The sequence below is a fragment of the Camelus ferus genome, chromosome 34 (assembly GCF_009834535.1).
Source record: "Camelus ferus isolate YT-003-E chromosome 34, BCGSAC_Cfer_1.0, whole genome shotgun sequence".
NCBI classification, from domain to species: domain Eukaryota; kingdom Metazoa; phylum Chordata; class Mammalia; order Artiodactyla; family Camelidae; genus Camelus; species Camelus ferus.
The window spans coordinates 7,265,448-7,409,626 of record NC_045729.1 but is presented as its reverse complement, the minus strand read 5'-3'; the positions used below and the strand labels follow the sequence as shown (position 1 = coordinate 7,409,626).

At 38.7% G+C, this 144,179-nt stretch overlaps 1 long non-coding RNA gene across 1 annotated transcript; it reads left to right on the top strand.

The window, feature by feature from the left end:
* Positions 1-28,037: 28,037 nt before the first annotated feature.
* On the top strand, positions 28,038-91,420 carry LOC116661316. Its single transcript, XR_004317191.1, has 3 exons — positions 28,038-28,435; positions 71,355-71,426; positions 91,351-91,420. It is a non-coding gene; the product is annotated as an uncharacterized LOC116661316 (long non-coding RNA).
* The last annotated feature ends 52,759 nt before the right edge of the window (positions 91,421-144,179 follow it).

Genomic DNA, 144,179 nt, shown 5'->3' with positions numbered 1-144,179 from the left:
AGAAGAATCAAACAACAGATTTAATTTTATCAGATTAACCCATTAAATGTTAAATGTACAGAGGTAAGAGTGATTTTTCTTTCCCCTACTGATTACTGTCTTCAACGTTACCCCCTCACACTTTAAAATAAAATGCAGGGTTCAACCTTATGATTGAAAGATTAGACGAGGCTTGAACCAGTAAAAATAGATTTTTTAAAGGAAAAGTTATTTTGAGTGGAGTGCTAGCTGTACTAGACAAATTCAGTCGGGCCTCCTCTTCAGTCTTGTCAAAGCTTAGCACAGTCCAGAAGGCACCAGTGTGAATGCCAAAAAATCAAAGCAGCAGCAGTTAAAAAAATAAGTGCACTAAGAAATATTAAATGGAAAGCCAATGCCTATAAATAAAAAGGCAAGTGAGCACTGATCAATCATAAGTAACTCTGAACAAAAAATAGGAGTTGGAAGGGTGAGAGAGATTTCACATACAACATATGAGACTAGATACAAACGATTTAATTAAACTGCGTTCCTTCTACACAAGACTCAAAAATCTCTAAATGTTAAGAAAAGCCGGAGTATAGAAATGCAATGTCTTGCTCTGCAATCTACAGCGGATGAGTAGCAAGGCATATGCCAACAGCAGAAATAGAAGCAGTTGATGAATCCTGGGTGAGTGGAAGTGTTTCATTATCTGTAGCTGTTTCTTGCTATTCATCTCAGCTTTGTGGCTCCTACTAAAGGAGCAAGCCCCTTCCACTCTGAATCACAGCAGTACTTCTATACCTTTGGAGTTTCAGGTCAAAATCATTAGACAGAGTACAAAGCTAATTTAAATGAGTACGGAATAAATGCAGTCAAGAATTAAAATAATTCAATCGATCAATCAAATAAACCTTGGAGGGACCAGAGGGAAGGGAGAGGGACGAGAGAGGAAGGAGGTTGGTAATTTCAGGTGTGAGAAGAGGGAAAAGTTATGTATGGCTGCCTGCTGGCCATAGCCACACAAAAAAAGAGGATATTAATGCTAGACATTGTCTAGTTGACCTTTCAAGCCAGTCTTGCCTTAGGAAATTATTTATGTCGCTCAGCAGAATTGGACCATATGGCCTTTTTAGAAGGGAACTTCAATCTTTTCAAATAGAGGTTCCACTCAAACATTCAGATTTCAAGAAACAGATTTAGATTGATAAAAATACGTTTCACAGACTTCTGGATATCCATGACTTTATGTCTTGAATTAATTGTAAATAAGTCAGAAAAAAATAAATTATTTTCCCTTATATACACTTAAGTTTTAAAGTAAAGGAGATTTGAAACTTGGGAATTAACACCTGAGAGAGTTTCCTACCTTTATTTATTATCTGTCTGTCTGTCTGTCTGCCTGTCTATCTATCTATCCATCTATCTATCATCTATCTTTCTGTCTACCTGTCAGTCTGTCTATCTTATGCATATTATATACATTATGTATATGATAGTTCAACATCACTGTTCATTCTCAATTCTATGAACCCTGAGAATGTGACGACGTACCAGAGACCATAATGAGTTTGTCTCTCATCACAAACATTGGAAGACAAAAAATCTAAATCCATATATCAAAACCAAAAATCAGTTTTCCAACTTAATAAATGACAGCCAGGATTCTGAAGGGAAAGAGTTATTTTTAAAAGCAAAGATTTTTTTTCCCCCCGACGGTTGGTAGCTCTGGTAATGGGTAGCAAAAATGGCTCATGGGAAAGGCACATGTACTGCTAATAGGTTGACTGAAAAGAAAAACATTATTATTGGTGTTTTTTTTTCCCCTACCAGATCCAGTGATATCACTCCTGCAATCTGTTATTTATGTAGAAAGGCAGTAAACAGTGGAGAGGAGAGTTATCTGTACGGGAACATCTTCTCTGAGAAGCTGCTTGAAAAATAAGCATGTGATGAACATGTGAGAAGCATATGCAGTTGGCAGCGTATAAATTCTCAGAACAGTAGGGGATAAAAATGGGTTCGATAAAGAAAACGAAGGATTAGATCCAGATAAACAATGGGACGTTTGTAACATATTTATTTAACCAAAAAAAAAAAAAAAAAAACTGGGAATGTAAGTGTACACCTTAAATGAAACCAGCCTGAAATGAAACTTGAAAAAATAAGATTCAGACTTAACAATTTTAAGACTCTTAAATTTGACTGTCACTCATGTTAGAATCTACAACTTATACAGGAGGGTTATGGCTGTATTTTGCTTTTGTGCTTTGAAACAATAAAACATCCTCTCTATGAAAATCAGTTTGCATCAGGGTTTCTTAAACTTGGCACTGTTGACATTTGGTGCTAGATGATGTTTTGTTGTGGAAAGCTGCCCTGTCCACTGTAGGATGTTCACGAGAATCCTGACCCTCTACCCAGTAGATGCCAATAGTGTTACCCCAGTTGTGATGACCAATAAGGTCTTCAGATATTGACCCCTTGGGTGGCAAAATCTTTAGTTGAGAATCACTGATCTCCATATCTTACTAGAAAATCAAGCAAATTTACATTAGAAAATGGCCTCTCAGTTTTTTAAGAACAGGGTGAATGATTAAACAAATTAAAATATGGTTAAGAAAATTTTCTTTAGCAAAAAAAAAAAAAAAATCAGATGGACTCTCCAGCATGAAATGCTGTCACTCAGAATCCATCCCATTTCTACTTGTAATCCTTTCCTGATTGACTTATGTGGGCTTAATTCTCTGAATTCCAGGCACAGCAAAGTGCCTCCCAAATGAGAAAGTCTCTGAGTACTTATCATTATTCCCCCTGAGGAAGCTAGACTTTTACCTTCTTCTCTTTCTGGGAGGCTGTCATCAGAAAACCACCCTGTTCCTTTTGCTTGTTGAAGGACAAACCTGCTCTCTGTGGAAAGACTCAAGACTTTCTTCCTGGTCATTCTTGGTGGTAAAGATTGCTCTGATCACTGTATTCTCAGTTTAGTAATTAATGTCCTCAGATCAGTGTAATAATCAAAATGTGCCATTTAACAGAAAGCTTTCCCTCTGTCCCAGCTTGTGTGTAAGAGCTGGCTGCCTGTAGTTAACACAGCATGCCAACTTCTTTTCCATTTCCCCGCCTAGAGATTTTATCCATCCTTTACCCTCCACCCACTGGGCTGATTTTTGGATCCTCTTGGAATTACAGCAGGAAAATGAAGAAACCAAGGGAGCAGGAAAGGGTTTACTTGACTGATGCTCTTGTTGGGTAATATCAGCCCTCTCTGGGCTTCTTAGGGTGCTTCCTGTGAGTTCTTTGGGGACACACTCCCCCCTCCCCCAAGCCCTTGACTCTGGCTGGTTCCTTGATAATGCCTTCCACATCTGGAAAGGAGGAAATACTCAAGTATTCTTTACCCTCACAAACCCTAGATGCGTAGGGCACCCTTAGTGATGCCAAGTCTCTTTACTTCAACAGCAGAGCAGCCAGGAAACCATGGTCACTTGCCCTTGACTTTATGCGGAATCCCGCATGCTGCAGGAGGGGTGCCTCAAGCGCTGTAGGGACTCGATGACGCCCCTTCTCTAAAGGTGAGGAGGGGCAAGCTTATGTCTCTTCCTCCAAGGACGTGGATGGGGTACTCACAGGCTAGCGTCCCTCAAAGAAATCCTTCTCCAGGTTCCTACTTTACGCTTTTATCCCTGTCAAGATGTACTTGTCAAAAAGTTAAAATCATAATCCTTATCCAAATACTCAGAGCACATGTCAAAGATTTTTGTTTCTCATAAATTAGCAATAAAGCTGAGCAATGGAGACACTGAAATACTAAGTATAGTATAGCTGGTGAAAGAAAAAATACAGAAACGAGACACAAAAGTTAAGGACAAAACTGGTTCCTGTCCTACAAAGCAACAAAATGGTACCCTCTGGGGTTCTTTTTCCTACCAATATACTTACTGAGAGCAAGAATGAAATACTCCTCCAATTCCTGATGTGGCATGGTACTGAGGGACAGTGAGACCACCAAACACCTGGGAATTTCCAAAAACTTTTTAAAAAATTAGAAACATTTATTTTTATTTTTATTTTTTATTGAAGTATAGTCAGTTATAATGTGTCAATTTATGGTGTACAGCATAATGTCCCAGTCATGCATATACATACATATATTCATTTTCATATTCTTTGTCACTAAAAGTTATTACAAGATATTGAATATAGTTCCCTGTGTCATACAGAAGTTGTTGGGTTTTTTTAATCTATTTTTATATATAGTGGTTAGTCTTTGCAAATCTCAAACTTCCAAATTTATCCCTTCCCACCTCCTTTCCCCCGGTAACCATAAAATTGTTTAGTATGTCAAAAACAACTTTTCATCAATGTTCTATTTTGTGAGTGTAGCTGTTGTCTCTACCAAACTTTTCATACTAATTACCAATTAGTATCCAAATTGTTTGGTTTGAAGTTCATGTCTATTTCCATGTCCCTTCTGCTTTTTAAAAGGAAACTCATCGTCACGGTCATGACTAATTAGAATGAGAAGCGAAGGGTCTAGGTACCTGGGTAAACTACCTTTGAATGACCAAGAGTTAGTTTAAAGCATTGTTTTGATGGATGGGTGGAAAATACTCTGTTAAATTCAAAGAATCATGGTACTTTTTAAAAAAGCTAACCACAAAGTCTGCATTGCAATGTATAAATACTGAGTTTCATATGGTCTACCTTTAAATGGTATTCGAAACAGCATGGCCTTGTTACTTACACTGAATCAACACAGCTGTCTTCTTATTGCTTCCTTTGCATTTTTAGGAAAAGATGCTTTTCTGTGTCAGAAGTTCCAGCCCTTGAAGGTTGTCTGACCAGACTGTAGGCATTTACTGTGAAATTTCATCCTTCTATCTAATTGAACTTCTCAGACATTTGCAGAAGTTCACAACTAGTTTCTTAGTACTGCCTAATGAATTGAGTTCTGCCTAATTAGTCAGCCCAGGTTTGTTGCAGAACATTTCACTTTGCACTCAACAAGTTGTGACCAAGTTATACAAGGCACACTAAGCATATAGCACTGTGCTACGTGTTGCAAGGATAAAAAGGAGAATGTGGCGAAAGAATGATGGAATCTCATAACTGGAGGGGTTTTCCAACTTCAAAATGTATTCTTCAACCTCATTGGAGGACTGGGAGGCAACGTATCAAGGGAATGGCATGAGTTTATTTGTCAGAAAGGTCTAGGTTCATAGTCTGACTTTGCATTTACAAAGTGTGGATGTACCTACATTATAGTGTGGCTGTGAGAATTATATAAAATATTAAAAACAAACTCTCAAAGCAAAGCTATGGAGACAGTAAAAAAAAAAAAAAAAAAAAATCAGTGGTTGCCGGGGGTTGATAGGGAGGGATGAGTAGGTGGAGCACAGAGGGTTTTTAGGACAGTGAAAATGCTCTGTATGCTATCATAATGGTGTATATATGTCATTAGACATGTGTCCAAACCCATAGAATGTACATCAAGAGTGAACTGTAATGTAAACTAGGGACTTTGGGTAATTATGATTGTATCAGTCAATTACATATGTTTCAATGTAGGTTTGTCAACTGCAACAAATGGTACCAATCTGGTGGGAGATGTTGATAATGGGGGAGGCTATGCCTATGTGGGGACAGGCGATATATGGGAAATACCCACACTGTCCCCTCAATTTTGCTATGAATCTAAAACTCCTCTAAAAAATAAAGTCTTAATTAAAAAACTCTCCTGGTTTAGTGGCTGGCAATTAATAGATTCTCAAAGATGAAAGTTAAAATTATTAGACTACAGAAGACCTCAGGCTGTTTCCAGAATGTTCCTGGGTAGCAAGTACCAAGTGTAGACAGAAAGAAGTTTGGATAAGACAGCTTTCCCCGGAATGATTCCACTTTCCTAGTTCTCACTATGGGCACCACATTCTTGTTATTATTTATACTATAACAATCTCTGTGCTGGAATTAGGGGGAGTTGGATAAATTGGGGAATTTTGATGATAATAAAAACTTGTTAAGAAAGACCAAAATTTAACTCTATAAGATTTATTAGGAATTATCTTTTAGCAAATTGCCTGTGACAGTGAGTTTTTAATTATTACTCTCTAATTCCTCTTCACTAAGTAAAGTGTTGAAAACTCTTAGTCTAATATTTCTAAAAGGCAGATCTCCATTCAGGTCTACGCTAAATTCCTCTCACCTTATGCTGTCCAGGTTCTACTAATTCACTTCTGAACGCTCTGTTTTGTTCTCCTTCTGAGCTGGTCTACCCTGAAATGTCATTTACTTGTTTTGGGCTCTCTAATGGGTTGAATGGTGTCCCTCTTCTCCTGCCTCCAAATAATATGTTTACTAGGAAACTCACCATGTGACTTTATTTGGAATAAAGGATTTTGCAGATATAACTGAAGTAAGGATCTTGAGGGGAGATCCTCCTGAATCAGGGTGGGCCTTTCTAAGAGACCGAAGAGGACACAGAGGGTCCCAGGGAAGAAAGCCATGTGAAGATGGAGGCAGAGATGGAAGGGACGCCTCTACAAGTCAATGAATGTCACGGATTGGTGGCAACCACCAGAGACTGGGAGAGAGGCAAGGAATAGATTCTTCCTCAGAGCCTCCAGAAGGATCAAACCTGCCAGCATCTTGATTTTGGATTTCTGGTCTCCACAACTTTGAGAGAATAAATTTCTACTGTTTTTTTTTTTTAACATTTTTTATTGATTTATAATCATTTTACAATGTTGTAATTTCTACTGTTTTTAAGCAATTTGTGGGAATTTCTTACAATAGCCTTAGGAAACTCATTTGGGGTCCTGAACACCATTTAAAACTTTAGGAAATATTGCTGAAAATTCACTTTAAGAACCAAGTCTTAGAATTTTGAGTGAGATTTTTCTCCCTCCCAGATAGTATAGTGCTATCCGCATATGGCCTTGATTAACTGCTCCACAATACAGGAATACACTTATACTTAAAAATCACTTGTTGTCTATCTAAAATTCAAATTTACCCGGATGCCCTATATTTTTATTGCTAAATCTGGCAAGCCTGCTCCCAGGGATTGTTTGCTGGTAACCACCACACTACGCTGTATTCTAACTTAAAAAAAACTTCATGGAAAGAGGAAGAAAATTATCCAGCATGATTTGCCCTTGGTTCTGAAGGCCCCATGAATGTTCCTGGATGTGAAATTTGTGATGCTTTGTACGGAATACACTATGCACTTTTTACCTCCCGGCTCAAACTCGGCTATTACTGTGTATCATCACGCAAGTGGGCTTGTGCTGATTTCAAATAATCCTCTGCCCCTCAATTTGTTCATCAGAGATCAAATATGCAATTACATATGCAACTGCAATTATTTAAGGCTTGCCACAGAGGACTCAAGGTTTCCACATCAAGCCTTTAATGCCAATTTGACTTTGGGTAACACTTAATAATCCTTCGTTATTCTTTTTAAAGCCCAAATTAATTAAAATGTATGTTTCTACAATGAGTATTGTTTCTAGATTGTTTTTCCAAATTCCCTGTATAAATAGCTTTTTATGTAGATAATTAAAACCATCTGCTTCCTGGTAGCTGAGTTATGTTTACAGCAGCCCCTTTTTATATGGGGAATTAAATTGCCATAAGTTTTTACTTTAGTGGATGAAATATTACAAAAATGCTCCTGGCAGTATTATTCCTCAAAAAGACATGGAGACTATCAGTATTATTGGAAAAAAAAAATGCTTTTGGTTAACTCAAAAGGCCTTAGCATTCTACATTTTTTTTAGGTAAATATATTTGAGTTAGTTCAATCAAAAAACCTAAATGCATAAATATAGTTCAAATAAAATTTAACATTCAAATGAAAGGTCCCAAATCATTTTATAAATATTACTCTAGTAAAATTTCTCTGAGTTAGTAAAGATAAGGCATCCTTAGTAACACAGAGAAATTTGGTGATTTCACAAGATACTGTAAAATCACCGAATGGTTTGAGTAAATTGGGTAGTCACAAAAGCATGTCAAAGGAGGGATTAAAATTACAATAAATGTTCTCAACTTCTGATTCTGATCAAGGCCCTCACCCCATTCCTTTCTGTGTCTTTGGAAGGACGTCTAAATGAATAAGACCTTATTTTCAAATTGAAAAACGCTGCCAAAAACAAGCCCAGTTCATAATTTGCCGTTACGCCAAAGTCTTTAAATGCTGATTACATTTATGAAAAAAAAAAGATCAGCTCCTCAGAATGAATGCCTCTCGAGTTTGGTAATTAAATCGTACCACTCACATGTTACTTTCAGTTCTTTTCTTCATTTCAGTTTCTACGCCACAGAGATTGGGCTACTTGACCCTGCTGTGACTTGGGCACTTTCAAGAAATCTCTTCTGAGTAGAGAAATAATACGTGTTTCCTAGCAAAGCCTGTCATATACCTTCTTGAAAATGATTCAAGAAAGCAGAGTGAAATCATGACCCAGTGACTGCTAGCAAAGCTTGTTGTCTGCAGAATCACCAGATTTTGACTGGAATTTCCAAACTTTCATATCTTTATAGCCTGGGTGTAGCATGGAAAATGTTCTCATTGAATTAAACCTTGCGGAATGTGTAGTGCCTCTCAGACTAAATTCTTGTTCTCTTGTTTAAGCCAGGGCAGGGATTTGGTAAGATTATTTAGACCTTAACTGTTATCCTATTTTAGGGGCTTGTCCTTTTAAAGTATCTTTTTACTTTACTTCTTAACTCATTCCAGCAGCCATGGCTAGAACTCACTAAGTGTGCACAGCTGTCATTGTCCCCTGTTCACGAGAGTGCCAACCGGCCCCTGAAACCCCCGCACTCTCTGCCTTTTCACATCACAGCCCCTGCCATTCCCCCTGGTTCTACCTAATGCCACTTCCTCCTCTGCCAGGCAACACTTGCCTTTTAACGGGGACCTTCCATTCCTTCAGCGTCTTACATTAAAATGGATAAGATGAATTACTAAGATGAATTGACTGTCTATTCTATGGGTGGTTTTTGTGCTTTAAATGCTCAACTGTGTGAAATCTCACCATGACCTGATAAGGTAGGAATTATTGACCTTACTGTACAAATGAGGAAATGGGGGTCATAACATTTAAACAAATTATCAGTGGATCCAAAAATAATAATTCTGTCAGAAACAGAATTCGGAAAATCAGAGAAGGCCATCGTTTCTCGGGTGCACCACGAATCTAAGGCATTGGTACAAGACCAATGGGTGAGTTCATTTTAGGGTGTCTCACTATATAGATGGTTGTCTACAGTGTGAAGGACTCTTGTCTTCATTATAAAATCATAACATTGTCATATATTAAAAGCCTTTCAGGAAATTTTTAAGAAGAATGCTAATTATTAGCAAACACTGTATTGATTAGATAGTTAAACCTGTGGACAGGGGTGGCCCATCCCAGACCTGGGGACCTTTGTTAGGCCAGAAGTGACTGGACTTCTCAGATAGAATATTTTTCTTCAGAAAAAAATGTTCTTCAGTGTGTTCAGTAAAAATAAATCTTATTTATTTGACTTTCATCTTTTAGAACAATTTTATAATGAAATGGGGGAAAAACTTTGACACTGTCTCTGACACACAGAGGGACACCAACTTGTCAACTAAAAGACACTGGTCAGAAATTTTAGACTTGGAATTGTATGTATATATACATATTTTTTCTTCACAGAGAAAAATTTGACATCGCAGTTAAGAGTCAAAATCTGGATAAAGTGAATGAATCTACAGTTCATTTTCAAGTTAAAGTGTGACTCACAAGCTGGTTTATTTACTAGCTGTTTTTTTCCAATACTGATCACTGTTGATGAACAATATTGTTGTCAATGCTATTAACAATTTTGTTATTAAAAAATGAGCTATCTTATATTCTTTATGTCATTAGGGAAAGCTTTGAGGGCAGATTTATTAATTTTTTTTAACACCAAAGGGCTAAGAAATCTCTTATTTTTAAATTTTTTGATGAAATTGGTAAATTATTAGCTTAGTTTAAGCTCTTTATCAGTTTATTGAAATGGAGATAATATGAATAATTCAGTCATTAATAAAATCATTGACTTATTCCTAGAACTACATGCATCTGAATATGGTTAGGTGCCATAAGAGAAAAAGCACTGAGGTGAGATCAGAACATGTTTTTTTCTCGATTCCTCAACTCGTTAACTCTGGAAACTGATGGGCCTTGGTTTCCACGTCGTTAAAGTAATGAGGTTAAGACTCGGCGTCCTTCAAAACTCATTGTAGCTGGAAATCTCTGATTGTAAACAGAACTGAGTTGCTTTCAAGTATCTAGAAGGGATATTTTGTGAACCCCAAAGTATTTCCTTTTTCCTTTCTCTTCAACAAAAGTAATTTAAGTTCACAAGAACGAAGATGATGACAGCAGCCGGGGCTTTAACTTTTGAACACTTTCCAGTTTTATGTCTTATTAAGCAATATTGTAAGTGATCTGCACATATTTCAATAAAATACATGAATAGCTTTGCACATTGTTAAGACATTTTTTCACAGTATGTTTTGTCAATTCTGGAAGTCTGCGACAATCTGGCAAACTGTCAGGAAGTGGGGATAATAGTGGAGGACACTAAAAATGAAGAACATCTGATTAGGTGATGAGAGTGGTAGGAGGGTTTAGGAAGCATGTTACAATAAAAATGTTTGAAAATAATACTTTAAAACCTTTTAAGATAAAATACCAAGAACATCAGCATGTATTCCATCTAAAACATATGTCTTAGGATCCTTGACACTGCTCTTTTCATTAAAAAAAACTCCCAGAAATGTATGTGATATTGCATTTATATGAAATAGGTACATTAATAATTATTGCAAAAGATGCCATATCAGAGTGCTGAGATTAAAAATGTGCTTTCAATTCAACATTGAGGTAGAGTATAAAGATGTATCAAATAATTATTAATAGAAAGTGTAAGGTTAGGTAGAACTTGTTTTATGACATTTATTGTAAGAATCTCATACACAATGTGAATCCCATACACAGTAAAATAAATTGTTCATGATTAAAATAGCTACACAAGTTTCACGAAATGAATTGTCTTCTTTAATATCGAGCAGATTGGAAAGCTTTACAAAAATATATATGGGACAGTATCAAGGAAGAAACGTTCCTGTGGTTATAGGAGAAAAACACTGTTCACAATTACGCAGTATGTCCACTTACGTCAGGCAAATTCAATGTTATATTTGATTCATGGCTATTAAAGAAAAATGTCTTAACTAACCTATCTAAGGCTTGCTTTCCTAACTATAAAATGGAGTCACCATCAGCACCTGACTCATTGTAGCTCAGAAACTATAGGTAAGTTAATTTGTAAAAAGCACTTATCACAGGGTCTGGCCCCTAGGATGCTCCAGTGAATGTTAGCCACTTGTTTTCTTGCCTCATTCTCATTAAAGTAGAAAGTAGCAGAATAGAAATGTTGGTTTAGCGAGAATACCATTATTTCAGGTTTTACTGTGTCATCTTCATACCTGTAAATGAACCCTGCTTTTTTTTCAAAGAAGAGGATTTCTGCTTGTATTAAAAGGATGGATCAAAGGGTTAGTATTTATTCAGAAATAATAGTGATGCTGAAGCCACACCATCATGACTGAGTGTCCATGTTGCCAGCTTTACGTTAGCAAGCTAATGATTGTCTTTTTAATCAAGTCTGAAAATTAAGCAGTAGCTTTCATTGCTAGATAACCAAAGAAGCCAAAGGTGAATAATGCCTATTTTTTTCTATATTTAATTATTTCTGAAGAAATTTCACAAAGATACGTGGACCTCAAGGAGCACAAATGCTCAGATTTATATAAGAATAACATTTAGAGCATAAATTTAGATTTATGAACTATAACACTTTCCACATTTTTTCATAAATTGATCCATCTCCAAATGTAACCTTTCCTACAAATTTATAAATTTAGTCCCTCCTCTCATTTTACATAGTTGTCATGCTATTTGAAAAACAGTATCATCATATCAATAGAAAAAGCTAGAAGGAAATACATTTCCTATGGAGAAGGAGTTTCTAAACTTGAAAGAAATGTCAGTAATCACAAAGAGAACCCTTGATAGTTCTGTCTATTGAAAAATTTGAAACTTCTAGGATTTCTGGGTATAAGCCATCTTGAAAATATATATTATATATGCTATTTATCTATACTACATGTAAATAAAATCTTTCTAAATTTCCACTGTAATGTTGAAAGAAAAGGATAAATATCCAACACACTGTATTAATGTTAGAAATAACATATTCAAAGAACACAAAAACATAAATTTAAAAAGATACATGCACTCCTAGATTCATCACAGCACATGGAAGCAACCTAAGTGCCCATCAACGAATGAGTGGATACAAAAGATGTGGTATATATACCCAAGGGAATGCTGGTCAGCCATAAAAATGATGAAATCTTACATTGTTCAGCCATAAAAAAAGATGAAATCTTGCCATTTGCAACAACATGGATGGACCTTGAGGGTATTATGCTAAGTGAAATAAATCAGACAGAGAAAGACAAATGCCATATGATTTCACTCATATGTGTCATATAACAAACAAACAAAACTAACAAACAAACGAAACTAAACAAAAATAAACACAGATAAAGAGAACAGAGAAGTGGTTACTAGAGGGGCAAGGGGAGAGGATGAAATGGTTAAAGGGGGTCAACTGTATGGTGACAGATGGAAACCAAATTTTTGGTAGTGAGAACACTGCAGTGTATACAGTGGTAGGAGGGCTCCTTGTGAACAGGGAAGGGATTTGCTGAGGCAAGACTGAAGTTCTTAAGAAACATGGAGAGAGGAAGGATTTGTGTGGATGTTTTTGCCCCTACTTTGAAGTTAAAAAAGAATTTATCAAGCATGGAAGACCAGTGCCATTGACAACATAGATGTTGTATACAGAAATAGAAATACAATATTGTATGCATGAAACTTATATGATGTTATAAACCAATGTTACCTCAGTAAAAAAGTAAACTAAAAAAATGCTTGAAATACTGGAAAGGTGAAAATCATATGCCAGAGCTTTGAGAAAACTTTGTAAGAAAGGGACGGAGGGGGAAGGTATAGCTCAGCGCTAGAGCATGTGCTTAGCGTGCACGAGGTCCTGGGTTCAGTCCTCTTGCTACATTTTCAGCCCATACGCATGGTCTCACGAAGAGTTCTCTGTAGTCAGCTGACCAAAGCAGAAGAAACTCAAGCCTGATTTATAGACAATTTTGTATAGTATGCTGGCACCAACTGAAAAAGCGAACAGCTGTAGGTCAGTGGTGAAGAAAAATCCTCCCAGGGGGCAGAACTTTGAGCACTGTACTTGGTTTCTCACTTTGCTTGGAAGGAAAAATGGCCTGATGTGTGACTGCATGCCAATTCATGGACTGTGGCTAATGGTTTTTTTCTTAGCACTCTCAGTAATATGTATGTTATATTTAATATACTATAACTCTTTTATGAGGATTATTATGGGTAAGGGGTTTACTCTCCTCGGAAAGGCTAACCTAGTTATACAAAATTTTAAAAAGCTTTATTTAATATGAAATGATTATGAATGTGGTATATTCGAAATCCTCCTATTTGCTGTAACTGAGACTTGTAGTTGGTTGATAAATTGAAAAAAGTGGTGAAAGTCAGGTCATAAAAGCGATACATGCACACTTTTTAAATGTTTTATTTTAACTTAAAACATATATGTACATTTATTCACGATTTTTTTTTTTTTTAAACAGAGGCAAGCCTCTTCATTCAGTGTGGATTTGCTGATTGGAGTTTGCTTGGTGTTTCTTCCCTAAAGCACACCCATAATTCTAAAATGCAGTTTCAGTTTATTTAAATAATAGAGAGAAACTAGAGATTTTCAGGAAGCAATATGGAAACCTAAATTTTTATGAATACCCCACTGTCTCAGAATCTTTCACAGTTGTCTCCTCTCACCTATTTTAACTGCTTTTTTTTTTCCCTTCAGTTTGTTTTTTGCTTCAAGTGGCTGATGGAAGATGTCTACACGTTTGGATTACATGTTTGACCCTGAGTCAAAATTGTCCTGATTTAGAAAACAACCCCAAAGCCAGGACTCCTGTGGGCCCCTTGTGAACAGGGGAAGAATTTGCTGAGGCAGGACTGGCGTTCTTAAAAAACGTGGAGAGAGCGAGGATTTGTGTGGATGTTTTTGCCCCTCCTTTGAAGTTAAAAGAGAACTTATCAAGCATGGAAGACCAGTGCCTATCGACAACATCAATGTTATCATTCTGTGTGTTGCCCTAAAGATGCCTAAAAGTCTCCTTAGGTAGACTAGGCTTATAGAATTAAGCTTATGCCTCAAAGATGTAGCCCTGGACCTAAACCTTCTCGATCTTTTTTCCTCTTTGGCTTCCTGCTGTTGAGTCTTGGCAAGGACTTTTTTCCTAAGCATTTGATTGGCTGCATTAGTTTAGTGATGCTGATGAAGGAGTAATTTTAGCCCTAGGTAGCAAAACAACCCCCTCTGCCCCAACTCTGCCCAGTGTCAGCAGCTCAGCGAGAGTCTTATGGGATCAAAGTTCTGCGTCTGGAGCAGAGAGCAGAAGTGCCCCTGTGCTGTGCTCCTCAACCCAGCAGCTCTGCGGGGGTTGGCTACGTGCACTGGGAAGGTATTTAGAGACCTGAGGGCTTGACAGAATCATCTCTCTCAAACTGGCCTAAGGGTAGGATCTGGTGTTTAAATATCACAATTACTTGTGGTTCTAGGAGAAGGATCCACACGTGAAACAATTTCTGCCCTCCAACCCAGCCCCCATTTTTTTTAAAACTTAGAAGAATGGGACATTCTAAACCCTTAATCAAAGACAGAGTGAAAACTGTTCTTCATAAACCTTCCTTGCTCTCTTGTCCCTGCAGTCATGGCATCATAATGAGGATTATTTATGGCTTCACAGCTCCATCTCCTCCACACGGTATGCAGCTTCAAACGAATACAGACTTCTTCTCAGGCAAATGTGGTTTTACACTATTCTGTTTAAGATCATAGAGGCTTTATACAAACATGTAAGAAACGTGTTTCACTCTCACCCAGCCTTTTTGGACAAAAGAAATAGTTCTAAAGAAATACATGAACGAATAGCTTGCAGTTTTGCAAATCAGGAAGAAAATATGTCACCAATTACTGACTGTCTTCTAAGAGGTTGGAAATGTTGAGTATTTTAAAGAAAGCAATTTTTTTTCTTAAAAAAATTTTTTTTTATTGGAGTGGAGTTGATTTACAATGTTAGTTTCAGGTATAGAGCAAAATGATTCAGTTATATATATACATATTATATATACATATATTTTCAGATTCTTTTCCATTATAGCCTATTACAAGATATTGAATATAGTTCCCTGTGCTGTACAGTAGGTACCTGTTGCATATCTATTTTATATATAGTAGTGTGTTTCTGTTAATCCCAAACCCCTAATCTACCCCTCCCCCCACTTCTTTTTTGGTAACCATAGTTTATTTTCTATATCCTTAAGTCTATTTCCTAGTTTGTAAATAAAACATTTATCTTTTTTTTTAAGATTCCACATATAAGTGATATCATATGACATTTGTCTAAAGAAAGCAAAATTTTAAGTCATTGTGGTTAGAATAAAAATAGAGTGGATATTGCAGAAGATAACATTCATAGAGGAAGTTTCTGACACCAAATGAAATTTTAAACTTTCAATCAAATCGAGTCTCTTGAGTTGGGGGTAAGAAGACTCAAATGCCTCTGAACACTGGGTGGGTGTTACAAATGTGTGAAACCTATAAGATGTCAAGTTAGGAAATGGGGTGAGGGGACCATAGAGAACTAGACAGTGGCAGGTCTGTGGGGAGAGAGTGACAACTGCTATGCAGTCACAGCTGGATGTAGCCAGGACAGAACCCAGACCCGCTGTGGTCCAATTTTATGATTTTTTAAAAGGAATTGGAACTTCTAAAGAGAAATCTGGATTTTCGTGTAAAATCCCCTGATATATAAATACTGGCAACCAAATCAAGGTATTAAAAGAACATTGTAAGACAAACAGAACACATTTGTGGGCTAAATTTGGTCAGATGACCTAATAGTTTATGACCTCTGCCCTATGTTTTACCAAGTTTGGGGGTAGCATTCGTGACCATTAATCCAGAAATGTATGATCTTCTTAATCTTTTCTATCTTCAGCATTAAAATTTAATACAAAGCTTTTATTTGCACTCGGTCCCTGCCGCCAGTCTTTGTAAACTGTCTTCCATACTGCTGCCAAGATTATAACAAAGATTGTAACTGCGTCACCCCTCCTATGATAACTCCTCAGTGCCTGTAACGTATTTTCCAAACATAAAATGATTTTTTCAATCTTGTCCTAGCTTACCTTTCTGAATTTCTCTCTAGCCATTCCTGCTCTCCATCCTATGCACTAGTCATACCAGATTACTCATCATTCTCCAAAACTAGTATGCATTACCCATTTGTGCATGACTTTGCTAACGCGATCCCTTTTCCTGAAATGCGTTCCCTCCCTATTGCTGGTCAATACCCAATTCAAACGTCTCCTGCTCTTCTTAGTTTTCTCCGATTCACCCACTTCCAGGCAATTTAGTTGTTTCGTGCTCCTGTTAATGAAATACATACCTTTAATAGAGAAGTTAAGACGTTGTAGGATACGGATTTGCTTTCACGATCTGTATTTTCAGACAGGTAGTGAGCACGCTGAAGGCAGGGATAAATCCTCAACTCCTACAGTTGTAGGTGCAATTTATTAGTTCAAACTTGACACAATGCTACGTGAAGAGACATAAAGATGTCACACATTTAATCCAATTGATGGAGTCCTGAAAGTTGTTTAAAAATACGAAGTATATAAATTAAATTACACTTTTTGTCCTGGGAGAGTTATCTAAAAGCATTATTTTATAAGCCTTTGATATGACCAGGGCATGTCATAGGCATCCTGGTATAGGTACCTATCTACACATTGTGGATTTTTTCCAATGTAATAATAATAAGTTTTGTTTGCTTTTAAAGCCATAGCAAGAATTAAATATAAACTCAGTGTGAATTTTAAAGCCAGCCAGAGATGAGGCAGTGTTTAGGGGAGAGTGGACATAGGGGTATTGGAGAGAAAACATGTATTCCTTGTGCTGGATCCTGCCCTTTTCTATTTTTTATTTTTTATTGATTACACATTGTGATTTGAGAGCACAATAGACTGTCCAACATTTTGGCTCTTTTTGAAATAGTGCCAGATGGTCTTCATCACAACTTAAGGCTGCATTGTCCAGCAAGGTAGCCACTAGCTCCTAATTAATAAAATTTAATTTAAAATTCAGGTCCTTAGTCACCTAGCCACATTTCAAGGGTCCAGGAGCTGCATATGGCTAGTGGTGATCATCTTGGACAGCACAGATAGAGAATGTTTCCTGTATGGCTGAAAGTTCTGTTGGAGAGCACCACCTTAGGGATTTTGTCAAATGATGAGAATTGTGATTAGGGGGAAAGGCAATCTATCTTCCAAGAAAGATGGTTAATTAGCTGGCACACCCCCAGGTAGCAGTCTACTGAAGGTCAGCAAACTACAGCCCATGGGGCAAATCTGGCCCTCAGTTTGTTTTTGTAAATAAAGTTTTATTGGAACACAGCCACAGCCTACTCATTTACTTATTGTCTATGACTGCTTTTTGTGCTATGATGGCAGATTTGAGTAGTTGAGTGGATACCATACGGCTGCAAGCCTAAAATATCTGGTCCTTTACAGGAAAAGTTTGCTGCCCCTGGTCTATATGATTAATTCCATATTCATTTTGCCACTGAGGAAAAAGAAGAGGCTGGGAATAGGGACTATGGTGAATTTAGAAAAAGAAAGAATGTCAGAGAAGAGCCTTACAGAGTGAAATTGGGGAACTAAAAGCAAACATTTGTAACATTTGCTTTGATTTGAAGGCCTGGAAATAATACTTCCTCAACATTGGAACTGAAGTAACAAGGATGACAATTTAGAAAACTTTAAACTCTACTTAAAATTTTTTTTTCCTGCTTCATTGAGGAATAATTCACAAATAAAATAGTATATATTTGAAGTGTACAGTGTGATGATTCCATATACATATACACTGTGAAATGATTACCAAGATCAAGTTAATTAATATATACATCACCTCACACAGTTAACTTTGTGCATGTATGTATGCACAGTGAAAACGCTTAAGACCTACTCTTAGCAAATTTCAAGTATAAAATATCAAATTACTAACTATTGTCTCCAAGCTGTACATTTGATCCTCAGAACATATTCATCTTAAAACTGAAATTTGTACTCTTTGACCTGTATTTCCCCAGGCCCCCCTCCCCCTGGCTTCTGGCAACCACAATACTACTCTCTTTTTCTATGAGATCAGCTTTCTTTCTTTCTTTTTTTTTTTTTTTTAAAGTTCCACATATAAATGATACCATTCTCTTTCAAATTCTCTTTAAATTTCTGTGCAACACTGAGCACCATATTTAATTTCTCTGAACAAGTCATTTAAAGTCTTTGGGAAATTCTGGGATTAATAAATATCTGTTAGATGTATGAATAAATAAATCCTAAAAAATGAGGAATTTAGGACAAAATGATCTCCAAGATGTCTTCTGGTGCAAAGATTTATCTTTGTTGACAGTTTTACATACTGGAGTTTTTAAAAGAAAAATATATCTGTATAGAGATCCAATTCCTGCTCTCTGAGAAACTCTGGTCAGTGCAGGTGTAGACAGACAACTATACATCATGCACACAGTGAATCACAGAAAACTCGCCCGTAAACAGATACAGTAGCATTTACACAACACGCTGCTGTAGTGTGGTCCATTTTGGAGGCTTGGAGCAAGGGCAGCTGGGAATTTCCACATTTAGAGTTCACAGAGCTAGGGTGAAGCTTCAAACTCTTCCTAAGCAACTTGAGAAAAGTCAGGGGAGGAGATGGGTATTCACTGTGTTGCTCCTTGTCTGCAGGAGTTTCTGAGTGCAGATGGAAGCAGGAGATGGCATCTCTGTCCTTGAAGCAGAAAGGGTCTTGGCATGTTCCTTGGCTTGATTCAACATGTGATAATCATACATGGAGCTCAACCCTTCATCTTCCCAGTCATTTGCCCCAATTTCACAATTAGTAAGAACGTGGAAAGGGGTAGGTCTTTTACTATTGAGCTTCAGAAATTCTCTTGATAGACTTTGTAGTCTGTGAACGAGATCATGCCAGAGTTGTAAACAAACATGAGTTCAGGGAAATTTGCTCTGCTCTTTATAAACTGGCCTGGGGGTGAAATAGAGATCTTCATTATTTTGACACCATATATCATAGCAAAATAAATGGAATTGAAGACAGGAGTGGGGGGCTTGGAAAACTTTTGCCAAGGGCATTATTATATGCTGAACCGTATATTTCTATGAGTTTCTCTTCCTCCCTCCCTCCCTTCCTTCCTTTCTTACTTCTTTCCTTCCTTCCTTCCTTTCCTCTCTCTTTTTCAGTTTCTCTCTCAGTCTTTTCTGGAAATATTCCAATAAGCTGCATAAACTACCTTCTAAAAAAACAGGAAGATGTTAAATTGGACCATGAGAGGTACAAGGCACAAAGCAATTCTCCAGTGTATCTGAAGGAAGGAAGAAATAAACAGAGTCAAATTCTTGTTTACATGTTGGCCAGCAACTCATTTTCCCCCCTCTGTGATGTTCTTTTTCACCATCATGGAGGTCCCTTTACTGTTGATACTTAGTTATTTCATCAGCAACAGTCATCGGTATCTCTGCTTGGGACTATCACATAACATCAACATGCGGTTCTTGTGGAACTGTTACAGCCTTACTGATAAAATATCAAAAGAAATGCACAGAGAGCTGTTGGAGTTTTCAATTGCTCCCCCTCCCACCTCTGCCCATTTCTCCAAATAATAGTTTGGCTTTTTTATTCTGAAATGCAAAGATTAAAAAAGTCTTAGGGACTGATTGAAGGAGGGACTTAAGTGAAGTAAATTAACCATAAATCATTGATTAAAGCCATTAATTTATAAACCACCCAGCTTCCTTTCCGCTGCTATTTACTGATTAACCTGAGATTATTCAGTTAAAAATTCCTTTAGATGTAACTTTATTTTTCATCATATCAACTAAAGCATTTAATTAGAATTTACTTGGTTTTTAGAAAAGTACACAGTAAAAAGATGTGTGCTTTAGGGAAATTCAAAATCTTTAGATTCAAAATTCTCAGCTAGAGCAGAGACTGAATACACCACGTCTTTTTCTTGAGCCCCTAGCTGGACATGGAAGATTATGGCAGAGTCAGAAAAAGCAAAGCAGAAACATTTATTAAACAAATATGTACCATGTCTCTTTAGGAAATGGCAGTTTGAAGTAGACATTGTTTTTTCCTAAACAACATTGAAAAATAAATAGAAGATGTGAATTCATCCAAGAAAATGATTTTTAAATGCATTGAAGAGTCTGGGACAGAAAGACTATTAACAAACAGTAAAATGACTGAAAGTTGAAGGGAGAGGAAATACAGGGAGGAAATGAACATGGAGTGTCTCTAGACTATCACGTTGTGGTCTCTGCAAGTGTATAAACCACCTGTGCACGTGTATAAACCACACATCTCATTGGTTCACGGTTTCAGATGCACAGAGTGTGTTCAGCTGACGCAGGTTCTATTAAGGGCTGCCTTTTGGGAACCCTGGTTGCCTAATCCCCACATACTCATCCCTGTGTCCAGGGGATCCAGTGACCAGCTCAGCCTGCCAAGTTAGCTGTGCTGGGATTGCATCCTATCTCACAGAGCCCTGTAGAATCTCTGAGCCTGAGTCAGGGTCACGTTAGCTTCTGAAGTCCTTTCCGGGTAGCAGATATTGGGGTTGAAGTCTTGCTTTGGACTGTGAGCTTGACTGTTCTTTTTCCTTTTGTGGGTCTCCAGGTACTTATTTATCTGCCTTGCTCTGCATTCCTTTCTTGGGCTGCTTGCCTCCTTGAGTTCTGATTAAAAAAAAAAAGCTTGGTTCTGTCTTGGGCACCTGGCTGTGTCCCGCTCCCCTCTTTGGAGAATTTTGGCTCTGCCTGCCCAGCAGTTCTGGGACAGGTCTTCCCTGTTCCCATGGCTCTCTCCTAATCTTTCTTCCTAAACCCACCTCATCCCTCCGGGCCCTGAATCTTTCCCGGGCTTGATGGCTTCCTACAGTCTCAGCCCTGACGACCTCCCATCCCATCACGCAGTGGCACTCCATTACTGTATCACTGCATCCAACACCCCTAACCTCTCCAGGTCTCATTCCCTTGTCTGGGCTGAGAGGTTGGATGAAGTGTTCTTTGAGGTCCCTTCTGGATCTAATCTGTAATGATTCTGTTTACTTCACTCACAATCTAAAATAATAACAGTGAGAGGAAGGCTTTAATAAAAGCTGTTGTAACTTGACCTTATGTTAAAAAGGAGGAAGTTGGCCTTGCAGGTCTCTGGTTCTCCTGGTGCACTTTTCTGCCCAACTTGTCTGCGCGGCGGGGAGTGCGTGAAGGGACAGTGACTCTTCCAAGGATTAGAGTTCAGTATTGTCTCCTCCACGTGATCATTCCTTTTAGACCTGCGGGTCCCATTTGCTTGTTGTCCTTTCCACATTAAGAAGTTTTTTTTTACTCAACTTAACCTATTTCCTTCTGACTTAAAGCACCCACATTTGCTGCTTATCTAGTTTATATACAGTCATGTGTATCTATTAATCCCATACTCCTAATTTATCCCTCCCTCCGTTTCCCTGCTTGTAACTGGAGTTTTTTTCTATGTCCATGAATCTATTTGTTTGTAAATAAAATTTGTTGTATAGCACAGGGAACTATATTTAATTTCTTATAATGGAAAAGAATCTGAAAAAAAAAATCTACGTGTGTGTATGTATAACTGAATTGCTTTGCTGTACACCTGAAACTAACATGATAAATCAACTACACTTCAATAAAAAAATAAGGATTAAAAAAAATACCCACCCTAAGCTTCTAGACTTGCATTTGTCCAGTTTTGGAATGTCCTGTCTATCTGGTGCCCAAGCCCTGCCTCCTCTGACCAGCTCTTCTCACCGCTTCCAGGGCTAAATGTGAGTTGGTGGTCCATCAGTGGGGGTCTTTGAAATGTCTCCATACAGAGGGGAGTTTGTGCAGGTCTATAGATTAGATGAGAATATAAGATTCAGAATGACTGGAGAGTCAAAAATTATTTTTAGAATGAGGGAAATTTACTCAAAGACGAAGAGGGGTGATGGGGGTTCTTTTATTAAAAGAACTAAAGTTAGGTATTTATGATAACAGAAGATAGCATAGTTTGTCTTTTCATTAATATAAAAAAGCTGCCCATTGAGAGAATAAGTTAGTTAATAAAATGCTACTCAGTTGTCCTTACTCATGCAATGAATTTTTTTTTTTAAATGACTTGCAAAAAGCTTATTTAGAAAGATGTTCAAATGGCAATTTGATGGTTCGGACTGGATTGAAGAATTTCTTAAACAAGAAAATCCTGAAATAGTTCCTTTTATGTTACTCTGTAAAAAAAATTATGGGCTTTGCTTTAAGTAAGTTTACCCCCCACTTTCACATAAAGAATTTCTGAAGTTGATTTCTCTTTATTGTGAGAGGCTATTATGTTCTGTTCTATTTATTCACCTTCATAATAATCACATAGGCCTTCTAAAGTAATTGTCATGGGTTGCTTTCAAAGTAACCTAAAATGGATTTTATAAACTTCACATTTTATAATTCGGGAAAGTGGAATGAGGGAGATTATGATTCCGGTTGAGTTTTACCCTCGTCTTCCAGTAAAAGTCAACGTGGAGAGATTATTCCTTCTTGCCTAGAAACTTCAGCTTGATGCCCGTCCTGTAGCACATCACCCGTGTTGTATTTAAGGCGCATGAAGTTGGACCAGTGTTCATCCTTGATCCACGCTTCATTCATCTCATGTGTAAAATGCCTACTGTGGGGCCAGACACAAAAGCAAATACACAGGAAACACTAGTTTCATTTCTCTTTTCTTCACTTGCAGGAACTCTAAATTCTAAAAGGCTCTGAAGAGGATGCCCTCTTTAGCCTCCTAAATCCCCTGAATAGTCAAAAGTCCAGCGCGGGTCCAGATCAGGTCACCTGGAACACTTGAAAGTCTCAGACTGGCCCCTTATCTGGGGCATAAAAATTTCCTAGCCAGCTCCCGGTGGTACCTTTGCCAAGACTGTGTATCTGAGAGGTTGCCAGTGTACATGAGGGTGTTTTTCAGTTTTTTAATACGTTAATGACCATGGAATGTTATTGTGTAAACTAAACAGAAGGAAGCAAAATCCACGAACAATGGATTTAAGTAGTTTCTTTTATATATATATATTTATTGAAGTTTATTATATATATATATAGTTTTAATTGAAGTCAGTTCACAATGTTGCATCAATTTCTGGTTACAGCATAGTGCTTCAGTCATACATGAACATACATATCTTTGTTTTCACTGTAAGTTACTGTAAGGTATTGAATATAACCCTAAGCTATATAGTATGATCTATTTTACATCTATTTCATATATATTAGTTAGTCTCTGCAAATCTCAGACTCCCAGTTTATTCCTTCCTACCTCTTCCCCCGCCAACCCGCAGTAACCGTAAGTTTGTTTTCTGTGTCTGTGAGTCTGTTTCTATTTTGTAAATAAGTTCATTTGTCTTTTATTTTGGATTCCACATACAAGTGATATCATATGGTATTTTTCTTTCTCTTTCTGGCTTATGGATTTAAGTAGTTTCTCTCTCAAACTCTCTCTCTCTTTTTGCAATATTTTAGCCATTCACGAATCATATTAAACTGGAGAGGAAAATTCACAATAATTAAGTTGAACCCTAACTTTTAATCACATACAAGCTAAGTAGATGCTTATTTTAGAACTATATTTAGAATTATTTTACTATTTCTTTATGAGAACATTGGAGTTGGAAGTTTGATGCTTAAAATAGTAAATTTAATAGTAGAGAATTGAAGTAATTAAGTCAAGTGTGCAGAATCCTAAAATGTTTAAAATATAGAAACAGATTTTTTTAAAAAAAGCTGAGTAGGTTTTAAATTATGATAAATACACATTGCCAATGTTTATCACTAAAATTTCAAACTTGTATTTGTAAACTCAAACACAAATACACAAAACCTAAATTTAAGTGCAGCTTCTTGCATGATAAAAATCTTCTGACCGAGGCAGCAGCAGCAAACATCTTTTGGGAAAGGGGAAAATCCAGAGTTGGGAGGAGATGGGAGAATGTTTTTTCAATTGTCCACTAGATGTCAGTACTGAACTAGCAAAACATCTGCTCCGGAGCGCTCTTAAACAACATGCTATTAATTTATAATAAAAGGTATCTGACAGCTTTATTCTGATGAATTATGGGAATCCAAAGCATAATTCCCAGCCTTTGGTTTATAAATTGTCATTGATTTTAATGTTCTTTGTAAAGTTGTGGCATGCAACAAATTTTCCTGCCAAGATCTGTTAAATAAATAGTCATCCTTTGCTCAGAGCAGTACATTGAACTTGTTAGACTGATGAGCAGAACCAATTGATGGTTATCCATAAACCATTTACGAGAGAATGCACAGCAGCAATTCAAACAATTATTGAATGCATTCATTATATATTTTAAAAAAAAAATCTCAAGTGAACCAAGAGGAATATCGCAGGTGATAGACAGTAGCGATGCCACGCTGTTCTTTATGAGATACTTCCTGAGTGACAGGTGACTAGAATTGTTGTAGGATTTGCGGAGGACTCGTCAAACCTCGCTGGAATTACTTGGTTTCCTCTATTGTGTGGTTTGGCATCCCAAAAGTGTATTGCTTGCTTTTTCTAAAGAACGATGGGTTATTGTAAAGACAGAAGCTTTTGTTCACGCAAAGATCTCTTACAAACTGGCATTAGAACAAAAGAAAGCTTATGTCTGAGATATAATTTCAGTGCATTTGGAGACGTGGTTTATGGACATAGGACCATGAAATGTGGAGGTCTGTGATGACCATTAAGTACTTAATCACTTTTAAGCAGAGGTTCTATCTCCGAGGAAAATTCTCCACCGGCCTTAGGCTGTTGTGTTTGATTTCACTCTCTGAAAACACTTTACATCCTTGGCGGTTTTCAGAAGGACCCTCGTTTGCTTTTGTTCTTTGTCTGAAATTGTTCTGCACGTTCTGTTGCTATGTCAGGTACCACCTCTACTCCCCAGAAGTGGCTGTCGTTCAGGGATGTAGCCTCAAGTCTGTTGTTTGTATGATGTTTTAAGACTTCTTTGGGATCAAAGGAAAGTGACCTAGGCATGTAAAATTCTGTTAATGGTGCTATTTCTGAGATTACACCGGCAAACTACCTTTAGGCACTGTTAAGTAGTGAAACAGTACATTAAAGACTGAAGAACTGACTCTAATGTTCTAGCCTTGATTTCTTTTTCTTAAATCTTTCTATAGCCCTAAATGTTGTGATATAACACTAGCGCACAAGCTGGAAATGTTCCCCTGGTTTCTCTTTGAAAGAGAAAAATCCGCGGGCTGAGGACGCTGGATTTCTGTCTGAATTCCTCAAAAATTTTGAAAGATAGTTCTTGTTTAATGCCTGGTGGTTTTTTTTTTCCCCTCCAGATTTAAAAATAAAAGATTTTTAAAGAAAAAAACATTAGGAAGACTGAGAGCTTGATACACATATGGCCGCCTTTTACAAGTCATTATAATCTGTCACACAAATACTGTATTTACTGACATTTCAAAATGTGGGCTCTAATCTCGCCACGCATTTATTTTTTTAATAGTTGCTTTTCATTGCAAGCCTCAGTCCAACAAATAACATTGGAAAACATGGTCCACGGGTTCAACTATCAATGTCATTAGTCTTTCAAAAGCGCAAAGACAGTGGAGTTCAGAGTATAAGCATCTAAGCCTAAATTGAGTTAAATTAAATTGAGTTGGGTGGAAAGTTAGTGAGAGGAGTCATTTTAGGCACTAATACAGTTTTTCAGTGAAAGGGATGAATGGTGGCAGTGTACTGCCGAGTATTTTTCCAAAGCTATTTTCTTTTTTTTTTTCTTTTTTAATTGGAGTACAGTCAGTTACAATGTGTCAATTTCTGGTGTACAGCACAATGTCCCAGTCATGCATATACATACATATATTCGTTTTCATATTCTTTTTCATTAAAGGTTATTGCAAGATATTGAATATAGTCCTCTGCGCTATACAGAAGAAACTTTTTTTAAAATCTATTTTTACATATTGTGGCCAACATTTGGAAATCTCAAACTCCCAAATTTATCACCACCCCTCCCCCCCCGGTAACCATAAGATGTTTATTAAGTCTATGAGTCTGTTTCTGTTTTGTAGATGAGTTCATTAGTGTCCTCTCCAAAGCTATTTTCATACTGGGTCCTTTACCTAACTCTCAAACTATTTCTATCTCTTGTATTTATCAACTGTGAGAACCCTCGAGCTGCATTAATTAGCTGTGGTAATTTCAAACAGGCAGAACCACTCTGTGCAGTTACCACAGTGTTGAAAAATGTACATTCTTTGTGTAACGTTGCGACCACCTGTGGCCAGTCAGTTTGTTATATGGACTTGGCAGCTCTTTCTGTGCCTACAGTCACTCAGAAAGACCGTGTTTCTCAGGCTCAGGGTTCTTGGGAACCTTGGGCTTGAGGAAGAATGCGTGTGGGGGAAGGGAGGGGGGTGGACTGAGAGTTTCGTAGAATTTTATTGGGAGTCTGAAACAAAAACTTGTGCAGAAACAGTCTTTTGGGTAACTTTTACCAAAATAAATTATCATAAAATTCTCTTGAAGTAAATATTGCATAAATGTTGTACCTTAAAGGTGAAGGCTGAGGAGCATAATTCCAGGGGGTGGAAAATTAGTCAATTTTGTTTTTTTACAGACTAAAGTGTTTACCTTTCAATCAGTTTATTCACGTAGTCACAGAATAGTTACCAAGGTCCTACAGCAGACCAGATACTATTTCTGGTACCGGGGATGTAACGGTTGATAGAAAAAGAATTTCTTCCGGCGTGGCGCTTGCCTCCTGGTGGAGGGAGGGAAGCAATCAACAAACGCGTAAAGAAGACGCTGCCAGGGGTGGGGCTTTCCAGTCAAGATGGCGGAGCCGCGGGGCCGGGAGCTCGCCTCTCCTCGCGGCTGCAACGAAATCACCGCTGACTGCTAAACAACCATCGAAAAAAAGACTAGAACCTAGCAAAAAAGATCTTCTTCACCTGGAAACATAAGGAGGGAACCAGAGTGGGAAGGTAGGAGGGGCGTGCTTGTGAAATAATCTGGCCGGTACCCGCCGGGGTGGGTGACCCACAAGCTGAAGAAGAATTAAGTCGCAGAGGCCGTCCCACAGGAGTGAGGGTTCTGAGCCCCACGCCAGGCTCCCCAGCCCCAGGTGGCATTGGGAGGAGGAGGAGACCCCAGGACATCTGGTTGTTAGGGCCGAGTAGCCCCACGGGACTCAGACTTCATTCTCCTGTGACGCGCACACACAATTTCACGTTGCCAGGCCCAAGGGCAGAGCAGTGATTTCATGGGAACCTGGGCCAGGCCTGCCTGCTGGTTTTGGAAGTTCTCCTGGGGAGGTAGGGGACGCCTGTGGCTCACCTTGGGGACAAAAAAGCCGGTGACGGACATTCCAGTCATTCCAGGAGTGTTCATCTAAGTGAGCTTGCCTGGAGGCTGACATCTTGATTGAATCAGTAGCACCAAGACCTAGCCCCCCCCAACAGCCTGTAGGCTTAAGAGCTGGGAAGCCTCAGGCCAAACAACATACTGGTGCCAACGCAGCCCCACCCATCAGCAGACTCCCTGAGCCACAAACACCTCTAGACACGGCCCTACCCACCAGAGGTCCAGGGCCAAGCTTCACCCAGCAGTGGGCAGGCACCTGCTCCTCCTGCCAGGAAACCTGCACAAGCCTCTAGTCCAGCCTCATCCACCAGGGGGCAGATACCAGAAATAAGAAAACAACAATCCCAAAGCCTGTGGAAGGAACCCACAAACACAGGCCAGACTCCACCCTGGGACCTGCTGGACCCTGGCCCTTGGGTGACAAGAGAAGAGTGTACTGCTGTGATGCACAGGATGTCTCCCAGAGGGACACGTCTCCAAGGTTGAGAAACATAGCTAACCTACCTAAAAATGCTAATCCAAAGATAGACAGTATGAGGCGGCAGAGGAATATCTCCCAGGCCAAGGCACAAGATAAAATCCCAGAGGAATAAATGTGACGAGGAGATAGACAATCTGTCTGAGAAAGAGTTTGGAAGGATGATGGTGAAGATGTTCAGAGAACTCATGAGGAGTATAGCTGCACAGAGCAAAGGTTTTAGCAAAGAGTTGGAAAATATAAAGAAATCACCAAGGATGATAAATGCCAAAGCCAAAAAAGTGAAACGAGGTAAGGAGATTGGAAATGAATGTGGGTCACAGTTGTGCATTTAATTTTTTTTTTTAATTAAAAATTTTGTTTTGTTTTGCTTTTTGGTGGGGGTAGGAGGTAATTAGGTTTGTTTGTTTGTTTGTTTGTTTAAATGGAGGTACTGGGGATTGAACCCAGGACCTCATGCATGCCAAGCACGTGTTCTAACACTGAGCTATACCCTCTCCACTCCATGTATCTTTTGGCGAGGGAGCTGGGGAAGCCCCTTTCGTAGACATTTGAGCAGAGACGTGAACAGACTGAGGGAGTGAGCCCCAGAGACAACCGGGGGAAAGTATTCCAGGCTGCGGAAATAGCCTGTACAAAGGCACTGAGGCAGAAATGGGTTTAGGAATGAAAAGAGGCTCAAGGAGGCTGGTGTGGCCAGAGCGTGTGAATGAGGGGGAAACTGCAAGCATAGGATGTGAGAGAAGTAAGGAGGGATGTGGTCAGATCATGGAGAACCTGATGGGGTACTGTCAGACCTCCAGCTTTTCATTCTGAGTTCTATGGGGAGAGTTGAGAGTGGAATAGTGAAGAGAGCTGACTTATTATTTTAAAGGATCACTCTGCTCTGTGTAGACAATAGGGTAGGAGACAAGGGAGGAGATCAGCTGGAAAATACTAGCAATAATCCAGGCAAGAGATGATGGTGGCCTGAGCAGGACAGACAGAAAGCAATGGGCTGGTTCTGGATATACTTTGAAAGGAGAGCCAGCAAGATTTACTGATGAATTGGAGTGGGATGAGAAGAAAGGAAGAGTTAAGGATGATGAATCGGCTTGAACAATTTTCTAAGTGTTGATGCCATTTGGAGAACATTGGAGAGGATGAGGTTTGGGGCTTGAAAGGAGAATCAGGAGCTGTCAAATAGCAAGTAGACACACGATCATGAATTTAGGGGGGAAATCAGGTTTTATCAGCTTATAGATATGGTATAGAGCCAGGGGATTGAAAGAGTTGCTACCGGAGGGAGGGTACAGGAGGGGTAAGCCTGAGCCATGCCAAGTTAGAGGTCAGAGGGAAGAGAAGAACCCAGCAAAGGGGAATGAGAAAGATTAAGGAAGCAGTACCCTAGAGCAGTGCTCCTGGAATGGTTGGTGGACCTGCAACACCAGTGTCACCCGCGAGCTTTTTAGAAAAATAAATTCTCAGACCCCACCCCAGACCTACTGAATAAGACTCTCTGGAGATGGACCTCCCACCTCAGGAATCTTTTAACAAACACTCCAGGTGATTCTTTTACACAGCAAAGTCAAACAAAGGAGATGTTTCCGTTGTATCAGGAGCACCTTTTGTGACACTTTCTTTTTGCATTAAAATTATTTCATCCTTGAAAAATTAGTATTTTTGTTAGAAAGCAGTGTGCTATGTTTAGTAGTAGAGTTTGGGGCTCTGTATCCCCCAGTGAGTGCCGAGATCCCAAGTGACCAGCTAAGAAATCTCATTGCTGACAGCACCCATACAATCAATCAAGATGCATATCATCATCGATCAAAGAACTATTCAGATTCTAGATCAGATCCGGTCGCATCTTAACTTTCCACAGTAAAGGATAATCAAAAGACTGACTAACCTCCCATACTCTGTGGTTTTAGCCTCTTCTACACTGTGAATGCACTGACTTTAGCCTCATATCATATATCATGGAGTAATTGTTGACCTGGGGCATGGATTGAATTGAATTTTTTTGTACATGAGTACAGGTTGTGGCCTGACCAGGCTTTGAGCATATAGGTTACCCTCCATCACTCAGCGGTGAAGAATGAAAATCAACAGAGCTTTGCCCAGCCTGCTGCTTAAGCCGGGAACGGCCAGCCTCATTAACCCCTTGAATGCTGCCTTAGCCCGGAAGTAATCCTTAATGAGGCTGCTGTGTTGTGACGGTGCCGCCAGACACACATCAAGACGCTGGGGAGTTAAAGTAAAAACCTCAAAAACTCCACCTATAATGGAGTTGTTACTATATCAGAAGCAGGTACATCACAGAGCATTCTTAAGGCGGGTAAAGCAAATGATATTATTACCATCTGTGAATCTACAGTGCTTTAAAAAAATCTTGGAAAGTTTCAATTCAGGAAGAACTTGGAAGCTTTCCATTTTCCCAAACATCTTCTCTCCCCTAATTAGCAACTCTGATCTCTAGAACAGGCAGCAGGGTACAGTATGAAGTCTTGGATTTAATACAACAATTGAAAGCAGTCTTGACCCCTCGGAACTTCATGGTTCATAATTTTCTCTGGGCAGAAAGATAATGGTTGTATGCAAAACACTCCCTGTCTCTTTATAGCCTAGAGACAATAAAGAGTCTGTTTATGTCAACAAAGAATTTTTAGGGTTATGTCAGGAAGACCTTGGAAGCAAACTTGGCCACATCACTGTCACACATACTCTGGCTCTGGAGTGGATTTTAAAGCCTCAGATTAATGTATCCTTATGGGCAAGTTTTTGATAAAGCTCCTGAGGTCCAGTGTTAGAATTTCCCCATTCCTAAACTCTTAGCAATTAGCCTTTACTCCAAGTCTCCTTTTATTGAGAAAATAATTACATTCTAACTCTCTTCCTATGGCTTTCACTAACTTACTTTCTGTTCTAATTGGGTCTCTACAAATACCTGAATTAAAAAAAAAATTAAAAGCTCTGCCATTCTTTATTGTCACATTATATTAAAGGAGGAAAGCCATGCTTTTACGTTTTTCCTGTTCAAGAAGATGCTGAATAAGGTTTGCCATCCATTCCCAGAAGCAGAAAGTCTATTAAAATTTTAGATTGTAATCTAATAAAATTTCATCTTATCCTATTGCTTTTCTTAACCACCCTCCAGCAATCAGGCACATATTCTTGGGGTCCAAGGCTAAGGAAAAGGGAGTTCATATACTGCATAAGTGTTTCCCAATAAATTTTTTAAAACTTGGAGGAGGTGGTGGGGGGTGCTTCATGTAATTTTATAGGACCTCTGAGGCCCAGAGTTTTTAAGTAATCTTTTTTGATGTTTTTAGACAGACCATTAAGCCGAGGATAAAAGTCCCTGTGTTCAATATCTGGATACATTAAGCATTAGGTTTAAAATTTACAGCTTTCATTTTGACAAGGAAAATGACACGTTTGGTCCCAAGTGCTACCTTGAACTGTTTTTCAACACTGAGACAGGTTGTCAGGCTGAGGGTGGAGGTCTGAGCATTTAGCCCTGCAGAGGATCTAGGAGGTAAACTGCTTCAGCTGGTTGGAAGCGCTGGCTGGACCCTAAGCGATGGGCTGGAGCCTGGTGGGGGGAACGGCAGGACGTCATCCAGGGGCTTGTCCCGTCCCCGCCCTCCCCCCCGGGGGGGTGGGGTTGAGGTCTAATCTAATGCCTTTGCATGAGAATGTAATTGATACAAAGGAAGAAAAGAGTATCCCAGAGGGAATGCCTCCATAAATGAGGGGACCTCAAACACACTTCCATTTTGATTCTGTCCATAAGAGATTCTCCAAGGAGCTGCTCCATCCTCAGACATGTTACATTGCCTTTGGGGGCTGGGACTTCAGGGAGTTGTCTGAACAAAGTAGAGGGCCGAGGAGGGGGTGGTAGGGGTGTAGGGAGGATAACTGGGGCCACAGGACAATGAGTAGGGGAGACAGAAAGGTGAGGAGAGTATGGTGTCATCCAGGTAATGTGGCTGGTGTCAAGACCATGGACAAACAACTTCTCTGCCGTCTCCCATCCCAGCGTGAGAAGTGAGGCTACAGAGGTAGGGAAGGAAGGGTTGGAGAAGGGCTTTATAAGCTGTGGATTTTATCCTGCAGACAGTGGCTGAAGACGACTAGTTTGTGCAGCCCTGTGATAGGGAGGAGCAAGTGGGGTGCAGGGCAGCCAGGAGTGGTGTTCCCAGGGGGCTTGATGGGGTTTGGTGCTGGATGAGGATGGTGAGGGAAAGGAGGGCTGTCTGGTTTCCCTCCTTCTTTCAATTTCCAGAAGACTGGTGGAAGGTCAGCAAAGACATTCACTCTCACATTCATGGATGGTCACTCCTGACTTTTTTCTCTTTCCCTTTTTCACATCCTTCCTCCTACAAGACTCCCCACCTCTCCACACCTCTCCCCTCCCCTCCCTCTCCCTCAGTCCTCTCCATAAGCCCCCAGGGACTGGAATACTTCTTCCACTAGACTTCTAACTCTGCCTGTTTCTGCTTTTTTGTTTTGTTTTATTTTGTTTTCTGCTATGATGACACTACTTGGATTTATAATATCTTTATCCTACATAGAGTGATGCTGTAAATCACATACACTCAGAACTTGGTACCCATTCCTTCTCCCTCCTCCCTATTCTCTCTCTCTCTTCCCCCCTCTGTCTTTACTCCTCCTAATTTAGATACACTTTAACGTTTGGGAAACTCACATCCTGTGAATTCTTTCTGTGTGAAGAGCATGTGTCACTGGCAAACAGTGCGGTTATGCAAACTATACACATTGAATTCAACACTTATTCCTGGCATTGTGGTTTGAAACAAGTGTGGTTCTAAACATAAAGAAAATATCAAATGACAGCACAATAAGTCTTATTTAGACCTCATGCAGTATCGGATCTGTAGTGTCTAGAACAGGCAGCCTATATAACTGATATAACTGTAATAAAGGCAGCGTTTTAAAGGAGACTTACTTTGTTAGTTTGTGTCTAGGTGTGTAAAGAGGGACTTACCAAGAAATACCTTCATTTAAAACTTAAGTAGCAAGCCTTTGTGTTAGCATTAGAGTCTAAAAGTTTGTGTTCGATCTAAGCAGTTGCCTTCAACCTTACCTATTTGCAGAAATGATAGAAAAAAAAAATCTATCTTCCCAAATCAGAGTAAGTTCAACCAAACCTCAGTGTCCTTCTACAAAAGGACAATGAATGTAGTGAAAAGTACTGAGAATGAAAATAACTATGAACTAAGAAATTCCCCCCTGGTACTTTTCCATACTTAGTAACATAAAACACAAAAATAATGTAAATAGCCTGGAGCTGAATAATTTTTTTCTAATAAACAGGAAATGTTATCCAAATCCAGAACATTATAAAAATACTAGCAACACCTGCACTTTTCATTCTGTCCAGCATCATCCAGGCAATGACACATAATCAACTTGCTAAAAAAAATTGATCTGCCATGCAACCGGACAGTTGTTTGAAGCCTTTTATTCCTGGTGTGATTTCCCTTAAGTATGTCATGAATAGGATGAATTGAGATTAAAAAATGAGGACAGTACACTTGTATTTTTTAAAGCCTACAGAACCTTCAGTATCCGTTCTGCATAAACATATTGGTCTCTGAGCCTTCACCCAGAAAAACCGGAGCTCGCGAGCATTACAAATGCTGCTCAAATATTTTCCTGAGACATAAAAGAGAAAATATCATCACAAGTAATGAAAGTGAATAAGAAAAAAAAAAAAAAAACCCCAGGAGGATGGCATTTGGACAGACCAAGTGAGAACACAGAGAGAGAGAAAAAGAGAGAGAGAGGCAGCCAAGAGGAAAAATATCTTAGACAGAGGCTCTCTTCTGAGCTTGGTTTTCATACGTGTTTTGAGTCTGTTTTGTCATTTGGTTTTATCAAGATTGGTGCCTTCTTTTATTTTACAGATTTGTTTGTTTGGGGGTGGTAATTAGGTTTATTTATTTATTTTTAATGGGGGTACTGGAGATTGAACTCAGGACCTCGTGCATGCTAGGCATGCACTCCGCCACTAAGCTATACCTTCCCCCCACCTTGTAGATATTTAGAAATAACTTATAGAAGAATAAAAAAGTATTACTCAGATTCAGAGAGGTAGATTTCATAAATATTTGAGAAGTTTAAAGGCTTATTCAGTCAAAATCTGTTTGGGGAGAGTTTACTCAGCAAAGGTGTCTGATAATGTCACAAGTGTGAAATGTACTCAGTTACCTTATGGAAATCATATATGGTACAGATAGAGTTGATGAAGTGTCCACATCCCAGGCAAAATATATTCGTGTGGGTGCATGCATGCGTGTGCCCGCACACGCGCGCGCACACACACACACTCTGCTGATAAATATCCAGAATGATGGGTTTATCTTATTTAAGTCAATGAGAGGAAATATTTTAATCTATTAAATGCTGCCTAAGTATATATGTTACAGTTTCAGGGTAATTGCAACCCTCTGTCTTACAAAAAAAAAAAAAAAAAAGAGCTTTTTCAAATTAAGTCAGTGTTTAAAACAATTGGAAAATAAATACTTAGCCAAGGTGCTTTCCCACTTTCCATTTGAAAGAAAGTTACTAGGTATTTATCTACCTAAATTATGCTACGTCCTTGATTTAGAACAGTGTCAGTAGTGACCGTAGGCGCCACCTTAGACTGCCAAGGTTCCAAGCCCAGCACTTCTGCTGGCCAGCTTTTAAACTCTGGTAGCTTATTGAAAGAAATGTAAAAACTGTCATGATGTCTGAAAATGACTTTCAGATCGTTTAACCAAGAAAAAGGTGGGCGTGTGTGTGTAAGGTGTGTATACAAGCGCATGTATCTCTGAATTTATCCTTGGCATTTACTTATTTCGAGCAATTTCCTTTTTAGTGATTCTAAAAGGCCAGAAATGGAATTTAACTCAATCTAACTGAACAAGTCTTAAGAACCTTCTATATACTTCTCATGATAGACAATGGAAACAGTTTTATATAAATTCAGTAGTGAATTCTATATATCTATATACATCTGCAACTATGGAGAGAAATGCATCAGGTTGTTAAAAACTGGTTAATTAATGCCAGCAGTGTATGCATGTTCATTGTGCTATATTTTCAAATGTTCTGTAGATGTTTAGTTTGAAAAATTTCAAACTAAAGGCTGGAAAAATACAGAAGAGCATTTCCTGGCTCAATAAATGCTGGCTATTACTTTTTACCAATCCTGTTATTACATCTGTGAGAGAGGACTCCCCAGCCCGCTCCTGGGTAAGGCAAACATTTAACTCCAGCCTTTTAGAGAGAAGGCCATGTTCCTCCTTCCTTATAAAAGTGTGTTGAGGTTTTTGTATTGTGGCAGTCCGCTGGATTAGAATGCCATGGTATGCCTGGGGTATACAGGTGATGACTTAATTATTCACAAGTACAACCACTTCTAATTTTACTGAGTTAAAAGTTCACTCACACTACACTAATTCTTTGTTTTCTATAACCAAGCTAACCTCCCTCCTGAGTACTTTACTCTCTAGCATAGGAATAGAAACCCACACGCGTGCGCGCACACACACACACACACCCCCCCCTCAACTGATTTTTTTTTCTTATCAATTACAAAGAATTTTTCTAAACTCTGCATTTCGAAATGGAGTTAGGTATTCTGAACTGGTAATTATGCAGAATAATAAAGGAATATGGCGGGATGAGGTCATAGCTAAATCTTAGCAGGCTAGGACTAATTTTTCATAATTTTTCCTTTTGTATTACTGCTAATGTGAGAGAAATGTTTTTGAGTTAAATTATGTAGTTCATCGGTAGAGGAAAGAACATAAAATGGATTAGCTTTTAGATAGTTATCTTTTGTGTTTAGAGAAAAAAGGAAGTAAGAAAGCAGTTGGTTACATTTTTACTCAACTTTCCTCTTAGCCTAAAAATTTCAGCTTGTCAGACATACACTATGGAAAGTTACATAAAGCAGCGAGGCCTGTATAATTTTCTATTTTTTAAAAATTTGCAAACTCAGTAATGATCGCAGGAAAACAGTGGCCTAACCTCTCAATGAGGATTTAATAATAATGTATCTGCTGAGGTCTCCTGTTGGTAAGATTTCATTGCTTAAAAACAACGTGGTTCAGGACACCTACTGGAATACTAAATACTTGATTAATTGCAATTAAATAACACTGGCTCAAGCATTTTATTTCTTTTCATTTTTGGATTATTTTCATCATATTTAATATCAGCGTCAGTGAAGCTGCCATGGTGCAGGCAGTCTATTTTAAAACAGGGTAGAAGCTCTTCTGTAAAGGATAAAAGGGAAGAAATGTGGTGTGTCATACTCTCCATCAAGTTTACAGTGCTTTTATGCCAGGAAATAACATAGAATTTCTGTCAAATATAGGGAAATTATCAATCTTTTATTTTGGTAACACATAAACCAAATTTGAACAAACATTTTATTTATTTATAGCTGTTGATTTCCCTGTAAGCACTGCTTTCGCTTCAGCCCATAAGTTTTGGTATGTTGTGTTTGGTATGTTGTGTTTTGCATGTGTGTTTGCCTCAATGTATTTTCTGATTTCTCTTGGGATTTCTTCTTTGCCCTATTTTTTATTGAAAATTAAATCTTAAATTTATTTTTATTTAAACAACCTATTATTTAATTCACATATTTATGAATTTCTAATGTTTCCTTCTGTTACTGATTTTCAATTCCATTGTGGTCAGAGTACTTGGTATGATTTTAATCCTTTAAATTTACTGAGGTTTGTTTTATGGGCTATTACACGGTCTGTCCTGGAGAATGCTCCATATTCACTCGAGAAGACTGTGTAATCTGCTGACAGTGGGTGGAGTGTTCCATGGACGTTTCTTTAGGTCTCATTAGTTAATAGTATTTTTAAGTTTCCTATTTCCTTGTTGATATTCTTCCTAGTTATTCTATCTGGTATTGGATAATGGGGTTGAATTGTCCAACTATTATTGTTGAATTGTTCATGTCTAACTTCAGTTTTGTTAGTTTTGTTTCACCTGTTTTGGAGGTCTATTTTTGGGTGCATTTATGCCTATACGTACTATATCTTCCTGATGGACAGTTCTCTGTCATTAAAAAATGTCCTTCTTTGTTTCTAGTAACAATTTTTGCCTTAAAATCTATTTTGTCTGATATTGGTAATAGCCACTCCAGCTGTCTTGGGTTATTATTTTTATGATAAAGCTTTTCGCATCCTTTTGCTTTCCACATATTTGTGTCCCTGAATCTAAGGCATACCTCTAGTAGATAGCATATACTTACACCTTTTAAAGTTTGTCCTGCCAATCTCTGATGTTTTATTGGAGTGTTCAGTCCACTTACATTTAAAGTAATTACTAATAAGATAGAATCCTCAGTATCTAGAATCCTCTAGATACTAACCATTTGCCAGATTTTGACTTTGCAAATATTTAGTCACAGTGATTATTGGTGTTCTCCATTGAACAGAAATCTTTAATTTTTAAAAAAATTTTTAAATTGAAGTATAGTTGATTTACAATGTTTTAGGTGTACAGCAAGGTGATTCAGTTGCATATATATATTCTTTTTCAGATTCTTTTCCATTATAGTTTATTACAAGATATTGAGTATAGTTCTCTGTGCTATACGGTAGGTCCTCGTTGTTTATTTATTTATTTTATATATAGTAATAGTAATGTATATATTTTAATCCCAAATTTCTAATGTACCCTCCCCTACCTCCTTTCCCCTTTGGTAACCATAAGTTTGTTTTTTATTTCTGTGAGTCTACAGAAATCTTTCATCAAGTGAATTAAATTTTAACCTTAAGTTTTATGATTTTTTTTTTTTTTGGCTTTTTAAAGTTTTTCTTCTTCTTAGGTTATAAAAATATTCTCCTAGGCCATTATGGCAGGTAAGATGATGACCTTTCAAAGATGTCCATGTGCTAATCCCTGGATCACATGACTATGTCATCTCATATATTCAAAGGGACTTTTTGCAGATGTAATTAAGATTTAGGACCTTGAAATGGGGGAGATTATTTTGACTTATCCAGCTAGGCCTAATCCAATCACATGAATCCTTAATAGTGGAGAACTTTTCTTTGCTGTAGTTTATCAGAGAGATAGAGAAGTGAAAACAGAAACAGGATCAGAGAGATGCTGTATTGTTGCCTTTGAAAATAGAGGAAGGATACTGCAAACCAAGGAAGACTGATTGTCTTTAGAAACTAAAAAAGGCAGGAAAAAATGATTCGTAGAGTCTCTGGAAAGGAATGCAGCTGTGCCAAAACCTTGACATAAGGTAAGACCTCTGATGGACTTCTGACCCATAGAGGTATAAGAAAATAAATTTATATTGTTTAGATCACTAAATTTATGGTCATTTGTTACAGATGCAATAGAAAACTAACACATCAGAGAAATATTTTCCTACATTTTATTCCAGTTAGCTTATTTTATTTACTTTCTCATTTAAGTCTTTAATTCACTTGGACTTCCCTTTGCATGTAAGGCAAGGGGGAGTCCAGCCTTATTTCTCTCTATATAGGAAGCCTGTTTTTCCAATATCATCTGCAACCTAGTTTTTCTCATCATTTGCTATTACCACCTCGATCATATTTCAAATTGCCATATAGTCCTATTTCTATGTGCTGTATTTGTTTTCATTCTTGTATTTATCGTTGCTGCAAATTACCTTTTTTGATACTATGGATTTGTGGACATATCTCTTTTAATATCTGGTGGGGAAAATTTCTACATCTTATTCTCTATTTTAAAGAGTTGAATCAGCTATTTGTTACATTTTTAATTTGTATGTTTAAATATAGAATTTGTTAAATTCTATAAATACAGTTAGGATTTCCACTAAAAACCCCATCCTATAAGGATGGTTTTAGATAGATTTCTTTCAGGGGGATTAAAATTTTTACTATGTTAAATCATTTCATCCATGAACATGGTATATCTCTCCACTTATTTAAATTATTTGTGAATTTTCATAGCTCTTTGTGTAGAAGTATTTGACGTTTCTTCCTCTTTATGTCAGGTTGCTTGTGTACTGAAATGTCTATTTTAATTTATTGCTTTATGTATTAAATGTAGCAGGAGATATTGCTGGACCATCTTTGATTTCACTCCTTGCCATCATGAGGCAAAATTCAGTTATTTATTGTCACGTATCAAAAATACTACAAAAACACTATGGAAGTATTGACTAATAATGTCAGATTTACATGTTTCATTGTCAGGAACAAAGATCCATATTTTATTAACCAGAAATTTATTAAGATTACTTATGAGATGTTTCTGTTCAGCTGAATTTCATTTTCTGCCCGTGGCTGATTGGTCTCTTTCTCCTTCAACATTGCCTTTCTAGATGTGTATGTTCTGGCTTCTTTCTTAGAGCAATGTTGTTGTCTTAGCTTCTCCCAACAATGAATTTCCTATACATCACTGAACTCTATCTTCAATATTAAAAATGATCATCTTATGGATGATGACTTTGATTTGAGCAAAACATAAGCCCTCTTAAGGATCCATTTTCCCAAAAAGGATGAGAGTCCTATAAATAATTAATATTTATAATTTTTATCCTGTCCACTTGTGATTTATGCTACCAACTGTTGAAAAAGTTGTTCTTTTTTCAGAACCTCTTTTACATCCCTTTCTGCCTAAGCCCCAAAATACTTATTCCATGAGGCTATATAATTTAATAGGAAATGATATAGAAATAAAACTATGTTTGAGGACTGGCTCTGCCAGTTGCTGGCTATGAGTCATAAGACAATGTTTTTATTCTTGCCTCCTCTCAGTTTTAGCTTTGCAAGTGTGGGAAGCTTTGCCAAAGCTGCAGACTTTAGTGCATAGGTCTTAACTTTCTAGATAAATCATGAGATTATTCACTCTGAGGGCTGGCTGCTTGCAAGGGGCACTGTGATGCTTAAATCCCTTTCGGCCTAAGGCATTTCTCTTCCCTACCTGTCTTATCTTAAACTGTCAACTCTTCTGATCATTCACAGCAGGCTGTTTGTGCCTACTGAACATAAATTCCAAATTATTAGCAACCTAAAAACCATCCCTCTTCATGGGCAGGAAAGTGAGAAGAAACATTTGATTCCGTCCTCTAGAGTACCTAAGAAAGAGAAGAAAAGCACAACCATCAAATTTTAAGCTTAAAGAGTCTAAACATTCATTCCTTGCTAAAAAAATTAAGTGGATTAGTGCAACTTACCAGAAATATACCCCTACTGGAGAGTTCTTTTATATTGGTCAATGAGAAGTGCTAATTAACACTAATTTTTTAGATCATTATAACTATTAAATTTATTTGCAGTAATAATAAACATATCAGTTATATGAAGGCTTTTTATGTGAAAGATTTAGAGTAGTTACTTTTCATGCCCACTAAAGGTGACAGAGGAGCTCACAGTCTTAATGGGAACCTAGTAAGGGTTTGGCTTTCATATAATCAAGTAGACCAAAAAGGCAGGTCCAAGGGTGTCATCGTGACTAACAGAAGGAACAACATGAAGTGGTCATCCTGAGGAATCTCTAAATTTTCTCAGGGTGTGACTCAAGCTTGGTACAGTTCCAAAGTCTAATGATGTCAGCCTGGTATTAAGAAAAATTATTCAAAACCAGAATATAAGGCAAAAGGATGACTGCATAGTCTTTCAATGTCACACTGAAGCATTGCCTAATAATATCAGACAAGGAGATGGACTTTTGTTTTACTTACTATTTACTAGGACATGGACTCTGTGCAAGTTCCTTGTTAACTTGCAACTTTTGGTCCATTAGAAGAAAATGCTTTCTGTCAGGTAGAGGAGACACGAAAGATTATGGTTTTATTGTCTGGCAGGATACGAAGTGATCTTGTCTCTAACTCAATGATGCAATGAAATTCATATTTTATGGCAAGACAAGAATTTTAAACAAATTTTTCTCTGGTCATTTGGGCCTCCTCCCTCCCCTTTAGTGTATATTGTGAATCTGCATTCACATATTTCTCAGGAGATAACATTTTTTTCTTAATCTCCTAAAGGGTCACAATTCCTTATAGATAACTTTCTTTCTTAATCTTTTAAGGGGCCATGATGACCTGTGGCCCACTACTTGTTTTGTACTTATAGATCTGGATTATATAAACTATCAATAATATGTCATTTGATGTATGACTCCTTGTCTCAAAAACTTATAGAACTGTTCTTTGACAGTGGAACAGTCTTCAGAGCTTTTCGAAAGACTGTGTCTAGGGTTATAATCCTCAGGCTGACTCAAATAAAATTTTCTATTTCTTTCTTAGACCAACTATTGATTAATGTTTTTCATCAGCACTTAGAAAATTCATTTTATTTTATTTTATTTTATTTTATTTTATTTTATTTTATTTTATTTTATTTTTTAGGAAATTCATTTTAACATCCCTTTTCTAATTGACTGTATAAACTTCTAGTTCTTGAATTCTATTTTTGAAGCAGTTTTGCCATCTTTCTGGTGCCCTCATTAATAAACTAATCTTTAATACGTGTTCATTCTAAGTTTGTGAGGAAGCCTTGGTTTTAATTTTTTGAAAATTGTACTTTAACACTGGAGTATGAAGATCAGAGATTTTCTGGTCAGTTGAATGTGTGCTTGTGCGTGTATGTTTGTGTGTCTGTGTGTTTCTCTGATGGGAGAAGAGAGAAAAGGATGCCTGCCATTTTGTGTGTATGTATGTTTATATTGCTATTGAAAAAAAAAGAAAGGCCAAAATGGAGTCATTTGCTCCCATAATAGCAAACAAAGACAGTTTCAAACTCTCCCAGGAATATGACCTTTAAACAGACAATGCAAAGTTTCCTGATCAGCACTAGTGAGATAGATATTCTGTGTAATAAGACCCCTGCTGTTTTCTTCCCCCCAAAAGAAGATGCCCAGGCCTGAAGCAATGCTTTCTTTTCTTTTGCTTGTAACTACCTTGCCCCACCTTCTGTCTGCCTATAAAGACCTTCCATTTTGTGCAACTCCATGGAGCACCCTTCTAGTGGCTAAGTGGGGTGCTGCTTGATCCATAGATCATCTAATAAAGCCGACCAGATCTTCAAATTTACTTGGTTTAATTTTATCTTTTAACAATAGTATGCGATTATAAAAGGTAGAAATCCACAAAGCCCGTGTGTGTGTGTGTGTGTGTGTGTGTGTGTGTGTGTGTGTGAGTGTGTGTTTAAATGGAAAACCTCAGGGAAGAGAGGGAGAGAGTGATATGAGGCAAACAACAACAGAAAAAGAAAGAAAGAGAAAAGCAGGGTAGATTTGGAAACTCCCCAACATGTATTTTCCGCCTCAATGGAAAATTATATATTTTTATATATGCATAGATTTTAAAAATATATGCGCACATTCTTTTAGGGCTGGCCATGTATACTGCCATGTGAAAAAACAAACAGCAGAGAAAAGAGTACAAAATGTATGTATTATAATCCAACATTGGGAAAAACAGAGAAGATACAAACAAATAGTCTATACGTGTGTATTTAGGTTGTGTGTATGTATATTACCAAGGAGTTCGTTCATCTTTAACACTGGATACCTGAGGTGGGTGTAATGGAGAGTAAAGTGAGGTGGAGAGGAAAGATGATTAGTCTTTAAACATCCTTGTATTTTTTGATCCTGTTAGAAAGAAAGTGTAAATTTGTTCAGAAACATCCAAAAAAGTTTAAAATTTATATATGTATATATACATTTTTTTTTCTAAAAATAAAAACAACTCAGCAGTAATTATCACATGTTATTATTCATTGCTCTGCAATAAGCTAGTTGAATGGGACCCCCTCTAGCCCTCAGTCTCCTCACCTATGAAATGATGGAGAGGGACTACTTAAATACTAAAGCACTAAAATCCTACAATTGTTTGGAAACTGTTCCTTGAAATTAAAAAAGAAAAACTGTAAAGTTAACTTTACAAATGTCAAAAACCTGAAGGAGGAAAGAAAGCAGTGAAACGAAGAAGAAAAATTAGGAAGAAAGGAGGGAAGGAAGGAAGGAGGAAAGGATCACTTAGGAAATCTTGATGTTGTTTTAGTTATTTTGCTAGTTTGTGTACAGTTGCTGGAGCATTATTACTGTTGCATCTTCTGCTTCTTATTCAGTTATCTTTCTGATGATAGAGCTATTGCAACAAAAAGTTTGTTTCCTTTTTCATGCGAAGGATTCACTCTTAGGGTTCACAACTGGTGTTCTGGGCATGCCTGGGCAAGACTCCCCTTTTCTGTTAAGGGGAATCAATGTTTTTCACTAATGATAAGTAAAATTTCATAACGGACATACTCCTGGAGTGTTTTTTCACAGTTGTTTCGTAAACTCTCCCTCTTCAATTTTGCCTTATGTGGCTTGTCTGGTTTAATTATGTTAAATATTTTCAGGATTAAAAGAATTTAGGCAGGTTAATTTCTACACAGCCTGTCGGACTTTTGCTGACTCATACCTACAACTTACTTAGCATTTCCGAGTTGTTAATTGCTTGAGTGAAAACAGAAATAGAAAGCTTAGCTTTTATATTTGATACTTCCATAAACCATAAATAAACTGAATAGAAAATGGAAGCATTTATTAATCATATTTTAATTAGTGGCTAGGAATAGAATCTAAGACTAAAATTAGCAAATTATTATAGCATTATTTTATGCCTGCATATTAAATGGAACATGCCATATTTTCATCTACTATTTTACTCAGATATTTGTAACTATGATGTAGTTTCCCTCTGATTTAAGGGGTAAAACTAAGGATGAACAGATGCTGCTGGTAATTTCAGCACCAACACCCAAGTTCCAGATGTCTCTTCTCGTATACAAGCCAAAATTAAATACAGATTTTGTTAAAACACACAAGTTATTCTTTTAACCTGCTAGCATTTCTAGTCCCCACTCCTGTTTTCAATCCACCTTCAACATATCATCCACTTACGTGGTAGCACTTTTGCTTGACCCAGTGATTGAACCCTCAGGAGTTAATCCAATATTCAAACACCTAGAGCTACAGGGTTTTGGGGTTTTTTTTCCTAAATATTTTACTAATTATTAGTAAAGTCTTCCAAATCATTTTTCATTTTGCTGGTGGGAAAAGAGAAATCAATTCTCTGCCAAAAGCATTCCATATTGGATACTAAATGATGTCAAGTAGCAGCTGTCCGATCTAAACTTTGGTGGGTAATTAGCAGAACCGATATCCAAAAGAAACAGGTAATTGTGATTCATGGTTCTGTTGCCAGGGCAGACCTTTCCCTAAAGAGGTGAACTATCTAGAGCTTTGAGTAGTAAAATGCCTTTTTCTCCTTGTGTAAAGAGAATGACTGTTTACTTTGGGGATGTTCTTGGCATTCAACTATTTATTTTCTCCCTCTTCATCATTTTTTTTTTTTTATATTGGTGATGTTCAGAACAACTATGAAGTATGGAAATTTCACTCAGGCAGGAACATACAGGAATTCTGCTTGAACAGAAATGGAGCAGGACATCTGCTTCGTGTTAGGGCCTACCAGGTGGGGTACATGCAATGATCGTCTATTGTTTATTATATTTTAAAGCTTATAAAGCACTTTTAATATCTTTCTTTTATTTGTACTTCACAGAAAATCTAAATGTATGTATTCTTATTACTTCACTTTTTTTTCAGTTAAAAAAATGTTGGGGTGGTGCTAATTAGCTGTATGGATTGATTGATGGATGGATGGAGGTACTGGAGATTGAATGCAGGACCTCATGCTCACTAAGCTCATGCTCTACCACTGAGCTATATCTGCCTCTTATTATTTCCATTTTACTTAGAACCCCAGTAATCAGATGTTCAGTGAATTTTCTCATAGTACCCGGAGAGAACATGGCAAAGATAAGACAGGGGTGCAATTCGACTATGTTCTTTTCGTTACACTGTGAATGGTTTTCAGGGAAGTAAGATGTCTCCATGGCTCCAACTTATTTCCCCTCCCACATACCAATTTGATGGCAGTTCCAACTCTTTGTCCTTGCTTTGAATTGTCAGAGTCTGTGAGGATACTCTGGACCTGCAGTTGTGTGATCTGCAAAGAATACTCACAAACACCTTGGGACACCAGGCCATGAAGTAAAAACATGTTGTCTATTTATGGTAGAGTCTTACATACACGAGAAATCGAACAAAGCACTCCTTCCGAAGGTAAGAATGTGAAGGTGTGAAGAAGGGATTGGTTTCACCATGCTTTGGACATTTCCTGCATTGCACACCCTCCTCCCTCTAATCTAGTCTGGCTCCTCATAAAAGCCCAATTATCTTGAACGTTCTTAACGTTCCTTCTTCTCTTACCAACCCCTCCCAAGCTGCAGTACGACCTTTTCCCTTAAGACCCTTTTCTGCCTTTTCTACTCTGATAAATTAATCTGAGTGTACATACCATTAGAAAGAAATACCCTTTCAGTACTTCTAGTGCGTCCTAGTCGACCCCAATATGACCATGAAAAGATTTTACAGAAATTTTAGACTGCCTGGAAAAGAAAGTTGAGATCCAAGATTGAAGGTATTTCTTTTACCTCCAAATGGAACCCTCACCTTCTTTAGTCAATGTATTGGTAAATGTAAGGAAAGTAAACTGTGTGAGAGAGAGTGGGGTTGGAGAAGGGGCAGGCTGGGCGATGTGAGTGATCCAAAAATAGTGGAAGGGAGAACAAAAAAAAACACCCCCAACCCCACATTTTCTAAACATGGTCTTCTGTTTCAAAATGAACAGATATTTTAAAAACTCTAGTCTTACATTATGGTGGAAGATTCCAAAGAATAAACCAATTTCTGAGTGAAAAAGTTACTATATAAAATATCAGCTAATTAAAAGACATTTAAATCAAATTGAAAACTTAGTTGTACAATTACCAGAACTGTATTGTATTTGTTTTTCTTTATCTTTGAAGAAACTCTTGGTGGAAGGTTGGATGCTCTTGAATAAGAGCAACAACAATGCAGCATCTAACACCTAGTAAGTGCTCACCATGTACAAGGCGTTATTTTTAAAAAATACTTTAACATACTGGAAATGTTTTAACATTTAAAAAGTTTTAAGTCTACAAGGAAGTTGGAAGACAAGGTGTTAGAGACCTTCCAGGTGTAGTAAGGTGAAAAAGTCTTAGCAACTAGCACCAGCATTCCTTTGAAGGAGAATTATTTTCTCTTTGCTTGTGTTTGTGGAGAGGAAGGTGCAGAAGGTAATTCCCTGAGGGTGTTCAGTAGGAGAAAAAGCCAATCAAGTTGGAGTGGGGAGAGAGACAGAAAGATAGGCTGGGTCATAAGGTAACAACTCTGTTTTTAGTTTTTTAAGGAACCTCCATACTGTTCTCTTTGCCTGCACCAAATTACATTCCCACCAACATTGTAGGAGGGTTCCCTTTTCTCCACATCCTCTCCAGCATTTATTATTTGTAGGTTTTTTAACAATGGCCATTCTGACTTGTGTGAGGCTATACCTCCCTGCAGTTTTGATTTGCATTTCTCTGATAATTGACGGTGTTGGGCATGTTTTCACGTGCCTATTGGCCTTCTGTATGTGTATGGAGAAATGTCCATGTAGGTCTTCTGCCCATTTTTTTGATTGAGCTGTTTGTTTGTTTGTTTTTGTTATTGAGTTGTATGAACTGTTTGTATATTCTGGAAATGAGCCCTTGTCAGGTGCATTGTTTGCAAATATTTTTCTCCCATTCCATAGGTTGTCTTTTTGTTTTGTTCATGGTTTCCTTTGCTGTACAAAAATTTATAAGTTTAATTAGGTTCCGTTTGTTTATTTTTGCTTTTATTTCTATTGCCTTGGGAGACTGACCTAAGAAAATATTGCTGTAATTTATGTTAAAGAATGTTTAGCCTATATTCTCTTCTAGGAGTTTTATGGTGTCGTGTCTTAACAAGTCTTTAAGCCATTTTGAGTTTATTTTTGCATATGGTATGAGGGAGTGTTCTAACTTCATTGATACATGTGCAGCTTTCCCAACACTTGCTGAAGAGACTGTCTTTTCTCCACTATATATTCTTGCCTCCTTTGTCATAGACTAATTGGCCATATGTGTGTGGGTTTATTTCTGGACTTTCTATTCTGTTCCATTGAGCCATATATCTGTTTTTGTGCCAATACCATGCTGTTTTGATTACTGTAACTTTGTACTATTGTCTGAAGTCTGGGAGGGCTGTGCCTTCAGCTTCATTCTTTTTCTTCAGGATTGCTTTGGCAATTCTGGATCTTGTATGATTCCAAATAGATTTTAGAATTATTTGTTTTGCTTCTGTGCAAAATTTGATTGGGATCACATTAAATCTGTAGATTGCTTTGTTCAATTTAACAATATTAATTCTTCCAATCTAAAATTGTGGGATATCTTTCTACTTCTTTGAATCAACTTCAGTTTCCTTTATCAATGTTTTATAGTTCTCAGCGTATGTGTCTTTTACCTTCTTGGTAAGTTGTTGTTGTTGGTTTTTTTTTTTTTTTTTTTTTGGATGCAATTTTTAAAAGGGATTTAAAAAAAAAAAATTCTCCCTTTCTGATATATCATTGCTAGTGTAAAGAAATGTAACAGATTTTTATATGTTAATCTCATATCCTGATACCTTGCTGAATTCTTTTATCAGTTCTTGTGGGAGTAGTTTTTGTGTGGAGTCTTTAGGGTTTTCTATATGTATCATATCATCTGCTTATAGTGACAGTTTTACCTCTTCCCTTCCAATTTGGATCCCTTTTATTTATTTTTCTTATCTGATTGCTGTGGCTAGTACTTTCAATACTACTACGTTGTGTAGAAGTGGTGAGAGTGGACATTCTTGTCTTGTTTCTTATTTTAGAGGACAGGCTTTCAATTTTTCACCATTGAGTATTATGCTGGCTATGGGTTTGCTATAAATAGCTTCTATTATATTGAGATATGTTCCCTCTATATCTTCTTTGGTAAGATTTTATTTATCATGAATGGATGTTGAATTTTATCAAATGCTTTTTCTGCATCTATTGAGATGATCATGTGGTTTTTGTCTTTTCTTTTGTTGATGTGGTGTATCACATTGATTTGTTTGTGCATATTGAACCATCCTTGTGACCCTGGGATGACTCCAACTTGACCGTGGTGTATGATATTTTTTACATGTTGTAGGATTCAGTTTGCTAACATTTTATTGAGAATTTTTCACTTATATTCATCAAATATTGGTCTGTAACTTTCTTTTTTGGTACTGTCCTTTGTTCTTCTCATTTTGATATCACAGTGATGGTGGCTTCATAGAAAGATTAAGTCATATACTCTTAATCCGTTTAGTTGAATCATATACAATTGTTGATATTTAATTATATCATATTTACAACATTGTGAATTTTAAATAAAACATTCTGCGTATTTGCTATACTTTTTACATTTCTCTGTACTTGTATGTGTGTGGTCATTTATATTTTCTGAACCATTTTAAAGTAAGTTACAGACATTATGTCACCTCACTCTAGAATATTTTAGCATTTATCTCTTAAGAACAAAGAAATTCTACATAAGCACAATGATTATCACAGTCCAGAGAAATTTAAAATTGATACAATAAAATTATCTAGTATATACTTCTTATTTAAATTTTTCAAACTATCTTCTAGAAAGTCACTTTATAGTTTTCTCCTCGTCAGTTCAGGCTCCAATCAGTTCATCTTATCATTGGTGGTACTATTCTTAATGAAAATCTTTACTGGGATCTCAAAGTCATGAAGTCTTCATGTTTGCAGAAGTCGTAAAACTAGAAGAGCCAAGCAGATGGAGAGAGATGACAGAGAGATCTTAAAAGGGTTGTTTAAGTGGGTCCACAAGTGGTGGATGAATTTTAATGCAGCCAAGAGTGATATAATACTCTTAGGGATTATTTTGCATTTGAATTTCAAAAACTCTAATTAAAGTTCTTAATTTTTGTTTTTCATTTTATCAGGGAGCTTTGTACCAAGTCTACTTCAGGAACAGGGACAAAAGAAGTCTTTAAAAGATCATAAAACCCTTTTCCCAGTTCTATTTGTTCAGAGAATTAACACAAGAAAAGGAAGCTATAGAAGGAGTGGGAGCTTATGCCTATTTTAGCTGGTTTGTGTCTTAAAGGACTGAGGTCCTGTTAGCTAATGTTACACATCTGTAGTTTTCCTGGGCTCAGAAGAGAGTGGACCAATAGGGACACCCCTCAGGAGCTCCAATAGAGTATAATCAGTAAACCCAATCCATTTGAGTTGGCATACTTAAAGTTTGTAACTCCTCAATTGGATGCAGCCTGGCTTTTAAAGTGGTGAGTCTTGGTCTATCAATTCTAGCAGTTAAACTCTTACCAAAGATGGTGATCTTCCCCCACTTATTAATGGGTCTTCCATTTTCTCTATAATCTAGTCCTCTTCCTTTGAAAAGAAAATTTTCTTTTAGTACTTCAGATGAATTCTTGATAGTGCTACCACCTACCCTGACCATGGGAAATAATGTTTCTAGCCAGCACTCCTCTGTCACCATCTTAGTTTATAGTACACATCTATGTGTATTTTACTCTGGTAAAACATAATACATATGCATATGTATTTATTAAAATTTTTCTATTTTTATAGTTGTCTTACAGAACAAACCACACTCATAAATAATTTTTATGACTTTTAACTTTAGCATTACAAATGTTTTAGGAAAGGTCAATTCAATTCAGTAGGAAAGATTAGTCTTCACAAATGCTTCTAGGGAGACTGGATATATACATGCAAAATAATGAACTTGGACTCCTACCTTAGACTGTATTTTAAAATTAATTCAAAATAGGACTCAGACCTAAATAAGAGCTAAAACAACAAAACTCTTAGACAAAAACACAGGAGTAAATCTTCTAATCTTGAGTTAGGTAATAATTTCTTAGAATGTGACACCAAAAGCACAAATGATAATAGAGAAATTGAAAATTTGGACTTTGTCAAAGTTAAAAACTTGTTCTTTAAGAATACCAACAAGAAGGCAAAAACACAATCCACTTTATGGAAGGAATATTTGCAAATCATATATCTGATAAGGGACTTTTATCTAGAATAAATAAATTATTCTTATAACTCAACAATAAAAAGACAAAGAAAACAAATTTAAAATGGGCAAATAACTTGAAAAAACGTTTCTCCAAAGATGTACAAATGGCCAGTAAGCTCACAAAGAGATGCTTGACATGATTAGTCATTAGAAAAATGCAAATTTCAATATCACAATGAGATACCACTTCACATTTGCTAAAATGGCTATAATAAAAAAGACAAACAGTTATAAGTGTTGGTAGGTATGTGGCGAAATTGAAACACTTATATGTTGCTGGTGGGAATGTAAAAAATGGTATATTCACTTTGATAAACAGTTGGAAGTTCCTCAAAATGTTAAACAGAGTTACCCCATGACCCAGCAATTCTACTTCTAGGTATCTACCCAAGAAAAATGAAAACACGTCCACAAAAATACTTGTATATAATTGTTCATAGTAGCATTATAAATAATATCCAAAGATTAGAAACAATCCCCATGTCTATCAACTGATAAATCTATAAACAAAATGTGGTATATCCATGTAATGGAATGGTATGGAGTCTTAAAAAGTTATGAAGTACTAACACATGCTACAGCATGAATGAAGATTGAAACATTATGCTAAATGAAAGAAGTCAGTCACAGAAGACCACATATTATATGACCCCATTTATAGGAAATGTCCAGATAGGCAAATCCATGGAGATAGAAAGTAGATTTCTAGTTGCCTAGGATTGGGAAGGGAGACTGGGGAGAAATGCTATTGAGTAGAAGGCTTCATTTGGGGATGATAAAAATATTCTGAAAATAGTGGTGGTGGTTGTACAATTCTGTGAATAAACACTTCAAATGGGTGAACTTCAGGTTATGTAAATTATATATAGGTAGAAAAAAGGATTGTTAAATATAGATAAAAAAAGTTTCTCTGATGAGTTAGGTATTTTCTTTCAAGCTTCTTTTTATCAGAAATAAATAATAGTAAATAATCATAAAATTGCAGGATAGATGTCTCTCAACGGTAGAATGGAATAAACATATTGTGATGTATAGTTACAATCAGGGTGTTGCTCAAACTCTTATGACTTTGGCACTAACCAATCAGAACAGAAACTGACCCAGTCAGAATGACATTGACTGAAAACAAGTGCAATGAACAGACATGTTCCTGAACGTCAGCTCTGCACATAGTAGAATGTCACGCAGCAGTGCCAATGAAGGAACTACAGCCATAGGGAGCAGCATGTGCACAAATCATATAGTGCAAGTCATACAATCATTTGCACTATATGATTCCATTCATGTAAATTTCAAAAAAACAGACAACATTTAATTATGTCATTTAGGCATGCATTTGGTGTTGATAAAACTATAAAATATTAAGCTGTAAGAGCTGTTTGTATATTTTGGAAATTAATCCCTTGTCAGTAGCATCTTTTGCAAATATTTCCTCCCTGCCCGTAGGTTGTCTTTTCATTTTGTTTACGGTTTCCTTTGCTGTTTAAAGGCTTTTAAATTTAATTAGGTCCCATTTGTTTACTTTTGTTTTTATTTTCATTACTCTAGGAGACGGATCCAAAAAATATTGTTGAGATTTATGTCAAAGAGTGCTCTGTTTGTGTTTTCCTCTAGGAGTTTTAGAGTATCCAATCTTACAGTTATGTTTTTAATCCATTTTGAGTTTATTTTTGCATATGGAAAATGCTATTTTGAAAAGATAACTTTTCAAGATAACAAAAAGATAACACACTCCAGTGTTCACAGCAGCACTATTTACAACAGCCAAGACATGGAAGAAACCTAAATGTCCATCAACAGAAGAATGGATAATGAAGATGTGGTGTGTATATATGTGTGTGTATATATATACATATGTATATATGTACATATGTATATATATATGTCAGAATATTACTCAGCCATAAAAAGTAATAAAATAATGCCATCTGCAGCAACATGGATGGACCTAGAGATTATCATATTAAATGAAATGAGTCAGAGAAAAACAAATATCCTATGATATCACTTACACATAGAACAAAAAAATGATGCAAATGAACTAATTTACAAAACAGAAATAGACTCACAGACATAGAAAACAGATTTATGGGTGCCAAAGGGGAAACTGGTGGGAGGGATAAATTAGGAGTATGGGATTAAGAAATAAACGCTATTATACACAAAATATATAAACAACCAGGACCTACTGTATGGCACAGGGAACTATATTCAATAGCTTGTAATAACCTATAATGGAAAAGAATCTGAAGAAGAAGCATAAATGAATCACTTTACTGTACACCTGAAATTAACACAGCAGTGTAAATTAACTGTACTTTAATGAAAAACAGTTAAAATAAAAAACAGAAAAACTATAAAGAAACAAAATTATCAGTACAGGAAACAAGGTGGTAGCTACCCTTAGAGAGAAAAGAGGGAGATCACTGGAGGTGACCTGAACTGCTTCACTGAGTTCCTGGCAGTATTCTGTTTTTTTCTGAGCTGGCTAATGATGTCATGGTATCTTTCTCTAATTATTTATTAAACTGTACATGTTTTCTTTACATAATAGAGATAAGTAAATTAAGTAAAGAGACCAGAAGACCTGGTTTAACACTCTGACTGTACTTTTTACTAGTTTGATAATTTTGGTCAGTTTGGCTTTGTCTTTTAGAACCTCAGTTTCCTGGACTGTAAAATACGCCTGACAGTAATGTCTCGGGGTTAAAAGAGATACTGTGTGTGAAAATGATGAGTGCAGGGCAGTGATTGTGTGTGTGTGTGTGTGTGTGTGTGTGTGTGTGTTCTTTTACATAGCAGAAAGTAAAGTACTCAGGAGGGACATTAGATAGCTTGTAAGAAATGAGAACCCAGTGCCTTGTGAGGGAGTTCTCAACTCTGTAAAATGATGCAGCTAATAAGAGATATGTCACAATGTTAACCCATAGATTTGTTTTCTGAGTACTACAATCAGAAGAGTTCCATAAAAGGGCAACTACAATGTAAAAACAGATGCCATGTATGGAGAAACTAAAAACAGCTAAAAAAAGAATCTTGGAGAGTTGAAGGTTTTAAAGAAACATGATTTAAATCTATAAATTCTGTAAAAGGATGTATAAGGTAAATTTTTGACTAGTTTATTAAAACTTAAAACATTAAAAAAGTAAACAGAAGATAATCAGAATTACTACTCAGAGCAGAAAACATTCTTTGAATTTTATAAAACATCAAGAGTTGATAATGGACTGCAATAGAGTGTGTGTGCGTTTCTCAGTGACTGAGGCTCCTTGGAGAAGCTGGGACCAGAAACTTCCCTTCCAGGGTGACCTCACACAGCACATCCAGGCTCTTTCAGACATGTCCCTGGGAGCCACTCTCAAACTCAGAATCTTGGACTGTATGAACCGTAATATTGAAAGTTTTAAAAATAAAATAGATTGATTTGTCAGAAATTGCTTCATGCATAGCCGTTGTAAGTGTTTTTATTCTCATCAAAGGTGAATCGCTGAAGGAATTTCTTTAAGGTTAGTTTTTGACATTCTTTCGCCTTCTCAGCCCTGGCCTGATCTCCCCTCTCCTAACTGAATTCTGCTCAAACTTCGTGTGCTTTTGTAGTTTTGCTAACACCACTTAAAACAATGCAGTAGATGAAGGAACAAGGCAGACTCCCTCCGCCTCTCGAGTTTTTGTATTCTGGGACTCCTTCGATGCACATTTAGTTTTCCATCTGGAGCTAAAGCTTCCTCAAGCAGGGCTGTGGGGGCATCACCTGCTAACCAGGTGGAAAACCCTACCGGTCAGTGTTTGGAGGAAGTGTTGGTCTTCAAGAGAGGGACTACAATGAAAATTTCAAAATTACTTTCCACCGATGGCTAGGATGAAGAGCTTTGGGTTTTGAGCTTCTCTTTGAGAAAGAGCAGTATTTCTACAGAAGGGATTCCTGGTGGACTGATGAAGGTAGGGGGAGACCGGGTCTTTTTAACGATGCTTCAAAGCCTGTCCAGGCTCATTCACTTTATGTATTCCAAAACGAATTCCACTCACAGCTGGAATGTTTAGTATCAGCAGGGCCAATAGATTTTAACCACTACCCGGAGCCCCAGTGCCCACGTTCCCATTAAACACATCTAATTCAAAAGCCGAGGGAGGCACGTACATCTCAAGCCTGACTCTCAACTTAATTCCTTCTGTCTTTTTAAAAGCTGCTCTTCCAGAATGAATTATAAATCAACCACAGCTAATTTTCACATTGAACTGTTTATGTGTTTTTAAAGAGGAGCTTCTGGGAAGAGGCAGAAAGAAGATTTAATAAACGGAGAAGCTGCGAAGCTTCCAAAACACATAAGTAAAATTAAGGGACAACATATGACTTGAGCTATCAGGAAAATAGATGCAGGGCAATGATGGGTGACCTCTTGGGTAAATGTGATGAGCTGAGCCTTCTTCTCAGCTTCCTGCCAGGTATTGATGGTGGCGTCCTCATTGCTGTAGAGCCTTGAGCAGCCCTGCTCTGAGTCAGAGGGGCTCAGCCTGTGGCTTCGGGGTAGATAGTAGACAAACCACCACCCATCATCCAGGCAACTTCAGGGGCCATCTGCCTCCTGTTCCTGTAGTTCCTGCTGGGGACACTCCTTTCTCTACTCACTTACGATTTATGCTCTTATCTGCTCTCCCTACCTCTGCTCAAGGCATCTTTCAGTCACTAGACTACTTTTCATGATATGATTTCCATTTTAACAAATTCCTATCTGCCTTTATCTTTTGTGCCACCACCTTCCGCTGGCTTAAAGTTATATCTCTGTTGTCAGTATTTAGGTTTTTATGGGGAGCTGGGACCCAGAATTTCTGCCTTTGAAAAGTCATTCCATGGATGCTCACATCCCCCAAGCTGAAGGATGCATTGCCTGTGTGATCCTTAGAGACAGTCTCTGTGCCATAAGCAAGTGCTTTTCAAAGTATGGTCCACAGGCTAGTGTCCCTTTTTGAACTAAGTGTTCCTGGTCTGAGATGAGAGTAACAAAGAAATAAAGAGAATATAGAGAATAAATTTAACACGTTTATAGCAGTCTGGCATTGTCATAGCATCTAAGCACATAATTGTTTTTCTGATAATTCCTTTAACATTTATTTTACAAAAGTATCTGTGTCTGATGGGTTGCAAATTCTGAAAACATTTTCACTGCCGTAAGAACACGCCTAGCTTGGTTCTTCCAACGCAGCCCGTGTGGGCACACAGCACTGTGTCACTGTGAGCTCGTGCCCACACTCTGACCCCTCACTACTAGTCATGCATGATGGAATTATTATTTTTTTAACTCTTCCTCCATAAATGCATTTAATTTAATTAAATTTTCCAAATTTTAGGTGTCAGTGGAGCATGAGCAATCTTCGGAATTTTAGCTGAACTCACACAGGGCCTCTGATGCCTCAGTGTTATACTTTTCTCTTCCCTTTTCTTCATCCTCTTAATGTACAAAGTCAACTCCATGCCTCTATTTATATTTATTTATTTTTAATTGAAGTATAGTCAGCTACAATGTGTCAATTTCTGGTGTACAGCACAATGTCCCAGTCATGCATATACATACATATATTTGTTTTCATATTCTCAACTCTGCCTTTAAAAGCCGTAACAGTCTTGCCCTCTCCATCAGGCCTCCACATCCTGTGGTTTCATCCATGGTTACGGGAAAACTCTGAGCTTGCCTCCACGCCCCTGGCTTTCCTATTCATTCCCAGGGCCTCACAGAGTATCCAAACAGGGATGAAAATGGCTGGATAGTGCCCCTTTAGTCACTAGACTTAATTCCAGGGAAGTTATATTCTTCCAAGTTCTCCATGACTTTTAGTAAAAAGTTAGAATCCGTTCATTTGAAAATAACTCGATTTTGCAAACACAGAACAACTTGATGGAAAAAAATAAAAGCACCATTCAAAGCCTCTCTACCCCAACTATTTAGTGAAAGCTGTCACAAGAGGGATGAGTGACATATTTGAACGAGTTCTCGGGGGTTTCTCTGCACGGGGCAAACCCAGGATCCAGCAGGAGGCAGACCAGCTGTAGCTTGTCATATATTAGTCAATTATCCTAATGATTTTTTTTCCCCCACGAAAAAGCATGAATCCAGGTTGCCCTTATATTTTATGAAGATTTCACTTTGTCTTCTCACACGTATTAATTGGATTCTCTCCATGTTGATCCCAGCCTCTGGGGTTTGGGGGTCACTGCAGGTGCATGAGGGCCGGTGGAGGGGGAGTAGAGACTGGCAGGAAGTGCCTTCCTCCTCTGCGGCTCCAGCTCCTGCTGTTGCGAGGACAGCATTTGATTAGTCCTTTACAACCTGTTTCTCCTCAGATACAAGGAAAATACCGGAAACCACTGTGCCAATTCTGGCTGTCGCTCCTTTGAACACTGTGGGATCTGCTAGCGGAATGCGAAATAAATCCAAAAAAGGCTGCTCTATGGGTCTTTGAATGTGGTGTCACAGAAGGAAACTGTCTTAGAAATCAGAGCTAAAATTGGACAGTTTGTTAATTCTGTGAAAAAAGTTTTTTGCATTAGAATTAATTTTTAACCTAGTAGTAATTTCAAACCCATGCCCTCCACTTGGTATAAATTGACAGTGTTACTGAGATATAATTGAAATCTAAGACCTAGATTCTGACCTCTCTCAGTGGCCTCTCTTCTTTCTGTGGTCCATGCAGCCATCATTCCGGTGGTCGGGTAGTAATTGCATCTCTATTCTGAACCAATGTTGATGTGGACAACTTTTTTTTTTCTTTTAATTTTCTCCCCAGACTTAAATAAATATGATTAATTTTTGCTCCCTATTCTAACTCACTTTTGCTCAGAAATTTGCTCAATGCTACACTGGTGACTGGTCAAGTCTATTAAACCATCATGTTAAAGGGTTGACTAATATTGTCATTGTATACCTTAAACCATGCTCCCAAACTCTGCCTGCCGTTGCCTCTGATAAGGCAGAATAGAATGGTTAATTCTATTAGTCCGGGAAAATTTGTCATTACTAATAAAAATGTAACTTAAAGCACTTGTCCCCATAAAATATTTCAGGAGTATCATTTTCATATATCAAGGATATCTCATCCATATACTTTAGTGTTTTATTATCGAATAAGGAGTATTTCAGAAAGAAAGCAAGCCTGCATCACTCTTGGCTTAAAAAAAAATCAAAATTTCATTTTTTCCCCCTTAAACACTATTTGAATGCAAAGCAATAATGGTTCACAGTAGTTCCAGCTAAGAAGAGGTGGAGCGGGTAGCCACGGAGTGATTCAGTGAGGAGATGGGAGAATAAGTCTCCAATTGGCCTCCCTAAAGGAGAGGAGTTTGGGATATTTATAGGATAAAGCAGCAGAGTGGGTTGAGGTCTGAGGAAAGATGATTGGAGGCAAGAAAAAGGTGATGTCATCGTGGCTTTGCACAGGTGTATCTGAGTCACACTGCTTCTTTATAGGACACATGTTCAGAAACGTTAGCATGATCTGAGCATGATTTTGGGCTCTCTGACATCAAAAAGTCATCCATCAGACACTCATGCAGGTCCACTTCAATGGTCAGTGGTCTCCACCAGTTTGAACCAGGCAAGACTAGTTCCATGGTCCTGAAAAAAATAACGTAAGCAATCATTACTCTATGCTGGAAGTGTCATCTACAGAGGGCAGGTAAAGAAATCTTGTAATGCATTGCCTAAGCCATGGTAAGCTGGAAGGGTATGCAAGCTGGAAGGGTATGCAACCTGCAAGAACAATTAAAGCAAGCTTGGTCGGGGAAGGTATGTTACAGGATATCGTTTATTAAGCAAGTTATGGTTTAAGGGATCTAACTGATGACTGCCCTCAACTTCAGGAGCAGGTAGCAACTACGGTGTTTTTGAGTCGTAAGCCCCTAAACCTCATTCTGTGCCTGGACAGGGACAAATGGTTTGAGGATGGAGTCAAGTTGTATTATATCAACTATGCTGCTGGAGGTTCGGTATTTGTTGGTTGGTTTATTTTGCCATTAAACAGATGCTTTACTGCTTTGATTGTCCTTTCTCAGGTTAATAGCCAGGGAAGCAACTATTATGTCTATCAAAATGAAGGCACTCACTCTGTATTATTTTTGATGAATTTGGTACTGATATCTCAAAAGAGACCAACTAGGTCAGTTTCTTAGGCAATAGAAATTTGGGGAATCAAATAATGTTAACTCTCTTACTCCCAATATTTTTTTTAGACATACTGTAGTAAGTACTTCTTCCAAGCTCATATTTTCCTCCACTGATTGAAAAATGTGAGATAATAATTGTTAGGGAGAAGAAATTTTCCTCTACTCTTCTGGATTCTTCTGGCTGGTCTAAGAATTCAATTGACATGAGACAGTTTAACAGGAGAAAATCAACAAAATTTAATAGTGTGCATATATGGGAGAAACCCAGGAGAACTGAGTAACTGGCCAAAAAAGCCAAAACCTTCACCTTAAATATCATCTTCAGCTAAGGACAAATGAGGATGCTGGGGATAGGGTTTGAGACCTCAAAGGGAAAGAAGGCTATTGACATGGAGATTGAAAAGCCAATGTTTGGTAAACAAGGGTTGCTGGGCCATGCAGAGACAAGCGGACACAGAGAGGAATTTTAACAGACTTTGCTAGGTTCCTCCCTGTCTACACATCTGGTTCACACCTATCGATGGTGATAGCTCCCCTCCTGGAACAGGTCCTCTACATTCTGTAGGCAGTTAGGGGGAAGGTCAGAGTTTCTTCCTGAGTCTGTTGGGCCTTGGTTGTTTTTAGCTTGAAATAATCTGCACGCCAAAGAGACATTTGGGGATAGCAAACTCCACTCCCCTACAGGTGTAACGCACCCCTGTAAACAATAAATAAACAGAAACCTCAGTGAGAGTTGGGATACCAGAAGGGGGCGTTGCCACAGCCCACATCGACAGCAGAGCCCAACAGGAAAAAGAAAAACTCCTCTTCTTTCCTGGCAAGGACTGAGCGAAAGAAAAGCCATGGACTCTCTGCTTACTATCGCCCTCCCAACTTCCTTTTCCCCTCTATAAAAGCCTTCCTCGTCCCTTGCTCTGCAGGGACTTGAACATGGCTCACCGTGGTCGCAGACCCCAAATTTCAATTCTCTGCTGATTCCAAACAAACTCATCTTTGCTGGAGAGGTAACTGGCAGACTGTTTGTTTCAGGCCAACACACCAAAGTGGAATACTCTTAAAATTTTAATCCCTTCCTCTGTTACTGCAACAAGAGGCATGAAAGCTGTGCAGTAAAATACACTCCTCAGCCCCCCAAACTAGTTTGCACAGGATTTTCTTCTGACCAGAAAGTTCACTAACATACTGTTCTATCTGCATACCTTTCCACTGAAAATAGACACAGTAAATATTACGGGGTCTAATGCTGATAGAGTAGTTTGTTCTTTCAGTCAAGCTGCTTCCATATTAGCAAAATGGCCCCTCTGCATCTCAGTGTGGAAAACCTGATGTTGGCCCAGATTTGTAGCATTTACCTAACGACCAGGTGGGCTGAAGCCTGTGTACCCAACAATGAACATTTTTGTTGGCTGCCATTATAACTATAAAGAGTCTTTATCCACCTAGAAGTTATGTCCTCTTGTAACTCCATGGGAATTCAGTCATAAGGAAAAGAAAACAAATATTTTATACACCCTATGAAAGGCGGGACATGAACACAGGTGTGAAAAATGCAACTTTCTTTATTATTCCGTAACAATTTAATTTCTAGTTTGGGCTCCCAATTCTCCAAATTCAACTTGTGGCTGTGTCCAAATGCTGGGGGTCTGAAACAAACATTGGTCAGTAAGAGGGGGTAGGGACCCTAACTGTTGGTAGTCCTCAAGAGCATCTTGTGAGACACCAGCATCCCAGTGGGTAGATGGGTTGCCCGGGCTTATGAGTGCATGCTGGTTGATACAAAGCCCCTGTAGGACCAGCTATCCTCACTGTTACTTCCATGCCACTCTAGGAGGCATAAAATCATTCTGCTGGAGCCCAGGGATCTCAGAGCTGCTGATTTTGACGTCATCTAATCCAAAGACTTGCTCTCCTCCCCAGAACCCTAACCTGGAAATCAGGACCCAGGGCCCCTGTCCCTGGGACACTGCATAACTCTATTCTGCTCACTTCTCCATCCCTTCTCTTTTCTCCTCTCGCCATCAGCCTAAGTAAATGTCTTCTGCTTGAGGCAAGGAAGCCTACTCTCCTTCCAAATGCTTCTTGTCAACATTGTATCCATGCCTAATACCCAAAATCGCCTCCGCTATCCTGAGAAGGGAAAACCAGGGAGAGCCTTTTTGTTCTGCTTTCCAGTCTTTCCCTTGAGGAAATAAGCACAGAGGTGGATCCTGTTTGAAGGGGAGCAAGGAGAGGATTAGCCAGAAAAAAGGGTGGAGAGGGGAAAAGATGATTTCCAAACTCCCCTCTCAGAAATGTTATTTCACAACATTATCACCACCTCTCCGTAGTCTAATCAGGCTTCTGGAACAGGAAGGGGGGGGGGGGTCAATGTCATCTAAATCACGTGGCTAAAATTTCAAAAACAACGTGGATTATTTTGCATAATTTTTACATGATGCATTATGTAGGGGAGCAAAATTTGCTGCCCCAAAATGTGTGCCTTTGGCATGAAGATTATTTTAGGCTCATTATTTTTAAGAAACAGAAGATTCAGGAAGCTTTTCTTCTTACCTTCCCCATAGCTGCCTAAACAATGAAGACAGAGGACCTGTTCCAGGAAGGGAGCTAACACTACAGATAACTAAAGAATGAACCAGGCGTGTAGACGGGGTGGAGCCTCGCAAAGTCCGTTAAAATTCCTCTCTGTGCCCCATTGTCCCTGCGTGGCCCAGCAAACATTCATTTACCAAACATTTGCTTTTCCATCTCCATGTCAATGGCTTGCCTCCCCTTTGAAGTCCCAAGTGCTACTCAGTTCTCCTGGGTCTCTCTCATGTATACATGCTATTAGATTTTATTGATTTTCTCCTGTTAATCTGTCTCATGTCAACTTAATTCTTAGACTAGAAGGATAGAGAAAAATTTCTTCCACCCAAGTATTTGGGGCTGATAGAGATCTTCAGCACACATCATTTCTTTAAAGACTTGAGTTTCATTAATACATTTAATTGACATAAAATAGTATCAGATTATTTTTATTTGGTGATTATCACAGGAAGTTGACAAGTCCTTCACAGCCTAAGCTATCAATTACTGATCTGGCCAGTTCTATGAATCCATCTGACACCACTTCTCTAATTCTCCGACACCAACTAGGTGTCCAACACTTCAACCAATTTTGACGATATTTACTTGGAGTTAGCATCAGACCCCTCAGCACTACAAGACTGCCCCCACTTTAGATGCCAGTTGTAAATACTAGGCCACCAGTACTTCTGAAACTAAGCAGGACCCTGTGGGGCCCTCCTGGGTACAGATCCTTTCTGTGTCCCCTGGAAGCTCTCCAAACCCCATCATTGAGGGGTTTGTATGAAGATTTCATTATGTAGATATGATTGATTAAGTCATTGGCCATTGGTGATTGAAGCTGATCTCCAGCCCTTTTTCCCTGGTTGGCATAGGGGGAGAGTTAGGTTGGCTGAAAAGTCCAACTCTCCAAGGATGGCTTGGGTCTTCCTGGTGACTGGTTCCCATCCTGAAGCTATCTAAAGGCCAGAATATCATTAGCATGCAAAGACATTCTTATTCAGGACATCCCAAGGTTTTAAAACTTCTCTGCCAGGAACTGGGGATAAAGACTAAATATTTATTTTCTGCTGCACCCCACTGGTTTTATCATCTACTTTACAATGGCCAGTATCCATCCTTCAGCCCCAAGTGGGGTCCCTATTTGTTCTTACATTGCTATTTGTCCTTCTGGGAATTGTAAACTGCTCTCAGTTGCTGGGCAGAGTGTGCTTGTCTTGCCTAATTTGAAATCCTTGATCATATGCAGAATACAAGTAGGACTGGTGTTGACGAGGAAACTCCACTGCCTTTCTATCACGTCCCCACCCCCGACACTTCTGCGTCTCTCCTGTGTTACTGCTCCTCACCTCCGTCTCCTTCCCTGCCCACTAAAGGCATCCAGCGTAATGTGATTGATACACAAACACATAAGTGATACATGCACTTGACGACGTACGGTCGAACAATAATCAGCATTGAGAAGAACAAAGAGCCTTATTTAGGGTCTCAAGAGTTGCAACTCGGGAGACACAGACTTAGGTAAACCCAAAAGGGTGTCCCAGAAAGAAAGAAAAAAGAGTCTAACAAAGGCAGAAGCCACAAGGCTTCATTCTGACACAAGAAAAGGAATATTTGTTCTAAGGGAGGAGCTGTCACGAGTTGTTTTAGGGTAAGGGTTCCCACAGGTTTCTGGCAGATGTTTTGATGTTTTCATTAGGATGATAAAGTGGTCAAAAGGTCAGGTTTCATCCAGGCTTTTCATCCATCGTATTTATTTTTATGAATATGTATTTTACAATTTACTTAAACGCTTTTGTACTGCAGTCCTACATATTTCTCTCAACCACATATTTTTAGCATCAGTCCAGTATGCGTTTATGGTTTGTTGCTTCATGGTGTTCACCTACCATGTGCCACTTACATGGAGCGCAGGAGATGGACACCTGAGTGATACCCCACACCCACTCCTACAAAGAGGCGGGGCTGAGGATGCCTGTGCACACACCTTTATGGAATTATAATGGGTTTCTTTGGGAGTATATGTATGCAACAATGGGATTGCTGGACCTCAGGCTATGCGTGCTTAATTTCAGAAAGCGTCACCGAATTTCCAGAATAATTTCACTAGTCTACACTCCCAAGAGCAGCCTATGAAGGTTTCCATTTCCTCATGTTTGTCCATATTTGGCAATTTCTTTCTCTCTCTCTCGCTCTTTTTTTTTTTTTTTTTTTTTAACAATCTGAAGAGTAAAGTGTTTTGAAGGTAAAAAAAAAAAAAACTTTTAATTTGTGTTTTTCTCTTTCCTAGTAAGGTCAAGCATTGTGAGACATATGGTTTCTCCCCTGTGAATTACAGCAGTTCATTTCCTGTGCTCATTTTTCTCCTGGGTTTTCTGTCTTGTTTTGTTCGAGTTCCTTACTGGTTCTAAATAGCACTTTCTCATTGATGTTTGACATTACAAATATATTCTCTAAATCTGTCACAATCACTTTTTAGTTTTGTCTAAAATAATCTCCTTTGAATTTAAGTGCAAAATTCCTATATTTCTAGTGCCATTTGTGGGGTTTTACAATTTCCTGGAAATGATCCCTATTGTCTAGGTTTTCTTAATCCATTATTACACTGTTGTTACTCTTACCGTATTTTTAAAAATATCTATTGGGTCTGAGTTATTTCTCCCTTTCATTTTGCATTTTGCTTATTTTCTTTTTCCAGTTTTATCAGAACTTTACCTTATTAATTTTTTCAAAACCAGCTTTTGATTTTACTAAACATCCCTATTTGTTTTTTCAATGATCTATTTCATTGATTTTTGTCCTCATCTTTATTATTTTCTTTCTACATGACTCCTTGTGTTTACTTACTGCTCTTTTTCTGGTTTTATTTTGAGTTGAATGCTTTGCTCATTTGTTCTTATGCCTTCTTGGTTTCCAATAAATGTATTTAAAACTATAACTTATATTTTAAGTACTGCTTTAGTTGCATACCAAAATTTTGATGTTTCATTACTGTTTAGTTTATAATATTTCATAATTCTCCTTATAATTTTCTCTTAAACATAATGATTATTCAGTAGTATGATATCATGTTTTTGGACTTAGGAGATTTAAAAATCTATCCTTTGGTGTTGATTTTAAATTTTATTGTATCATGGTGAGAGAACATAATCTCCACGATGTTGATTCTGTGGAATTTATTGAGACTTCCTTTGTGACTGAGTATATAGTTAATTTTGTAAATATTTGCATGTGTTTTTAAAGAATATGCATCATTTGGGGGGCATAAAGTTTTATATATCAGTAAATTAATAATTAACAGTATGTTATTTAGCTCTTCAATACTACTTACTTATTTTGAAGTCCGTCTGATCTAACAGTTTCTGAGAGAGGCAACATGAAGTGCAAAGATTAAGCTTTACTTTCTGATTGGTTTATATATTCTGGGGACATATTGGTAGGCTGATATATGTTCGTGGTGATTATTTATTCTTGATCTATTTTTCTCTCAACAGTATACTACATTGTGTCCTTTCTGTTATTCAACCCTTTGTTCTTAATTGTCATATTTTGTAAGCCGAGCATAACCAGTTGGTTCTTCTTTATGTCTTCTTGTTTTGGCTTCTGGGTTGTAATATCCTACCTTATATGCCTAAGACTATTTAAAAGTATTCTTTGGTCTTGTCCACTAATTCTGCTTTCTCTGACTCTGATTGTCACTTTGTGGCCTTTCTTTCATAGCTGTTATTCTTCTAAGATGAAGCCATCAAATTCTTTGGAGCTTTTACTCCTTAGAGGTGCTAGCTTCTTCTGGGTGCGTGTTTGGGCAAGAGGTAAAGCCTAGCCTTACTTTGTGTCCTGCCTGTGGGTTGGGGCAGAATTCCCTCAAGGTCAAGGGCCTGTGCCCCGGCATTTCTTTTTCTTAAGAGATATCTTGGTCAGTTGTCATCACCTGGCCATCTGGTTAAGAGGGACGGGGTGGGAGAGGAAAGCCTCAGAGCCTGCGCATCTCTTGCTCATTGCTCCAACTGGCTGCTTAAATGTCGAAAGCTACCTCCCAGTCCCTGCCTGCTGCTGGGCTGGCTGCTGTTTCGAGTTCTTTCAGCAGTGACGGGGCGGCAGCAGCTCACTCATGCCCTTGTGGGGTCAAGCAACAAGCTCTGCTAAAAGCGTTGCCCGCGCTTCATCTCCTGGTTAGCAGGGCCCAGCTCTGTTCCCTGCTAGACTGTCTCTTCCTCCCTAGTTCCTCAGCCTGGCCACGTCCTTGGCCTTCCCATTAACTCATCAAACGCATTATCTCCCCCACCCCTTTTACTTCTGTGGCATCTCCAGGGTTGGGTTAGCGAAAGGAGCAGATGAGAAGAGAGCCAGTAGTTTACCATGTTAGCTGCATTTTCACTGAAGGGTGGCACAATGTGCAACCCCGAAATACGGCTGTACCGGTTCATAATGTAAAATCATTTTTAACCCAATCCAGTCTGAGATGTGGCTAAAATAAAACTTAGCTTACTGGCCGTTTATTTCATACTGAGTATTGGGCCTGCTTCCTTAAATTGATTTTGGACAAAACAGGTGGGATATATTTCACAAAGATCAGTAACTATGCGATCTGTTAAACACTGACTGCTGAACACTTCTGGCATGTTTGTTATGTATACCATGCACTCTTGTTAGCCTCTGTGTCTTGTTTTACACAGCTCTGTGTTTAGGATATTTACTGAAAAAAATGTCTCTACTCTGTGAACCGTAGTCTGTTTACTTGTTTGTTTGTTGTTCGTTTGTTTAAGCATTGCTTCCCCTACAGAATAAAAGTTACTTTTCCTTTGAGTCAGGGTTCAGAAACTGAGTGTGGATAAATGCTCTTCAAAAGTAAACCACTGGAAACATGCATATTGTTTTTACAATGCTTTTAATATTGTATATAGGCTGTCAACTGATGGAAATAATGACCTCAGGGATGTGTTTATCTTGATTTTAGCCCAGTTAAAATACATTTAGCTTTTAGCTTTAACTTGGGCCCAAACCACATCAAATGGGCCACACACAGACTCCTGAGGTCATTATCACTTTATGGTGATTTTGAAAAAGAAAAGGAAATCAAACTGTCTTTTTACATTACTCTTTAAGTTCAGAATTCTCACAGGAAGAGCAAATATATTTGTTCATTTCTTTCCCTTTCCATGCTAGGTTACCTGCCAGTCCCACCTTTCCTAAAGGGAGATTTTTAAGCCTCCAAATGAATCTTAAAGCCGGTTTGAAGTGTGCTTCACTGTGATTAAGAAAAGCTTCAAAATCCAATATTATCTCACCAAAAAGCCACGTCCTCAGAAAATGCAGACAATTCTCTTGGCAGTCATTCTTTTAATGTTAAAGTCTCAAGTTGAGTCATGAACTTACTTATTTCTGAGAACATTTTACAAGTCATGGTTTCGTGTAATCGTCTCAAACTAAGAACTGTGTCTGTGTATCGCTGCACATTTCCAACCTGAAAGAGTAAATATTGCAGTTGTGCTTGCGATAGTGTACAGAGGCCCAAGAGGAGGAAATGAATTATACAGTGCTCAGACCAAGCAGTGATGGATGAGACAGAAGGATCATTTCCATTTGGACAGCTTAGGTGATCAGAGGCTGTTTTCTATTTTACCAAGAGAGTGCATGTGTGTTCACAAACACCATATGCTGAAACATTCAGTCCTTACTTAGGGAAGGGTTTGCTACCATTCTTCAAAGGCACCCAACAGCAACTCCTGGACCAGCCTGCTCATTCTCCTGGATATCTCCCATTCAAAATGAATCTTCACCTGCTTCTTTTCAGACTTAATGAATTCACAGCCTGAAATGATGTGCTACAGGCCAGAATCATTTAAATACTGCCAATCCTACATTCAGGCATCACAATAGAATCTTAAAATAATACTAATACCATTTCAGTATATGCATAGCATAGAGGCTGCATCACTGACTAACAAAATTTAGGCTTTGAAAATTAATTAAATAAGATAAATTGCACTAGAAAGGGCTTTAAAATCATTAATAATTTCTGCTAAGCTATATATTTTAAGTTTTTAAAATAAAATAATTTTAGAATTAGACTTAAAACTTATTTTTTTCCTTTTTGCCCCTTTTTTGATTTTCCCATTGCCCTTTACTTTGATGTCAAAATAATTCTTTTCCTGGGGACAATTAACTTTTTATTCTAAGAACATTTTAGCCTTCCATCTCACCACTGTATCCTATTGTTTAACCTAAGGAAACCTAAGGAAAACAATGAAATATCTTCACCAAAATTTATAGGTGCAAAATTTATAGGCAAAGGCTACCCGTTATAATTCTGCTTCTGAAATCTACAACTTCTGGAACTAATAAGCATATTTAGCAAGATTTCAGGATATAAAATTAATATACAAAAGTCAATTGCTTTCCATACACCAGCAATGACTAAGTGGAATTTAAAATTAAAAACAGAATACAATTTATATTAGCACCCCTCAAAATGAAATACTTAGGTTTAAATCTAAATACATACAAGATCTATGTAAGAAAACGACAGACACCTGATGAGTGATATCAAAGAATAAGTAACAGAAGAGATATTCCATGTTCATAGACAGGAAGACCCAATATTGTTATCCCAAATTGATCTATATATTCAATGTAATTCCAACAAAAGTTCTGGTAAATTATTTTGTTAATGTGGATGAACTGATTCTAAAGTTTTTATGCAGAGGCAAAGGACCCAGAATAGCCAACTCAATATTGAAGGAGAAGGATGAAATCGGAGGACTTACTTACACTACCAACATCAAGACTTATTACAAATACGCAGAGGTCAAGACTGTGGTATTGGTCAAAGAACAGACAAATAGATCAACTGAATAAAACAGAGAGCCCAGAAATAGACCTACATGAATCTAGTCAACTGACCTGCAAAAGCAGCACCAAGTGTATGAGAAGGCAAGCCACGGACTGGGAAAAAAATCTGCAAAACTTACCTCTGATAAAGAATTCTTGCTCAAAATATACAAAGAAGTCTTAAAACTCAACAATAAGAACAAACAACTCAATTAAAAAATGGGTCAAAGACCTTAACAGATGCCTCATGAAAGAAGATATACAGATGGCAAATAAGCACATGAAAAGAATCATGTCTCATACGTTGCAGGTAGAAATGCAGAACGGTTCAGCCACCTTGGAAGACATTTTGGTGGTTTCTTACAAAACCAATCATGCTTTTACTATACAATCCAACAATTTTGCTTCTTAATATTTACCAGGAGAGGCTGGAAATCAATGCCCCCACAAAACCCTGCACATGGATGTTTATAGCTGCTTTATTCATAGCTGCCGAACCTTGGAAGCAACCAAGATGTCTTTCAGTAGGTGAATGTACAGGGGACAGTAAAAGTATTAGGGTTTTGGTGGGGGGCAGGTGTTGAATAGGTGGAGCACAGAAGATTTTTAAGGCAGTGAAAATGCTCTGTATGATACTATAATGATGGGTAAATATCATTATACATTTGTAAAACAAGAGTGAACTCTTATGTAAACTATGGACTTTGTGTGATCATGATGTGTCATTTCAGGTTCATCAATTGAAACAAATGTACCACTCTGGTGGAGAATGCTGACAATGGGGGAGGCTCTGTATGTGTTGGGGCAGGGGACTTATACATAAAATTGAAAGAAAATTTATATATAGATATATAGGGCCATGTAGTATCCTCATTTATATGTGTAACTTTAATAGATTTCTTACTTTCAGTTTTGCTTCAAACCTTAAACTGCTCTATAAAACTAAAGTCTTAAAAAAAATTGGAAACTCTGTCATCTTCATTCCCCTCTTGTTTCCAACCTTTTGCTGTTACAAACAGCACTGACATGAAAGATCTTGGCCATATGTCATTTTGTAATTTTGCAGTGTATCTTTAAGATAGATACCTAAAAGTAGAATTGCTGAGTTAAAAGGTAGAGGAGACATACATAATTTTTCTAGATATTCCCAAATTCTCCTCTGTAGGGATTATATCATTTTTACCTCCCTCCCGGCATTGTATGACTACCAATTTCCATATAGCCTCAATGACAATAATACAGCATCAAAATGTTCGATCTTTGCCTAACAGAGAAGTATCATAGTGTTATTAAAATTTTTATTGTGATAATATATAATATAAACTCTGCCATTTTAACTAGTTTAAGTGTGTATTCCATGGCATTAATTTTATTCAGTGTTGTGAAACCACTGCCACTGTTTCCAAATCTTTTCCATCACCCCAAGTGGAAACTCTGCAACCAGTAAGCAATAACCCCTCAATGGCTCCCCCTCATTCTTGGTAGCCTATAATGTACTTTCTGTCTACAAATGCCTATTCTAGATATTTCATAGAAGTGGAATCATACAATATTTGTCCTCTTGTGACTGGCTTATTTTATTTAGCCTAATGTTTTCAAAGTTCATTCATGTTGTAGCATCTATTAGACCATCATTCCTTTTATAGCTGAATAATATTCCATTGTATGTAGGTTAACATTTTGTTTATCCATTCATCTGTTGATGGACACTTGGGTGTTTTCCACTTTTAAGCTATTGTGAATAATGCTGCAATGTACTCTCATGCAAAACTATCCATTTAAGTCCCTGTTTTCAATTCTTTTGGGTATGTACTTGGGAATGGAATAACTGAATCATATGGTAATTTTATGTTTAACTTTTTGAGAAACTGCCAAACTGTTTCCCATAGCAGCTGCATCATTTTACATTTCTACTAGTAGTGTATGATAGTTCCAATTTTTCCACATCCTTGTCAATACTTATTATCTTCTTCTTTTTTTTTTTTTTTTAAAGAATAGCCATCCTAGTAGGTATGAAGTAGTTGTTTGGCTATTTCCATTACTAATGAGGCTGAATATGATTTCATGAGATTAAGAATCATGTTGTTTTTTTTTTAAACTATGTCCTCATATTTTATCCCCAAGGAGGATATTTAGAGATGACTATGGAGGTAGACTTGACAGGACTTGGTGACCAGCTTAATATGAAGAATGAGGAAAGAGGAATGGATGCGTCATCCTAGTTTTTAGGCCCGTGTAACTGAGAACATGAAATCACTGTTAACATGATGAAATAAAAATGGTGATTGGAAAGTATTATTTTGACAAGAGAATGGATTAGAAGGGCCCAGCAGGGAGACCAGTTAGATAGGAGTCAGTGGAAATTAGATAGGGCTAAAATGATAAGGAATTGAGTATTATAAAGGGACTAATGTTAAAATAATGCAAAAGAACTTTTAAAAACCAGGACTTGATATTAGGCTGATTGGAGAAGATGCAGTAGAGAAGAGTGAAATGTTAACGATTTCAAGCCCTCGAGACTGAGTGGTGGTCGCAGAAAGAAAATAGGATAACATGAAAAACTCAAATACAACTTCCATTATTCTGCAACTGGAAATCAATCTTAATGTGCAGATATTCCTAAGAGGGTTCTTAAGTGAAGATGTTTATACTAAGATGGGAATGATTGCTATCAGCTCTACTTGTGAGCAGGCTTGGACTTCGGGAAGGCGAGGTTGGAGCACAGAGACCTGGAGGAGCACAGTGGGCTGAGAGGAGGCCCAGGGCAGAGCAAAGAGCATCACGGGATGCTGGGCCCAGAGAGAGAAAGTTTACATGTTCACCTTAAGTAACTTTCTGTCAATAGGGTATAGCATGAAGGGCAATGCTTCACCCTTTCTTGCCATCTGCAATGCTTGCCCGAGTCACTCTGGCTTGCAGGTGGCAGAAACCCAGAGCATGTAAAAGTGGAACTCAACGTCTATCTCTCTCTCAAGCCCAGCAGAATGCAGGTGGTGAAATGACATCACTGGGGCACCACTCTTTCCATCCTTGACTTTGCTTCTTTCCACGTTGGCATCCTTCTCAGACAGGCTCTCTGTATGCATTGGTGAAGATGGTACCTGTTCTAGGATTACTTTTATTTGCTCTTTAGTACCTTTTTAGCTCAGGAATAAGAAAAGGGGTTGGGAGGGGTAGTGGAGAGAGAGAAGACAACGCCCTGTTCTTAGTTCCAGCAATAATCCCTCTGATTGGCCTTGTTACGTCATGTGCCCAGCTTTGAGCCAATCAGGTAACAGGGGAGTGCACTGTAGTCACTCTTAAAACAGAGGCTGGGAGCCTGACTCCAAGCCCTTGGACTGAAAATGAAAGCGTTTCAAGGTTTCCACTTGGTGTCACAGTTTTTACAGTGGGAACCCTCATTGAAAGTAGAATGCAGAGTATTCGTTACTTTCAAAAATCTAGCTTATATGTGGAATAGTATTAAGGCTATTCACGTTGCTTTCTTATCCTAGAAAAAGACATTAGGGACTGGCATACTAGTGTATCTTAAATTCAAAACGTTTCAGATTTTTAAAGGGACGTTTGAGTTCACTGGTAAAATAAATTAGCTGAACTCTATATTGAAGAAATAAAATCTGTTTGTTTATTTCAGGCAAGACATGTTGCCAACAGCTGTGGTGAGATGTGACGTGATCTTCTCAATGAACAATCTAAGAGCCAATGAGTAAGCTAAAATAGTAGAATCCGCTTGTCTGGAGTCAGTGTGTTGACAAGGAAACAAAAGGGAACTGTAGGGTAAACACAGGGCAAGAGTGTACAAAGAGAGTCGTTAAAAATAATACAGACGCTATGCAGGAGAACTCCTGTAACATAACAAAGTTAAGTGCTTTTCCCGTTAAATCTTTGGTTTTCCATATGGAGACACTAAACCTGGTTTTCATTGTTTAAAATCAACTCCAAAAGACTGTCCTTAAATCACCTTGAAAGTGTTTCCGAAAGTTGTTAATGCAAGAGTTTTTCAAGGTAGCTTCCAAGTTCTGACCCATCTATTGGCTTCCAATAAAGCAGTCTGAAACCTTCCCTGAAGCAACTTTATGATCGGTATTATTGCATTTCCAGGGTAGTTTATCCTTGCTAGGAGTGGTCCAACTTTATATTTGATAAATCGTAGAGAGAAGATTCTTTGCCAAGACTGGCAACAAAGAAATTTCCTAGGGTGGAGCACTGTTGTGTGTGAGTTTTCCAACCACATTAGACAGTGGTGTAAGGAAAACACATGTGCTCTTTGTTTTTTTATCTGGAACTAGTGCTTGTTAACTTTCTGCTATTATTCACTTTAAATATAGGTTTATCTTGTTATCACCATCTGTTTTACCTAGGATGTGTAAGGTGTATATAAATACAGGAGATAACCTATGGTCTTACAGGAAATAAATTTGCCTCTAAAAACAGTTAAGCCTTTGTCTTCTAATCTTCAGTGCTTCTGTAATTGCAACACCGCGGTGAGATAGGCACACGACGGTGGATGGTTTTTAATTTCCTGAGGGAATATTTCTCACGGTGCCAAGGAGAATGAAGGCATGATTTTTTTAAAGGCAGGAATTTTTGAATAGCTTTTTCTTCTTTTCATTTTTTATTGTTGAAAACCGGAGCTCTATTAATTTGATAATTAGAACAAAGACATCAGTTTTAAGTGTGAATGCTAGTCCAACATAAACGAGGTAACAAGATAGGCACTTATTGTTTCAAATGATCTTAATGATAAGCTGTCCTACTTTGTATGTATCCATATCCATATGCATATGTATTTATGTTAGCCCTTTGTCCATAGAATATTAGCATTTACTTCGCCTCTTATATGTCTCTTCCCTCTCCTTTGATTTCCAACCAGGATCCTTTTTACTTTGTTATCCCACCTGCTTCCTTTATTCTGGGTCTCCCAGAAATGGGGTTGAATTCAGTTCTTATCGTACATTTTGGTTTTCAGTGACAGAGGCACAGTTGAGATCTGGAGGCAGAACAAGCGGTGACCAGTGATCGGTGTGCTGCTAGTTGACTGTGACCTTGGTCAAGTTGTCTAACGTCTTTTAACCTTAGTTCCCTAAGCTATAAATGTGGTTAATGCATTTCTCCGCTTAAATCATTGGGCTCGGGTACTTGTTGCATGGCAAGAAAGCAGAGGTCAGCATTCAGAAGACTTTAAAGCATTTTGTACATGTGGGGTGGCTGCATTTCTGTGATGGTGACAATAAGCTATCCCAGAGCCTACTGCAAAAGCTATTGAGATCACTGCCTTCCACGTGGGAAACAAGAGAGAATGGCAAGAATTAAGTCATTCAAAGGTAGTATTTTTCAAACTTTAGATTGCTACGCACTAAGGTTGTGAAATTAGCTGCTACTAGCATTTTAAAAAATAAGATAAAATAGAAATGTTGGAATATGATAGGAAATATCAGTGTTTATATCTCACAAGTAAGAGAAAGTACCCATAGGTAAGGGTAGTATTGCTTCATGAAACTTTTGTATCATTGTGCATGTGTGTGTGTATGTGTGTGCATGTGTGTGTGTGCACGCACGCGTGTGTATAAATGCTGGGTTGTGGTGCAATACATATGTTATAGACTGAATGTCTGTCCACCCTGCTCCCACAGTTCATGTGCTGAAGCCCTAGTCAGCAGAGTGATGATATAGGAGGTGGGGCTTTGGGGGGGAGTACATTAGGTCATGAAGGTGGAGCCCTCATGAATAGACATTAGTCCCTTTATAAAAAGAGACATGAGAGAGATGATCTCTCTTAGATCTGTGAGGACACAGTGAGAAGGCAGCTGTCTACAAGCCAGGAAGTTGGGTTCTCTGAATCTGCTGTCATCTTGAACTTGGACTTCCTAGCCAAGAGATAAATGTCCATTGTCAAAACCGCCCAGTCTGTGGTATGTGTTATAATAATTTGAGAGATTAAGACAATGTATATGTTATCAGTGAGTCACAGTCAAACAGTTTTGGAAGCCAGCACTCTAGGATATGACATATTGGGGTCATCTGTTGAGTCGTCCCCTCCCCATCTCCCCCAATCTTTCATATGTCTTGTTCTTTCCTTTAGCTTAACTGTGGAAGAAGGACATAGCGATAGCATAGGAGGATTAGCTGATTCCTCTAGGATAATTCCCTGCCTCCATGTCAGTCTCATGTTATCCCAGGGTAGCATGGGTCTATGGAAAAGGAATTGGTCTAGAAGTCAGAAGACCAAGACCTAAAGTGACTCCATTTATTTTTGCCTCTTGGACCTCAGAAAAGTTCTGTGACCATTCTTGCTCTCATCTCTTATTCCTTACGTTGGGTATTAATTCATGGGACACATGATTATTAAGCCTGTAGAGCCAGGAATATGGCAGTAATCATGGCCATCACTCTCAGTGAACTTAAGTGTCTAATTTATTAAGGCTGTTTTGAAAATCAAATTAGATAAAATTCACAAAGTAGCTTAAAACTTCATTGTTCGATGTCATATATGACAACCTTGCTTCTTAAAATATAGTGAAGATAAGCTGGAGTCACTTTTCTGTGATCCCAGGAAACTAAAAAAGTTCCCCATTATTACACATGCACACTCTTATATCCCCCCGTGGTAAAACCAAGACCTCCGTGAACTCCGTATTCTTTTCCAACAACCACACCATCTCTCTGCTCTAATTGATAGCAAAACTCCCACTTTTACACGCATGATCGTTCCTTCCTTGACCAACACCTAGTTTAGTAGGACATTTTTAGGGATTTCTTAACTAATATTGTTTTGATTACTGACTTTTTAATTTAATTACATTGAGATAAATGGAATCGTTTGAGGCTTGCTGTAATTATGGGCTGACACATGGTCAATCTTTGCAAATGTACCCTTTGTGCCTGAAAAGAATGTACACCTCCAATTGTTGGGTTGAATAGTCGATACATGTTCATTAGATCAAACTTATTAGCTTTACTGTTCAAATTTTATATAACCTTACTGATTCCCCCCCCCCCCCCCCCGTTTGATCTATCAATTCCTGGGAAAGATGTGCTGAAATGTCCTGCTATGAAGGTAGATTTTTATTTTTTTTTTCTTCTAGTTTTGTTGATTTTGAGGCTACATTTAAAAATCTTTTTGGTATATTAAACTTTTTTTATTATAAACCACAACTTTTATCTATGATAATTATCCTTAAAGATTATTAAGACTGAATATTAATGTAGCTACACTACTTTCTTTTATTATTTCCTGTTATCTTTTTATATCACTTGACTTTATACCTATCTGTGCACTTATGTTTTATTCCTTCTAACACTACTTTATCGAGTAGAGTTCCATACAGTAAAATGAAATATGACTTGCGAGAGTTTGATGACTTTTAATTTACATATGAACTCATATAATCCCACATAGCTCAAGATATAGAACATTTGCACCACTACCCCTCTGGTTAAATAACTACTGTTTTCTGACTTTCATCACCATAGTTTTGTTTATTTTTTTTCTTTTTAACATTTTTTATTGAGTTACAGTCATTTTGCAATGTTGTGTCAAATTCCAGTGTAGAGCACAATTTTTCAGTTATACATGAACATATATATATATTCATTGTCACATTTTTTCCCTGTGAGCTACCATAAAATCTTGTATATATTTCCCTGTGCTATACAGTATAATCTTGTTTATCTATTCTGCATTTTAAAAATCCCAGTCTGTCCCTTCCCATCCCCCACCCCCTCGGCAACCACCAGTTTGTATTCCATGTCTATGAGTCTGTTCCTGTTTTGTACTTATGTTTTGTTTTTTTTTAGATTCCACATACGAGCGATCTCATATGGTGTTTTTCTTTCTCTTTCTGGCTTACTTCACTTAGAATGACATTCTCCAGGAGCATCCATGTTGCTGCAAATGGCGTTATGTTGTTGGTTTTTATGGCTGAGTAGTATTCCATTGTATAATATACCGCATCTTCTTTATCCAGTCATTTGTTGATGGACATTTAGGCTGTCTCCATGTCTTAGCTATTGTAAATAGTGCTGCTATGAACATTGGGGTGCAGGTGTCATACTGAAGTAGGGTTCCTTCTGGATATATGCCCAGGAGCGGGATTCTTGGGTCATACGGTGAGTCTATTCCTAGTCTTTTGAGGAATCTCCATACTGTTTTCCACAGTGGCTGCACCAAACTGCATTCCCACCAGTAGTGTAGGAGGGTTCCCCTTTCTTGTAGGGAGGTTTTTTATTACTAATTCGATTTCATTTTTAGTGATTGGTTTGTTCAAGTGGTCAGTGTCTTCTTGGTTCAGTCTTGGTGGACTGTATGTTTCCATCTCCTCTAGGTTATCCATTTTGGTTCCATATAGTTTTTCATAATATTCTTGTATGATATTCTGTATGTCCATGTTATTTGTTGTAATTTCTCCATTTTCCTTTCTTATTTTGCTTATTTGTGCTCTCTCTTTTTTCTTCTTTGTGAGTTTGGCCAGAGGTTTGTCGATTTTATTTACTTTTTCAAAAAACCAGCTTTTGGTTTGATGGATTTTTCTATTGTTTTTAAATCTCTGTTTTATTTATTTCCTCCGTGATCTTTATTATTTCCTTCCTTCTGCTGCCTTTTGGGGTTTTTTGCTCTTTTTTTCTAATTCTTTTAGCTGATGGGTTAGATTGTTTATTTGAGATTGTTCTTCTTTTTTGAGGAAGGCCTGTATTGCTATAAACTTCCCTGTTAGCACTGCCTTTGCTACATCCCATAAATTTTGTGTGGTTGTGTTTTCATTTTCATTTGTCTCAAAGTATTTTTTAATTTCAACTTTGATTTCATCATTGACCCACTGGTTTTTTAATAGCATGTTGTTTAACCTCCATGCTTTCCTTTTTTTTCTCCTTTTTTTCTCTGTAGTTGATTCCTAGTTTCATAGCATAGTGGTCAGTAAAGATGCTTGAGATAATTTCTATCTTCTTAAAATTGTTGAGGCTTCTTTTGTGATCAATCCTAGCACATGATGAAGTACTTGATCAACCCTAGAAAATGTTCCATGTGCACTTGAAAAGAATGTATATCCTATTTTGAAGTTTGATGACTTTTAATTTACAAACGAACTCATATAATCCCACATAGCTCAAGATATAGAACATTTGCACCACTACTCCTCCCGTTAAATAACTACTGTTTTCTGAATTTTATCACCATAGTTTTGTTTAAAATGGTCAGTTGTCATTTAAGAAAATTTCAGGAAGGAAATAAGTAACAAAATCTCTTATTTACATACTGAATTGTTATTTTTGATGTTCTTCAGTCCTTTATGCAGATTTGACTTTATATCCAGTATCATTTCCCTTCAGCTTGAAGAACTTCTTTCAGTGCAGGTCTCCTGGCAATGAATTCTCTCAGTTTTCTTTTATCTGAAAAATTTTCTATTTCAACCTTATTTAAAAAATATGTAATATGTTTATTGAATGGTTTAAAAAACCATTCAGAGTATAAACAGGAAATGTTCTTCTTCTTCTTTTTTTTTTTTAGCACTGCCTTTGTGTTTTGGCAACTCTCTATTTCCCCATGGAATTTTGGGTCCTATAACATCAGGACTAGAGTCCAGATTTCACAACTTTGTCATTAAAATGATCTCACATTTGGTATTCCAGACCAAGTCCTATTCATCTTCTAAAAAGACTTCAATTTTAAGAACAGTTTTGTATTTTATATTAAAATGAGAGGAAGGTACAGAGATTGCCCATATGCCCTCTGCCCCCACATATGCATAGTCTCTCCCATTGTCAACGTTAGTCACCAGAATGGTACTACTATTTTTTTTAAATCTAGGATTAACTTACATTGACATATCATAAATACCCAAAGTCCATATTCACCTATGGGTTCAGTCTTAGTCTTGTACATTCAGTGGGTTTGAACAAATGTATAATGACAGATACCCATCATTATGGTGTCCTACAGAATATTTTCTCTGTCCTAAAAATCCTCTGTGCTCTGCCTATTTATCCCTTCCCTCTTCCCCAGCCCCTAGTGAACACTGATATTTGTATTGTCTCCAAGCTTTGCCTGTTCCATAATGTAATATAGTTGGAATCATACACCATGTAGCCTTCTCAGACTAGTCACCCTCATTTTTTAAGGATATTTTTGTGATGAAGAATTCTGAAATGACTGTTTTAGCACTTTAGAGATGTTGTTCTATTATCTTCTGACTTGAGAAGTCAGTAGAAATACTGATCATTGTTCTATGATGCATAATATGTCATTTATCTCTGTTTTTCTTTCAAAGTACTTTCTTTATCTTAGTATTACCTGATAATATTTTGTATCTTGATTTATTATCTTTCTTACCCACTAGATTCTAACCTCCATGAAAAAGGGAATTTGTGTTTTTGTCCACATTTTTATCCTGCTTGCCTAGAATAGAGCAAGTACATATGGGTATTCAATTAATATATCCTGATTAAATGAAGGAATGAGTGCTAGTTACTGCCTCTGGGTGTCTGTTTCCTTTATTATACACTTGGAAAGCTGAGATGAGAAACTCAACTCATTGGCTGCAACCAAAAACTCTTCCAGACCACACACTGATAGAAATAATAGACTTTAGGTTAATTCCCACCTAATTTACACACATACACACTGGAATGGGGAGAGAGTAAAGAACTTTAAATCACAGAAGTAATTTAAAAGATAACAAATTGATATTAGGGAATTCCATTCTTCAAATATTTAAAAATTCTTAAGAAAGTCTTTAACTTCTTTTAAGTGTTGAATATTTACTGGCCACTTCTCTCTAAGAATTCCCTGCCTTACCCCCTCTTCCTAATTCCTGTACTCCCCTCCATTGTTCGCAGCATTCCCATCCGTGTTTTCTTCCCTCCAAGCTGTCAATCATCAGGAATCCTCGCACTCTCATAAAGTTAACACGTTCTTCACCTCCTTGCAAAGAGAAATGGTTAACATTTACTTGTGAGGTTCGCTGGATCCCCTCAACTCCAGGTTAATACTGATTAGAATACGTTTGCTTATTTGGGTGATAAAATAATTATCTTATGTTTTTCGTCAAAAAAATCATTGTGTCTTTATTTCAAGACTTTTGGGGGTCCAACTAATTTTTCCATTTTACTATGGGACTGAGAATGAGAATAAATATCTGCCACTAATTCTTGGAAATGGACTAGGTAATCCCAACATGGAGAAAAAAAATCCTTTGGTTACTGCCAGCATTGATTGTTTTCTCATTAGATTAAAGTAGAATATTAAACTCTTAAAGGATTTCCTCAATAGTGAAGAGCAGTCTTTTCCTTTGCTAGTTTTATGGCAGAACCATCCTATTTTACATGAACCCCTTGGCTGCTTAGTTCACGATGTCAATTTTTATTGTATTTATTCAATAATTCAAAAGTAGAGTTCCCCTTCCTCCGTGCTTCCTAAAACATAAATGTGGATGATTATTGTGTTTGTGTATAAATGGACTCTGAGCAGACTCTAGAATCTGAGGAAATGACTATTGAGGACATATTGCTGTATTTTTTTTCTGTTCTTCATTCTCCTTATTCCCTCTTTATTTTCATTCTCCTTTTTCCTCTTCTTCCTTGATATACTTTTGAAGTATTCAAGAGTTGGTGCAAAATTCCTAATTCTACCATGGTTAGTGTCAGGGTAAGTCTTTCCAGGTAACTGAATGTCCAGGCGTTCCCACGTTACTAGGTTCTTGTTTCCTCTTTTCCCAAATTTTCTTTTCTGAATTCTCAGAAACCATCCATAGCTTTTAAAACTACTTCTGTCTTGTTCCTTCACAAATCTCATTGTCCTCCCAAAGATGGGCCTCAAAGTGGGTGACCACACAGGTTTTGCTTTTTCTTCCTTCCTCTTTTCATTTTTCCCATCCCCAGAGCCCCTCAAAGGACGGTTACACTAAGTTTCTGTGTCAGCTGCCTTCTGAATGGGCGGATCCTTTGGAAGAGCTGCTACACTGGGAATGAGATGATCTGATTTGCATTCCCGGTTCTGCCCCTAATGAGCAGAGTGACCTTGAATGAGCAGCTTAAACTCCGGGTCACCTTTTCCTCATGTACAACTGAGAATGCTCACACTTGTCCCTGCTACCTAATGAGGGTCAGATAACATAATGGATGCGAACACATTTGATAAAATGATTAGGATTGTAGAATCATAACTGATGACAGAGGAGTCCCGTCAAGCCTGCATATGCATATTTTGGGGTGTGATTTGACTCTACTAACTTTGTTTAATGCCAAAAACATTCTGTGCACATGTATTAAGGTTACAGAGGCTAATATTAACAGAGAATAGGACAAATCATGCAAACAAATGAAAGATTCACAATTCTCTATCTTTCCCTATGTTTCTTATTTTGAATGCCCAGAGAGCTGTGTAGATTTCATAGACTTTCCTTTTATTCCTTCCATTAATCCAGCATTGAAGTTCCCATGATTTAGCATGAATAAAAATTACTGTAGAATGTTGTATATACAAAAATATGTATACTCTGCTTTATGAATAATTTGAGGGATGAAAAGGGTGATTTTGACTATGTAATTTTCACCTTACATGCTGAATTGAGAAATTAGCTCTGCATAAAGTTCTGATCATCCCCGTGCTCTAAAGATAGCCAAAGAGGAGAACTTTTATATTATGCAGGGAAATCCCTTGAAGAGAGCAAATACATTTTTAAAAACCTAGGCTAGCAGGGGGTTTGTAAGGCTGATATATTCAAGGAATGTAACACCTTATTATCACTTCCATTTTCGTTTTCTGAGCATAGAGGTGTAGTTTTAGGACCCCAGAGAGAATCACTTTTGCATAAGTAAATTTTTTTATCTAAGACCTGCATTTTAACCACACCTCCTAAATATCCTTACCAGGATGACTCTCAGAGCCCACATCACAAAAGCCCAAACTCTACCTCCAAAGTCCAAACCAAGCGTTCTCGCAATCAGAAACAAAAAAACTCCCTTTTTAATTCTTTCATGTTTTTTTTTTTCAAACAGCCCAGCAGGCTTTCTTTGTTTTGTGAGAGTGGGTAGTTCACTCTTCTCCTGCTTGAAAATTCTGCCACCCATTTCTGTGTTTTCAAAGCAGGTTTTGAAATGAGCAAGAAAAGACAAGCCATGGCTATTTTGGTAGAAAATTGAGAGTTGTCTGGAGGAGGAGAAGAAAGGATCAAAGCTGTTAAGGAGCTGGATGTGTCCTTCCTTTGCTGAGCCTGATTCTTGGTGACCCCATTTCTCTTGAGCACCTCACACAAGCCTAATTCGCAGGTGATAAGACAAAGCATCCACCGTCTACAGCTGGGAATTCTCACTTTCTAAGTTCATGTGTGATGGACTTAGAAGAGTAATTGTCACAGATAATCTTTGAAGAGAGAGAATGAGAGAGGAAACATATACCTTACAAATGGTTAAGTATTTACTTCTGAAGTTCCCGACTGCTTTTTTATGCCACGGTACCTCTTTACATGAAAGGTGTGGGACACTGGCTCTTGCTTCACTTGATATCCTTGAAAATAGTTATTTCTGGTCAGAGAGAAAGCAATCCATTAGCCTGAACCAGAAAGTTCATTTGCAGGAAACCTGCCCTACATAGAAGAATCATACGCTCCCTGAGGCAGCCCAGAGGGGGAAGTCTGTCTGTTGCAGTGAGAGTTCCACATTCAGGGGGCTTTGAATCTAGCATTCTGGACTCCCGAGGACAGAGATGATCAACACAGGGGAAGAAGGAGAGCAACTGGGCTGCCTGGTGACCCATTCTGAGAGCCACAGTTTAACAGTTAGCTAGATTTGGGAAGAAAATCCCCAGAGGGAGATTTGAGGATCCTAAGTGGAAAGGGTTAAGCATAGATAATTTCTAGTTCCTTGCTGTAATCTTTGTCATAGCAAGCCTGAACACATCCGAGCTTTAGTTCCCTGCTAGTAGGATAAAAATAAACTGTTTAACCTTTTAAATGCTGGTAATTTGGAGGGGTTTGCCATTTTTAGTTCTCTCTAACACATGAGCTTCTGAAAATCTAGGAGGATAGAAATGGCTAACTAACTAAATTTGGAACCTTAAAAAGGTCAGAGTAAATCTGGTGCTATCCTGTCTTTTTTTTCCCTTTCCACAGAATGCATGTTACATACTTTAAAATTGTGAAAAAGATTGTAAAAAGGACAAGCAAAGACAAAACTTGAACTGTGAAATATTGTTGTAGGAGGAGATAAAAAAAGAATAAAGTGTCTCAGGCTGATGATTTTCAGTAGATCTTGAAATTGGACTTTCTAATCCATTGTTTCTAGTCTGAGACAGTTGCTGAAAGAGGCAGTAGGAATTTCAGAGCATCTTAAGAGTTCCCCCATTTCCTAATAATCAGGGAATCATGAATGTTATGGTCTTCCAGGCCTCCTTCTATTTAACAAAAGTGGGGTTCCTCCCCTTGCCCAACCTTGGTCACTAGTGGTACTTCCCAAGGATGCTGACTTCTCCAATGGAGTCTTCATATGTGAAGAAAATTGCCAATAAGAACAAGGGCACTGGGGGAGTGTGCCCTGTGCAACCTAGAATCACCAAGAAGTGATTTTTGTGTACAATACCTGCTTTTATTTGGAGTACACACAAAACATAGAATACATGGTTTCTTTCCTGCGGGATTTAGAACCTCGTTAAACAGACCAACATGAAGAAATCAACTAGCTGAAAAATCTTCCCTGGCAACAGGAACAAGAGAAAATGGGTTAAAAGGATGCAGGGTAGAGGAAAGATCGCTGTCGGTGATCTGTGCTGATAGACAGAGGACATGGATGCACTGTCCAGCCTCCGCTCTGACTGCATCCCACCCTCCCCTCCACGTACAGATCACTTTCGTTTCCTTGAAACTCCTCGCTAGCTTCTCGTGCTTTGCTTGAGCTCATGTTGTCACAGTTGCTTCGAATGCTTTTCCTCACATTCTGCCTGTTGAAACTCTACTCCTCAGTCATCTCACTCGGCACGTCTACGCTTGAGCTGATCTGGGTCCAACTTGTGTTGTTGTCACTTGTTTATGTGTCTCTGTTTCACACCATACTCTGAGTCTCTTGAAGGTAGGACTGTTCTTTTATTTAACTTTATATCTCATGCAGTTATTAGTGTCCAACACATATTTACTGCAAAAAGTGGAACTGAATTATCAATGAAGAAGAGGAGCATTATCTCCAAAGTGATTCTGAGAGTAGAAGTGTGAGAATCTGGAGGTTAATTGTGCCGCGATGGGAAAACCAAAGAGGGTATGAATTCAGCGTAAATTTCAGTGCTAAAGAGATGCCTCAGTGGCGATATCCTATTGGAGTCTGTGCACATGGAACTCAGTGAGAATGAGATGGGGGCTGGGACGCAGTCTAGGTGCTAAGGATTAGAGAAGAGGATTGGAGTTTTCAATGGAAACATCGGAAATTTGACTTTAAGAAAAATACTTTTCTTGTATTCGTGAGTCCAAGATTCCAGAGGGAAATGAAATACCATTATGCGATTTAAATCACATTTTCCCCAGTTTACGGTGATGGGATTGTAAATAAAGTCATGGAGGGAGATAAAAGGCAGCCTTTTTTTTTTTTTTTTTTTCCATGAGGCTCAGGCTGTGTCCTCTGGAAGTGGTAAACACAGAAGAACAAGAAAAGACCTACTTTACAGCGAGTATTAAAATACAAGTATTTGCACACATCTGCTTGTTTCCCTTCCCAAAGAATTCCTTTCTTGTTTTCTCCACTTTATCCTTTCTCACACTCAGTGTGGCTGTTTTCATTAGTGCCTCATGGTCCAATGAGGCAACTGAAGATGCTGCTAAAACTTAGCCAATAAAAAAACGTTTGTAGAGCCTTCCTTGATATTATTACAAGATGAATGAAATCAAATAACTGAAAACTCACTTCCTCTGGAACTGGTGAGTTCCAACAGAGTAATTCTTTTCCATCTACTAAGAAATCCCCCGGGACCTGCCGTCACCTGCATCGTCCTCCATGAGTCAAGAAATTCCTCTCAAAAACCCCTTCTTAGCTAAATAAAAATAAGTCTAGGGAAATGGGCCGTCCTCTTGGTAGAGGAGATGTTCTCTGAGAGTGTGTTGGTGGGGCGTGTACCTGGTCAGTCTTTCTATTTTGGTTAGTCTGTTCCCTTACCCTGAGCTTCCAGGAAGCTAAGATAATTCTGACTACCTTTGTGTGCCTGATAAGCTGGCAAACTGGTTTGATCTTAGTGGGTTTTCCTTGGACCAACTAAAATAAAGGATGATTTAATTACGTTCATTCTTTTTCAAATGATAGATCCACCTGCTGATTCTTCCACATGAGCGCTTTTTAATTTCCACCACAGGTCATTCAAATTGCTTCCTTGTCTTCTGCATTTGGTGAAAAATCCACTCAGATTCATCTCTTTTTTAAAAAAAGTGCAATCTTTGGCAGTACTGAGTTTTTCCACAATTGAAATCAAAGTAAGAAAATGCCTTTGGGATTCCTGGCTTCAGAGAAGAACTAGGGCATATCCATTCAACAGCCAACATTTTAGTCATGCTAATGAACTTCCCTGACTAGAAATTATTTTCATGGCAGTAAATATAACTTTCTCCTACCTTGTTCCAAGGCTGATATCTATTATCAATTTTGAAGAATTATTGTCAAAGAAAAAGATTTGTTTTGCAGCAAAATTGAGGAGGGATGCAATTGGGGCGATCCAATGATTCCTGGATTATACTAAGCTATTAACTGACTGTCTCTTATAATTCTGCACAATACACACCATTGGAAACATTGTTCAACAGAACATTAACTACCATCTTGCTACTGCCAAGTGTTCTAGATGCATTCAGGTAGTCTATAATTAATGCACCTGCAGAGCTGTGCAAAGGACTTCATACACTGTCCATTTCAGTGGAAAGCAGCCGGATTGGCATCTGCACAACAGGTGCAGCTCAGGACAAGCACAGAAAGGCCAAGTTCTAACTAGAAAACTTAATCCCTTTCAGCATGGACTGACGAGCTTGAGATTTCTTTAGATAACAGCGCTATGAAAGATGCAGAGTAGGACGTGGTGAGGGTTACAGAGAGGATAGGAAACCTGGTGCCTGAGTACGAGTTATATTAGTTGGAGAAGTAACAGTGATGTGTAAGGGGCACTGAGGAAAGGGGATTTGGACATAGGTAAAGGGCACCAGGTCTGGGATGCCAGAGGAGTTTCCAGAAACAAGAAGTGACTTATTCCAATCTTTATTCGGCCCAATCTCTATTCAGATCGACCCCATATGTGAATTTTCAATGACCATCGGAGAAATGTAAAAACAAAGCAGAAAATAATAGCTTAAAGATGACACTAGTTTTGATTTTTGTGTCTATTCTTTGGGTTAATAGGTTACAAATATAGCTCTTTGTGCATTATTTTAAGACCATTTATTTAGGAAACTCAAGGTGATTTTATAACTCTATAGCATCTCCCATGTATGTGGCACCTACTGTGCACAGGACGCTTCACACTGGGGTAAGGAGAGCCAGCATTCTAACGCGGGTCTGTCCTTCTTCAAAGCCAGTGCTCTCCACCCACAGCTGCACAACTCTCCTCCTCGATCACCCTGCCCTGGCTACATGACCTCGCCGTTCCTCAGTGTGCTGTCAAGCTCACCTGCCCTCAGTATTTGCTACCGTCTCTGTTTCGAGCACTTTCCCCAGCCCTTCTTGTGCCTGGGTCTTTTATTCATTCAGATTTTAGGTTCAACGTCTCCTTTCTCTAGACTTGTCTTTTCTGAAACCCGTGACATCACTGACTGCCGAGTTTCTGACTATTTCATATCCTTCTATTTCATATCCTTCACAACACTCACCACAATCTGAGATTGTAATATCTGTCTGTTTGTCATCTGCCTAACTGCACAAGAATGTTGACGACAAAGATTTTGCTTGTCTTGGTCACTACTGCCTCGCCCAGCTAAGACAGAGTTTGCTAGGTATCAGGAACCAAACAGTCATATTTGGAATTAATCAAGTGTAACTCTTAGTACCTAGGAGGTGGTTTGACATTCAGGATAGTGGTAGTCCATTAATGGAAGAGTTAATTTGCCATTAGAGATGGGATATAATTTGAATTCTGACTTCGAAAATAAAGATAACATTGGATGACAGGGAAGGAAGTATGCATTCAGAGAGAATTACAAGATTCATAATGAGAAAGGAACAAAAATAAATATAAAAATAAATAATATAAATAATATTTATATTGAAGAAATGTTTATTCAGTATTTACTAGGATAGGATAACCATAGGTCCATTTTACATCTGTTGGTCTAGAGCATAATTATTAAAAATGTCCCCTTTCACTCTTTTATTTTTATTGAAGCATAGTTGATTCACAATGTTGTGCTAGTTTCTGGTATACAGCAAAATGATTCAGTTATACACACACATACACACACACACATATTCTTTTTCAGATTCTTTTCCATTACAGGTTATTACAAGGTATTGAATATAGTTCCCTTTGGTATACAGTAGGTTCTCGCTGTTTATCTATTTTATATATAGTAGTGTGTATCTGTTAATCCCAAACTTCTAATTATACCTCCCCCCTCTTTTCCCCTTTGGTAACCATAAGATTGCTTTCTATGTCTGTGAATCTATTTCTGTTTTGTAAATAAATTCATTTGTGTTGTTTATTTTAGATTCCACAAGTAAGTGATATCATATGATATTTGTCTTTCTTTGTCTGGCTTACTTCACTTAGTATGATAATCCCTAGGTCCATCTATGTTGCCGCAAATGGCATTATTTCATTCTTTTTTAGGGCTGAGTTCCATTCCATTGTGTATATGTACCACATCTGCTTTATCCAGTCATCCGTTGATGGCCATTTAGGCTGCTTCCATGTCTTGGCTGTTGTATATAGGGCCACTATGAACATTGGGATGTGTGTATCTTTTTGAATTAGAGTTTCTGTCTTGTTCAGACATATGCCCAGGAGTGGGATTTCTGGATCATATGATATCTATTTTTAGTTTTTTAAGGAATCTCCATACTGTTTTCCATAGTGGCTGCACCAACAGTGTAGGATGGTTCCCTTTTCTCCACACCCTCTCCAGCAAAAAATGTCCCCTTTCACTCTTGAAGGTGTTCCTACTTGGATGACAAAGCCTCTGACCTTCTTAACCGTGAGTTCAGCACTGTACTAGGCAATAAAGATGGTACAGTGCACAAGACAGTCCCCCATGTCGTGAAGCTAGCAGCCTGGTAGAGGAGACATACATCAAACCAATTATCCACCAATAGCAAGACCCAATAGTGAGAAGTGCTCTGCTTTTTTAGTTTTCAACACACTTTCATGTACATAATGTTATTTGATCTTTCCATCAATTCTGTGATGGAGAACATTAATAATTGCTTCTAAAGGAAGAGGAAACTTGCTGAGAAGTTAGTCAAGGCTAATTAGCAGCAGAGCTAGGATGAGAACTCAATCAGGAAGATGCCTGCCTTCTAAGGAGACTTTAAACTTAGTTCCAAAGAGTGAAAGAATAAGAAAAATGCTCATTTTTATCTTACTTAATGAGGCTTAGAATCTTTCCAGACATTTTTGGAAATCCTCTCACTGGTATCATCTTGAGGCAACTCAGTGCCACCTCTACAGATTTCTCTAGTAGAAAAAGACAATAATTTTGGAAAGGATTTCCTGTGTACTTATTTTCAGCCGCATTGTTGTGCCTTGTTCAAACTGGGCTCAAGTCTTTAGCTCTGTAGTTTACAGTATAAGCAGCAAATCATTGTAGCTAAGAGCTGTGGTGCTGGTCTCCAAAGAGGGGTCCCCCCTGTGAATCACACTCCCCAGTATTTACACTCTGTGTAATCTCCTCCCCTGGAATCTGGGTGGACCCTGTGACTTGCTTTTGACCAACAGAATGGAGGGAAGTGATGCTGAATGACCTTCAAGGTTAGGTAAATAGAAACTTTCCAGCTTCTTCTTGGATTTCTTGGATTTCTCACAGAGGGGGAAGCCAGCTGCCAGGTAAGAAATCTGACTATCTTGAGACCATGATGCTGTGAGGAAGCACGAGCTACCCACGCTGGAAGGACCGTAGATACAGAGAAAGAAGGACAGCCACTCCCCAGTGATTCTAGACATCCCTGTGGAGGTGCCAAACTTGTGAGTGAAAAGCCATTTCGGATGTCCAGCCCAGTTATGTCTTCATGTGACTCCAGCCCCAGCTGCCATCTGATTATAACTGCTTGAGGGACCCCAAGTGAGAATGCTCTCTGAGCCCAGTTGTCTTGACAGAAATAATAAGAAATTGTTGGTTTTAGCCACTAATTTTTGAGGGCAGTAATAGACACCAGAATCACAGCTGGGACTCAAAAGCCAATTGGCTTGTCCTCGGTCCTGTCTCAGCTCCTTGCTGGCTTTGTGATCTTGGGCAGGTTACCTAACATTTTATGCCTCAGTTTCTTCATTTGAAAATGGGTATCATAATAGTACCTACCTTACAGGTTTATTGTAGGGGTTAACTTATTATGTGAAAAGCAGAGCTTGGCAGTAGAAAGGGCTCTATAAAGGTTAGCTATTATTACCATGAACTGTATGTCAAGATAAGTCTTACTAATCTATCAAATCTGTTTCTCTTAAATGCTTCATGGATACTGCAAGAAACAAAGAATCACATTTGCTTACTTACCTCTGAGTCACTTGGGCACAAAAACAAGTACTGGATTTTGAGAGAGCAAAAATTGAAAACTAACATTAGGAAGAGAATTCTTATCTTAGGGACTTGGTCGTGGGAGATCCCTCCTCTGTAACCTAGGGATGATAATAATTCTTAACCACACCGGGTTACTATGAGGTTGGAATGAATTAGTGAATGTTAGAACCTTACCACAGTGCCTGGCTCCAAGTGAGCCTTCTGTGTATTTTATCTACGAGTGCTATTATCATACTTTCTCTCAGACATTTTCCCCCAAGAGCCGCCTCAGGATTTTCCCATCATTCACGAGAGACAACATGGTCTTCTGAAATGCTCAGGCGATGGATTCCTAGTTCTATATGGACCGACTGCAAAGCGGCTCCTCTTGCTGTTTTTAAGCTCCTTGACCTCCGTCAGCTCTTTTTAGTGATGCTCAGAAGCTGGAATGCTTGAGTTTCAGATATAGATTGGAGAGCTTCCTTACTAACTCCAATAAAATAGCTCAGAGCTTGGCTCTCACTTTTAAATACTATGCAGATGGCGCTGAACCCCAGCCAAACTGGCGGTAACTTGATTTCCTCTGGTGAGTGCTGGTGGGGTGTCTGCAGGATGGCATTCATTCTCATCTCTTGTTCCCTTTCTCTTTTCTCTTCCTCTCTCTCATTCTTACACACACACACGCACACACTCAGACACTCGCATTCTGTGTTTTTCCTTTTAGCCTGAGTATTTTTTTTTTAATAATGACACGACCAGCAATAATTAATACAATCATTGGTTTCCTGCCTGAAGTTGTACTTATGTTAGCTATCTCATCGTGGGGAAATTTTCACTCCGGCGCCAGATCAATAGCATCCCCTTTGTGACTCCCCACTGCCAGGAGAGAAAATGTTCGCTAAAGGAGATCTAAGGAGCTTCCTACCGATTTAGAAGAGACAGAAGAAAGGACACTCTGTGCCAGCTGTGAAAGAAGCTCTTATATGCTGATAGGAATGTTATGAAATAGCTGTAAATTTGGAGCTTGTTTTCAAGAGCTGTAAAACCTAACCGCACGGAGTGGATTTTTGAACACTCTTAAAATAAACATAAACTAAGCTTTGATAAAGAGATTTTTTTTTTTTTGGTTGGATTTACTGTTATCCTGTAACACTGTAATATTTGTGTATGCAGAAATGTTGTAGATGCACGAAAACGTTAGCTGAATACAGTATAGAGAAATGTGATGCAGACACACCAGGTGTAGGAGGGGCCAGCAAGGGAAAATTTGAGCCCCTTGCTAGATAATGACACTTTTGGACCCTACACACAACCGCTGGAAATGGAACCTTATCTGGTGACCTGCATTCTTTTGGGTGTCTGGGTGGATTTTTAGCTTGACATGGAAAAGTGAATGGAATTTGTTTTCGTTCTGCTTGTGGAATCAGAGAATGTCAGATTTGAACTCTACCTTGAGGGACCATCTAATGTGACTGCTCTCGTTTGGCTTTTAATCTGGGGGCTTTGACATAGGTTCTGCCCTACCACTCCACCACTTTGTTACCTCAAACCTTTATTACTTAAGTTCCCTGAAGCTCAGTTTCCACATCTGTGAAATGAGCATCACCCTTTCTACCTGGTTTTGAACTTTAGAAACAAGGAAAATAAAATGCTTAGCATCTCATCTTATACAAAGTAGGTGCTCACAAAATAGTAGCTACAAGCCTCTTCTCCAGCAGAAGGACTGGTCCAGAATTACATTGTCTTGACAGTTCTCTTTTTTGACTAAGCAAAGTTTAGTCATTTAAAATTTAAAATTTTTTAATTTGGAAAAAGAGTTTTATTGAATTAATAGATGAACATTGCAAGAAATAGGCTGGGGAGGCATACCGTCCACAGCCATCCCTAGGTCCAGTCCTTAGAGGCACTGTCAATCATTTTCATTTTTAGGTTTTCTGTTGATTATCTTCATATCTCTGGTTACTATTTCTTTACATTTCTTAATTTCTCAACTTTATAACGTATCCATTGGCTGCCTTCTGGTAAAGCCATTATATTTGGATCACTGCCTGTTGACTTCTTTCATTCCTATTCTCAATATTTGTTATACTTTGATCACATATTATTCTATATGTGCATCATTTTATTTTACATATATATTATATATATATAGCTTTATATTCTATATTTGCATTTATTTTACATATATATGTGTGTGTGTATGTATATGTGTGTGTGTGTGTGTGTGTGTGTGTGTGTGTGTATATATATATCTTCCTTTGTAGTTACTTATTATTGTCTCCATAAGTTTTTAGGACTTTCTCTTTCTCATTGAGGTATTCAAATTTCTCAAGGATGTGTCTAAGTGTGGCATTTTATCATTTAATATGGTGGACACCGTATTCAAGTTCAAACTGTAGACTTGTCACTATATTTCCTCTCGGAAAGTGTCTTCTATTATTTCTTTAATTCTTTTTCTTCTACTTCTCTACTTTCTCCATTCTTTTTCTCTAAGAATCTTATATATTCTTTTTCTCCCATGCTACTGCTACTGAGTCCCTTAATATGCCTTGTTTTACTCACTCATATTTTAAGAAAGACAATATATAGATGGTGTGGGTTTCCTCCCCTGTTGTTTATGTAAGACAATTAATTTTCCCAAAGTATCTTTCCCATAACTGGCAGTTCTACGTGAAGTGGAGTGGAGTCAGGTGAGATGTGTCCTTTAGAAGGCTTCACTTTAGAATAAGCAGGCAAAATAATTTACTGGCAGAATAAAGCCTTCTCAAATTCCAGAAGACAGGCAACTACTCTGGGGGACCAATATTCTCACTTGAATCCTTTGTTTCCTTCTGACATCTTCTACCACTTTTCTATCTATAGGAAACTCTCTGTCCCCCTTTTTAGTCTGGGGATAAATGCTGGTGCCTGATGGATAAAGAAATCTTCAATTAATTCTCTGTTTTTAGCCTCATTTATAACTTTTTCCCTCCATAGGACCTTTCAACTCTGAACCTAAAGTCTGTCTTGTGTTATCAAGGGCGGATCAGCATTCTCCTTCTCTGAAGCTCTGAACACAACATACTCTGTGGTAAGTTTTTATCCTCCATTATTTTATTAAAATTTTTTTCTATGTTATATTACAGTGTTTTCTCAGGGAATATGGTTGGCCATGGTGTGTGCCCAATTTTCCTCCTTGAACTCAAACAAGACATAGAGATTTAAAGTTTTAACACTTACTCGGTTTTCTTAAAGAGTGAATCAACGGTTATCTAAACAGAGTTTTCCCCAGGTTATATGACTTTAATTTCCTTACCTTTTATTCATAAGGCATATGATATAAGCTTAATTTTTTCTCTTTATTTTCTACAGGTTTTCGAAGTATTATTTAAAAAGTATGATGTATCAATATGGTGCTTTAAAGCAAGTTAAAATCCTTACACAGAAAACAAAGATTAAATTTTCAACCCTATAATAACAATAATTAAGGACATATATGCACTTATATGAATCTATATCTAAATAGTTTATTTTCATAAAAAGTCTCAAATAAAAATTGTATATTTAACAAAACTACCATCACCCAGTAAAGTCATAATGGTATGTTGTACTAAATTTGAAATTGCATAAATACTAGAAGAAGAAGAAAAAAAGGACTCCATTGGCTAATCCCATATGTCTGAATCAGGTGAAAAATCTATTAAATAAATATATGAATGAATTATTATAAAAACCAGTATAAATTTGTCATCTCCCACTTGTTTTAATTATTGATAGACGTGAATTTTAAAACTGACTTATGACATTGTTGGGAGACTTAAGTGTTCTTTGGAAATTTCAGCATTTGATGAGAGAAATTTTTATGGTATCTGAGTGAACATTTTCTAGCAACAGAGGTTCTGAAAAAAGTCTGGCCAAACTTAATGTACTTCTTCATAATGATGGGATATAAAAGGAAAAATAACATGTGTTATCAAAAGTTTTAAATTAGCACGATGCTATTTTATCTTATTTGCTAGATTTCAGTCACTTACGTAGTCAATTAAAACTCTCCAAACCTGAACTGTTGGTTGACTATTTTTGTGGAAAAGTTTCCAAGACACGAGTTTTCGGGAAAACGGCACCTGAGATTCCCTGGATCGAGTTCATGTTGCTCATTTTACAGGCAGCCAAGGGAGAGATTCCACAGGAGTTATTGGGCTTCTGCTGCACAATAATTCAGCGAGACTGGAAGTCTGTTATTGGGAAATAATTTTAGCTTGCCACTGAGGTTACAGGGCAATAAATGGCTCCTTCTGGATACTTAAAGTTTACCCAGCACGTTTATGTGGCCATTTTTTTGCCTCGTGTACTTATGTATGAGTTAAATCATCACTACTGTATCACATTTACATTAAAGCTCTTTCTTATTTCCCTATCTTTTAGAAGTACCTTTTCTTTCTCTCTTTTACGATCTCTGTCTCTGTTGTCATTTCTCTCGTCTCTCTGGTTTCCCTTTAGCTGCCACCTATGCTAAAAACAGTTCACATATTTCTGTGTAAGGTTTTTCAATATGGAAGTCCCCAAATAATCCAGATTAAATATTTGCTTTTAGTTTCAGTTAAAACAAAACATCCTTCTCTTAGAATTGGTACTTTGTAAGTGATAAAATACTGTGAAAATTTCACATATTTTTACTCATTATCCAAGGCTTAAGTGACATAGTCCAGTTCAAGTTTGTATCAGAAAATATTTCATGCTACCGTTGAGAGTCTTGAAAAATATGTAGGCTTTAGGTAGTTTACTCAAGGAAAAAAACTGACAAGCACACAAATATCTTTAGCTTGATTTTATGCCTTAAATATTACTATGGATTTCAAATATCTCTAAAAGATAAAAAAAACTAAGTAAAATGAATATACTTAATAGTTACATTAGATATAAGATACTCATTAGTTCTAATGTTTGTATGTTAGATAAAAAATACATACTTTAATTCCATGTTGAGAATAGGTAAGCAAAAATGTTCCTAAAGGAAAAGAATACTTTTTTTTTCTTTTTTGATTGTACAGTGTTTCAATCTTTTAATCCAATTTCTTTGATAACTTATACTATTACTGTTTCCAGGCTATTTTTACTGAATATTTTGATGACGTATAAAAACCACTAGTTTTGTGGAAAGAATAACATTTTTAGAATTAGATGCAAAGGATACCTTCTAGGATTTGTTTCCTTTTCACATATTAATTTCTTTAAAAATACATTAAAAATGAATTATAGATGTAGTCCCCAAATGAATTTTTAGGTATCTTCCAAATTCCCATTTTGGAAATCTTTTCTACAGTTATAAACGTAAAAAACGCATTCTTTTCACGTATTTATTTTAGCTACCAGAATTGCTAGTCTATTCAAGTTCCAGAAAAATCAGGAGATAATAAAGTTAAGAGATATACTATTATGGTTTACATTTTAAATTTGACATGTCACAAATGTCTTTCTCTTGCAAAGTTTACCATACCTGAGCATTCCAAATACAATGTATTTATAAAAAGGTGGAGACACAGTTTGTAGTGAATATAAATCGATCGTAAACACAAAGGAACAGGGAACCTGAGCAAATGTAACATACCCTCCACAGACAACACCCTTGGGCGAATGTAGCCTGGGTCTGTTAAGTGGTGTGCAACATCCCTATGTTGGGCAAGGTACCAGCGAGCAGGGGAGAAACTTGGGGCGGGAGAGAGAGTAGGAATCTAGCCTGAATTTGAACCCCATGGTTACGGCATTCCTCTTGTGGGCATGGCTAAATCTTGAAATGGACTAAATCTCAGTTTTCTCCTCTGAAAAATGGCCTGTCTAACAGTTCTATGTTTATCTAATGAGAAAATTCTTCAGAAATTGTTTGGATAACTATACAGGACAAAATATATACAAAGTATTATTAGAAAGACAAATGCTTAACTATAGTAATAGAGCTGGAGAGGCAGGTGAAGGAAAGAACTGCAAAAAAAAAAAAACGAAATTAGAGAAGGTAAAACATTTTTAGATTAAAGCAATTTCAAAAGTAATTTTGGTTTGTAGATAAATAGATGTGGGTTTCATTTTGCTGTTTTGGAATCAGCATAGTAGTGTAGTTCATTACAGATTTTAATTTATAGTTTGAGTCAATAAATTTCTTTGAATAAAATCACTTCTTGTTTTTTCTTTTATGAAAAAGAAATTATCTGGGAATATTTTCATACTTTTCTGCAAACAGTTTAAAGAGTTAGACTAACATAGTAAATGGAGATGTGGTTACTAAGATACTGTGTTTTGAATTGTCACTTTTTCTTTTTCATTTTACTGAAACATTTCTAAATTAAATAATCCCTCATTTGCTGTGCTGAGACAGTCTACCCATGTCCTGCACTGGTTTTCGGCTACAGTGGTTAACCTTGTCTGGACATACATATAGAGGTCCAACAGAATTTGGTGGCGTGAAAGGACTTTATTGTCCCATCTGAAACATGATGATGTCCCACACCATCTTAGGTTATTGTTCTGTGGCCCAGAGCCCAAAGTAGATTCTGTTCTACCCAGAAGCAGCACCTTCTCGGTGGTTGTTCTAAGTAGGCATGGCCAATTAAGCAAAGAAGAGGGCAGATCAGAGAAGAAAAAGTTTAAATTCCCATTCCTGGGACAAAACCGAACTGCCGCACCACATGATTCCAGGTGATTGTGTACTGTGGTGGTTTGGGGCAGCATCTACACCGGGAGGGAGGACTGGCTACTTCTCTCCTTACTACATGGCCCGTTCCACCACACCACTCTGTGCCATGTGGACCACATTTGTTGACATGGCTGGCCAGACGCCTGCTGTTGAAGCCTGTCCAGCCATGTGGCTCGTCCTCACCCACCACTTTATTTTTATTGCACTTTCAGCCAGATTTTGTGGCTAATGATGATATAAACACTATGGTAGGGGAGATGCCAGTGGACTACTGTGCTTTTCCCTGCAAGAATTTCAAGAAAATGAACATACTTGATGCACTTTTCTATCTATATTGAAGCTTCATGATACTTAGAATAGGCCTGGAAGAGGAGGGAAGTATAAGAGGGGTATAATAAAGTAGTCAGTAAATGATAAAGAAAAGATGTCAAGGAGAAGGATGACTGGAGATATAAAGAAAAGGCATGAAATCTGTTGATATTGATTTCCATGACTTTTTTTTGGTGGATTTTTGATTTTCCTTCCAACCATCCTACTCTTAATCCCACCATCCAGACTTATACCTTCCTGGATTCACCACACTTTTCTCTGCTCCAAAATTCAGTTTCACATGAATCCATTATTAAGCTCTCTTAATAGGCTGTAACTCCCTCTTAAAAAGTCAACTGTGTTTTTCATATAACTTAACTCTGTAGTACAGGCATTGTCCAACATGTATTCACACAAAGAGGCTAGACCAGAAGAGAAGCCCATTTAGTGAATGGGTAACTGATAGCATCTTTGGAAATTTAATGGAAGGCTGAACAAAGAATACTTGCTCAGTAAATTATTTGTTGAATTGAGTTGAATTGAACTGGTAGCATCTCAGAGACTGTGGACAGGTACAGAGAGGATGAATAGGATGGTCTGGGAAGCCAAAGAAACTGGTAGGATTGGAAATATGAGCAAAGATATGATCAAACCTTAAGAGAAGAAACTGCCATTATCAGTTACCTCATCCTATATTATAGCTACGCCAAAATGCAGTGGCTAAAACAATAACCATCTTATGTGCTCCCAAGTCTATGGGTTAAGAACCTCGGCTGAGTTCAGCTGGGTAGTTCTTCTGCAAGTTTTGCTGGGGTCATGCACGTGATTGCAAGCATCTCGCAGCTCAGCTGGGGTTAGATGGTCTAAGATGGCATCGCTCCCATGTCTAGTGGTTGTTGCTGCCTGTTGGCTAAACCATGTGTCTTTATTAGACTAATTCAGTTTCCCACCTGGCAGCGGAGTTCCAAGAGAATAAGGCCCAGTGCACAAACACTTTTCAAATCTTTGCATATGTTATTTGGCCAGTGTTGCATTGAGCAAACCTAGTCACATGGCCCAGCTCAGAATCAATGTGGGAGAGAATGAAATGAGGGTCTCAATAAAGGAGGCAATATTCATTAAGGCACATTACTAGACCAGTCTCCCACAGCTCCTGCATTGTGTGATAATGTTAGCATTCGTTGTTGCTCCTATTTCTCATAAAGAGAGTAGCTTGGACTTGGAATTGATGTCACTAAAATTCTAGTCCAACAAATTACCCCTTACTTAGTAGCTCCTCTCAAAGTGTCTTCCCAGTAGTACTTCTGAGAGCCCCATTTTACCAGCCATGAATTTGCATAGGAACCTGGAATAATAGTGGCAGCTCTCCTGTGTGATACACATTTTATTCAATTGAGTTCACTACGTTAAAGTGCATTCCAGATGGGGAAAATAAACAGGGGTGGCACTGTTTGAAAGATTTAAATTGGCTGCCCACACTTGTTGGTGCACCTTGTTCCAAGTGTATACTGGGATGATAACTACAAACAAAAATTTGGGCCCCGGCCTTTAAAATTTTCAATTTGGCCTTTTAATTGTTGATTGCATAATTATGGTACTTTATCACCTAATTTGTCCAAATACCTGCTACACTTTTTGGCATTGTTTATAATTTTGCTTAGCAACCAATCAAGCATGCGTTGAAATCCAAGAAAGAACTGTTGAACAATGGGTCCATAAACCCAGCAGCTGAAGGGAGTATAGAATCTTACGGAAACAAGTTCAATTGCTTTTCATTACACGCCTCTGGGTGGCCAAATGCTTGGGCAGAAAATTAAGCCTGCTCCAACTAGCCATATTTACACTTCTGAGACCAAAGTCCAGTCTTTCCGTTTATGTTAAGCTACCATTGTAAAATAATTATATTATTTGCCAAGTTTTTAAGTGACATGAAAGGATAAATCTGCAAAGATAATTTATGGTTTGGTTCCCCAACTACTCCCAGTAGGTTATCTGGAAGCCTGTTGATTCTACCATGGACTGGGAATATGAAATGTTGTAAATATATTATATATAAATTATCCATCATCTTCCAAAATTTACATTAAAAAAAAAAAACAGGACTACGGTTGTGCCAGTCATGGTTTGTGTTCATTTCTCTCCCCCTGTTTTTTTCTTGGCAAATATTATTCACTGACAGCTCAATCTCAGGGGCTATGAATAGTCAGCTCCATATGCATGCAGGGTTCTTCCTAAACCAACTTATTAGTAGTGCCAGATGTTATTATGTTTCTTGAAATGTAAGCTTAAAAAGTGATCTTAGTGTAAGCTAATGGATAATTCAGTGAGCAGGTGTTTCATTGATAGGAGAGAGTAAGCATATTTACCATATGGGTAGAATATGAATAATACTGTGGCCACAGGGCAGACTGTGACAGACTGCGAAAATGGCTCCAATGCTTCACCCTTCTTTGTTTCTGCGCCTTTTGCGATGTGATTTTGCTGTTCCTTCTGTGTAAAGGTAGAGCCTCTTTCCCCACCTTTTAGGCCAGCCTTGTGACTTGCTTTGGTAACAGAATCCAGTGGCTGTGTCTGTGTGTTGGGACCAAGCCTACGACTCAAGAGGCCTTGGCCACATCATCTTTGTGATGGACACAAAGACATAGACATCTTTGTGTTTGTTTATGGGAACAAGTGTCATCACCTGAGTGATGACAGACAGAAAAACTAGCTTAGCTGACCTGTCAACTCAGACTCATAAGCAAACCTAGGAAAGTCATCTAGGCCTGGCCTGAGGCTTATCAGAAGCACCCAGTTAACCCACTGACTGATGAGAAGCAGTGAACGGTTGTTGTAAGCCACTTAGAGTTGAGGTACTATACAGCAATAGCTGACTGACACACCCGCCTTTTCCTCTAGCTGGTCGGGAAAGCCCTTTCCTTATCGCCTTTTGTAAAAGGTTGTAGAATGTGGGGAAGAAAGAGGAATGCAAGTTACTTTATGGTTTCATTAGATCTCATCATTTTTGCTTTCTACTGGTTGTATTTATAAATATGGAACAATAAAAATTTGGGACAAATACAGCATTTTCATCCACTTCTATTTTAAGACTCATCTTTCTAGGAAAATTAAGAATCAAATTATAATGGTTCCAATGTCTTGGGAGGGGTCTGTTCATGATGGATGCTTATTATGGATTCCCCAGCCCCAGCAAACACACATCAACCCTCTGGAATGCGTGTAACCCTCTAACTTCATCTCTTGTTGCCACCTTACATTGTCTTCCTGATTCCTATGCTTTAGTCATTCAAGAACTATTTGTTGGGCACCTATGAGGTGCCAGGAGTTCTTCCAGGTACAAAGGATACAGGAAGTAGCAGTGAGCAGGATAAACAGAGCCCTTGTCCTCAAAGAGCTGGCGTGGAAGGGCAAGCGGCAGTCAGTCAATGAAACGTGACTCTACCGGGTGAGATGATGCTAAGTGCTGTGCAGAAAACTGAAGCAGGAATAGAGAATTATTGATGTTACACTTCATGTAGGAAGGCTTCCCTAATAATGAGAAATTTGAGCAGAGACCTGAACACAGTGAGGGAACAAGTCATGCAGATGTAACGAGGGGGAAAAGTGCTCCAAGCGGAGAGAAGAGACCATGCAGATGCACCAAGGAGGAAGTGTGTGTGAGGAATATTTAGGAGGCCAGTGTACCTTGTGTAGAGCTGGCAAGGGGAGAGTGGTAGAAGAAAAGAGGCCACAGGGCCCAGATCATGAAGATCTTGGGAGCTGTGAACATTACGGACTTCATCTCTAGGGAGAAGGAGAATTATTTGGAGCACTGGTGATATTTGATGGCTGCAGGTTTCCTAACTGTGTTGTTCCATGCTTACTGTGTGTGTGTGCAAGCATCTTCTCTGATACAATTGTCTACTCCTTTCTCCACCAGGCACACACCTACTCATCCATTGAAACCTAGCCCAAATATCACCTGTCTTGGGGAAGTAAATCCCCAGGAACTGACTGTCTTCTCTGTTCTCCCCAGGAAAATATATATACTTTATCATCCAAATTGGGTCACATTTCAGAGTAAAAGGAGACTCTTTCAAAAATACATCAACACAACAGATTTGAACTGACATATCTTGGGAGAGTAAGAATGCATAGTTACCTTCTTTTAAAGTTAATCACATGACACTTCAATTACAGTTCAGATGTCTGCTTTTCCTGCTAGAATGTGAGCTCTACGAGAGCAGTATTGTTTTGTCTCTGAGATTCACAGACCTGTGTAGAGTCTGACGTATGATAGGAATTTAGCAAATGGTGTCCAACCAAAAAATTGTGTTGGGTTTCAAGCATGCCTTTTATTTTTTGTTGTTATGGTCAATTGTATTAATTTTCTTTTCTTTCTTTTTTTTTTTTTTTTTTTGCTGTCCCTTTCTGGCAAAGGCTTATTTTGTTCCCACGCCATTGAAGTCAACATGAGAGTTGGCCCTCTCTGTGGGATGAATATATAACTACTCCCTGTTAAACTCAAAATAGGTTTATGAGTTGCTTTGACCAATGATGTGGAAGTGGAAGTGCGTCCAGGTGACCAGTTGTCCCAGTTTATCAGGCTTGAGGGGGTTCCTGGGATGTGAGGCTCTCAGTTATAAAACCAGAACCATGCAGGCAAACCATCCTGGTTTACCTGGGACTCACGGGGACTCCTGGGATGTAGAACTTTCCATGCTAAGATGTAATAAATACTGGACAAAACATAACAAGTGGTTACCCCAGAAGTGACATGTGCCATTTATAAGCAGAAACTTTAAAGTCCACCATAGGGCCCCTCCATTTTGATTGTCCTCTGCTGCAAGATGAGCAACATCCCAAAGAAAGGATGTTCCATCAGGCTGGGTCTTGGCTGAAGAAACATGGAGCAGAATCACAGCTGATGATAATGAACAAGTAACAAGTGTAAGAAATCAAACTTTGCTTTTGTAAGCCACTAAGATTTTGGGGTCATTTGTCAGTGTAACATAGCTAAGCCTAAACTGACTGATGGTTATCCTTCATTGGATGGACATTCAAATGTTGGTTTGCTCAATGTAAATTTTAAGTTTCTAAGGACAAGATAATATTTTTCTTTAAATCCCATATAAAGCTTAGCAGAATAACCTCTAACGTACTGGGGTTTTGATAAATATTTGTTGATTAATTATTCATTTTATCACAGCACTTTCAACATCTGTACATTTAGGGACATTACTGTTTAGCTCAGAGTAATAGGGTGTCTGTCTGTCATTTGAATAAATTCTACCAATTGAAGACAGATCTGGCAAAACAGACTGCGGTCACTCCGTGCCAATTTCCTAGAGAAAATGTGCAATGGGTTTGATAAGACATTTTTCCCCCCTCTGCCTCCACACTTGTTCCAGCTGGGATCTTCTGGATTATATGGCCAAACTAAAGTCAAGCAAAGTTTCCTTCTGGTCAAACAGAAGTGCCATCAATAATTCGCTGGGAAGACGAAGGGTCAGTCTCTGGGTGGTGCCGGTTCTCACAGCATTTGCGTGTCATAGTCAATCACAGTGAAGTCACTGCATCCTACACCCTGCCAGCCTCCTCTGGTAACTGATGAGGCACTTTTGGTAACAGCATCCTTGTTTCCAGACACTGCCTATTTTATCATTTGCAACTGGAAGGTATTTCTGACATCCTTGCTGCTTTATGTAAGATCACAGTGACTTTATGTCAGTAAATTTGTCAGTGCGCACTGGTCAGCTGTGACGGGAAAGGCACTAAATGGATGTGATTCAATTTTAAATATAATTAATAAATTACTGGGAAATATTTCTATTATGAATGCACTCATGTTTTGTCAAATACTCTAATCCGTGCGCTCAAAAAAGAGCTAATGTCAAGTGAATTGTTTTTAATATGAAGAGAGAAGAGGCATCAGAATTATGATGAAGCTGGTTTAATGACAAGCATTTATTTTAAATAATGTTGTCTTCTATCTGATTTATGAATTTCAAACCTAAAAACACACACATTAGGTTTGTTTGGTTACCTGCTATACTTCACTATTATAATGAAGCAGAAAGGTATAGGAAACTTGCTGCTTGCTGAAAGCAACCTGAAAGGTAAATACTTTAAGTTTTAGTTTTTAATGAGGAAACTGAGATCAGGAAAATTAAATAATTGTCTCTAAGTCACTCAGTGACTAAGAAGTGGATTTGAATTATGTGAGTACAGTGTCAAAGCTCTCTACCTTCTGCCTAATTCCAGAAGCCTGAAATGATACTTTCTGCACCTTCTTGGACATCCATAGCCTGTCTGGACTCCCACTGCAATCCTGTGACCACACCTTGAGTTTCTCAGAGGCTTACTTCTGGAACCTTCCAAACTTAAATATCCTTCCCCTGCATAATCTATTTTCTGCCCTTCGGGCTGTCTTTAGTTTGGACAATCCTGCTCTCAACCAAGTTTCAGACAATGTATGGTAGAAGAATGGATTTTTCTGGGTTCTGGAGGCTTTAAAGGAACACCTTAAATATCCCTCGTTCTTTTCGGCTGTAAATACCAACCAATGGATTCAGAAATAGGATTTCTTCCTGTGTGTGTGTGTGTGTGTGTGTGTGTGTAGCTTCAATTTCTCATTCATAGAGTGTCATACAATAAAAGTCATTCCTTTCTAGTACTTGATTGAAGTAGGATGAACCCTCAGGGAAGCAAAACCAGAAGTGAGTTTTCTGTTTTCTTTGAACTTCTTCCAAGGGCTGCTATGTACAGTTGTGCAAATAGTGCATTTCACACCCCTAAGGATCACCACCTACATTTGTAATATCATATATCTGTGCATTGACTGACAGCAATTTAAAGGCAGATCATAGCAAAGTGTGTTGAGGAAGCTGCAGTTTTCCTTGACTCTCACCGAGGCATCATCTGAGCAAATATCACCTACTTGTTTTCCAGAAGGAAGAATCATGGCAATTAGGAAAGTCTTTAGACTTGCTTTCCATGCCTTCTCCTACAAATTACATCATTTAGGGGTATTAATACTTTAAAAATATATTGTGCAGTCAGGCTTTGGAAAGAAAATATTTTAAGTCAAATGAGCCAAGCTAACCAGATTAATGCATTCATATTTTATGGGGGCCTGGTAAGTAGAGTCGTGGGCATGTAAATGTGTCTGAACCTACTTAGAAGACACCCAGAAAGATCTATGTTTGGGCAAATCTTGATGTATCCAAATTCTTCTATAGAAGAAGAAATACACATGGTAAATTAAAGAAAAATGTTTTGGATGTCAGAGCGAAGTTGGCCATCAAACACCTGTTATTGTAATAACTGTTACAGCTTCTTATTATGTATGTGTGTGTGACTCCAATTACTACTGATGTAAAAGATTTAACTTTAGATGAGACCATTGAAGATGAGAGGGTCCCATTCTAAGTTTTCCCACTTTATTCACTGAAATAAAATCAGTGTTGCGAGTCAAAGCTTTATTTTAGGAATAACTTCTTTACATTCCACGTTAAAGAGATTAAACAAAATGATCAGAAAGCTTTAACCAGTTGTTTTTTTTTTTCTTCCTTTGAGGTCAACACTAGGTTTGCCCAGTGGTCAGCTTTGCAAGCTATTTCACTCCTATTTTAATGGGCACATAAAGATCATTACATTAAAATTAATTCCCATCAGGGTTTGCAAGGATTCTACCCCCAGTTGAGACTTTAGGAAAGCTGTGTCATTCAGAGGTTGAGAAGAAACCCAAAGAAATCATTCTGTCAGGTTAGAGTTAAGAGATTTTCACCCAGGAAAAGTAATTGAAAAGTATATATTTTGCATAATGAAACAGATGACAAACTGGGCAAGCTGGCCTATTAATGAGCCTCCTGTAAAGCCAAGAAGCCACCGAAGCAGGGACTGAACGCATGAAGAGAAATCTCTGATCTTAAATTTTAACAACCAATTTTAATCAAACCATCGGAGGTGTTGAGTTCTTAGAGCCTATGACGGGGAGGGCAGTTTGAAAGAGGGATAAAAGAAGACGGTTTAGATGAATTGAATTGCAAAATAGTATCATCAATTCGGAGTTCTGATCAGGGAAACTTAGTTTTACTTTGGATTCCAAAGAATTCCGTATTTTCACAAGTCTGGTTTAAGGCCATGTGCATCTTCATTAGACCTTCCTTGACAGTAGTGTTTAGAGGTCAGGTAATGTGACCTTAGGTTTCTGAATGGAGTGTACCTTCAAGAAATTAGTGTATCCAAACCTAAGAGCCCAAAGACTGGTCATGTAGCAATGTGGGGTTATGTGATACAGTGGGCAAGGGTGTGGGTCTCAATTTCCTACTCTGTGAAACTGAGAATTTATTCTATAATCGATGGTTCTCAGTCCTAGTGGTGCCCTTTAGAAAGCACTGGGGGAGCTTTAGAAATGAAACACTCCATCCTCAGAGAAGTTGTTTTAATTGGCCTGGGGTGGAGTGAAGTGCTTGTTTGTGTTTCAAACTCCCTCAGGTGATCCTAACGAGTAACCAGTTACAAAACGCTGATTTGAATTTAAACTATCTCAGTTTCATGGATGAATAGAAAGATCACACAAGAGAGGGGACAGAGCCAGGACCGACAGGATAACATTTCTTAACCAAGTTGAAGTTTGCAGCAGCCATGTCCTTGAACTTCCATTGTAAATGTATTAATGAGTATGTCTAGTATCCTTTCAGGTGAAAATGAGAAATAAGGTCATAATTTGACAACTTTATTGCCCTTCAATGTGCTTTTTTCAAAGGACACAAAGTCTCCCTTGATAGGATGATAGAATCTCTGAGGGTGGGGATTTTTGTTATATTCCCTATTGTGTGTCCAGTCTTACCACAGTGCCTGGCAGACAGTAGGCACTCAATAAATATTTGTTAAATAAATAAATGAACAAATGCATTTGTAGTTGACCCATTGCATTATGGTTTTGAATGAGAAATCTGAAATTCAAGTAGTTTAGTGATGGATGAATACAATTGCAAGAAAGGTAGAGATAAATCATGGCAATTGACAAGTTAAAAAAGTCAGTTGGTTTTCCTCTCCATATGACATCAAAAAATTAGGCTTTTTGAAATGACCACTTTAACTTTGACTAAAACTGATTCTTTGACGGGAAAGCCTCCTTTTCTGTTTAATAAAAATGCGCTATTTTTCTTCTCTTTCTGTTCTCCCCCCTCTTTCTCTTGCCTCTTCCCCACCCCAAGCCCCTTTCTTCCCCTTCCATCTTCTTTTCCTCCGTGTCCAAAAACAGGTTAGGTATTTCCCCTTTCCCCAAACCTACTCTTCTTTTCAGTGTCCCTGGGTAATAGCCATATTCAGGCTACAATCCCCGCTTCACTTCAATCTTCGCTTTCTTTTGTCCATAGCCAACCAACTGCTAAGATTTCTCAAGTTCACCAGCGCATGCTGTATTTTCTAACCTCACTGTGAATCTCTTTTTCTAGCTCTTCACTGCTCATAGTCTCTTCCCAGCTCTTGCCTCTCCCATCCAGTTCTAGCCTGAAGAGTTTTCTTTTGAAGATATTCATCTGTTTATGTGACTCCTCTCCAAAACTTTGCATTACCTCCACCCTTTGGAACATTCCTAGCTCCTTAGCATGACACCCTGCACACTGCCTTTTTACTCCAATGACCTGCCTTATCTATCGTGGTATCTGTTCATTTGGGCTATGTTCTCATCCTTCCAAATGACTTGCTGTTACTGATGTTCCAAATCTGTGGAAGTCGCTGTGATCACAGCAGAAGTTCCTTTCTCTGCCTTTTCAAGTTCTACTCATTTCTGAAGGCCCAACTCGCAATTTGCCTCTTCTGGGAAAACTCGGAACTTCCTTTTATAATGCAGCGTTTGACTTCTTCTTCTTCCCTCTTAAACCACGTTTGCCTTGTATGATGAATAGCCGTTCATGTGTCTATCTCCATCACTAGATTATATGGTCCGTGAAGGCAGGGATGGACCATGGCATTTATTATTGAATCTATAGTCCCTAGAACATATTAGTTGCTTAAGAAAACTTTTGTTGAGTAAATTAATGGTTGAATTAATGGCTGTAATTATGAGGGCTTTAGTAATTTTAGTAAAATTCTGGGGGAGTTTTCTTTTCTTTTCTTTTCTTTTCTTTTCTTTTCTTTTCTTTTCTTTTCTTTTCTTTTCTTTTCTTTTCTTTTCTTATCAAGGGTCCAAAAATAACCCCAGGAAGACAGTTACCCAAGCAGCAAATGACTCATTCAAGGTGATAAATCATTATCAGGGAGGTACGTACCTGCTGTGTTATCCTGTGATTGATGTTTTAAGGCTTTGAAGTTGTGTACAAGAAAATTACGCTCCTAAGCCCTAGTGGACAAAATGAAATCACAGGCAGGAATCACGATGGTGTTCATTTATAGGGAAAGCTACCAAAATGGAGGAACAAGGAAGACAGGCAGGGTGATTTATATTGAAGGCATCTACAGTAGATGTCCCCTTTTTAAATAGAAAGATTTAAATCTGTCTATAATTACTTCTTGTTGAGTGCTTCTCACAACACTAGGAGTGTTATGCTTTCTAAGATAGCTTTGGGAAATTGTGACTTGACCAAAGTCATATTGCTTTAGGTGGGACAGGCTCCAAGCTCCACGCCGAGTGATACCAAACCCTTGTATATGTTTGTTTCTTTTGTATTTAACAAAGGACTCATCATTGTTAGAGTATTTGTGCCTTAAAGCTACTTTTCTTCTTTATAGTAGTGACCTCATAGAAAAAATTAAAAACGTAAATATTTAAAGTAAAATGTGGGGATAAATCTTGTGCTGGTTCACCCACACTTCCACTGATATTCCCATCTGATGAACAGTCCGCATTGTGAGTCAGCTGGGCCACGGCTGCTTCTAAGACACTGTAGCTGATGAAGCGGATTTGACCATGCAGATTTTATGTTCATGGCTTTTTTTTTTTTTTAAAGCATCTTTTAAAGCATGAATCCAAATAGCAGATCTTTTCTACTGACTCTCTATAGGTTCTTCATGGAGCAAAGAGATGGTGAAAGAGAGCTCTAAGTGACTTATTAAGTAAGAACATTCCATTTTTTCACTTTTTCTTTTTGATTCATGTCAAGCTCTCTGTATGATTAATTAGTTAAACATAGACACTTTAGAGTCTCTTCTGAATTTTATTCTGTCATTATGTAAGTAAATTTATTACCCATCTTCATGAATCTGTATTTTGAAACAGATTCTTTTTGGTTTGACATTTTCTGAGTTTAATGCCATTAAATTACTATTAACTCCAGACAAAGGGCACTAACTTTCCATTGTGTGAAGCATAAAGAAGCCTTGTGAATAGATTTTTTTTTTTTACCCTAAAAGACAGCAAACATCTCCCCTGACACTATACCCCTGAGGCAAATTTGATGCAAACTGGGTACCTCTTTTAGGGCTCTCATCTTATCCAGCATTCGTACATGTAAACATGAATTCGCAGAAAATGTAGGAATGTGAGTAAAGATGGAGATGCTGAAAGTAGAGGTGGGACATTTGCTTGTCACAATATTCAAATTTAGTCTTCACTGAATTATCACTTTAGTTAATCTTTATTTCGTGACCAGGGGGTTCTTAGGTAAAGTTCCAGAGCTTGAGCTGACTACAGAGGGAGAATCAAGAAGTCAGAATTCAGTCTCTTGTGGGGTCACGCAAAGAATTCAAAACATAAATCACTTAGTAGTAAGATGTGGAAATAAATATACAATAGGAATTATTTCTTCAAGAGGGAGGAACAGTGCCTCCTTTGCTAGTAGGGAAAGGTCCAGCTCACAAGAAGATGAGCAACTCTGGTTGAATTTGAAGACAGAAAGGCAGAGCCAGTATAAGGCTTGGGTTGCCCAACCAGCTGGCCAGGATGTCAGTATTTAAGAGGCAGTAAAATCAGTGCACTAAATCAGACACAAAGCACCCTTCAACTTGTGTTCCCATGCACATTACCTAATTGGAAAAAAACGTAAATTAATACTGTTTCTGCCACATACCCAAGTAAGAATTACTAAGTACATTGTTCTAGCTTTGATCTGACTTTGTTGAGTATCTTTTGCAAGCGACATATGCAAATTGCACAGACCTCAGCACTAACTCTGAACCCCCAAGCGCCCATCACCTGAAGTCAGTGGAAAACCTGAGCTAGACTAATTTATGGCATGATGCTTTTCCATAGGAATGACCTATTTATTATTTATCTTCTAAGTGCTAGACTGTGTCTCCTAAGGATGTAAACGCAGGGCTATTCAAGTTTGCTAATAAAAGCGTGCTTTCCCCATCCCATCAAATAAATGAAGAACAAATATTTAAAGAACACCATTTTGTGGAGGTAAAAGAGTATCTTGTCGGGGCAAAGGAGAAGAGACCCATACCATGTATCGGCATCACATCCAGCCTACGTGGGGAGGGGGAAATACTTCCCTCAATCAGTTGAAAGCGGTTGAATAAAGAGTTTGGGCAGAGTTAATGGATCCCCTCAGTGCCACCAACGGAGGGAGCCTGTCGTCCATAGATGGTCTCTCCTGGACCCTAGTGCTTGGCGAAATGTTAACATGCTGTACTAAATCATATGGTCACCTCTGAGCTTGTTCAACAAACACACTTAAAAAGGGTCACCAGATCTTTTCAGGGACCTGTAATTTGCTGGAGCCAGAAAGGGCTGGAATTTGAAAAGTACAGCTTCCCTGCGGCAGAGATCAAACCCATTGTCCGAGCTGTGTTTTGTTAACTTTGTACATAGGATCTTCTTTAGCGACTCGGGAGACACAGCTGCTCTTCACATCTAGAAGTGAAAGAAGCCAGTCTGAATGGAATATGTGGGCTCTGCCGAAAATGAAACATTTGCTTTGGTGTAGGACTTGGGGCTCAACCCTGCATGTGAAACTTCCGCCGGAGCTCAAAGTGGAGGGGAAAAAAAAGAGAGAGAAAAGCTATGTAATTTGTTTGAAGTTGTCCAGCACACAAAAACTGACCCACAGATGGGAGAAGCAAGACGAAAAATTATATTTTAATTTCTCTATCTAGATTAGCAGTTAACTCAAACAAAAGGATTTGAGAAAGGGGACTGTCGCTGCTTCCTGAATCACCCGTGTTTTTGTAACCGTTTGGGTAATACAGTTGGTTCGGTGTTACCCATCTGGGAAAGATGAGAAAATCCGGATGTTTGATCTGCATGTGCTTCTTTTGTGTCCACAGGGAATCTACTGTTCTAATAGATTTAGGACCTGTATTTGATATTTCCAAGTCCTTTGGGGAAGCATAAACAAAAGGGCAGGAATCACAAAGCACCGCCTAAGGAAAGGATTCTCTTTGTGTTACACGTAGCGCCTCTTAATTCTGTCCACACACGAGAGTCTGTGAATTCTCTCTGAACTCATCGGCTTGGCTCTAAGAGCAACAGCAAATAAGAAAGACCTGAAAATAAGGGGGTGATTCCATTAAAAAAAAAAAATCAGCCAAATGAATCCGTTTTTGACTAACGAATTGATTGATTTTTTTCCTTCTTTGCCTCCCCTGTTTTCACTTTCTTCTTACTTTGATGAGATGCTTCAGTCAGGACTGAACAAATGTTAAATACTAGCTGTTACACTATCAATGTCTAGTTGGGACATATTTTTGTATCTAATGGCCAATATATTAGAATCAAAGGTAAATCATTATCAAATTCCAAACAAATAAAGAGACGACTTCGCTGAGAAGTTATTTCACAGACATGATTTTTAAATCCTGTCTGGATATGGGGGGTGATTTTAGTAAGGGCATCACATGGATAACTTCACAGTTTCATGTTTCATTCTTCGTCTATTAGTGAGTTGAAACCAATGTTTATAAATATTTAGAAATAATTCTTATTTTACAAAAAAAGTATACAGCCCCCTTGAGCTGTGACTTACATTACCATCCTCTAACCTCATCCCTCCCCTTTCCCTAAGATCTTGTCATGTCTTTTTCCTTCCTCTGATGCCACCTTAGAAAAAAATTGTTTTATTTCAGGAGAAAATGTTTCTTTTGCTTCGTTCCCTATTTATAACAAAGTCAGGGCAATACAGTAATATGTAGGACACAGAATACTTTTTTGTTGGGAAAGGGGTGCTTCCAGGTTTTCCTCCAATTAAGTGAAAAGCCATCAGCATTACTCACAGCAAACATGAAATCTAATCACTTAGCACATTATAAGAGCAAAAATAAGCCTCCCCATATTTCACAAATCGACTCACACTCTTCATACTTTCTCCTCAATAATGTATGCATTTTCCAGCTGGCTAAGGCTGCAATCTTTCTGCATTTTGGACATTTGTCACTCTATTCAGCCAGGCAGGAGAAGCCCCTGTGTAGCAAGCTCCTTGCACGGCAGGCAGAGCATCTGTGAAGGAGTCACTGACATCTGATGATTCAAATTGCAGAAATGATCCAGGACAAATTATGAACGTCTGGGTAGTGCCCAGAGATTCTGAGCTGAAATGACTTTGCCCTTGGAGCCTGGCAGATTTGGGTGAGCTCTTGGGGCCACGAGCCTTCCCCGGCGCAGCCTCCGTAGGACATCTCCCCACAGGTCCTGCTCTCTGCGTCAGTCAGCAGCCTGGCCAGCGGAATGCCAATTTAGCTTTCCGGGGGCCTGAAATGAAAAGGAAGTGGTTCAAGTTTTAGCTTACAGACCCTCAAGGCAATGGGAGCTTTCTTTGAAATGTAAAACAGTCTTCTATCAAGCACTGCTTAAAGTATCATCCAACTATCAAAGTCGAAGATGATTTGATAGAACCTTACAAATCCCCATAATCTACGGTAAGTAGTGGTAGCTAAGGCTTTGGCTCTGTGTTTGCATGTAGGGCAGAAGCGGGAGGATAATTTATCCAACTTTAGGGTAATGAAGTGTTAACAAAAACCACATGAAGCTATTATTACAACCACAGGCCACAGACTGCTAAGAGGGTAAAGTCTCTGGAGACGTACCTATTTTCAAGGCATCTTTTGCATCTCAGCTTACCTGAAGGCATTTGCAAAACACAAGGTGATGCAGCCGAGAGGCCATGATTCATTAGCCCTAATGAACAATGCTGAGCATATTGTCTCTCAAATATAACCCGCTGACATTGATATATATGTACTTTAAGTCATTCGTCCCAACTTTATTAGGTACATATGTCTGCAGCAGACACAAATGAAACATTCTACAACTAGGCTCCAAGCCAAAAACTAATTTATTCTTTAATGTGCTAGTGATTACTCGGTGGTTCCTTGAGCAGAGATGACAGGTCTGAGCTAATGGAGTTGTACTGTAAGTTAATATAAATCATGACAGAGCAATTAATTACAGAAACCACTGCAAATCCCTTTGTTAGTTTTCCCCATCACCAGAAGGATTTAATAATATTCATTTTGCTAAGTTCCAGTGACATTTACAAGTCTTAAACCATTTTTAATCAAATCAATATCACTGGCTGCTAAATTTAGTTGTGCTTTGCTTGCAAGTCCTGGAATACATCGATACTAATGTTTCCTACCTTCTGTTCAAATGAATCACACTGAATACCCATACTTCCTCTTCGTTTGTTTACATTGAGTAATTGGGATCGGAAAAAACGTGAAGACCTCGAAAACCCTGACTATCAGCAGGAATGAATTAGCAGGTAGAGGAGGGAATCTATAAATCGGTGATTACGCGTGCATCATTGTATCTAATGTCCTTCATCAGTTTCCCCTAATTGGCCCCCAAAAATACTTCAGGATCATGAAACCAGACTCACGTTTCTGCAGACTTTTTCAGTGTGCCGGGTTAAAAAAGAAAGATGGGACTGGCATCAGAGCAATAGATAACGCTTTCGTAACAAAAGAGCGTTAACACCCGTTCAGACACCTCCTCAGCTTAATCTCTGGGCATCCTTTGTTCTTTAAACGTATTCAGTGGACATCTCTTTTTAAAATTAAATGAGTGAAAATTATTTGGTTTGTCTGGATGTAGAAATGCTAGATCAACTTTATCAAGAATAATAAACAATTCTTAATCAAGGATTGATTGCATTATAGATTTTTGGAACAAAATAACCTGCTGTTCCTGGATGGCTGTGTAGCTAGATCAATATCAAGGCCTTTTTTTGTTTGTTTCCTCTCTTTTTTTCCTGTAAAAGCTCTATCTCTGGAAAGAGTGCCGCTCCCATAGCCATGTGCCTTGCACATATTCAGTTGATTTTTCTCTGGGTGGCCTACCTTTTTTGCATAATTACAGATTTTTATTGACATTTTATTGATTTGCTTTCAGCATGATCTGTGGTGTCCCTGAGTCTGAGTCTAAAAGTGTTCGGGAAGCTTTCTCCCCAGAAAAGTCAGTGTGGACAGGCTTTTCTATTTGTCATGCTCCCGAGGCACCCGGCACTCCGCGCTTTCTGCTGGGATCATTTCTGCTCTTCTGTGCCTCCTTACCTGGTGATGAGTTCGGACAAGAAAAGAACTTTGCTTTTTCTCCATTCTTCCTCTGCACGGCTGATACCTAGCAAGGATATTTTCACATGATGTTGCTCAATAAATGTTCAGTAGCCGGATGAACATATGCTACCCAGATGGGAGAGTGAGGAGAGTGTAAAACTCAAATTAGTTCATCAAATAACTTGCAAGGGCTGTAGAAGAATAGGTTGGCTGCAGGAAAATGTTAACCTGAGATGTTTCGGGGCTGAAGTTGGGAGTGAAAATTAACTTGACGAAGGCTAGCGAGCAGACCAGCACAGGTGGCTTTGTGGCTCGAAGTATCTTTGGACATACACTACTATACATAAAATAGATAAAGAGCAAGGACCTACTGTATGGTGCAGGGAACTATATTCAACATCTTGTAATAGCCTATGATGGACAAGAATATGAAAAAGACTATATATATGTATAACTGAGCCAGTTTACTGTACACCTGAAACCAACACAACATTGTAAATCAACTCTACTTCAATTTTTTAAAAAAGCTAATAATATCTTCATACTTTTGTAGAAGTCCAGCCCTGTCTCATGCTTGTGTTAACTGATGCTCTCGGATCAGATGGACCCCAGCTGGGTCCTTCCCTTGCTCGGTGCCACTTGCGCTGGTTGAATGAGACCAGGTTTGGCAAAGCAGAGCAGAAAATTTATTCGTTGATCAAGGAACGGAGAAGGAAAGGCTTGTGCTCTAAAGACCCCTTTTCCCCAAAGGGGAGGAAGCTGGGGGACTTTCCAGGGATAAAAGGCAGGTGCACCATCAGAAACTGGGGGAAAGGGTGGAGATTTCCAGGAACCGCAAGGTCATTTACAGCCCCTCAGGCTCCCCTGCACACAGCACTAGTTGTGCCTAGCAAGGCACAAGTCCCCTCTTCGGAAGGAGATCTTAGTGTGAAGCAAAGGCAACTTTCGGGCACTTGTAGGTTTCCTCTGCGCAGGCGCTGCCCCTGTAGTTAAGCTGGAACCTGGTTCAGGGCGGAAGACCATCACGTTTCCTTTGAGGTGTGACTGAAAAACATCTGTGACAAACATCAGGTGTTTGGGAACAAGAATAGAAGTAGGTTAAAGCAGAGATCTTTCCGCTCCCTGGGATATGTCGGGGTGACACTTCCGGCCCTGGAAACTGCGGTGTGCTGCAAAGAGGCCTGAACTGAGAGTCAGTATGCAGTTGGGAGGATTCTGAGAGAGTGGATGTGAGAGGGCCCAGCGCTGAGTAGACTGCCCCTCCTCCCAAGGCCTGTGAGCAGCCACCGTGGGAAGAAGGAGATCATTTAAACCTCTTAAAGCTGCGGGACGCGCACTGGATGGGTAGCAGCTTTCTCTCCGTGTTACTTACTGTTGTGAGAGCCTGGGCAGAGTGTACCTTTCATCAGCTGTGGGTCTTGGTTTCCAACAAGGATGCCAATCCCTCTTTCTTTTCTAGGAAAAAAATTAGCATAAAGTGTGTTGTTTTCACATGTGTCAAGACCAAGAGTTCTGAACATCATCCCATTGAGGAAAGCAGGTGGGGGAAGTTTTTTTTCACTTCACCAAGCCACGCCCCTAAGGTCCCTTTTCAACACGGAATTTTGAAAGACCATTTTCTTTGTTGCCTTGAGGCTGTATTCTGATTCAGTGGCTAAGGAGTTTACCTGTACCCGCAGTTTTGAAAGGGAAATGAACTATTTTTAAAAATCATATTGTATGTTTAGTAAGCCTACGGGGCGTATAATATTCCCGTGTATCAGGAACAAGAACCCAGTCTGTAGATTTTTTTCAGTGAAATACAAGACCTGTGGCGAAATGATTTCTACAGATTTTGGTCCCATCACTAATTCTACCTCTATTACTGTTACTATTATTAATGCTCATACTGCTACCGTTGCTACCTGCATTTCTTGAGTACTTACTGTGATTATTGTAAAATGTCTCATATACTAATCTATTTATCCTCATACCCACTCTCGGAGGTGGGAACTATTGTCACCAAGCCCAAGCTCATACTGCCCACTGCACAACAAGCCAACAAATCTAGAGACAAGTTTTTGGGGCAAGGAATAGCAACTTTATTTGGAAAATGAGCAGACAGAGAAGGAGGTGGACGAGCGTCCCAGAGAACCATCCTACCTTAGATAGAATTTGCTAAAAGGGGAGAGGGGGTGACAGGTTGTTGCAGACTGATTGGCGCTGGAGTCCTTTGCTCTTACAGCTGTCTGTGTAGGTCTGGTCACCGTGTTCCTGTAAGTCTCCAACAAGACAAATGTTAGTCTCTGTTCTGTGGCTTTTTATCTCTATACGAAAGGAGAAGTGTTATTCACTTTAAAGTTCAGAGCCTTGAGAATGGGCTATCCTGTATACTTCAAGCTCTAGGCAACATTCTTTTATAAAGGACCTGAATCAGCGTGACTAAGCTCAGGCAACAGAGCACAAAGGTTAGAGCTAAAGGAACAGCTTCAATATGGAGCCAGGTTTGTTCTTCTCTGTTACATTATCAGCTAGGGAAATCGAGGCACAGTTAGTAAGTAGCAAGGCTGTGATTCCCATGTCAGCAGTTTGGCCCCAGAGTCTGCTTCTAGTGGAAAAGATCCAAAGCCTTGAGTTCGGAGATCCAGGTTCCAGTCTGAAACCCTTGCCTAAATGGCTCTGTGAGCCTGTGAATCCTTCCATTTATCTGTGACTCTGCTATGTCAGTTGGAAAATGAGAAAAAGAACTATTCACTTGAAAACTTCTGGTTCTCAGATGGCATGGCGAAAAGAAAAAAGGAATTAGGTGACTCCAATTGTTACTTGCGTCTCTTAACATTAAGAGGAATCTAGGTCGTGATGCAGAGTAGTGTTTTAAAACTTTGCCTTCATTTTCTCCTCTACACCTGTCCCATCCTGCCTGTGTACCAGGGCATCTCTCTCTCATGCCCTCTCTCTGAAATCTGTCTCCTCAGGTCATCCTTTAACTCTGGAGTGAGATGCTTATTTTTGTCCCAATCCCCTTCACCCTTCTATTGACCACCCTCTGCCCCAGTCACTTTCTACAGACTCTCCCGATTCTTTTCCACAAAAAAATGCATGAACAAACAAGCTAGACCTCTTCCTTTGGATGGAGATGGGGAGATGCTAAGTGCACAAAGAGAAGACATCTGTGAGCAGGTGGGAGTGGCAAGAAGTGGGCAGTGGACACTGGGTGGAGGGGAATGTGACCTTCCAGTCCAGTGGAGGATCAAGGAAGGAACTGATGAAGGAAGAGCCATAAGTCTTAAAAATAAGGGTCAGGCTTTATTATGCATCCTGGACAAGCAAGATTTCTTCCTTGATCTGTGACACACTAGATAGCTAGAGTGACAAGGGTGTGGCGGGCTGTGGTACCCAGACTGGACTGTCATCTTCTTGAGGGTAGGGGTCTGCTCTTCCTCATCGCTGTATCTGCAGAGCCAAGGACAGAGTGGGCAGGTAGCAGGCACTCTGTAAATACGTGAAAGGAGAAATGAAGGAAGACAAGACCAGCCTGATGAATTTGAATTTTCATCCTAATGACTGACCTTTCCGTTCCATGAAGTGAGCTGTTTTGCAGAGTTCCCCAGCATATGGATAATCTCTGTCTTCAGCATCCGGGCATCCATTCTTTCTGCATCTGTTGAGGAATTTCACCCCTTTCAAAGTCAAACGAGGAGGCCTTGGTAAATACTCTACACAAGGTACAAATGGTATTTTTTTGAAAAAGGATGCAACAATATCACCTAGATTTGGAAATATTATTTTTTTAAAAAACTTAATTTGGAGATCGCTTCCTGCTTTTTGTCCCCTTTGATAGAGTAGATTTAGTAGACAATATTAATTCAGTTGCCCGACACACATAAAACCTAGCAGTATTCAGTATCTGGCTTGTTTGCTTTTATTCTTAAAGAATCTGAAGGGAGTTGACATTTTGTTTCATTCATTCACAGTCTCTTTTTTCATATCTAATGAACACACTCCACAACAATGGTCCTCAGATCTCCACCATCTGCAGGGGACGGCACACAGGTCAGAGGCTAAGAACAACACCACATCAGTATTGAATAAAAAAGTGAAACTTCAAAGGCAGAAATGGCTATGAGGTCTGTGCTTTCAAGACCTCATAGCTAGTTCCTCCTGTTTATTTTTTTATTTTTTTGATTGGATGATAATGTAGTATGTCATTCCATGGTTCATGACCTGTGGTCAATTCCCTATGGAGGAGAAAGATTGGGGAAGATTTTTGTGAGTATATTTGTCGTAGTAGAGAAATAATAAAAACAAAAAGAGTGGGCACAAAAGATGGGAACAAAGCCCTCTATTACTGAGGAAGATGATCTTGGGGTTTCAGCCAAGAGACTTTTTATCTGGACGGTGATAATGACAATGACTCTCTGTAAATAATGTAAGCAAGAGGGAGATTTTGGCTAGTTAGTTCCTCTCTCCCTAGTCAGTTGCACTAGGCAGGCAGGTCAGATTCATCCCCAGGCTGCCATGATGAGGGTATTACCATTTCTATCACTGCATTAACCCAGGCATCCACTTCTTAAAGTGTTGAGCTAACGAATTAAATCTCAATGGAGAAATTTTCTTCTAATATAGGACTTCTCTGGGCTATGAATAATTAACATCAATTGATAGCTCAAGGGATGTCCCAGAGGAATCAATATGGTAAATTAACCCCCACACCCATACTCAAAGACAAAATCTGTTTTAGGTATCCTTAAGCCTTAGGAAGGCCTATATTCTCTTTAAAAAAAAAAAGTCTTACGGATAATTAATATCAGTTTTATTTTTATTGTATTTTACATTTCATGAAACATTCTTAAAAGCTAGAAGCTTTACAGGAGTCCGTGTTCTCATGGACATGTCAACGGAACGACTTGGAAGACACAGCTCTTACTACTACTATGGAGACCCTAGCAAGGCAGACGGAATAAAATCAGAAGATGCCAGGATAAATGTATGCTGAAATCATTCTTCTCTTGTCCTCCCTTCACCCTGCTTGTAAGAAGGAGATGGAGGAAGTTGTTCTTGAAGGAATGTCTGAAAGTCAAAAAATGCCCAAGTGTTGGTACCGCAGATGACAAAGTTGGGACTGTGGTACCAACTTCCATTTTCAGAAAAGTCTTCTCTTTGTGTCTCAGATTTGAAGCCATGCCTGGACAGGGCCCTTGCCTGTTGTGCAGCACGTTAGACAGGGACAGGGATTACACTGACAGCCTCTGTTCTGACATCCCTAAATCTCCCGTTTGCCCTGGTCTCTTTGCATCAGCCGCAGCATCGCCAGCTCTGGCCGGCCTCTCCTTTTCGAGCAATCTCATCCATCGTGGGAGCTGTCAGTTGGGTGCCTCTGAGGCCTGGGGCTTGGGGAAGGATGTTCCGAGGACAGTGTCCATCTGTCACATATTATTACCAGTGTTCCCAAACCCTGTAGTGAGGGAGGAGCAATGCTGGCCCAGGGGAAGGTACAAAAAAGTTGGAAGAGAGTTGAGGATTTCTAGCAAGCCTGGTTTCCTTTGTTGAAGTTTGTACCAACTCCCCATCGTCATCCCTTCATTCTAAAAATAGATTGTGTCCTGTACTGAGCGAGAGGTGAATAGTACAGGGTTCCTGCCTCTTTCCACCTTAATGTATGGAGAGACAGACTTGAGAACAAATGAATGTGCTCCATTGTTCTAGGGCCTTCAGAGAGCCATGGGCTGGGGGGTAGTGGGCACTAAGGAGAGTGTTGGGATGGTCTTTTCAAGGAGATGCCTGATGGTGTCTTCCAAAAGAGAGCATTCCAGCCAAGCAGGAGGGCAAGCACAGGGGAGTGAAGGCGCACCGCCACTCCTGGGTCTTGGCAGAGCTTAATGGCTTCCTTCTTCCTTGAGCCTAAAGTTAGGACTTGAAGCTGGAAAAACTCCCAGGTCAGAGGCAGATTTCTTTGCAGACCTCAAAGTAACACATAGCCACCCAAACCTTCATCTCTCTCTGGGAGGTGGTAACTCCTCTGGTAAAGAGACCACTCTCAGCTGTTGATGACTCCTACTCCAGCTTCAGGTCAGATGCGCTCAGGTAGCTGCTTTCCTCTGTCAGCTGTGCCTGAACATCCTCCCCAGGGACTGCTTTAGCGGGAGCTCCTTCTTGCTCCTAGTTGACCTGATAATCTCAGGTCATGTCTGTCTTGCATATCTGTTTTCTGGAACACTGATAATTGACCAAATTGAACCTTCCACAACAAACAACATCTTTTAAAATTGTAACATGATTTCATTAAGTCCAACCTCTAATAGACACAGTTCTATGGTTAAGATCTTCTGCGGGAATTGACACTTGCCAGGTTTTTCTGCTGCCCAGATGGCTGGGCTGAAGAGCGTACATCCGTGTGATAGTGTAACAGAGAGGAACAAACCTGACTCAAGAGGAATGAAAGTCAGGGTTCATACAAAGACTTGTCCATGAACATTCACTGATGCTTTATTTGTAATAGCTCCAACCTGTGGAAACAACCCAAATGTCCGTGAGCAGATGAATGGCTAAACAAATCGTGCTATATGATGGAATACTACTTAGCAATTAAAAGGAGTGAGCTATTGACACAAACAACAATATAGATTAATTTTAAAATAATCACAGGAAGTCAAAGATGCTAGACCAAAATCAAATTAGGAAAAAAAAAGAATCTTGTATGATTCCATTTATATAAATTCCAGGGAAATCTAAATTAATCTACAGTGACAGAAAGCAGATCAGTGGTTGCCTGAGGATGATGAGGTCTTGGGTGGGGAGGAGAGAGAGGGAGCAGTTATGAAAGGGCTGGGGAAAACTTTTAGGGGTGATGGCTATGTTCATTATCTTGATTGTGGTGATGGCTCTCCGGGTATATGCGTATGTCAAAACTCATCAAATTGCACACTTTAAATATGCAATGTATTATATGCTAATTATGCCTCAAAACAGCCAGAAGAACAATTCTAGATAGAAATAAGTAAACTTTTAATATTTTTCCATTTCAGAGCTGCCTATCAGCAAATGTTATTCTGCTGGTTCTTTCCATTTTTATTCGGGAGATCCTAAAACCATAACTTCTATCAGCATGACCCATGCTAGTCACACTACACACCATTGCCTTTGCTGTAATAATAACAGCTGGTTCTCACTGAGAACTTTCTGCCAAACAGGGTATGCCAACGCTTTATTTACATGATCTCATTTAATGCCCAGAAAAGCTTCCTATGTAGGTACCATTATTAGCTCCATTTCACAGAAGAGGAAATAAAGGCAGAGAGGCTGGAGCAAAGGAGCTTACATGTAGGGAGTCCCAATCCAAAGCCATACATAGTTCTTCTCCGGGGCTTTCTTGTTCACTAATAGGACATGACTGCGCATTTATTTGACAGAAGCAAAGAATTCATGCAGAAGCAAGGGCTTGCTGCTCTAACCCTGTAGCTATTTCTCATCCTCTTTGTTTGACTTCCTGGCCTCTGTGACACCAATTCCTTGTTTCGGTTCGTAATCCCCCGTAACATAGTCTTTCTGCCTATTTTCTAGATTTCCCATTGCCCTGGCTGTCTTCCTACATCATACACTTGTTGCCTTTATGATCCTCAATGCCTGCCCCACGCAGAAAGCTTCATCAATGACTTACTCAACTGTGAATGGGTACACCTGCCAGATTCTTCAGGTAGAAGAAATCTGCGGACAAGGAAGGGATGGATCCCTGTCCGGATCAGGATATGTGTCCAAATCTCTGCAAGGGATGCAGAGTAAAGTGACTAGGCAGACAAACAAGAGGGGTCAGGATAGGGGACTGGCAACAACTCAGACAGAATCTAGTGTAAGAGGCAGCAGAGTGGTAACACTAACCTTCGCTGGAAAGTCTGCAGAACAAGAGGGCACCTGTGAGCCCCGATGAGTTCTGGGCAGGAGGCACTAGTGCGAGGAGAGGGCCGGGCTGACAGAGCAGGCTCTGAACCTGCCTTCAAGAGGCTGGCTGTCCCCCCATGCATCCAGGACCTGAGGGCCCCAACCCTGGGCCAGCTTTGCCTGGGTTAACAAGGATTGCCAGAAGGTCCTAAAAATAGGATTTCTCAGCCTTTTCACAGTTCTGCCAGTCTCCCAAATTAGTTTGGACTCTCTCTTTTTTATTTTTAATCAGTCAGGAAAAAAGAAAGAAAGATGACAATAAAAACCATATGGAGGCCTCTTCTCAAGCTGTAACTCTTTAATCTTTTCTCCAAATAGAAGAAAGTAACCTTCCCACTCTTGGAGCATTCCTAATGTTTTCCAGCCTCTAGATAAACCCATATCGCAGGTAAATTTAATACCATGGTCCACGCCTTCATATATTACTTTCAAGACTGATAAGTACCACCAAGGGCAGTGTCTATGCCAGGAACTAAAGGTACCAAGAAAAACTGCCAGCCATTGCCTACACTGAGTCCACAGTCCAGGAAAGGGATCAATGAAAGGACAGTGATATGTCGTGAGTCTGAACACAGGGAACTCTATTCGATAGCTTGTAATGACCTATAACGAAAAAGAATATATGTATGTATACCTGACTCACTATGCTGTACACCAGAAACTAACACAACACTGTAAATCGAATATACTTCAATTTTAAAAAAAGGCACAAGAATTTAGGAGGCATCAGGAAGCAACATTGAAGGCAGAGGCAGAAGTCCAGGGGAAAGTGAAGTAGAAGTTAAGGAAGCTTCCTGAAGGAGGAGACACAAGAGTCAAGAAACAGCACTCCTACTTTTCTTAAAAACTCAAAAGCTTCCTTTTATAGAGCTTGGGGACACTAACATCTCTAATTCTGCCAGGATTCTCTTTGGAAAGCCCTTATGTATCTCTATTTTTAAAAAAAAACCGCAGAACAATATAATGTAAGCAGAAAGAAAACGCTACAGGTTTTTAAACATAGCTATTAAACGGTTCCCTAAGAGTGGCCAACATGGAGAACTTGTGATCCAAGGACCTTGAATGTCTTCAAGAATCAATATGCCCAAAGAAGAGTGGGTAAATGAACAGCTTTAGAAGAACGGGGGTGTTCGTTCATTTATTCATTCTCTCATTCATTCATTCAATAAATAAATGTACTCCTTGTAGACACTGGTAATTAGAAAATGAATCATCTGTCTACAGGTAGACAATAAACATTTGTTAACCTATAGTTCACCTCAACAGAAGATACTTCGGTGGCAGAATGGTCAAAGCCAGGCTACTGTTCTAGGTTGTTCTAACCCAGCATGACTCTTCTCTTTGGTTCTTACTAAAAGACCGTGTACTGACAGAAGGACCTTGGCACCCAGACATCTGTTTTCTAAACGCTTGTGAAGAAGCAGTAGAAATAAATAAGATCTAATGGACAAAGGGCAAATTTGTAAATGCTGCTGCTGCTTGATAAAATTATGTAACACAAATTACTGTATTTTTGTGCTTCTGCAAGAATAGTCACTTTTAAAAACTAGTTTTAACTAAGTTCTCTAAATCCTTAAATAAATAGGTCTTGTGGAAATTGATATCCTTTCTGAAAGTCTATTCTACCTTTCAGTTTTAAAGGTTCGATCCATTCCATTGTTCAGCTTAGGAAGCCTGGCTTCCAGGTTTATAAGATTGTGAGTGTGGTCTTAATGCTCTATGCTAATCTACTGTACATCAGGCTGGAAGCTTATCTTGACAGGAAAACTTGGAGCGGGCCCGGTGGAAGGATCTTGGCATCGCATGCTGGAGTGGAAAATATTCACAGGCTGCAACCAAGTCTGGCTGGGGCTGCTGGAGGGGAGGCAGCCACTGGCGGGGAGACAATTCGTGTAGGAAAGTCCTGGGGGCCTCTGTGAGAGGCCTGCAGGATGGTGCTATACACTGAGGCGGGGCAGGACCAGGGAATCGTGTGTGTTTTCAGGAGGATGGGGAGGAACGGCAGCTACGCAAGCCAAGTTAGAAAAAGAACACTACCACGGAGCGCTTCCATCGCAGGCTTTCGGATCCAAAACTCTTCGTGTGCAAAAATAATGTGCCAACTGAAGAAAGAATACTTCGGGGCTTTGCAAAGATGAAGTCTCGAAAAACCCTTAGGCACAGGTGTAACGGCTTGTGTGAGTATGTCAAACCAAAACAGGGTATCAGATAACCCTCCATCTCTCTTGAAAAGGTTCTGAATCTTTTCTATGACAATTCTGATAAAAACATGAGTGCTTTTCCCCCTATTTGGGGAACGTTTGCTTTTTTTTTTTTTTTAATAAACTTGTAAGCGCTGAGCTTTGCCACTGAAACATACTTAGAAATGCTGATTTCTAGGATGAAAGACAATGGTGGTATACATATTTTGACTCAAAATTAAAAAAAAAATAAGGCCAGGGATATTGTGATGACCTCTTGTGTTGCTGTCCTTGGGGATCATGTGGGTGTGGCTCTCCCAGAAAAAGGAACTTGTGAGCGTTTGAGTCACTGGACCTGGAAGTCTAGGGTAAGAGTGAAATCTGACTACAGAAAAGTGGAAAATAAGATTTCACACTGCCTGCTTCCCCGAAGCAGAGACACTTTTATGTTAAAGGGATGTTCACACAATGAGGTCCGCTGGACCTCACAGAGGTTGATCCTAAGGGTCGAGTCACAGCCTGAGCATCATTAAGGAAGGCGGAAGCAGCTCCCCAGCCACAGAGCCGCAAGGGAGGGTGAACTGTGTGTATGCACCTGTGTTTGTCCCACCCTCCCAGTTGTGGGAGAGGGGACGCATGATCCAGAAAGAGCCGGAGTATCATTCAATTGTCAATCCTTAAGAGCAAAAGCATGATTTGTCTTTGATTTCCTCGTGCCTAGCATAGTGTCCAGCACATAGTGAGTGGTCATTGTTAGAACTGAATGGGGTTAGCATTCTGGGTTCCACTGGGAGAGTCAGATATTGACATGAGCTCCATACTTGGACTGAAATCAAGAAGAGGCAGAAGCTCTTTAAGGAGGATTGACCATTTTTAAGGAGATAAAGAAGGGAGCCTGATGAGATGACGGTAGCCAGAGGTGTTGAGCAGACAGAACTGAGATGTTGGAGGTGCATCATGGCCACAGGAAGAGTGGTTTCCAGGGAAGACACTTCCTGGGCAGCGTAAGTGGGAGGAGGGGCAATCTGGGAGTTGTCTGAACAGATTGCTCAGGGATGCCCAGCAGCCTGTGCTAAAAGTACGTATCAGTGCATTCATGATGAGGGGGAAACAGGAGTCTGGAAAAGTAGAGATGAAGCCAGATTTGTTTACAAATATTTATTAGATACTCATTGTTGTCCAGGAATGTAAGAGGGGACAGAAGAAACAAACACTCCTGGACTGATGACCAAAAAAAAAAAAAAAAAGAAAAAAGGAAAGAGCTATAAAACACAGTCTGGAGGAATCGAAAGGGGACCACTTTCAAATAGGGAAGGACGTCCTCACAAAGGCATCAGTGAATCCAATAGTTTTTAACGTGACTTCCTTTCAAGAAGTAAAGACTTCTCAATAAAATGCAATCTGGAACCTCTAAGGTTTTGCACTGAAAGGAATGTTTTCTGATTATTTCTGATTATTTGAAAAGGCAGGGGCAGTGTCTAGGCTGCTGATGATCTGAAGATCTTCCTTCCAGTGAGAAATCTGGGAGGCTGCATCGTTGCCCATTGGCCCTCTGAGACCATTAAAAGACACCAGATTTTCCTAAAACATGTTGAATTTTATCATTCTTATCCTCAAAAATATTTAATTGATCTTCTGTCACGAACCTCTCCATTGCCCATCTCTCTCCAATACCACCACCATTTCCTCCCTGTCTCTTAGAAACTATAATCAGCCATCAGCCAAAACCCTGTTTATGCTCAATGTCTTCTGTGAACATTCATTCGCATTGCTTCTGAATGAAGTCACATCATTTCACTAGCTAAAAATCCCGGTTCTCCCTTAAAGCCACGGCTTCCCCTTCCAAATGAGATCCGTTTTCTTCCCCTCGTTGTTGTGTGGAGACTGGTTAGGTCCCCTTCTTGCTCCTCATTACAACTTCCAGCTCTTCTTCCTCATCCCTGATTACAAACTCTAGCTTTGAGTCTGAAGTCATCAAACCATCAAACTACTTACTACTCTCCTCCTCCTTCCTGTCGAGATCTAAGACACCCTGGGCCACTCTTCCTAATTTCATGAACATTTGAGTTCCTGGTTCACTGTCACTGACTCCAACGTTGTCATAATTCTTGGTGATTTCATTCTTCTTGGGGACCGTCCTTCCACTCTCTTGCTTCTCTTGGCTTCCTTTGCTCCGATGACTTTGTCTCTGATGACTACTCTATCTCAACCACTGGTTCCCTTTTCTTAGCCAGAACTTCATTATTACAAATAAATAATTGAAACGTCTCTATACCCTCAGGTTGCAGCCCTGACTCTCTGATCACCCCCTCCTACGTTTCCAGCTCACCCTCCATTCCAAAACTCCTCCCACCCCATAGGTTCTGCCATTTGTTGGCCTTATCATCTGTTCACTGTGCCTTGCTCCCTCATGTTCTCACATCCCTCCCTTCCTAGTTTATAGTCCATGGTCTGATGTCAGAAGAGCATAAGGAAATGGGACCAGGAGGTGTTTGCAAATATTTAACCGTAATTTAGAGAAGAGATCTATCACTGTTTAGAGGTAGGGCAGAGGAGACATGCCCAAGCCTGTTCCAGCCTTTTTTCCCAAGAATATCATTTTGGCTTTAAACTTGCACAACCCACAGAGAAACTTCTAAGCTGGTCAGGGGGACAGATCTTTAGGAAGAAGCTCAGTGTTCCCCGATATTCACATGCGCCCCTTGGGGGAGGGACCTACTGTACCTCCTGCCCCAAATGGCTCAGGTTTCTTTCTAATGACAGACAGTCCTCTATCTGAGGCAACTCTGGTAAAGACTCTTTTCTACCAGGGGTTTAGTAAAATCCCAGGGATATTTCAGTACCGCTTATGGATTTAGGTCGCTGGTTGTGGCTCGGTGGCCCTCCCCTACACTTGGCTTTGGGAATTAGGGAAGGCTTCACACAAAGGAGGTGACATTTGAACTTGGCTTTGAAGGATTAGAAGGATTTTGCTAGAAGTGATGGAAGAATTCTCAATGGCAATAAAGATAATTACTGGCAACATTTTTTTTTCCTGCTTCATAATATTTAGGAAAACTCAGACCTCTACTCCTATATATTCATACCTCATATATTTATGTGATTAACTAGATAAAACCCAACTTTATAAATCCTCTTTTTTATGTGCAAAGTAAATATTTTTAAGAAGGCGGTTTGATTTATTTACATTTTTAATTAAATGAAAATTACAGATAAAAGATGCTAGACTACTCATCTTCCTAGGAAAAGAAAATATTGCAATGTAATTAAAAGAACGACTCAAATTATAATTAGATTGGAAATTTAATTATGACTAGAATACTTCATCCTTATGCACACTGACACCTTGTTGATACATAACCTTTAAAGTATTTTTATTATATTTGCTCTAAGATCTTAATCGGTGGGCTAAATAAAATTCTTAGCTTCCTAAGAAGCACAAGAATTCAGCACAGAATACAACGTGCTATATTTTTTTCTGGGAAAAAAATATTGTGTTTTGGAATTCCTGTTTTGACCATTGCTGGATTTTATTACAACTTCCTGCTAACAAAATTTGCAAAATCTCTAGCAGATTTGAGTTGGTATAATAACAACTTTCTTCCATCCTTTGGTTCATACCTGATAGAGTTACTGTCTTCCAAGTTGAACTGGCTCCAGGAATTCCAATGCATATTCAAGAAACACATTTTCCAGGCAGAAAACTCTTCTTGTGGAATGTCGGCTGTATGTATAGAAATGGATTACTGCTATTTGATGGGATCTTTTCTGCCACGAGCTCTGGTTAAATACATTTGCTATAATTAACTTCCTGTGGCACCGTTTGACACTTCTTGCAGCTTAGAAAACAATAACTTTCACAGTAAAAATGATTTAGTTACAGCATAATGTGCTCTGATAGAAATGTTTTGAGCTAAAGATCCTCCATATGCAATTATTATTAGCTTGCTATGGAAAACACTGTGTGATAAAAACTATTTGAAGAAATGCCACTTTAACTTACCTGAAGTTGAAGAATGCACTTGATAGAAACGGAGGGTCTTTATGTACGAGTCAAAGTCTGAATTCATAGCCTTTGTGGAAATCTCTATTTTAAAACGTATGTTTGTTAATTACATAATTAACCAAATATATGTTGAAACTATATCATGTGTCAGGCATTTCCTAAAGTTTGTGTAGTGTATACTGGCCCTAATTTAACCACAGTTATCAATTTGATTAGCCTTCACGGCTGTAAAAAATGAAAGGCTTGCTTTTATAAACTCATAAAACATTTGCATTCATAAAATACAAATACAAAACAACAACGTCTGATTCTCTAAATAGACTCACTCTCATTCTGCTGAGTTTGAACTCACATGCTTCACTTAGCCCCTCCTTTCCGAACCAATTTTCACCAGACAACTTCTGCTCCCAGATGAACTGAATTTCTACAAATGGCCCGCCTCTGTGGTCCTCTATATAGGCAAACCTCTCATTGAAGTCCTTATCTCTTTTGAAGGGACTTCAAAGGTCCATTGAAATCCAAAACTTGCCTTGAAGTTAAGTCAAGTTTTGCCTGTTTTAGGGCTGCAGGATTTCATCCAGAAAAGCCTGGGTGGTTAACAAGGAAAGAGCATGTTAACCTGGTTGGGTTTCATCACAAGTGGAATTTGGTCTGACAATTTTGGCTCTGTGAGGGGGTTGAAAGCATATTCAGCTGTGGAAATGATAAAAGGATTCCCCCACCTGGTTTTATAGCAAAAGACCAGCAGGTATTTCCAAGCATCTTTCAGAGCACATCCCAAACTGCTACCCCAGCTGGACCGTCAGTGAATGAAATCACCCCGCCGTTAAAGTATTTGAATCCCAGTCAAAGTCGTTGACAGTAAAAATCCAGGTGGCTATGCAAATTGGTCATTTCCTTAAATAGTCATCTGAGTTTCACCGGGTGAGCCCTGCTAATAATGACAACCAACATCTGTGTAGCACGGTTCAATTCATAGCGCAACTTTTATGTCTATTATCTCAATTAGTCTTCACTAAAACCCTCTGAGATGAAGAAATGGAAGTTCAGAGAGTTGAAGTGACTTACCCAAGGTTATGTAGGTAGTAAGTGACGAGCCAGGATTTGAACCCAGACATTTGAAGCCAGACACAGTGGACTTTCCCTTAGACTAAGAGTCACTGCTTGTGCGGGTGATTATTCATCCATATTTCTTGATTCAAAGAGACAAGAACTGCTTTGTCTTCTTTGGGGAGTCTATTTCTATAGATCCCTTTTTGAATATAGGATAGATTATATTTTGAGCTCTGGGCTCACATTACCAAATCTTCTGGCTTTTCAAGAAAAGCTGAATATTCAGATTTTTATGGACACCATGCCAATTTTTGAATGTTGACAACTGTGTTCATTTGGGTCTTTGTTCCCAACTCTTCATTCCTTTCTGATAGTAGAATTACACATCCACACCCTTCCCAATAGAACAAATAGGGGATACATCACTCACCTCATTGGTTTTGGATTTGGTCATGTTATTTGGGTGGCCCAATGAAATGTGGGAAAATGCAAGCTATACCTTTAAGAAGCACTTTTTGTCTCCCACCCCACCTTATGCTCCTGCAATGACCTTGAGAAAGGCTTCCTCTAATGTCCTAGATTGAACCAAGACTGAAACCTTACCTGCAGTTTACAACCAAGCTCAGTCAGTCCCAGCAGACGTCAGTGGGTTCTTGCTGAGCCCAGCAGAGCCCCAGCTCACAGGCAGAACTGTGAGTAAGAAATATTTATGGTTGTAAGCCATTGAGTTTCGGGGTTGTTTGTTATGTACCAAATCCTGAGCAATTTAAACATTTTTTCAACAAACACTGCAGCCCAATTAAATACATCTATAGACTGAATGCCGTCTATGGGCCATAGCTGTTTGTGAGACAGATCTTTGGCAGTGTCTTTGGTGACACAAAATTATGTCAGACATTTGGTGCATATAATATTGAGAGCAAAGAGATTGTTAATTTCAGGCCTGACACCTAAACAGCTTCTATGCTCTCAGCCAGGAGAGATATATGAACTAAGACATAGAACTGATTGAAGATGTGGGAGTGAAATGAGAGACTTTCCTTGTCATTTACTTGGATTAACAGGATCAGCCTACGTCTTCCTCTGTCGGCGTTGTTTTATAAATGTAAACCTAATCCTTAGGGAATGAATTTGTTTTCTATCATCCGTGTTTGTTACAGTCAAGAACTTTTAGAGTCCGCCAAGAAAAGTTAGAAGATTTGGATCTGTATTTAACATTTCATCCTTCTTCAGTCTGAAAGAAGACTCTTAAAATTATCGAAGAGACATAGCCCATGCTTACGAGGACTTGGGAAATGCAGGAATTTATTTTATGGAGTAAACATCACCTGGGGAATTAGATTTACTGTCTGCCGAAGTCAGGAGGAAATCAGCATAGGCAGACCCACAGCAGAGAGAATGGTGATGCTCTCTGGCTGCAGACATAAGAGCTATCAGATACCTAGTAGGGGAGAAACTGAGTGAGAGGGTCACATCAGATCTTCTCCCCTCCCTTGAGCAAAGCCTTCTATACCTAAGACAAGAGCAGCTGTGTGCACTGTCTAGTCTGGACATGATCAGGACCCATCAAATGAGCCATCTCATTTTTGTGAACGTTGGATACGGCGGTGGAGGCAGCACCGGGAACACACTCCAGCATGAATACATGCCTTACTGGTCACCTCCCCAGACTAAGGCAGCATCGTCTACATGTTTTCCTAGTCTTAAAGTGATGGAACTAGTACAACAGTCAGCCCCCTAGACTTCTGTGTAAGGCGTGCTAACAGGTCCTTAGTCTAGTTAGCAGGTCTGTCTTGCTACCCAATAATTATTACATTTTGATTGTGATAAGTAGCATGAGGGAGAACTACAGGGAGCTGTGAGGCTGCATTATAGGCCCCAACTAGACTGTGACATCAAGGGAAGATCACTGGATAAATGACATTTAAGTGGACACATGAAGGAAGGATGAGTGGTATTTAGCCTGAGAAAGCGATGAGGTTGTAGAGTTACGTAGAATGTTAGAGGGGAAAAAAAAAGAGAGAGAGAGACAGGAAGTATTTGAAGTTCTGTGCTAATATTTTAAGGGGGTTACAAGGTTTGAGAAAGTATCCTTTGAGATGGTTTTGGCCTCTTCCCCCTGCCCAGTTTAGAGACAGTGTTCTGGGCCAGGGTATAGAAAAGAACACTTGAAGAGGTTAAACATCGTTGGACAAAGTGAGAAGTAAAATCAATACACATTATGGCTAAGAGCCTGGAAATGAATAGCAAACAGACCTGCTTTAAATCACAGGTTCTTACTCACTAGCTTTGTGACCTGGGGCGAGTTACTTGTTTAACCTTTCCAACCCTCATTTTTTTTTTTTAATCTGCAAAGTAGGGAAAATAATGCATACTTTAGAGTGCTACTGGAGGGACTAAGGGGACCATCAGATGTAAACTCTTGAGCATCCTGTCTGATTGCGAGCATCAGACATTGTTGGCAGGAAGGTGAGCAGGTTCTGTGGCTGGTTGGACACCAGGGCACAGCAAATGGGAGCTTCAGTGGGTGGAAATATTCTATCTGTAAAAGTCTAATCTATGTCCGTAATCAACTCATTTATTAAGAAGTCAAAGCTGCCCTTCAAGTAATTTTCTTTTCACTTAAGCAGATGGATTCGTTTATCTAGGACCTCTGTGACAAAGTGCCACAAATGGAACAAACAATGGAAATGTTGTCTTTCTGGAGGCTAGAAGTCCGAAATCAAGGTGTTAGCAGGGCCATGCTCTCTCTAGACTCTGCACAGAATCCTTCCTCGCTTCCTCTTGGCATCTGGTGGTAGCATCAAACCTTGGTGTTCCTTGGCAATGCATCTCCATCACTCCAGTCTCTACCTGTGTTCTACACGGCCTTCTCCCTGCTGCATCCATCTCTGTCTCTTTTCCTCTTCTAAGGACACCTGCCTCATCGAATTGGGATCTACACTAATGACCTCATTTTAAGTTGATTAAATCTGCAAAAACCTTATTTTCAAATTAGGTGCCATTTAGAAGTGCTAAATGTTAGGACTTCAAGCCCTCCTTTTGTGGGGGGACCCAATTCAACCCACAGCCGTAGGTGAGTGAGCGGTTAGAGGGAAGGGCCTGCTCACCTGTGGCAGAGAGAACTCTTTCTGCTGGAAGTTAAGGGGTCTAATCACCAGTGATTGAGATTCTTCATTCTTTTCATCCCTAGAGTTCCAGACAGGCCTGGATTATTAAATTGGGGTTCTGAGTCCTTTCAATGTATTTTTCTCAGTACTGAAAGTCTTCCTGAGGGTAATCTCGGGCCTTGTCAAAATTTTCCTATCTCTTAGGATAAAGAAAGGTGGTTGAGGAGATCTATACACTAAAAGACCTTAATCATTTTTAAAACCCAATTATGCTAGAGGCAGGATGAAAGAAAACAATCTACTAGCTTGACTGTGGACTGTTAATGTAGCTCGTTTTAACAGGCCTTATTGGAAGGTTCATGATCTTTGGTTGTTTTTAAGATTAAACCTAAGTTATAACGTTGACTGTTCCTGCTTGGATGGGCGCCCCTGGCCTCCTGCACCCTTTATCCTATCAGTGTGTTGGGGTTCACACGTAGAGTTGATAGTGATGAGGTCAGATATACTTTCATAAAGGGATGGAAACTGATTTAGGATTTGTACAATTAAGGAAGTTTCCTTCTGTGGGCTAGATAATATTTACAATGTTTTAATCATATATAGAAAAAAATCTTCAGACCCCCAGTGAAAAAGGCAAAGGGTTTCCTTACTCTTTCAGTCTTGGTTGTGTGCATTGTCTGTATAATGTTTAGACGCCCCATCAGGGTGCTCGAGCCCTAATGTCTGACCATGGGACTCTCCCTGTCTGCTTTGCATGACTCAGCCATAAGCAAGGATGGATGACAGTAGGGCGGTGCCTTCAGTCTAGAGCCAAGCCCCGCCAGTGACATTCGGGGCCACTATTCAGCAAGCAAAGAGGGTAGTTGTATCTTAGTCCCCCCACCTCCTCACCCTATTTTGTCTATTAAAAATAAAATGTCTCCTTCAAGTCCTGCTCTTCGGCAAAGTCTTATTTAACCTCAAACAAAAGGGCCAAGTGCCTTCTTAATAGACTAGAGAGACTTATATTTAAGCTGGAGATTTTCGCAGGTTATTTATTTTCCCTCAGTGCAGATATTTTACTGGGATGGACACAGTAGACTTCAGTTGAAAAAAATGGCTACAATCTATGTTTCCTTAGAAAGGAAAAATCATTGCATGTCAGGAGCTTGGAATTTTAGTCCCTGGACAGAGATTTTCCCAAAGATTCCCCTATAAACATAATATGAGAAGACAGTACCATTCCAGCTGGTCAGCTGCATTGCCACTGGGAGAAGATTTGTTATTCTGGAGACTTAACCTGTGAGTCTACTAGTTTACTTAGCTTGCAAGTTTTGAAGTCAGAAGTTGAACTCTGGAAGGAGCAGTAGTAGGGGGCTTTAAAATATCACTGTTGGTTTAACTACAAAAAAGAAATCCAGCCTCTCCTGACCTAGACCTGACTTGCTTTCATAGTTCTCCCTTTATCCCAGTCACACATCCTTGCCATTATTTAAAAGGGCCAGGTAAATAAAAGCAATGCCAAAAAAAAAAAAAAAAAATCACATTTTTGGGGAGAAAATTTTGGAGATTAAAATTTAGGAAGATAAGGCAATATATAGAAATAAAAACAAAAAAGAACTAAAACTGGAAGGATTTCAGTTTAAATAGACAATGGAATGCATTAGAAATTAAAAGGACCACATTAACGATGGAATGAATAATGATAAATATGGCTAAGGTGTTAAATAATGAATGAAAGTTTTAATTTTATTTTTAATAAGATTATATTAAACCAGTAAGCTAGGGGAAAAATTAGAGGAAAGGAACAGAGTACAAGTAAGAGAAATACTTGAATGTGGACAGATCTGGGAGCATCTTTAAGAATTTTTAAAATGCTAAAAGTTAATAAAATTTAGAAAGGCCTAAGAGATGTACTTGGCATTTAAATTCCAAGAAACAACATCACTATTTAGGGGCAGAATCAGTCTTTAAAATAAGACAGCTGAAGATGTCCCACTCAGCTCCCCACCATGGGTGGGAATTCCTGAGTGGTTCTTTGATGGGCTTTTGGGTCAGTATTTTTAGGAGAGAAAGCCTGGGCTTTGACCATTTTCCTTTGTATTTACTAGAAAATACTTGTCTTCAGTTCTAGGATTTGTTACCTGCTATTCGCAGGCAAGAGTGCTACCGTTTTATCACTGGTATTATTAATGATACGATATGTGTTGTGGTTACTGTTATCGGTTATTTTTGTTGTTATTAGTAGTAGCAGTGTTGGCATTCCTGCTTTGCAGATGAGAAACTGAAGCAGAAAGGGGGTAAGTGACTGACTGCAGACAACACAGCAAATTCCTGGCAGGGCAGAGCCCATGGCCCAGGAACTCCAGGAATAATATCCAATAAATGTTTCAGTTCTGCTTACAAAGGTATCATTTATCAAATTAGTTTAAGAGAAAAGAGAAAAAGGTTTTCTTAGATCTGGAGAAATAAAACATGAGAAAATTGGCAATGTTTCAAATTTTTAAAATCATACAAAATTACAGTCATCTTTTTCAGTTCACTTAGTTAGTCCCAGGTAATTCATTTTTGTTTTGCTTGATCTTTTGTTAGAAGTTTTATGAAGCTATCAGTTTCTCCACTAGGGTTCTCTAAATTCTTCCCCAGTTTAGATGGTATGATTTGAAAGTCATCAGAAACTTTAATTCTAGAGTACTTGTTAGATTCCTTTCCATGAATTTCTCTGAAGATAAAACACATTTGCAGGAAACTTACAAAAGCATCTGAATAAACAGTAACCGTATATAACAGAAGACTTTAAAATGTCCATTATTAAAGTTCTGATTCATTATAATGGAAATTTGATTATTACTGTGACACACAACATTTTAAGATAACAACTAGAATTATGACTGAAAAATTATATAAGGACATATCCAAATTTCAGGAATTGCATATGATTTTTAGAACATTTATACTAGCAACATTACCCATACAATATAATTTAAGAAGGGTTGTCATCATTTATTTGACAGCGCTTCTCACATAATTTAACACGCCAAATAAGCCTAATTAGTTCTTATCTCTTTTACAAGGAGAGAAAACAGACCTTTTGAGGTGTTCCTGGGGTCCTCTGGAAGATCTCAAATTTATTCGTAGGGCAATAAGACTTCATTTAGAATTTGACTTTTGGGAAGTTTGTTGAAAATATCAAAAATATTTCAAAACACTTGGTCAAATAGGATCATAGTTCATTATGAAACAATACTTAGTTATCCATTTAATCACAGTGACAAAGACTTTGCAGGCAAATACAGAAAGTTAAATAGTTACAAAAGTCTTAGCTCTTTTAATGTTGAAAAGACTCACTTTTTTCCCCCTAAGTAATCAAAGGTCTAATAAATATGAAATACAGAATCCTTGTTTTTCTAGACTGATTGCATTACAGGTAAAGAAAATCTTTGTTTACAATTTCTCATCAAGGACAAGTTAGTCCTTTTAATAGAGAGAAAAACCAAGTTTTAATTTTGTATCACTTTACTTTTGACATTAAGATTTATTTACTTAATTGAATTTATTCCAATCTTAGTCCTAACCATATATTAAATTCCTTTCCAAAAATTCCTTTTTTCCCTGAGAGAACAATTTTGCTCCAATATCTTGATTTTTAAAGTAATATCTGTAAGCATTTTAAGAAGAATAAGCAAGGTTGAGAGCTTGGTAAAGATGGGTGAGTTTTGACTTGTTTTTAGAGTTGCATTTCTAGTTTTGTAGCAATTTGCAAGACAGAGACAACTGTTTCCATTAGTCCCTGAACATTGGCTCCCAGCTGATCTGTTTCTTGATTACTTGCAGGAGGGCCTGGGGAATTGCTGAGGAGATGGGGCAATTTTTTTAAGAAGGACAATTTATGTTGGATCTTTGTTTTGAGTCTGATTTCTGTTCTTTCATCTTAGTGAGGAATTCTATAAAGCTAGACATTATATGTGTGTGTGTGTGTTCTCCTTTCTACATGATCTTCCCCTAAGTACTCATAGGACAGCTGTTCATGATGAGAGTTCTCAAAAAATTTTTTTTCTTTTAAAATATAGTCAATTTAACGGGGAGGATATAGTGGTAGATTGTGTGCCTAGCATGCATGAGGTCCTGGGTTCCCAGTGGCAATATTAAAAATAAACTTAATTACCCCTCCCCCAAATATATATAGTCAATTTAAAGAATCCATTTTCTAGCCATTGATGAGTAGTAGCCATTAATTCTAAATAGCAACTCAAACCAATAAGCCTTTTTTATGGCTTAACCAAAGGTAGAAGATGTGTTTCACAGGAGAGTATGTAGGCCACACAGGAGCCAGAAAGTTCATTCCCAGAGTTAGTCTAAGAAAGTGGAAGCCCTTTGTTGCCACAGGCAGTAAATGGTGTAGTGAACCAGTGTCTCTGGTTTCCCACGGGAATGTGGGATACCTCCAGTCATAGACCTGTTAATCTGTGACACCAGGCCGGTACCACTGGCATAGAACTTTTCTAGCACTGACGGCAACAAAGGTGGAGATGACAGAGGCCCTGAATGGGCTGAGACCACGTATGACAAGTTCCCCTGAGACCTCGCCCAGCTGCATTAAGAAAGTGCTGCTTATGACTTCCATTCAGCTGGCCGCCAGATGCACCCCAGTAAGTGCATCTTCTGGGTGATGGAGATCAGAGAGAATGTTCTTATCGGTTACAAAGCTAAGCCCTCAGGACAGAGAACAAGGCAGAAGGGAAAACCTCATTCAGTTTTTACACAGGGAACCCACAGCAAAGTTTATCTAAACAGACGCTGGTCTGGTGAGAACTGTTAACTCACTCGTCTGTGGGGCTGGTTCAAACAGTAGGCGTGTAAATGGACCTGTGCCTGCTGTTTGGCCCTGTGGTTCTTCCTCCTTCTGACAAACAACACGATAGACAAAGACAAAGGAAAACTGTGACCACCTCTGGGGAGGAAAGACTCGATAAAAATTGAGAGTACTCATTTACCAAACACCAGAATGGCTCTGCCCCAAGAAACCAGTGCGGCAAATATTTTCTCCTGCTAATCTAAGTTTAGAAAAGAGAAAAAGGACTCTTCGTGACTTTTCCCTTCCACCAGACCCTGCAGGCCGACTCAGGAGGACGACGTGGTGAGAACACTCCCCTTCTGCTGGCCTTTGTCGAGGTCCCAGGATCTCTCAGCAGCAGCAGCCTCACGGGAGATGGTGGGGAGGGAGGGACAGGAGGGAGGTCCCCTAGTACCTTGCTGACTTTGCCGACTGCCAGGGAGGGGAAAGTTTCCCCTTCCTGAGTTCTTGTAGCTGGTCTAATTATTAAATTGACACAAGACAGGTTAACAGAATAAAAAAATTAATTTGTATGCACTGAGGTCCTAGAAATGGGACTCCCAAAGCGACCAAAGTAAGCTGTTTACATATTATTTTTAGACAAACAATTATTTGTGAAGATTTAACTAAACAAAGGAGCTTGTGCTTGGAGTAACAGACTAATGAGGAAGTAACAAAGTTTGTTTATACGGCTCTCTTAGCCTTGAATTCCCTAACCCTGATGATAACAATGTTTTCTATCCTCCCAGTAAAGGGAGGAGAACTTCACATGGACGATTTATTTTCCACTTTCAGGGAGAAAGGTGAGGGTCAGAGTGGGTTTTTTTATATCATTTTTTTCCCAATCAGCTGTTTCTCAAGTAACTTTAATTTAAAATAATCAATATGCCATTGAGGTGTATTTTGGGACTGCCTGCCTGGGGCCCCCACAAAAACCTAGGTCACCATTGTAGACAGCCAGGCCAGCATTATAGGAAGACATCTGAGCACCAGAAACCCAGAAATTTTAAACATACAAAAGTGGATTTGATCTTCACCTACTGAAATTTCAATATAAAATGGATAAAATACTAGCAAGTTAGATAAAATGGAGAAGATTGGTGACATTTACTAGACAAAGGGGCTTGAGTAGAATTTATATTTAGATTTAAATTGTCATGAATGTCTTCCAGAAAGACGGCGATTTTAAGCCAGTCCTAGTTGGAAAGCTTGGCGGAAAGTCAAGAGAGGAAAGCAAAGAGTGTAGAGAAGCTGGCGTGGAGGGATGTGCTGGAGGCAAGGACAATGAGAAGAAGGGAGATGACAGACCTGCACATACTTAGTTTGGCCTCAAGGCTTTTGATTTTAACTGAAAAGTGGAGACAGAGGAGAAGACATTTCAATACAACACAAAATCCACTCACAGTTGACCCTTGAATTTGATCATTTCAGTCTAGCGAATGGGGACTTAGGGGGTTAGTTGAGAGCAGCAGTAGAGTGAGGGTAGGGCCTTCAGGAAGAATGAGGAGTGTTACAGAGAGATGGTGAAGAGCAATTATTGCCATTCGTTTTCTGTTAACTTGCTTTTAAACTTTCATTTTTGCACTGTCACGTTCTTCCATCTTCTGCTGATCTTCCACTGCCACAAAACATAACCTCATTTCAGAAAGGTTTTGGTTGCTCGGCTCTATTTCTCAAATGGGAAGAATGCAGAGGAGGGTGGCCCAATAGAGTTTATAGCGGTTTCATCAGATTTCACGTGTTTGCTTGAGGCATGCATGCAGTTTATGAAGAACGCTTTTAAACTCAGTAGAACAACGAAAGTACTGAAGCCTTGAAAAGTTAAATTTTATACTTGTCAATCAAAATTAGGATTTAATGAGATGCACAAAACTAAAACTGTTGAAAGTTTAGATATGTATTAATTACTTACATCTCCAACTGATCTGACTATAAAATTGGAAAATCATAAGGTAACTGACTAGGTGATTTTGATCGGCTGACTGAGTACCAGCCACTGAAGTGGTACCTGACTGTGTTAATGACTGAGCAATCATTGGTAGAGTTTTTTCTTCTTTTTCAATTTCAAAACAGAAAAATATCATATGCAAATTATAAGTGGGCCCTCAAGTACATGTGGATTATGATTTTGAAGGAGATAGCAGGAATTTGGAGAAGTCTATTTTTTTTTTAATTTGCATAAACCTAAATCAGAAAGTAATTTGTTTACTTCATCCAGAGATAAGCTAAATATAAAGGTCAAAACTCGTATAAGTGTCTCCGCAATTACATTTGGCCACTGAAAAATGAGAACTTTTTAACCTTCCTTTTATTTTGGGCATTCTTGGCATGAGAACAAGGGATCATTTTTAAAAGACAAGCAGGACCACCATGAACTCTACCTTTTCATTTGTGTCACACATGAGAACAAAAACCTCAAAAGGTTAAGTGAATGAGTCAAAGTTATGCAGTGAATAGTGGCAGAACTCTGCAGTGTAGAAGTTTAAAAAAATGTAACTCTCCATAGCATGCGCAGTAAAGTTAAAACTCCTTACCTAAGTCTCTAATGATTTGTCATAAAATCTTGCTCTTTATTCTTTTCTGGTCTTATCTGTGTCAAACTTCTACATGTAGTCTTTGCTCCAATCAAGCTAAAACTACTGTAGTCACCCGAATGTGTGATGTACCATGCTTTGCATACAGAATTGCCTCATTAGAAGGCCACGCCTCCTTCCTGATTTGTCTAGCTAACCACCCCTCTTTCTCTGCTAGGAAACGTTTCCCGACTCACTAGGTGGACTTCCATGGCCCACATCATGGTTTCTGTGGCAAGGCCATATGCTTCCATCCTGACCTTACCACACTTTATTTTAAATTCCTCACTAGATCACAGGAAGGATGACCCACTTGTATTTGTATAAACATGAAAGCAATTACCGTATGACCCAGGAATCCTGCTCCTGGGCATATATCCAGAAGGAACCCTACTTCAGGATGACACCTGCACCCCAACGTTCATAGCAGCACTAGTTACAATAGCCAAGACATGGAGACAGCCTAAATGTCCATCAATAGGTGACTGGATAAAGAAGATGTGGTATATTTATGTAATGGAATACTACTCAGCCATAAAAACCAACAACATAACACCATTTGCAGCAACATGGATGCTCCTGGAGAATGTCATTCTAAGTGAAGTAAGCCAGAAAGAGAAAGAAAATACCATATGAGATCGCTCATATGTAGAATCTAAAAAAACAAAAACAAAAATAAAACACAAACAAAGCATAAATACAAAACAGAAATAGACTCATAGACATAGAATACAAACTTGTTGTTGCCAAGGGGGTGGAGGGTGGGAAGGGATAGACTGGGATTTCAAAATTGTAGAATAGATAAACAAGATTATATTGAATAGCACAGGGAAATATATAAAAGATCTTATGGTAGCTCATGGAGAAAAAAATGTGATAATATATATATATGTTCATGTATAACTGAAAAATTGTGCTCTACACTGGAATTTGATACAGCATTGTAAAATGATTATAAATCAATAAAAAATGTTAAAAAGTAAACAAGAAAGCAATAATAATGATAACAATGGTTAACATGTATTAAGTGCGGATCATGAGTCGGCACTGTTCTAATGGTTTTATTGGTATTAATTTTATCCTGAACACAATACCTGCCACAGAAACGCTCAGTAACGTAGTTGTGGGTTGACTGTTGGGAACAACGCAGACCTACAGGAGTGAGTGCTGTGCTCAGTGATTCTCAGTCCAGAGCCTCAGTGGATTCTCCTGCTGCTTATCTAACAGCCAGACAGATAGAAGTGGACATGGAAGGCTCTTTGACAGCCGTTCTGCAGATGTTTGTCTCTGCAAATTAGAAAGTGGAGACCTAGTCAAACTTTACTGATGTGGTTGCAACTATTACGACTTGTCTTAGAAAAGCCAGATACTCAGGGAGAAGGTCCTTCTTGAGGTGACATCATGGTTCATTGTAGGCGTTCGCTAGGTAAACTGAAACCATTTCATGCCTGGCCAGACTAATTTAGATGGATAATTTTACGCTTCAAAATTTATGCTGATTTCTTCATGTCTGCAAGACCTTACGTTTTAAGTGAAATTACCAAAATTCTACTTCCCTTCTGCCCTTGATTCTCTGCATGTACAGTGCTGGAGAAGATACATGAAGAAGGGTCCTGGCCATAGACTGCTGCTTATGTATCATTGTACAGAGACCAAAACATCCGGTGTCGTCCCTTCTTCATGTATTTCGCAAATAAAGTAGAAGAAAGGAAATTGTATTGCTAAAAGCCAGCAATATATTTAAAACATCATTCAAACGCCATAGTAGTTAAAATAATGTACTCATTTTCTGTTGAAAAAGAATGTTTTCCAATTTTTCTGACCTAATCTAGAGCTGGGATCAGCGCATGGGCCTCAGCTGGATGGTCCATGACCCCTGCAATAGTGTGCAGAAATCTGTACCTGCACACTTTTGTTTAAGAGGGCAGGTCTGAGGCTTTTATCAGGTAATCAAAGGGATCCGTTCCTCAAATAATTAAGAACCACTGCTGTAAAGTAATTTCAGCCATCCAGCTCTGCAATATGAATTAGGGAGACCACGTTTTAAAAGTATTAGTTACAAAGGCAAAATTCAGCAAGTTAAATAAACTGTGCACTCAGGTGGTCCCACTCGGGTCAAAGGTCAGTTAATCACGTGCCAGAACATTGTCTTTGTTTTCTACGATGTAGCAAGATTACCTATTTCTTATTCTGTTTTTTTGCATCCTATTTGAATTTTGGAGGTTAAAATTACAGTCCTAATGAAAAGGTTTTTGTTCTAAACTGGGCTTTACTGAAAACAATCAATAATTCTGAAGCTATCAGGTGAACTTGGGAACTGTCTGTAGCGACATAAACGGCAAGTTTGTAATCCCCAATTCTGTGACCAAGAGTAAAATCATGCCATAAACCGGAATTGTATGGATCACTTAACTATGGTTATCATTTGGATGGTTATCCAAGATTCATAGCATTCATAAAACTTTGCTTGTGATGGCTCAGATAAACACAGCGATTCTTGCTGTAAAACTCTGCACGTTTTTTTTTTTTGCTTAAAGCTAGTTAAGAGTATGAATTCCCAAAAACTATACCAATGTGGACATCGTGCTAGGATTCCAAGATAGAACAATTGAGAAATTTATCTTTGTATGTGTATTAAACAAAATGATGATTTCTAAAAACTAAATACTACTCAAGGGCTCAAAATCAAAGCAACCTATAAACTATTTTACTAAGGAAAAAAAAATATTGTTTATCCCGTGTGGCTAAAATACAAAGCAAATTATTTAAATTTCTTATTTTAAGTAAAAAAGATATTCTCACAACTGAGAAGATGTGACAACATGCCTGTGACCTTTTCCTAAGAGTTTAACATTCAGATTCCTGATCAAGCTTAAATTCAACCTTTACTTTTTTAAATGAGATTTATCTACTTTATGATTTCATTGTTTTACATACAGTGATTTTGTGGTTTAGAAAAATGTTTAAATATTAGGTGAAATTTGCCAATATTATTACTATTGAAATGTTTAAAAACCACTTAGAGAAACTCACCGAACAATCAATACAAAAAAGCATTTTAATTCTGTAATACATCGAGAAAGGATGCCACGAAGGAAGGAGATAACTGATTCGGGGCTGGAGTAAACCACCTTAAAGGCAGATTCTAGCTGGATGATTTTAAACTTCTATCACTGGGTAAAAAAATGATCATTTCCCACCAACGATTTAAAGCGCTTATTTAAGTTTACATCAGTGTAACACTTTTTATCTGAATAAGCAATGATTTGTTAACTGCATTCTTTATGTTAAGAAATCATCCAAAGAGCCACATGGGTAATTCAGGTAAGTATTATCATCTCCTCCAGGGACTGGGCTTTGTTCAAAGATAAAAAATCAAGCAGAGTTAAAATAAGGAAAGAATGAAATGATTACACATCCTTTTTTCCTTCGTCTGTCATTTGACTAATATGCTGCTTCTTCACGTCAAGACTTTTAAAATAAGCATGGATTGACTCACTAATCTGGTGTACTGGTTTTCTGTTCTTTACCTCCTCATTCAAGGCTGCTGTATTGACCCTATTTTTAGTGATGGTTTTAAACCACTTCTTTGCTCGTCTCAAGGTAACCTTGGTGATACCATTACATGTGTTCATTATCATTTTTTAATGCAGCAACTATCTCTATTGATTTGTCTGTGGCCTTTGATTCGATGAATCACAACATATTGCTATTTGAGTGTCCCTCAATTTGGCAAAGTTTAACTACAGTGGAATGGTTCTCAGGCTACATTAGTGAATAGACCTCCGTCATTTTGTTTAATGGTGTTGAATCTGAGGTGAAAATGTTACATTCAAAGTTACCTCGGGAGCTAATTATGGGGCTTTTTACTTTTCCAGTTTTTATTAATGACCTGCCGACACCGTACAGTTCATGAAATGCTCTGAACGTGTGCGTGCCGATGGTACGACCTCAGACCCAGCGAGAACCTGGGCGGTAGGAAGGCACTGTGTGTTTAAATTCTAGATTTACTAAGTGATGCTCGCAAGGCAGATACAAATTTTACACAGAATATACAAGGCTCACAATTTTTTAAACGACATGGAGCAATCCTGGGGAGTTTTATATTCACCTACTTTATAAATGGAAATAAGGGCACGAATGGCTGAAATTGAGGATGACATGTGTATCTGGGCCTCTGTATGCAATCCTACCTGATATTAAAGGCAGTGTGATTTTTAGTTGGTAAAAACTTCATATTTCAGAGGCATGCTGTTTCCTATTAAACAATTCAAAAACAATGTCTAGCTTCTTTACATTAGTCTCTTTAAAAGTAAATGTGAAGGTATATTCTCTCCAGAATTTTCTTAAGTGCAGTCAATTATCAAGTGGCAAAATTTCTCCGCAGTAACAAAAGATTCTTTGAGACTAGCTTGCCAAGTACAATTTCACATTCATCTGCTTGCTAAAACATATATAAAGCTGGAATATACTGGGTTTGTCCATATGCTTTGGAGTAACTTCTCAACACACAGAAATCTCTTTTTCCTGCCTCCCTTGTGGAGGGGGCAGGGGACTGGATCACATTTAGTATAAGAAGATTTCCCTATACCTTTCTTGGACCAAAGCAGAGGAGCTGATTTTGCAAAGAGAAGAGAAGAAGTCTGAATGGATGGCTTTTGTGCCTGGGTTCAGCTGCAGCACAGATCCCGGGTTTCAGGACTCTATTCGGAAGTTCATAATAAACCTTCCTTGTCTGTAGAAGTTGTGTGTATGTTAATGCCATAGAGATGAGAGGGATATGATTTCTGTACTCAAGGAACTAACCATGGGCTATCCATGGTTAAGAGAGCGTATTTTAAGCAAGGTTACCTGGTTTCAAAGACTCCTTCTGCTACAACCAGTTGAGTACGTGTGGGTGAGTTGCTTATCCTCTCTGGCTTCAGCTTCCTCATTGTTAATATGGAGATCACAATCTTACCCACCTCATGGGGCTGCCGAGGGTTAAATTAGATACCACACGTTAAAGGTTTGCAAAAGTGACATACATGGAAAGTGCTGAATGAACGGTTAACTCCGATTAATATTAACACCCAATAATAGGGTAAGCGCTACAGAAGTCTAAACAAAATATTCTAAGGACATCGAAGGAGAATTCCATCTATTCTGACATAAAGAAATGGTGGCTTTAAGAGAACCTCATAGGAAAGATGACATTTAAAAATAATAATCACCACTACACAGGGATGACATTGCAGGCACTTTAGAGACTTGATCTCATTGAATCATCACAGTGCTCTGTAAAACGATTCTTCATTGATGGAGGACAGTGAGCCTCAGGAGGACGGTGATTTGCCCAGGTCCCGGAGCCAGGAGGCGGTAGAGCTGGGGTGCATCCAGAAGCAGTGCTGGATTCCCACCAAGGTTTAAGTACGCTAGCTCTCATGCCCTTAACCACTAAATTATATCTCCTTCCCCCTTGAGTTCATCTTGAAAGGATGTATGTGAATTTGCTGGTTGAAGAAAGGGACAAAGCAGAGAAGTATTTCAGGCAGAGGGGGAAAATATGTGCAAAAGTACAGAGGTGCAAAAGTACAGAGGTGTAAAAGTACAGAGGTGTAAAAGTACATGGAGAATATGAAAATGGATGTATGCATACATTGTATGACTGGGGCATTACGCTGTACACCAGAAATGGACACATTGTAACTGACTATACTTCAACTTTAAAAAAAAGTACATGAAAAGAGCCTGGGGGACCCAAAAGATCATTTGGGTCATACTGAAGGGTTTGGATTTGGGCTTTGAATAACGGGGAGCCACTGAAGGATTTTAAAGCCACGGAGAGAAGTCACATGATCAGATTTGCATCTGAGAGTAGACATACCATGGACAACAGTTCTGGATGGATTGGACAGTGATGACATTCTCTAGGTGGGAGACCTTTGGAAAGATCTGGGCTAGAAATGGTGAGAGCTTGAAGTTAGGGAACAGCAGGGGAATAGAGTGGAAACAACAGATTTGAGTGGCGTTTCAGCGGTAGGATGAACAGGGCTTGATAACTGATTGCCTGAGTGAGGGAGAGACAAGGTCTATCTCGGTGATGGGTAATCGAAATAAGTGGAGATGCCAAATACAGGGGGTTTACTTAATTTCCATGTACAGATTTGTTATGTAAAGCCAGGTTAAGAAATAGCAAAACTTCTAAAGGATGTGTTTAAGATATGAGGGGGCATTATCAGAGATTTAAACCTGACAATGCAAAATTCTATTGTCTGTAAGAAGAGTAAAGGAGAAATTAAAGGTACCAGCACCTTGGAAATTTTCCAATTGCCATTACAGGCTCTCAGAGGGTCACTGAAAATGGCAAGTATGCACAACTTTCAATTACAGTAAAAGCTCACTGATTTGGATTAATTGGGGTAAAGGGCAGCCTGACTCAATAAAACTCTGATTTCTAGAAAAAAAATTTAAATAAACTCAGTTTGATTACTTTTAAGTATTTTAAGCTAAATTAACTCTATTTTGTATTCAGAGTGATAAATTACTAAGAATGGTTTGTAAACAATATGAAAAAGTCCCCGTCTGAAGGGCAATTGTATTTTTTAATTTATTCATTTATTTCATAAATATTTAGTGCCCACCATATGCCAGGCAATAGTGACCATGAATGATGCTTCTAAGTGTCACACAATCTCTTTATGCTTTTAAATTAACCATTTCATTTCTTTTCTTACAAGTCCAAATCTTGAAAAGGTTTGGTACCTGAAAATTTGGCC